Source organism: Phragmites australis, chromosome 6 (genome assembly GCF_958298935.1).
Source record: "Phragmites australis chromosome 6, lpPhrAust1.1, whole genome shotgun sequence".
Taxonomy (NCBI): Eukaryota; Viridiplantae; Streptophyta; class Magnoliopsida; order Poales; family Poaceae; genus Phragmites; species Phragmites australis.
This window is the reverse complement of record NC_084926.1, coordinates 3463996-3605887: the sequence shown is the minus strand read 5'-3', so window position 1 is coordinate 3605887 and position 141892 is coordinate 3463996. Positions and strand designations below refer to the sequence as shown.

Genomic DNA, 141892 nt, shown 5'->3' with positions numbered 1-141892 from the left:
GGAACGATTCATAATTTTGGGCTCCCTCCATATGAATGATGGAAACCAAATTCGTTTTTGGGAAGATAAGTGGCTGGGAGATACTACCTTTAAAGAGCAATACCCATCACTCTATAACATTGTTCGCAGGAAAAATACATCTGCAGCTATGGTGATGAATAGTGTCCCGCTAAATGTTTCTTTTCATAGGGCTTTAGTTGGGAATAACCTAGTGCAATAGCATAATCTTGTAGCACAGATTGTGCACGTGCAGTTAAATAGTAGCAAAGATGTTTTTAGATGGAGTCTGCATCAAAATGGTCAATTTTCGGTCCAAACGATGTATAAAGCTCTGATAAACAATGGTAATATGGGGGCAAATAGGGTGCTATGGGATCTGAAACTTCCATTAAAGATTAAGATTTTTATGTTGTACCTCAAGAAAGGTGTAATTCTAACCAAAGATAACTTAGCGAGGCGTAATTGGAATGGAAACAAGAGTTGTTGTTTTTGTAGCAACAACAAAACTATACAACATCTATTTTTTGCTTGCCATTTCGCTAGGTTTCTCTGGAGACCATTTCATATTGCTTTTGATTTGTACCCACCTAAAAGCATCAACGATATGTTTGGAAATTGGCTTATTGGGTTGGGAACAAAATTAAAAGGGCAAATGATGGTGGGGACGGCTGCTTTATGATTGGCTTTATGGCTTAGCAAAAAATGATATGGTTTTTGACAAGATACCTATTAAATCTTGCATGCAGGTACTATATAGGGGGACACATTGGCTCCATTTTTGGGCGCTTCTGCAACAGTGTGAGGAGGAAAAAGACATGATGCATCTTGCATGCTGTATTCTAGAGACTACAGTTATGCAGATTTTCGCCAGACATGGATGGAAATTTAGCAACAGGATTTGTGCTTAATAATTTCTCATCATCCAAACTTTGTTGGCTTTTATTCATTTGATTTTGTTAATCCATCACGATGTGTGATGCGGTTAGCCTAAGTGCTTGAGTTTGTAATAATTAAAGGCTTGGAGCTTCATCAAAGCAGAGGCTGGGATATTCTTTTTCATTATCTAAAAAAGAATGCCAAATATGTAACATAGGAGTAATCGTCAAGAAAGCCGCCTACTTTTCATGTCAGCTTTGGTGCCAGCAAGGGAAGAAACAACATACAACCGATGCTTCTTATCCTGTAATTCAGAATTCAGAAACATTAAAGCATGAACACAGGCAGATCAATTAAGAGAATTACTATCCATCAGCTGCAACATACCTTCAAGAGTAAATTTTTACTCAAAGCACCTCCTAAATGGCCAACATATTTGTCCTAGCATAGCGAACATTCAATTAGCAATCACAATAATCAATCGGAAACCATAGCAGAACAAAGTGTGGACTCCTTGACTCACTGACCTGTTCATCGACTGTCAACACAACAGGGTGATCGTAGCACGTGAAATCAATCTTAAGCTCCTGCAGAAGACAAGAACACCAAATTGAGCCCTACTTGGGTGGTTCCACGGTGATTCTAGAAAGCAAACCAAGTTCAATAACCTCGATTACAACATCCAGGACGCGAAATTAGTCAAAATCAAAATCTGGTAATCATGTAATATAACTGCGCGATAAAAAAAAACCCCACTTCCACTTATGCCCATTAAGGCGGAAACCCTCTCCTTCTATAACACCCAGCAACTAGGTTTTACTATAACCACACTTTCTCGCGCTAAGATATAGCTGTAATGTCGCGTCCCCTCTCCTTCTATAACACCCAGCAACTAGGCTTACTATAACCACACTTTCTCGCGCTAAGATATAGCTAACTCCGGAGAAAATCAAGCTCAACAGCAGCATCTCGATGCTACAATCAGAAGCACCAGGGCAGCCACGAGCGCCAATCCAGTCGATCTCCGAGGCCATGAAGCAACGCGGACGAGAAATCCGAGAAGGTTGGGAGAGCGAGAGAAGGGATGGAGCGGCCGCGCTAGATGTGGTACCGACCTCGAGGCGCGCGAGGAGCTGGTCCTTCGTGTAACCCATGGCTGGCGGCGGCGGCACGGGACGAGTAGGGGGAAGGCCAACTGCTGGTGCTCGGGGCGTCACGGTCTCTCGAATGCGGATGCGAGGGTGCAGGACTGCAGGTTGCGGACGAGACGGATCGGGTGCCGGACGAGTTATGCCCGGCTCATAACGGGGCCCGGATGCGAACTGTTGCTGACACGGATGTGTTTTTACCCCTAAGCAAATTTATACTCCTACAGAAGATCTTCTTTCGTATGAAAACACATATATACTCTTTCTTTCAGTCAAATTATTGAATCACAAGATAGATATATAAATAATGCTTTATGAAAATCTTTTTAGATAGAGTGCTATAGAATTTACTTCTTACCCTCACGCTGTCTTTCATATCCGATGAATACTTAGGATTGATCTAGCGGCGCATAACTTTGTACGAAAACCAGCTGCTTTACATGACAGGGATAGAAATTTTCTTTTGCTTTTGGTTTTTGAGCGGAATCAATTCTTCCTTTTCTGAGACGCTACTGATTATATATACAAACTTGATAAATACCAATTGCCTCTCCTGCGGGTTACCCCATCTTTAAAATCTAGTGGCATTAGCAATAGTTCTGCAAATCAGGGTGAAGCCTGATTTTTTTAACTTTCTTTTCCAAATCAGAATTTTTATTTTAGGGACAAATTATGCATTTCCTTCTCTACCACAGGAATAAATCCTTTGACTGCGGCAATATCTCAATAAGCACAAAGAATCAGATATCAGGTTTAAGAGAAATGGGTGGGAGGTGTACAGAGATTGTAGCGGTATATTAATCACAAAATACGATAGTCCACTAAGGCCCATAAAAAGCGTGGATCCTCTGCCGTAACAGCACACTCGCTGCATGCGAGATCAACCCTGCATATCAGCGGCTGGGAGGAACGGCAAAGATCCCGCTCCGCCCATAATGCATATATGGCCTACACTAAAATTTCAGTCACAAGGATCCCAGAAATCCTGCATCTACCAGATACCAGCATCCAATAACTGAAGTAATAAAGGGACTATGCTTTGGACACAAGTAGGGGTACATCATAATTCATTACTTGCACTTGCAGAAACAGGTTCTGCACATTACGTTAAAAAAAACTTATACACATAGTATATAGGAACCGGTTCCTCTGTAGGAGTAGTGTATAGCATGCAACTGAGAGAAGTTGGCTGCATGGAAAGCTGCCTTAAAACATGTAGCTCCATGAGAGTTCCCCCACATTGCACAATTATCTTAGCCTAGTACTAGTAGTACAATAATTAACTACATTTATGTAGGAATTAATTCAGTCAGTGTTGAGTTGATGAATGGATGATCACTTGAGACTTGACCGCCGATCGAGCTGATGTTTCATGGAGCTCATCAGTTGATGGAGGAGAAGCTCCAGAGGTCGATCCCACCTTCCTCCTCCCACTCGGCGGCCGCGTCCATCGCCATGGGGGGCGGCGCGAAGAACGTGCTGCATGGGTCCATCATGGCGTACTCCATGCACTTGGGCGACTGGAAGAAGGCCTCGATGTCCGCGAGCGCGGCGTAATCCACGTCCCTCATCATGTCGTCGTGCTCCATCTCGTTGTACTGGTCAGTGCTCGCGTTCTCCGGGGAGCTCAAGGCCGACGACGCGTCGCCGTATCCGCCCGGCGGAGTGGCGTTGGTGCTGGCCGCGGCGGCAGGGTAGGAGGAGGTGGCGCCGGCCTGCAATGGGCTGCAGGTGGCATTGGCGGCGGCGGCGGCGACGCGCTGGATGGACTTGGGCGACATGGCGGCGGCGGGGATGTGGAAGGGGAGGTGCACGGGGAAGTTGAGGTCGGCGGCGGAGCCCTTGAGGCAGAGCAGCGCGGCGTCGTAGGCGCGCGCGGCGGCCTCGGCGGTGGAGTAGGAGCCGAGCCATATCCGAGTCTTCTGGTTCGGCGCCCGGATCTCCGACACCCACGAGCCCCAGCTCCGCATCCGCACGCCCTTGTACTGCCTCCCCCTGTCTCGGCCCGGGCCCTGCCTCGCCTCCGCAGCAGCATTGCCGCCGTTCATCGCCGCCTCCTGCAACTGTTTCTTTCTTTGATGCGTGATGTCGATGGTTGGCAGTGCAAGCTCGAAGAATACAAGTAGTAGTAGTTAGCGGGGCTACCGGCTGGTGCAAAGTGCAGCGTCCGATGGCTTATTTATAGTGGACAGCCGCATTGGACTGTGCATTATCAACTCGAATAAATTTCTGTCTCACCTCATTTAGTTGTGCGTGTGATGTGCATTTTTATAACGATTTTGTTCACGTCACGCTGATTTTGCCGGTGTTTGTTTTTGTCCAATCTTAACCTTGTGCGTAACTTATGCTAATCACTTTCAACTGTGAACAGCCGATGGGTTGACCACGCACAGGAACCTACTGTACACCGCCCATTCCGTTCCACATTAGAAGATACAGGATGGGCTTATGTTGATACGAAAAATTATCTTGCTAAATACTGAGTATTTTATGTGTAAATAGAATCGAAATTTTTTGAGACGAATCGAAAATTCCAACCTCCTGATCGGAAGTCCCGGTTTTGGTCACCCGATGAGCAATACCGTGGCCGTGGCATCATGCCGTTGAGCCTTCGTCGTCACTAATGTTCAGGAGGTACACCGTTAGAGCGTAGATGGTCGATGACTTATTCTTGGTCGTAGAGATAAGAATGAAGAACAATTAGACTTGGAAAAGATAGTATTAGTTGAAAAAGATAAAAGGAGAGATAAAAGTAATTTGTGTTGATTTAATTGTACGTTGGTCATCTTTAAACGATCATGGCCCTTTATATATTATAGCAAGGGATAGTCATGTCTAGTTTTGAGTCAAAATCTATCAATATGCTCATTCAAATCAAACTATCTTTTTTAAAATCTCGAATCCAACTTGAACCGTAAGTTTCAGTTCTCGATCGGAAATTTTGGTCATACAGGAATATCCTATTCCTGTATGATGAGATTCTCAGTTTGAACTAAAAAATTAATCTGGAAGTTTCGGTCCTAAATTGGAAGTTCCGATTATGCCGGAATATTCGATTCTTCTCCGGAATAAGATTCTTAGGTTAAAAAACATATTTAATTGAAAATTTCGATCTAAAATCGAATATTCCAACCTGTTGAATTTCATAGCGTGGAACGATATGGATTCAGTCTAGTTTAACTTAATGGCATATTGACTAGTTAATTAATTAAATTAAATTGAATGATCTACGGATACTCACGTTAATCCATAACCATCCATAAAGATACAAGCCACATCCAACCTAACGCACACTCTTCAACAATCAATCGATCGACATGCCAGATTCGGCCTCCAGTTTCTCTTCCGCCGTACGAAACGAGCGCTGCGGCTGCAAATCGCAAAGCTGCAAAAGGACGGGGCACGCGCACGGACCAGCGTCCCCAGGCCAGCTAGTCATCCAACTAGCCGATCGAACAAGTCGAGCTGCGCTGCGCAAGCACAGTAGTGAGAAACCACGCGCACCCCGCACCGATTTGCCAGGTGGAGCACGTACCGCCACCGTACCCGGTAGGTAACCATGCGCAGCGGGAGGGGAGGGGAGCGGGGAGCCGCACCTTCGCGCGCAGCTTCGTCCGCGCAGCGCAGTGGGGACGCGACGCCGCGGCGGGCCGTACGTTGGATGTAGCGAGCGGGACGGGTGGCGCCGAGGCGGAGGGGAACGGGAAATGCAACTACGCGTGCGTACATTTAGGGGGTGTTTGGATGCGTGCATCCAGCGCGTGCATGCATCCGGGCGTGCAGCTTTCGGCGTATAGGATGACTGAGACAGACGTTTGGATGGGTGGATGATCAGAGCAGCTTTGTGTACGCGGGTGCAGGTATACGGTCAGATGCTGTATTCGTGCGTGCATCCGATCGGTCGTAGCTGTCATCTGGGCTCGCGGGATGCAGCTGGATCCACTCGTCAGCCACAGTGAACTCCTTCATACAGCTTTAGATTCAGCCTACTAAACACAAACTTAAATTCAACCTGCATCCGCTTATTCAACCAACTAAGCACACTTTTTTTCCAGAATACGAATTCCCTCAGCCTGCTTTCCCTCATCCAGAATATACGATGCAGCTCTACAAAACCTCGTACGAACAACCAAACACACCCTTATTTCAGACGCTTGTTTATCGGTTGATTTTTTTCATTTTAAAAATTTTAACTAGTCTTTAATGATTTTTTATATCCATCTTCTTGATATAAATCTTAGTATAAATAAATTATTCTTATAAATTATAGTTCACATATCCTATGAAAATTTCACTTATAGAAGAGACACATGCGTCACGCGGCGTCAGCGGACGGAGAAGGACGGCCAGGCTGTGGCAAATCGTAACAACCAACCAAACGGAGAGTATGGAGCTGAGGCGGGGTGGTGCAGTGGTGGTGGGTTCTGCTTTGGCTTTTGGTCAGTCGCACAGCTAGCTGGAGCTACACTAGCCTCTGACCGCCAAACCGTGTCGAGCTGATACGGATAGGTGATGGAGACGAATGCCTTGAGATCAACATGCCGTGGACGAAGGTGGCTTCTACATTTTGGAGACCAAAAGACATTCGAACGTAGCAATACACCTCGAAGAGGGGAATGAAGCTAGTCTTGCCCTCGTCCTCTATAGCATCCACATCTGGTGGTATCCGGAGTATGCATCTAGGAAGCTCAGCAACTCGTAGTCGACGGTGGAGTCCACGAGTTGGTTGATGCGAGGGAGTGGGTACAGATCTCGTGGGTAGGCTTTGTTGAGTGCTGTAAAGTCGATGCACATGCGTCACTTTCCATTATGATTCTTGACTAGGACGGGGTTTGACAGCCACTCAGAGTGGATGACCTCATGGATGATGCCGGCTTTTAGTTGTTTCTGGACTTCCTCCTTAGTAGCCTCTGCCCGTTCAAAGGATAACTTACGATGCCCTGGCGCACAGGCTTGGCCCATAGCCCTACGGTGTTGGCTATCACAAGGGTGACCTCAGCTACAACTGCAGTCTAATGCGCAGCCCGAAGGGCTGCCTGCAACTCTTCCTGTTGGGCCCGAAGGGATACCACATGCGTATGCTGGCCAGTGGTGGTGGCTTGTGGTGCCGCGACATTGTTGTTTTGCTGCTGCTGCAGGGCCTTTGAACTGGTAGGGTCCGTAGCATTAGCCGAGTTGGGACCGTGGCCGCGCTAGTGATTGTCGGGGCGCCCTCGTTCCTCTCAAACGTGGACTCATTGTCGCCCCCGGTTAGGGTGTCGGCATCGACGTAGCGCGCGTTTGGTTGCGGCTACCGTGCGGACTTTCACGCATGTGTGACCATGGAGCCAACTACTCGAGGCGTCACCTGGGTGGTCTTTTTCTTTGACGACATCCTACCTCTCCTAATGCTTCTACGTTCCCCACGGACGGCGCCAGTTGTTGGTAAAAAAAACTGTCTTCCACAAACAAGGTGCAACGAGAACCAATCTTACTAGAGCGACTCAATCTTGGAGAAGTAGTTGAGAGGATGAGGATGCCTACGATAGTTCTCAGAAATTTCCGTCTGTGACACTGTGTGCCCATGGCCAGTATTTATACTGACTTTCTGAGCGTATGGTTACAGACATATCCTTGCCAGCGGTAGAGATACGAGCTACTACTTGTACAACCGGGTTACAGGGCCACTTTAGTAATACATCGCCCAGGCCAGATGTCAAAACATCGACACACTGATGACATTACCCAACTGTGGGAGTCACTATGGCAACGAGTAGCCATTGTGCTTGGCCGGTCACCAAATGCGGCACTAGTCTTGTCCGACGTATCAGGATGGCCATCATTTGCACCAGCGTGTCAGAGCGGCTACCACTTGATTGACATTAAATGACAATCACATCGTGACATATATCACATGATCGATGGGCTCAACCCTGCTGATCTTACTGGGGACCCTTTCCCCTCCCCAAGCCTCTGGAGGTCCATGGCCTCCGGTGGTTAGCGGCTTTCAGAAGGCTCCGAAGGCTTAGGTCACCAAGACCGCTTCAGAGCCCAGGGTTCCGAAAGAGTCATAAGCTTAAGGGTCTTCGGTCTTAAGTGGGTGGAGTCAAATAGTGACGGGGTTCTTGATGGTGCCCTAACAGTATACAACTCCACGGTTAATTGAATGGCGCTCTAATCGTAAGTCGCTGGTTGAACCCTGCACTCTCACTGTACATATGTAGCTTCGAAGCCTCACTACGTCAGTACGTCCAACCTCGCTGAGAAGCTGATGAGGTACGCACGCTGTCAGGTAAATGCATTGTGCATCCTACGCAATGAAAATATGTCCCATTACCTAGCTAATACAAGTAGAAGTGGTGAATGGCTACCGCGGCAGTGTGTCTTACTTCAAGAGGATGTTTGAAAAGTTCGACCTGAATGGTTTGCAAGTACCATCGACGGCTTTGATAATCGCATATGTTTGCACTGTCAGAGAGCGCAAAAGACAGAACGTACCTTTGTTTGCCAGAAAGGCAGTGAAACAAGTCCTGGTAGGAAGCGTGGACGCTCTTTCACCTAAAAAACAAATCACACCAACCGTTTTACTTTTACTTGGCCTGCTGCTACATGAACGTACGCAAACATGTAGCTTTCGTACTCTGTTTCACTGATGCAACACAATAAACAAGAGTATTTTACCATCTTTAGGAGGTACCAAATTCTGTTACCTTTGTACCAAATTTCGGTAACTTCAAATGTATAATTTGGTGGTACCTCATGATACCTCCCAAGTACCATAAAAAGGCTCAAGAACAATAGTACATCCCAAGTACCATAAAAAGGATCAAGCAACAATGAATGAGCTCGCAGCCTCTCGTGGAGTTAGCAATACCATTTTAGTGGTAGCACACGCTAAAAAGCGAAACAATTGGTAGTGATCAGCTGGCCCTGACACTGCAGATTAATTAGTCCGCATTCCGCATGGTGCCACGTTTTCAGCCAGGCTACAGCAACCCGTACATTAGCATGAGCAAATGATCGTTGTAGTCCAAATCGAAAAGCAAGCACGCATGTTTCGTCCAACTCCGGGCCCCCGGCAGCCGACGCCGCCCAGTTCCAGGCCAGGCCGCCAGCTGCTGCCCTCACGATCCAAGCCCCACCGCGTGCCCGATCTTGACTTCGGGCGTCCTCTCCATGTCCTTCCTCCTTACACACACACATTCCGCACACGCAATGCATGCCATGCACTCCACCCTTCTCGATCCGAGTGGCGCGCACCTGCACGCCCATGCTGCCGTCGTCGCCGTTGAACTGAAGAACCCCAGCAGCCACAGAGAACGGAGGCGGCACACAGAATCTCATGCCTAGCTAGGAGGTCTCCGTGCGCTCATGTCATGTGATTGGTCCAAATTAAAGAAGCTACTACTGCTACAACAACTAAGTATAATGACTGGTGAGAAGAGACCCTCCGGGAAGATACCTTGCGGCTCGGCTGTGTACTTGTTTAAGGGTGATGTTTTGGTGCATTGATTCATTGATTGGGCTGGCTTGGGTTCTGTTGGTCCTGGGGACAGGTAGGGCATGACTGCAGGAGTTTTTTATGATCTTTGTCATGGTGTTCATTTAGGATAATGGAGTATCTAATCACAACGGACACATTAGTTGGTCAAATTAGGGTACATAGAGGCGTGATTCTTTTAGTTTCCCTTCATTTCTCGGGCTCTATTTGTGAATGCGAAGAACCGGACGAGTAGAAATGGGGTCCTCTTGTGATTCAGTGATGTTATGGCGAAAAATTAGCAAGAATTAGATAGCTAACTGGCACTCTAATGGAGGCTCTGAGTAGTTTCAAATCTAAAACTTGCTTGCTTTATTCAATCTGTCGAGCTCCCTATATAGAGCCAGTTCTAACAACTTCAATCTCATCTAACAAATCCTGCTAACTTATCTCTCTAACTGATGCCTATCGCTAATTCAAAGACTAACCAAACTAACAAATCTGAACTGAACTAATCTATCTCTAAGATGCGGGCTCAGTCGAACTGGATGACTCACGATCCTTCTTGTTCCTTCGAAAATATGACTTGCTTACAAAAGAGTCCACAACATTTCCTCCCTCCCAGCGAAACAGCTCGTCCTCAAGCTGGACATAGTGGTACTGCATGGAGAAGTCATGAAGCTACTCCCATATCGCATCAGCTAGACTCCAATTGACCCACTGGACTAGAACTTCCCAGGTGCCACGATTGAGGCGAGCGCATACGACCTTGGCTGGTTCAGGCAGACCACGACCGTGTTTGATGTGCAACAGGCGAACCACTTCAGAAGGAGGCGTGCCTGTGAACTTATATAGGAAGACAACGTGAAACACGTCGTGGATGTGGGACCGCGGTGGAAGAATCAAGCGATATGCCATAGGCCCGACGCGCTCTGCCACCTGAAATGGAATATAAAAACGGGGCACCAGCTTGCCTGCGCCCTTGTCCGTGATGGAGGCATGACTGCAGGAGTTTTATATGATCTTTGTAATGGTGTTCATTTAGGATACTGCAGTATCTAATCACAACGGACACATTAGTTAGTCAAATTAGGGTACATAGAGGCGTGATTCTTTTAGTTTCCCTTCATTTCTCGGGCTCTATTTGTGAATGCGAAGAGCCGGACGGGTAGAAATGGGGTCCTGCTTGTGATTCAGTGATGTTATGGCAGAAAATTAGCAAGAATTAGATAGCTAACTGGCACTCCAATGGAAACTCTGAGTAGTTTTAAATCTAAAACTTGCTTGCTTTATTAAATCTGCCGAGCTTCCTATATAGAGCCAGTTCTAACAACCTTAATCTCATCTAACAAATCCTACTAACTTATCTCTCTAACTGATGCCTATCTCTAATTCAAAGACTAACCAAGCTAACAAATCTGAATTGAACTAATCTATCTCTAAGGTGCGGGCTCGACCGGATGATTCACGATCGTTCTTGTTCCTTAGAAAATATGTCTTGCCTACAAAAGAGTCCACAACATTTCCTCCCTCCCAGCGAAACAGCTCGTCCTCAAGCTAGACATCGTGGTACTGCATGGAGAAGTCATGAAGCTACTCCCATGTCGCATCAGCTAGACTCTGGCCGACCCACTGGACTAGAACTTCCCAGGTGCCACGATTGAGACGAGCACGTACGACCTTGGCTGGTTCATGCAGACCACGACCGTGTTTAATGTGCAACATGCGAACCACTTTAGAAGGAGGCGTGCCCATGAACTTCTATAGGAAGACAGCGTGAAACACGTTGTGGATGTGGGAACGCAGTGGAAGAATCAAGCGATATGCCATAGGCCTGACACGCTCTACCACTTGAAATGGACCATAAAAACGGGGCAACAGCTTGCCCGCGCCTTTGTCGGTGATGGAGGTTGTGTTGCGATGCTAGAGACAAAGCCATACCTAATCGCCGATAGAGAACTCAATGCTACGATGTTGGCCATCGTACTCATCCCGTGGCAACCAGCGCAACCAGCTATGTAGATGGTCCCCAGCGAGGCATCAGAGGTAGACATTGAGAATCCGGTTGGCGACTTCAGACTGGCCATCAATCTGCGGATGAAACAACGAGCTCAAGTGCAATTTGACATTGGCAAGATGGAATAATTCAGAACAGAACGTGCTGGTGAACATCGGATCACAGTCAGTGACGATGGAGCAAGGGATCCCATGTAGTTGCACAATCTGATCAAAGAAGGCTTGAGCGACGGAGACCGCGATGTACAGGTGGCTCAATACAATGAAATGCACATACTTGGAGAATCGGTCGACAATAGTCAAGGCTACAAACTTGTCGCCGACTTTGGGAAAACCTTCCATGAGATCTAGAGCAATGTCTGCCCCTATTGTCCGTAGTACTTCCAGCGGCTGGAGCAGCCCAACCGAATGCAGGTGCTCTATCTTGTTGCACTGACAGACCGAACAACCTTGTATGTAGTAACGAACAAGCTTGGCAGCGTGGGGACAGTAGAGGATGCGCGCATACGTTGGAGTGTCTTTTGGACACCCTCATGGCCAGTGTCGTGCACAACCTCCAAGGTCTACACCGAGTGAGCCGATGCCGCCAGAACAAAGATGCGGCCCACATGCAAAACAAAGCCGTTAAAGATCTTCCAATGAGGCCTGACGATATCGGTGTGCACGGACACCTCTTTGGCACACTAGGCATCTAGTGTAGCCGCCTCATCTTGGAACTTTGAGAACAAGGTGAAGTCGAGCAGAGAGATAGCGGTGATCGTCCGACTGTCTTCATCCCCGCGAGACAGAGCATCGGCATCGACATTCTGGCGGCTCGGACGAAATTCCACTGTGAAGTCATACTCAAAGAGCTTGCTGACCCACATATGTCGGGGAATGATGGACAAGCGCTGGTCTAGCAGGTAATTCAAGCTTTAATGGTCGGTGCAGACGGCGAACGACCGCGCCCACAAGTACGGGCGCTAACGCCGGACAACCTTCAGCAAACCGATCAACTCGCGTTCATAGACGGTGAGTTTGGCGTGGTGTGATGAGATGGCACGACTGAAGAAGGTGATTGGTTTGCCACCTTGACAAAGGACAACGCCGAACCCTGGGCCCGACACATCGTAATCGACGATGAATCCCCTTTGGAAGTCTAGCAACTGCAGCACCAACCCTTCGGTCAGGGCCTTCTTGAGTTATGCGAATGTCGCGTCCACCTCCGAATCCCAGGTGAAAGACTCCTTCTTCAGGAGCCGTGCCAATGGTGCAGCCATCGCACCATACTCCCACATGAACTCGCGGTAGTACCCGGTGAGACCAAGGAAGCTACAGAGAGTGTGCACGGTGTTAGGTGTCGGCCATGCCAGGACGACCTCGATCTTGGATAGGTCCATGGCCTCACCTTGGCTAGAGATGATGCGGCCCAAGTAGGCCACAAACTCCTTACTGAAGAGGCACTTGGAACGCTTCAGTGCCAGCTTGTGCTCACGCATCAACTGGAAGATGGAGCACACATGGTGGAGATGCTCGTCCCAAGACGAATTATAAATCAAAGTGTCATCAAAGAAAGCGAGCACAAAACAATGAATAAATGAACTGAGGACATCATTCATGAGCATTTGGAAGGTCACCGGGGCGTTGGTGAGGCCGAAAAACATCACCAAGAACTTGTAGTGGCCCTGGTGCGTATGGAACACTGTCTACTCCACGTCCGACGAGTGCATCCACACCTAATGGTACCCGCTACGAAGGTCCAACTTGGTGAAAAAGTGGGTGCCCCTGAGTTCATCGACCACTGGGATGGGAAATTTGTCCTACATAGTTTTGGAATTGAGGGTGTGGTAGTCGGCGCAAAACCTCCATGAGTGTCATGTTTGCGCACCAAGAGGACATGCGAGGAGAACGACGAGGTGCTCTCTCGAATGATGCTCTGTTGCAGCATTTTCGCATATTGCTTCTCAATTTCATCCTTGAACAATTGGGGATAACAGTAGGGTCGCACCGCCACCAGCGCCGTCTCGGGCAACAAGTGTATGCGATAGTCGAACCACCATGGTGGAGGAAAGTCGCAAGGGGCCTCGAAGATATCCTGGAACTCGACCACCAATAGTGCGAGGAGGTTGCCAGAGACCGCATGAAGCCGAGGAGCTATGGATGAGCCGATGCCGGTCCATTGCACGCAGTGGTCGTCGTGCCAGAACACCATTGACAGGTGCTCGAAGTCCCAAAGGATGGCCCCCAACATATGCAGCCATTGGACGCCAAGAACTACCTTGTACTCGTCCAAGGGAATGATGAAGAAGTCGAGGATGAATGCCTCGTGGCCGATGTAGAGGCTGACTCCTGTGCACACATCAAAGCATGTAACATGATCCCCATTCGCGACATTGACAGTCATGCCCGGCTGAGGACTCAGGAACAAGAGAGGAATGAATGGGTGGAACCCAAGTCAACGAGTGCGCACAGGGAGTGGTTGTCGATGGAGACCGCGAGATGCATGTTGCGACTAGACTAAATACCAATGAGGGCGTTCAACGAGATCTGGACATTGTCATCACTATGGTCAACCTCGATCGCCATGTTCTCATCGAGCTCGAGCAAATAGATGCCCTTCATCATGCAATATTGCACATGCTCCTTAGAGAACTTATCACGGCAATTGAAGCAGAGTCCTTGGAGACGGCGCTCCGCCATCTCAACCGGGGACAAACGACTAATGTGAGTGCCCGTCACCGGTGTCGACCGGCCCAATGTAGTCGACATTGTCGTGGTGGCTGGTGGCACCAGGGCGGCGCCCTTCGGGGTGGACCCGGAAGAGTGCGAAGTGATATGTGCCGCCGAGGCCGGTCACGCGTGGGAGACTGATCACGACAATCGCGAATCGTCGTCCTCTACCTTGAGGTGGCGCTCGTAGGCACCCGCGAGTGCCATGACATCTTCCAAGGTGGACGTGTTCTGCAGCTCCACATCAGTGCGAAGGGGGTTGCGAAGGTCAACGGTGAAGATGATGATCTGCTGCGGCTCTGTGACGTCCACACATCGTGCCAGGTGAGTGAGGAAACGCTCTTGGTACTTGGCCACAGTCTTGGTTGACGAACTTTGATGAGTTCGCCAAGAGTATTGCTCCGGATCCCATCCCAAAGCGAAGATTTATGAAATTGATGAATTGCGCCCATGTTGGCATGTTGTGATTCAGTTCCAGGAGATAGTACCATTGCTAAGCCGCACCCTGCATGTAGAAGGAGGAGAGCCAGACCTTGCTGTCCTCCGGTGTCTGTTGAGCCCAGAAGAATTGCTTGTAGTGATTGAGCCACGATAGCGGATCCTCTTGTCCATCATAGGGCAGGAAGATCAACTTGTGAGCGCACTGTGCCACCACTGCCAGCGCTCGGCTTGACATTGTCGTCCACGTCCTTGTTGCCAAAAGACTCGTCGATCTCCAGTCTCTCCAGTCTCTACGACTGGAGACGGTTCACCGCCACATTGAGGGTGGCGCACTGGGTTTTGACATGATTGATATCGTCGGTGTGGGAGGTGACGACGACGATGAGCTTGTCCAGCTTATCCGAGAGCGAGTTGAGGTCATTGGCGTAGCTGTCACCCATTGTCGAACGAAAAAATAGGAAGGCAGAAGGAGGATTGGTGGTGGCAGGGGAGGAGGTGGTGTAGGATCGGAGTGCCTCTGATACCGAAGATGTTATGGCAGAAAATTAGCAAGAATTAGATAGCTAACTCGCCCTCCAATGGAGGCTCTGAGTAGTATTAAATCCAAAACTTGTTTGCTTTATTCAACCTGCCTAGCTCCCTATATAGAGCCAGTTCTAAAAACCTCAATCTCATCTAACAAATGTTGCTAAGTTATCTCTCTAACTGATGCCTATCTCTAATTCAAAGACTGAACCAAGCTAACAAATCTGAACTAAACTAATCTATCTCTAAGATGCGGTCTCGATCGAACTGAATGACTCACGGTCCTTCTTGTTCCTTCGAAAATATGCCTTGCCTACAAAAGAGTCCACAATAGTGACTGTATAAGAGCAGCGTACCCATCAGGAGATTTCCACAGTGAGTGCTGGTGCTTGCTTGTATAGTCACTTTCACATGATGATGTGTTTCATTTACAAAATAAATAAATAAATAGTATAGTCTTGTATTCATGAATCTAGTAGTAACTAAGTTTAGAAGTACAATCATATATGAGTTTTATCTTTGGTACTGAAATTCTTACGCGCAGTCATAAGAAACAATCTTACGCGCTAGAATTCTTTATCTCCAGCATTTCATGATCTACTCTAGACAGTTTGCTCTACAAGAACGTCCAAATGTGTGAAATAGCACATATTCCTCCCTTCATTCTGTGAAAAAACCGACATGCACTCACTTTCTAAGACGACTCTCATGTGCAAATGACCAAATGTTAATCTTGGTGCACATTGTGTACTAAAAAACAACCTGCCGACGAGCTGATCAGCATCCCTTTCAATACTGTACTATTTTCAAGAAAAAGATGCAGTGAACATGCTTATGATGATCTCATGGCACAGCCTGACCATGACCATTCCGTAGTTTAGTGCCGGTAATGTTCTACCCATTTGCCACGATACATATAAGAAAAATCACATATACTAACAAGAGAGAGAGAGAGAGAGAGAGAGAGAGAGAGAGAGAGAGAGAGAGAGAGAGAGAGAGAGAGAGAGAGAGAGAGAGAGAGAGAGAGAGAGAGAGAGGACAGTCTTCTGTAACTCTTGATGGACAACCTGAAATCCAGGAGGGTCAAAAAGCCAAGAATACAAGCTAGCGACCAAAACCCAGCTCCATTTTTCAAAAGAATTAGCATCACCGTGATCAGATACCATGCTCGATTGCAAGCACTACATTAAATCGGGCCACATTGCTTTCAAATCTTTCCCTTATCTCGCTCCATGCAGCAGACGTCCACTTCATATAGGTGTCCCGCGAAGACGAGTAAGAACCGGTCTCTGAGAGGTCAGCAAAATGCTCATAAATAAGCGCGCATAAGCCAACAGATTAGCTGATCGCAGAGGCCCACAGCGACGCGGTTTGACAGCTAGCTCGCAGAAGAAAATCTGTGAGATGATGCAATCGCTTTACTGACGAACAACCTGTTTCTTTTTTTGGTTTTCTTTTGGGGTTCGTCGGATGGATGGATCGTCAAAGGGGAGGGAAATGGACAGCAGGAGGAGTAGCAGTTAATCTTACAGGCGTATCTTTCAGGCCTCGAGGCACGGAGCTGGACTGCATTAGGAGCGGGGGACAAAGGGTGGGCGGGAAGAATGGGAGAAGCTTCCGGTCACGTGCAAGTGTGCAAGATTATTCGCGTTTCGCCTTTTGGGCGATCAGTTTTTCTATTGTGCAGTTGAGGGGAGGGTGTTAAACTGGTTAAAAGGCAAGGAATTCTGCCGGCTGGAGAACTTGCAGGGTATCAGTTACCTACTTGCCTAACAGTTGAGATTCCCAGAGAGAAAGTCATGCATTGGGACGCTCATAAATGTACAGTAATATGAGTCTTGATGAACAGTATTCTAAATGTACAGTAATATAAGTTTAGATGAACAGTATTGTACTATTATTTACTGTACCACAATACTGCAATAATTTTACTGTTTATAGAGGTACTGTAGCAGATAATCTGATCCATCCGTCCCCGATCTAACAGTTGAAAATGCTAATGTCATGATACTGTTCATCCTCTGATTTTGGTGAAGTTTAGGCTTCAGATCTTATGCCCAGATTTATCAGTTACTATTTTCAACTGTGTGTGTTAGTACATGATATTAGCATGTTTGAATGTTCTATTTACTTCGTTAGATGTGGCTCCTGGAAAAAGGTTAAGACCAACTCCAGCAGTAAATCGAGTGCTACAGTGCAATACAGAAGTACTGTTCATAGAGGCTGACACCCGAGAGAGAAAAAGAGGGTAGAAGGTAGGAAATGGGGTAACTGTTGGAGATGAAAAATAAGGGATACTGTAATAATGATAAGGGATATTGTAATACTATTTTTAAAGATGAAAATTTGAGATAGGTACTGAAGATAGTTTAAGTGTTGCAGGCAACTCTTCTGGTTCCAGAAAAAGAGAGCCATCTAACTGTACCGCGCAGATTTCTTCGACTTGTGTGCTCTCTGACCAACGTTCGGGGAAAAACTTTGGCCAAAGAGGAGCAGACGTTTTGCAGGAGTCAAGACTCACTTGATCATCATTTACCACACCCATCTAGATCCAGAATCTTGGACATCAGGATTTTGATTCTTTTGTACTTTTCAACCTAAGATCCACATCGACCGACAACAGTATTCAAGCCCATTTCAAGGCTAGGATTAAACAAGGCTATGCTCGAAATAACTGGGAATAAAGAATGAGTATTCTGCAGAGTTTTAAAGCATCAGGGACAGCTGTCCTGCAAAAAAAAATTTACATAAAGAGGTTTCAACGACGACCTTCTTTGGATAATAATTGGTTGCAACAATCACCTGAGTGATCTAACTTTTACAGGACACACAACCAAAGAAAACATAATTGTTTTGATGAAGACTATTGCTGCCTAGTCTCCATCCCCACCAAGATGTGGGCCACAGAACTACAACCAAAGGCCCAAATCAAACTATTAAGCATTCGTAAGTTTTCACTAGGTATTCACTAAGGAATTTGTTTCAAAGTTGATAAAATCATACAACTAGTATAAATCAAATAGTTTAGAAAAGTTTCGTTGTGTAAGATTACGACACAGTATAACTCAGAGATTCCAGGAAAAAAACAGGCCTCATAAGTAATAAGGTGATACTGGTACCTGCATATTATTTTTGGAGCAGTAGAGCCACTCTGCTGCAACTCCCCCATGGAATGTTGCTAGTGCTTAACAGCAGAAAGATTGGTGCAAGTATATATTCTGTAATCTCCAAAAGATAGTGAAAGTAAGATTGCATTCATACATTCACTTGAATACGCCATAAATTACTGGCACAAGCACCACAATGTGCTCATAATAACAAAGCAAGTCCGGAAAAGGTGATACAAATTGCAAAATTATGCTAATATTTTGCGGGTGCACTGAACATACCAAAGTTCCAACTAATAAACGTGCAAAAGGGTAGCAGAAACATTCATCTGCTATTTTTGGGCATCATTCTCCCAAATTCTTAATTGTCATGTCCTGCCAAACTGAACTAGTCATGAGTACTGATATGATAAACCGAAGAGAACCGGGAAATGGTAATTCATGTCCAATCCATACTGGCAATGGATCACTGGCTCTAGTAAAGAAGGTCTCACAAATTTCTTACTAATAACTGCAGTCGATTAAACTTCACCTTCAGTAAGTTGATGTCGTTCCCTTTCTTCATCAAAAGCATGCCCCCAGCCTACCAACCCCTAAAAACATAAATAGGATACTAGGAATACAGTAGAACATCAGTTGTGAAAAATATTCAACAGTATCTCGTAACTTTTCAAAGTTCTCAACATCAGGCGACAGTCATCATTAGCACAAATACAAGAACTTTTCACAAAAATTGGTATCAACATTTCGGTCATGGGTTCATCACAGATTACGCCATGCTGTTAAGCAGCTACTGTAACAAATGATAGATGCTTATTAGATATTCTCCTCCAGCAACTGAAAATTAAGTAGTGAAAGAACACTGACTGAAGTATTGAACTACAGTTATCAGATAAAAGCAACATAACATAATAGTAACTGACCACCAGCATCGAAGCTGAACTTACCTCAATTTGTTCAACATTAGGCATTTGACACTGAAGAAATACTCAAGGGTAGGAACGCCCATTGGTCTTGGAGCACTAGCAGGCATCTAAATGAAAATCAAATTTAACGCTGGCAACATTCCGCTTTCAGATATGACAGATTATTCCAATGAAGAACACCAAGGCTTCTACAGCACTGTAGTTCCCTCATCGAGTAGCCTGTCAATTGTGGCCTATCAGCACTGTAATATGGTTTTCTTCTCAAATGTAGTCAATAGATAGGATCTAAGGAAATGAGATAATATGAGCTCAGCAATTTGGGGACTCCACATTGTGATGGGCACTGATCTTAATTAATTTGTTTGCAATCGAAATATCCTGCAATCGTGAATTGAGGCTATCTACGGCAGTTTCCACTTAATTATTTCTTTCCAGATGCATTATATTCCTATGTCAGATTGCTTATTCAGAACACTATTTATTTTTTATGGTCGACGGGGGGATTCACCTGATATATTGATTAGGGCGAGTAATAAACGATTACTCGCCACACAAAAGAGTTTACATCAGCACGCCATTTAGGAACAACAGTAGGAAGATTTCACCGGGAAAACCGTAAGCGACGAAGCCCTTCGGGTCAGGTCGGACGAACCCCTTCCCTCGACAGTCGGCACTGCGCGCCTTCCCCAAATTCCCACCGCCGATCTCCTTCGCCGTCAGGGCTGAGAGGGTGAATGGTGAAGCTAGACAACAAGGCATACCTTAGGGTTGTTTGAGGTCGGCAGATCGCGTTCGTCGTCGAGGCGATCCGTGGGGGGAGGGTGCCATACTCGCCGTCGACGTCGACACCGCGGCCGAGAGGAGGCGGGTCGGAGTTTCGAACGAGGACCCTGGTGGTCGGATCGACCGGGTTGGGTTTCAAAACTAGGCCCACAAATGAGCGATGCAGCCCACATGGAGCGATGAAGGGTATATTTTTTAAATAAAAAAGTACAAATATATGATCTGTTTTGAAAAATTATAAATCTGAACTCTTGTCGTCCTATCAACAGATGACAGGTCTAAAAATAATAAAATTACATTCTAATACTCTTAAAATTCAAAACACTATAACAATTCATGATTTTTTTTTAAAAAAAAATCTATGGTGAAGAGGATGTTATAATCTAGCTTTTCAATTTTTTTAACTCATATAATTACTTTTACAAAATTTGTCTATTTTTTCCATTATATATGCAAATCATCAGGTCGGCAGAAACTACCGGGTCAAGTTTCAAAATGAGGCCCTCAAATGAACGAGGCCTAGCATAGCCCACATGCATCCGCATAGGCCTGTACCCGTGCGAGTAGGGGTGTAAATATGTGAATCTAAGTGTACTCGTCGATTCTCTTTAGTTTAAATAATAACACTATTTTTATTAAATTAAATATTTTTTAAAAGTAATTTAATTGATTGAATTAAAAAAGATCAGTAAATACTTTAGGTTAATTAATGTGTAACTGTCCGTGCGAGCGAGTCTATTCGGCCGATCACAACTCAGACTTCACGTTGGCTACCACCATTTGGCCCACGGCGCTCGCGGCTGGCGATTAGGGCGTATTTGGTTTACGGCCGCTACGTGCCCGATCAAAATTCGGCCCAGCCTATGTTATCTGGCTGCAGTTTGGTTCACCGCCAGATTTTGGCTAGGCTCGAAAAAAATTGGCCACGCCCATCTACAGCTAACGCGCAGCGCGGGCGAAATCGGGGCCAGTGTTTCGCTCGCCCGGGAATTGGCCGGGCTGCATTAACTGAGTTTCATTTGAAATTAGCAAGTTTAAAATCATATTTATTGCTAAACCGTGTATTCAATTTGTAATCTGATTGTACTGTTCCTTGCAATTAAATATATAAATTGAGACTCATGTTTAATATATTTAAATGCTAAAAAGTTAGTTGCATACAGATCCTACATATCATACTCATAATTTTCGAAAAATTTAGCAGGGTTATCATCCAAAAATTTTAGCCAGCTAAATTTTAGATTAATCCCAAATCAAATATCATTCTAACAACTAAAATTTAATACTACTTTAATTTAGCCTCTGACCTAACTTTAATTTAACCCGTTAGGCCCAAAAACCAATCAGCCACTTAATCTCCCCAGTCCCCACCTGACCCGCGCCGCCGTACGCCACCACCTCCGCGCGGCCGCAGGCCGACTGAGCCGATGGCGGCGGCGCTGTCCGCGCTCCCGCGCGCCGCGGCCCGCATCGCGCCGCGTGGCATTCACCGGCCTCCCTTCCGCGCCCTCTGCCCCGCAGCCGCCGCCGCGGCCGGCGAGGCCCCGCAGTCTCCGGCGCCGTGGAGGCTGGTGATGTACACCAAGCCCGGGTGCTGCCTCTGCGATGGCCTCAAGGAGAAGCTCCACGCCGCCTCCCTGCTCGCCGGCACGCCCTACTCCCTCGCGTCCCTCGAGCTCCAGGCAAAGCAAATTTGCTCGCCTACTGCTATCCGATAAACTAGTTCGTCCTGAGATGGATGGTTGCTTGACTTGGATTTTGGATGCTGATTAGGAGAGGGACATTACGACTAATCCGGTGTGGGAGCGGCTGTACCGGTACGAGATCCCGGTGCTCGCCAAGGTGCTTCCCGACGGCACCGAGGTATTATCGTCTTACTCTTTGATTCGATTTGCCCGCATTTAGCCCTTTGAGTTCAGACCTTTTCTCGTTATGTAGCAATTAGGCAACTGCGAAGCTTTTCAAGCATGCTACGAAATAATACTTTGTTTTGTGGTGAGCTCCTCCCTCAGTCTTTTTTCTTTCTATACTCATATTGCAGGAAATACTTCCCAGATTATCGCCCCGTCTAAGTGTGGAGCTCGTACAGAAGAAAATATATTCTGCGTTTGATCAGTAAGGAGATTTTTTTCAGGAAAATATACGAGTTTATTTGATGAATTAATAGCTCTGGCTGTAAGATTGCCAATTGATACATGATGGTTGGTGTAATGTTTTTTTTATTGAGATACATGATTTTCAATTTGCTTGACTTTTGTTCTGTAAGGACGTTTTTAAGGTTTGTTCATTGCTTTGAATAAAGTATTCATATAGAGAGACATCCAAATACTTACTTTGGTTCTTAAGAAAATGCACATCTTGATTGTCAACAATGTCACTATGAAATACTGATAACCAACTGAAATATTGAGCAGAATCACAAGTGCTGCTCTTTTTCTCTTATAAAGAAGTGTATAATCTTGGCAGCCAGAGGTAGAAGGGCATAAAACAAGAAATACTTAGAGAAATTCAATGCAGAAACAGGATTCAACCAGTAAATCAACATGCAGGGGGGCTCTCAGAGATTAGATTAGAGCAGTATTTTTTTTCATGCAAGTAAATCAACATGCAGGGAGGCTCTTGGAGATTAGATTAGAGCGGTATATTTTTCATGCAAACGACATGTTCTGCTTGGGGAAGTTTATCGTAACTGATAACTAGGAACATGTAATGGCAAGCCAACTTAGGGCATGTACAATGAGGTGATGTCAGCTGTCTAGAAAAGAAGCCACCTAGGATTTTATCTGGCGTGGAGGAAAGAGAAACAAGACAGAGAAAGATATCGTCTATTAATTAACATACGGTCTAAAACATCAGACAACCACTCTTATAGACAGTATTTCCTCATTGTATGAATGCCGTCTGTTATTTGTGGTCTCAACTTTCCACATGTCATTTAACGATTGGGTGTCATTAGAATACTTACAGTCAACTCACACAATAGCTTGTCTATTATATTATGTATATGTGACATAGAATCATATTATAGACAACAGCCGTCTGTATCACTGCACATGCCCTTATAGCTGTCACCCTGCTATTATACGTGGAGCTTGGGAGTTATCCAGCTTTGTGGAAAATAACTTCCCATTTTTTATGTACACTTGGCTGAGGTTTCTTACAACGTTAGCTTAGGCACAACCACTTCATGCCAACCTTGGCGTGACCAGAAAGTTGCATCAAAGGATCACTCTGTAGTACGAACTGCAAAAGACAGCCTTAATTAATATTAACGAGTCAATAGTGATCTGCATGGACGCATCTTGTAGAGTTTTCCAAACTTATTCAATTATTGAAATACCTAAAGATCATTTAATGCAGAAACAAATTCAGGACAGTGACCAATATGCTCAAGCGCCACACTTCCAACAATGATTAGATAAGAGAAGATGCACTGGTCATTAGCAAGATGCAGATCAATCTTATAACAACGATTGAATAACTTTGATGACTGTCTTGATCAAACCAAAAGCAGCTTACTTTATTTCCGTTGGGGTGCTGCCTCAATCAATGTCGGTGCCACCACTTCTTGCCCCAGATATGTACTTCCTACGGAACTGCGTTGGTAATTGCGGAGAAATCACCATGGAAGATACACGCATTAACTTGCGATGTGGAATGGTTGCATTTAGTTTTTTCACCAAAGCAGGGCATGAAACCCCCCCGTAAGGATTGGCTTTGGGGTGCTCTGATATTGGAGGCCAGGACAGGGATGGTGTTGGCACTGGAGGCAAGCTAGGAGCACACGATGGAATGAAAGCTTGTAGGAGTGGAGACAGCTTCAAATCCCTAATTCTGCCAAAAATTGAGGGATTTAGGCCAAGGTTCCTTGAATTCCATTCTGTGATGATTTGGGCTAGCTGTTTCAGCCTGTAAAGTTGTAGATAAATGCTGCGATCAATTGGGGCAATATAAACTTGGACTGTAACTGGTGCTGCGACCGTGGAGCCATTTGTATTTGTTAATTTGACAAATAATTCCTGCATGTACATAAATAAATATATTGTAACTTCATCTCAAGATCTTTTAAGGAAAAATATTCAAGGTACGAGTGATCTTAGTACATGAGAGATAGAAAGGGGTGGACCTCGTCCGGTGGCTGCTCCAATGTACATCCAAGCTCGATCTTCATCTCCTCAAGATATTCCTTTATTTGATGAATTGTCGAGTCAAACGTGATGTTGAAGATAGACTGTATTGAGTCTTGATGGAGATCAATGTGTGGAAGCAACACGGTGATCCCTCCTGGGAACCCCAGGATCTCTAAGCAAAACGGGTCTCCAAAAATAGATGGCGTCAAAGATAAATTCAGCTGCTGAAGTGTAAGCTGTATCAAAGACTTTCTCAAAGTGCTCATGGATTCTGGGCCTAAGGAGGTATTTCTTGGGTCTGGAAGAACACCAAATGTCACATAAGTGGTATTCGTATATGTGTATGGACGCATAGAAACTGAAACCTGCAGAATTGTCAGCCAATATTCAGTTACTTGGCAAATCGTTTCTTTTACTGAAGGGGATTTAAGATCATACCATACTATTGGGCACTCCTATTTGTTTATATATCTCTTTCTCGAGCGTTCCGGCTTGTGAAGCTAGCTGCGAGTGTGGCATCGACAAAATGAAGCCTGCCTGGATTTCTGCTGGAGAAATGAATATTTGGGTGTTAAAAAAGGTAAAAAGAATGGGGTAAACTGGAAAAGTGCTACTGTTATCTGTTAGTCACAATTTATGTTGCACTGGAAGATCTGGTGGTAGATAGGTTATCTGTCAGTCAGTGAGATTCAGATTCTTCTTAACTAGAGATGTTGCCTCCTTTTTTCTTTCATTTTCGACGAAGATTGTAATCATGGAGCATTTGAATTAATTGTTCAGCATGAGTGAAAGCCTCTGACCTACCGGTGAGAATGTCAGGGTCATCAGGGATGGCTCCTGATGCCCGGAGATGAAGCAGCAGGAAGAGGGCCGAGATGAAGCCGCCGACGGCCAGGAGCAGCACTGATACGCACTTCGCGTTCACCACCTTGCCGACGGCAGCGCCACACCGACGACGGCTGCTTGTTCGCGGCGCAGGTCTGGGGACGGCCTGCTCAGCGTCACCGACCTTGCCCATGGTGAGCGCATCTGGCACGAGTTTCTCTTGGCTTAGTCAGTGTAGAGACCATCAATACTGGATGCGGCTGCGTTGCGTTGGGGGGCAACTGGAAAGCTGGCGATGGTGCTCGCCGTCGCCGCAACGGTGAAGCGATCGGTGATGGGTTTGGGCGTCAGGAGTGGTGGATGGGAAAGTTGTCAACATAGGCCGGCTGTCAATGGTGGTTTGGTTTAGTTTAGACCGTAGAACAAGTTATCCTTTTAGCTCCGGTTGTTTTGACTTTGTTCTTCCAAAGTATTTCTTCTACTAGCATTAAGAGTACAACATAAAAAACTACAAGTTGTTTCCATTTCGTCAGTATCGAGAGCTAAGTATCGATAATAACAATAGGGTGACAACAAGAAACCCACATACTCACAAATTTTGCTGTGGAGATAATTTCGACCATTCTGAATCTACAACTATGCTATGAAGGAATGTCCTGGAAATTTATGCGCCGAATCTAGAAGAAGATTTGCAAAAATTTGCCCAAATAAAGATTTCAAGTGTCTAATGTCTGCGACTATAATGCACAACACATCTGAACTGAATCGTGGCTAACTTACAATACATACAATACAAGCTGCTCTCACTAGTGTGAAATATTCAAATTAAAGAAGACAAAATTGCCCTTTCCCAATGTGAACAACATTTGAACCACAGTACAACAAATGAATTAATTTATCCCTTAATTTAATTCAGCTTCTTCCTGAAGTACCCTTGAAGGTGCCACAATTGCAAAACTGATACCGTGATGCAGACGCCTAGCAACAAAATGCTGAACCAGGCAACCTTAGCATTTGTTTTCTTGCTCACAGTTCGCATCTCTGTTTCCCTGCATAGACAGATCAAAGCAATCATCAGCCATACCGCTGAGTTGCTGACTAAAATTCAGCGGTGCAAGAACTCTGGGTGCATTCTATGTCATATATTATCATCAAATATACTCTTCAATCACAGGAAAAAAGTTGGAGCTAGTGAAATTCAGTAGAGGAAGATCTTCCAATAAATGTGAACCAAACCCTCTGCTGGGCAGCAGATTGGATGTTGCATCAACAGTCCTTATCTTTCCTGGACACAGCCATCTTCCAGCTCCAATAATATGCCAAGATTTTATTTATAAAGCATAAAAGCCTCAATTGTTGGAACACATCTAGATACAGAAGATGTTTGCCACAGACAGCTGGAAAATGGTTAGGTGGAAAAGACAACCTGCCTTGCTTTGATGTATATCAAGTTCTGGTGAATGGCCTCTACTGTCACTTCAAGTTTTCGAAGCTCTAATTCTACACCCTGCAAGAAAAAAATTGAGAAAACATGCAATTAGTGTCATGAAGCAATGCATTAGATTGGAGTTCAGTGACACTTGGACTGATCTGTAGCTTGGTAATTCAGTCCCACCTCAATTTTTTACTTAGCAATAGCATCTCAGTCCTTCGTTGCAATCCCAATCTTCCAATCAAGATTTACAGATATTCCTGATCCTTTCTCTGTGCTATCTATCCAGAAGCATGCAAGGTAGTTTCCAGCTCTGCCGCTGTGAATGCAAATTGACCAACTGTAGCATTTTCATTATGATGTAACGTGTTCCCATATGGTGAAGTAACCTGCACGAAGCATAACAATTCATTAAGAAGCAATAAAGGAAGTGATTGTTGTAAATTAATAATTCATACTACATACTGTGACAAAAGAAATTGTTAGCACTTGGCAGTATTTCTTGTACTGCAGATTGATACTAACGAAGTAGAAAATGTGACTGAAATATATTTGTAGCTGAAAACTATGCCATTCATAAGTCACAGTTCACAAATAACCATAATCATTGCACACCTATCAGCATGAGAGAGAAAAATGTGTATGCAATACCCACATGCTGCATCAGGCATTTGCAATTTAGCATTAAATCTGAGGTGAGAAGTTAGTTCATTGCAGCATATCATGGGGATGATGGAACAAAGATAAATCCAAGTAAATTCGTCAATTTGCAAAATCTATAAGAAAGTTTACATATGGTTAGCATCAAATATAATGATCGATGTATAAGAGTAGAAATTGTAGAATCCTGTAAACCTAGTATTCTGTCACGAGTGACATCCTGGATGGAACCACCACTAATTAGACAGAAGGAGCCAGCATGGTTTGAGAATCATAACCGAGCATCAACGTGAGTCATACAGAAATTCCTTCTTTTCTACAGCTTCATAACATGTTGCATGAAGAATATTTTCTTACAACATCACGAAGATACTCAAATAAATGCACAAGTTTATGTCTACGCTGCATCAATGCCACACCATCTTCCCCACTCTCAATTCAGTTCAATCAGCCCGACAATCCCAACCCCCAGCAAAACCAAAATTTTATACCGTTCAGCTTCATTTCATGCACAAATCTAACATGGAATTAACTCAATCCTTCCAGACTAATCCGGAACACGGGTGGGTGGGTGGGTGGGGGTGTGTTAGGATACCTTGACGGCGATGGTGGGGTGGGAGTAGGGGTGGGACTCGTACATGAGGGAGTAATCGGCGAGCACCACCACGTTGGACTGGATCTCCTCCGACACGCACTTGGTCCCCGACTGCGGCACGTCCAGCCACACCGCCGCCGCGAGAGCCAGCGCCGCCGTCATATCCACGAGCCTAGGAATCTCCGCCTCGCGGGGTCGCGGGCAGGCTTCGGGGAGGAAGGGAGCCGTGGACTAGTTGGGGAGTGATGACGCCGCGCCGGCCGATGAGACGACGGCAGAGGGGGCCGCGGGATACGGATGCTCTGAGGTAACGCAGATCACTGTAGCATAATCCGCAGTTGAGTTTCGATCCGACGGTTAAGTAGACTTTTACTAATGTAAATAACTGTTCACTCTCTGCATTGATAAGAGCAACTCTAATCGAATCTTTATCTAATTTGTTATTCTATTTTTTTTATAAATATGTATAAAAAATAGCCTCTAACATGTTCGCTACTGAGGTCGCTATTTTTGAGGTTTTCTCATCCCCGTAGCTTCGATCGCTGTTGGTGATATGGGAACCAGAGGTCCCTGAGTCATGAGGCCAGGACAACAGAATGCCACGTGGAGCTTTCCATCAGAGACTATCTCCTCGAGGTCCGAGAAGACCCAGTTCCGGGAGGGGTGCTCGGGGCCATGAACAGTGGTCCCTGAGTACCCGAGTTCCCCGAGTACCCGAAAAGGCAGTTCCGGAAGAGGGCACTCGGGGCTATGAACAGTGGTCCCTGAGTATCCGAGTTCCCTAAGAACCCGAGAAAGCAGTTCCGGGAGAGGACGCTCGGGGCCATGAATAGTAGTCCCCGAGTACCCGAGTTCCCCGAGTACCTGAGAAGACACAGTTCCGGGAGAGGGCGCTTGGGACCATGAACAGTGGTTCCCGATTACTCGAGTCCCCCGAGGACCTGAGAAGCCCCTTGCCGGTGGACCCCACAAGGGCTCAGCGGTGAGGTGTCAACTGGTGAGAGGCCCGATGCTGCATTTAAGAGGGGGCGTGGCCTGTCACTTCCAATCACTCCCTCCACGGCTGCTGTTAGTCCCTGCCACCGCTTAGCAGGAAGGCGTAGGGACATTTAATGCGACGGGTCCCATCGCGCGTCATCCGGCACGGCTTGGAGATATCGTCGCTGGGCTCGAAGCATATCGACTGCCGCCCTGCTGTGTCAGGCCTGCTCTGATCGGGTGGGCACGCGGGGTTGCTCGGTGGCTGCCCGATGGGTCCCCTGCTGCACCCGCCAAAAGGTGGCATGATAGGCGACAGGACCGGTCGAGGACGCATTTTCAACCTCCCGTAACATCAAACTGCAGCCCCATGATGGTTGCTTTCCATTTATGGCTCATGGGGATTCGTGCACTCCTTTCTGGGCACGCCAAACCTCCCCGAAGGGCTATAAAAGAGGGGGGGGTGCACCTCGGAGAAGCATAGGTTGAACAGACTCAGAAAAGTTCGACAGTTAACAAGTCTCAGAATCAGGATACACGAAGGACGAAGCCAAGCAGAAGTTCAGAGAGATCGGCGCTCCAAGACCGAAGCTCTAGACTTAGACAGAAAACTTTGTAACACGAGAGATCCAGAGAAAGGTATTCCCAAAGCATTTATAGCATACACACAGGAGTAGGGTATTACGCTCTGTGCGGCCCGAACCTGTCTAAAAATCCCTTGAGCATTTACTCCACTAACATCCGATCATCCGCCCCGCCTACACCTCACATATACTCGCATTTTTGCCAAACGAGCGAGTCAAACAGACTAGAATTATGCATATCTAGAATTGAATATTGTTGTCTGTGCTGTGAAATTTCAGTCACCTAGGATAAAGTTTATTTTTACTTCGTTCTCTGATTCTGAATAATAAGCATGTACTTAGCTTTAAATAGACTATGATGTTATTTGATTTTGTACTTAGAATTTGTGCTTGTGTTGTTTCTTGTACGTCTGCTGAGTGTTGATGAGTGCTACTTTGGTTAATAATACATGTAGCTTGTTGAATAGATGGATAGCTATGTGCAATTATTGAGTGGCCAAAATGTTGGTAGCAGTCAGTTTTGGGATGACAACCAATTTACAAGTCCACTTGAGAAACAAGCGATTTAAGAAGTGGAAGCTGAGGAAGTTACACTGGTTATGAAATCAAGCAAGAAGAGAACACCGGTGACTGACGGAGAACGAACAACAAGACCAATGACTTGGTGTAGTAACCAGGTGAATAGAAGTTACATCGGTTATGAAATCAAGCAAGAAGAGAACACCGGTGACTCATTTCAGACGGAGAACAAACAACAATACCAATGACTTGGTGTAGTAACCAGGTGAATAGACACGCATATATGAAGGTGAAAAATATAGCCGTTAAAAATATAGTCGTTAGAAATATATTTGTTGAAAATGTAGCCATTGAAAATATATCTATTGGAAATATAGCAGTAGAAAAATAACACATTTTAAATATTAAACCATTATTTGTTAGTTATAAGATATTAATAAAATTGATGTGAGTGGATTATAAGAATATAAATTTAGAAAATCGGTTGGAACGTGCTAGAAAGGAAGAAAATCTGAATATGAAATTCTCTATTAGGAAAATAGAGAATTAGAAATAGAAAGTAAGTTGGAGTTGCTCTAACTTGACTGCAGGGGGTCTTTCCGTGGGGGACAGTTTTGGAATTATTTTACCTAGCTTCTCCTCAGGGTTCCACGTGGCGTGATGCTGTCTTTGTGCAGGGGTGTATGGCAGGTGGGGCCGCCTATGACGTGTCAGTGTTTGCTGTTTGCAATCCAAGGCAAGAGAAATCTTCATGCAAACTAGTAAATATGTACAAATATTGAATGCTACCCAGATCTTTATTTGAAGACGGTGGTTGATTTTATCGTCTTATCAGTGAAAACGTTATTTGGTGATATTTTATGGTTATACAAAGAGGTTTTATATAAATTAACTTTTTCACTCCTGAAATTGTAGAATTAATTGTAGCCTTCAAATAGAGATCGAAAGCACGAACTTATTTGCTTGTTTGCACCGAATACTTTCAGCATGAATACTCGAAAATTCCTACTGGAACCTCGTGTGTCCGTCACAAGCAGCAAAACAGTTTGAAACATTGTGGTGCCAAGGCAAGTGCATTCTACGGTTTTACTATACGGAGTATTACTCTTGTCTTGGACGAAGATGCAAAAATATCTGCACGAAGGCAAGGGGCAAATATGATCACTCGACGGCTAGCTGCACTTTCCGATGATCCAGGGGATTAATGCTGGTTGCGACTTCTGATTGACGTCCGGAATTCGCTTTTCAGTCCTGAAAGCGCACCCGCACCCAGCACGTTTTGTCGCCCAGGTATATGATCAGTGTGGGCTTACGTCGTCATTTCGGGCCCAGAAAGCCGCTCTTGAGATCGCAAAACGTAACGGTCAATCAATCAAAATATATCCAACTCTTCGTCGTAGATGTGCTCGGGCAGCACCGCACGTGCATTCAGTTAACCACTATATTTGTACGTAAAAAGTACGGTATCTTTGCTATCACTTCATAATAGTGTGATAACTGGGATTCAAAAACTAATCATAGCCACCACGACTTCAAGAATAAGGACACACATGGTAGAAAAAGAATAAATTGCCAATGGATCACTAAATTCTCCTAAATGTCTGAACCAAATAAATCTACAATGATAATGTTTTTTTTATAGCTGGAATGTATGCGAGGATATACTTATGGGATATGAAGTTTTAAACATAACAAATTACATGATTTTCTAATAGATAGTGAGTTTGGCCTACAATAGTTACAATACAAATATAAGTAGGAATCTTGCACCTGTGCCCTAGTTGTGAACGATCAAAAGAATTGACATCCTTATAGAAACGTGCACATGCGAGCGGAGATCATAGTAAACGTGAACGTGTGACACACACGTGCAATTATCAACCACCACATTTATAACAACGATGCGCTTAACATCACAAAATTATATTTTCCAAACATCTATTAGTTACGCATACTGAAATGGTTTTATGACACCAAGAATAAAAACTGAAAGGTAAATCAAGAAATGAATAGTTTAGTACATAGTCGTGTGAAAAAATAACATCAAAACATATCATTCATTACATCTAATAACACCTTATGTGCTCAACAACTTCAAGTATAGCTCCAGGGATGTTATTCTTAGATTCATTCCCGCTATACTTTAGTACGTCTATCACAAATTTCCTCCTATATTTGATGTGAGACTACAGGTACATCACATGTTAATACCAAGATCAAGAAGAAAAATAATTAGACACGATTTGGTTTTATAATTACGCCATACGATAGATAAAACTTACTAATTTGTTTATAGATGAATCATGTCTTTGTCCATCCCACAAGCGCATAAACTCAAGTGCAGAGAAACCATTAGAGGTCCTACAACAGAATAATTGTAAAATTTATAGTTTAGCTAAATACATCAATTGGTAATAGCGAGGTTTGTCGCAACTTACGAGTCACAATACCGAGGAACATGCCAAGGATTAAAAAGAGGCCACCTTGAAATATCATAATTTTTTCTAGGATTTGCTATTTCAATTGCAAGCTGGAAGTCTTGGCAATTTTTTCATGTATGTTCATATGGTTTACTTTAATTGGGTTTTTAAATCAAGCAGGAATAGGATTTGGGTCAAGAATGTTGATGGTTCTTTTATCCATATCCAGTGTGAATATCATATAGTATCTACTAACTATAACATGTGGTAATAGAATCTGCAAACGGTAAGCATTAGAAAAAGTATAAAACACGGCAGTGATAGATAGGTAATACATTCCTACCAACTTGCACTTTGAAACATGGTGGTAGTCTATCTCAGACCAACTACCAAATGTTCTAGCCAAGGCTTGAATATCAAACTCTCTATGAAACGATATCAATCGATAGAAATCAGAGATCGTCTAGGATAATAGAAAGAAATTTTAGTACACATGGGTATCTACCAACAGTAGAATCTCATCGGTGGCAATCATATGTATGCCCATGTTGAAACAGTTCTTGTCCATGTACCTATTCTCATCCAGTACTTCCTCGAGTTTCCTGAGGCTTAAGCTAATGGGGTACTGCTCAGAGCTCCGGATCCATTCTTACCTGTTAAAGCAATTTGTTGCGTTAGGTCTAACAAGACATAAGAATATTTATACAAACAGTAGATACTATTTTATGTAATTATATATAAAAGTATTATACTCTATAATCTTAGTATGATCTATAGATATGATATATTTGCATAGCTCGCCTACTAAGTCTTTTGTGTTCTTTGGAATGCTGGTAATGGAAAGATCACGCAACGACTGCTCTTTCTTGCATCGCTTGTGAGGACTTTGTAACATAACAACATAATCTGTACTTTCTTCCGGACATTCTTCTTTTTTTTAAGATTCATGAAATCCAGACATCCTTTTCTAATATTTAGTTTTGAGTCTAACAGAATGACAGCTAACTTTGGTCTAAAATTTGTCATATCATGCTGCAGGCCCGTAATAGTAAAAGTTAGTGTTATCATAAATTATATAATTAACAAACATACATTGCACTTTTTTTTTTACCAAGACTGAAATACCTGAGTTACGATGTCAGTTAGCTCGACTCCTGTCCAGTACTCCATATGGTTAAGCAAGAACAGACCGTAGGATGTGCTACAACATTATTATAACTTCATCAGAAATATATTTAATCAACGAAACATGTAAATGTAGTAATAAATGACGATGTTGGGCACATGTCTTCCTGATTGGGTTCATCGAATTGTTCTTTTACAGTCCAAATTGAAACATGTAAGTCCGGCCACTTATTAGATTGAAGATCTTTCAACTGCGATACAAAATCAATTTGTCTCTGCAGGCCTGTCAGTTGTTTTGCCGTTAAAATATAAAATATTAGCATCATAGAGGTTCAATGAAACAAGAATATTTATTCTCTAAACGCTCAAGTGATATATATACTCACAGTAGTATGCAGGTCATCACGGCCCATTACATGTCCCAACGAATCGAGCACTTGAATCTCAAGTTCCCGGGCGTTGATAACAGCAAGATACCAATGACATTCCTTGATATTAATCGGAATAAATACCTAAACCAATAATTTTCTGTAAGGATTGGGCACACATATATCATTGTAAATTCACAAATAAGGATCTAGATAGTTACCATGTTATGATCTAGATAGTTGTCAACCCTTTTTCCAATAGAGTCATTATGAGGATCTATGTTCTCGATATTAATCTCACCATCTCATTTTAAAATATACTTCGTAAAAAGTAGACAAAGCAGACACTACATAAGTGACAGGTCGTAATATAACCTGCCACTTATGATAAAAATGACGGGTCGTAGTTGTGACCCGTCACTAATGCCAGTCATTGGTTATAGGTGAAAACTTGACTCGTTATCAATGATCACTCATCACTCACAGGTCATCGTAGGTCAGTCATTGGTGAAGGGTTTTGACCCGTCACCAATGACTAACTCATCGGTGATGGATCTCATAAGCCTGTCATAAGTGACGGGTCAAGTTATGACCCGTCACTAATGACGGTATTCAGAAATACAAAAAATAATCCAAACATTGCAAAAAAATTTAATTTTAATTTAATTTTCTCTTATTTTCTCTCACTTCAGAAGCACTATAATATAAATTATTGTGTATTTTTGCTCAAGTTTGATGTAAGGGGTAACGACTATGGACACAAACGCTCGTTCCGAAAACGGTGCAGAAACTTTCGGAGGTGAGAACTCAATTTTCCAAGCCGTTTTAGGTATCAAAAAATTTGCCGAACCCAATAAAGTTAGGGAGAAACGGATGTAACTTTTTCTGTAGATGTCCGTAGAGTCAAAAAAAACGTCGAAATTGGAGTCAGTATGCAAAAGTTATGGTCATTTAACCGAAGGCACTCCGAATTAGCTGGTTTTTATGTCTATTGTAAAATTAACATTGACGACAGATCATAACTGTGACCCGTCACTTATGACCCTCGTCAAAATAGTTAAAAGTATCTTTTATCTGAGACCCTTCATGACGCACGCAAGGTTAAGGTGGTTAGGCAGCTACATGCGCGAGGGGCTATCGCGAGTTCGATTCCCATGGAACATACATTCTAAAAACAACATGGAAATAGGTAGATACACGTGGCGAGTGGTGATAGGCTTGAGTTGGATTGGCTTGGGTGAAAAATAGTTTTTTTTGACTTTTTTCAAGTCCAAAAAGTGCGAAAACCGTATATCAGTCATAAGTGACGGATCACAGTTGTGACCCGTCACCAATGATCTTAATAAGTGATGGATCAAGTTTTAACCCGTCACTAATGATCTTATTGCCATACCCGTCACTTATTACATGTCATCAGTGATGCGTTCGAGGTGACGAGTATGGGACCCATCACCCATGACGGTTATGACCTGTCACCTTTGCCTATTTTTTACATAGTGATACTTGCAATGTATGTGTTCTTGAGGAATACCTTCGCGCCATTCCTATACTGGAGATGATCTTCATGCCTTAACAAATGGATATATGCACTTATGACCTGCATTTACAATAAAAGATTACTATTAATTTATACGACCATGTTTAAATTTACCTGTATCACATAGCAGAACATACATCGCCATTCAAGAACTCATCTTGCTGCAAAAGGCATTTCAAATGGAACCTGTCTACAAAAGCATCTCCGATGTCCACCAATATCTTTCTTTCGGGTACAGATTTGATGGAGTCAACAAGTGCAAGTTCATACGGGGTGCAAACATAATCTGCAAGAATCATGCATGAAGCCTAAACTCTAAGTAGAAAAGGGACAATAAAACAAATGAAAACAAGTACCTCCTGAAACAACTGCAGTGTTGGCCTTCTTCGGTTTGGTATGTCATGCCACAACTATGGATGTGTAATTCGTTCTTCCCAACATCTGAAAAATGGGACATAATTTACTCAGCCAATAAATTACATGCGAACACATTTTGAAAATAGTATGAAATAATCTAGGACTTGAGGAGAAGCATTCCATCGACGAAGACACAATTTGCACAATTCGCAATACCATAACATTGGATAATTTTATACTTATATATGCCCAAATTATGACCACAAACTACACAAACCACATATCATTGAGCAGAGATCCCTTAACATGAGCTAACATGAAGTTCAAGTACTGAGGTAATCAGTAAGTATCACGGTGCTCCAAATGAGCAGCAACACCAAATGGCAAGTATAAAACTTAGGCAGTATACCGTGGTATATATCATGGTGATTGAAATGAGCAGCAGTGCAGAATGGCATAACTCTGATCATGGAACTAAGGCATGGTAGGGGTCTCATCTATAAGCAAGCGTAATAAACATTCACACACAATAAGGTAAGGGAAAAGCTCTAAATTGATAGCTAGCTTTCGTTCATATCTCTTATAATTTTCTTGTATATGATAGATGACAGATTATCTTCTACAGCCTATAGGTACAAGATCATCAAATCTAATCTAAAAGTTAAAAAATCAGACATGACAACTAATATAATATAAACTTATCTAAGAGTAATTAAAATCAGCTGCCGTACATTATTACCGTGACATGCGTGCTACAGTAAAGTGCGGTGTTAGACTACACCTAACCCAGCGGCCAAGTCTCTACCAATTATATTTGTGTTTTATACACTATATTTGTCAATCCTATTTTTTATCATCAAGCTTAGCTTATTCCATCCATACATAAAATATTTTTTCTATCCAATACATGAAAATTACTATAACAACATGTATAAAGACATATTAAAATAATCTATGTTAGTGCATCAAAATATAATTATATAATAGTTATCTGCTCGTGCGTTGAAACGGATACTAAAAATTTGTTAAACAAAAATGACGTAACGCACATACATCTATGCAAGGATTATTATTCTAATTCTTTATTCAATGAGTGTTGTTTTGGATTCCTTTTAGAGAAAATCATAGAACCACGGTTGAAATCAGTGCAACGGGCTGTCCTCATTTTAGATATGATTATGATGCTATGCAAAGTGCGGTATAGGTATTGTTCCTAGCAGTGGCTATATAGGTATTGTGGATTTTGTGGCTGCTGGAGTTGACACCTCGCCTCAGAAATTATTACTAATTGGAGAAAAGATAAAGATATATACCAGCGATTGCTATGATCTTTTAACGGTCTAGATTAAATCAAATAGTCAATATCAAGTACAATTCTTAAGTATATGAAATTTTGAATAAATAAATAAATAAAATTACCAGTTTGATTTCTTTACGAACTAGGAAGTATAAAACACCTATTTAAAATGTTCAAGTTGAAATTCAAAAAAACTAAAGAAAAAATACTAGTTTTATTTATTTACAAATTAGGAAGTAAAATACCTATTTAAAGAATCCATCTAAAATACAATTTCATAATAATCAAAATTCGTTCAAAATTAAAAAAAAAGAGTCCACCACAAATATGACCTAGGAAAAAAAAAGTGAAATCCGGATTTTTTTTAATAAAAAATAGCAGTTTGATTTCTTTACGAATTGAGAAGTAAAATACCTAATTGAAGAGTCCATGTAATGCAATTCATAATAACCAAAATTCATAGAAAAAAGAGTCCACACCAAATATAACCAAGAGAAAAGTGAAATTTTGAATAAAAAGTAAATAAAGCTAGCTCTTGATTATCATAATTGAAAAAATTACACTAAGCTAGATGTACGTTTGTGCATGTTCACATCACCAGTAAAAATAAAAACATATACATCCTAGGAAACACTATACTTGAGTGTTGGCACAAAAGTCCTACCTGCCTGGGCACCTCAGCAACGTCTCCAAAGAGGGGAACGATGCTAAGGGCGTCGTCGTTGCTGACGGTAGAACATCGAGCAAGTTTCACCTAGAGCCGTGGCAGTCTGGCACCACCCCATTACACATGTTGTAAGTGCCAAACCACCTAGTGGCCTCGGCCACCCCAAGCACCCACCAACCATCCAGATGCCAAATACGACAACGGCGATGGCCCAAAGGAGCAACCGAAGTGTTGACACGGGTGCCGTCTCGACCCTTAGCGGTCATGAGCCTCTTGGGAGCACGAGCATTGGATATGCATGGGTGTAGATCCGGCCCTCGGAGGCCACCGCCACCGCCCATAGCGACATTCACGCGCGGACCTAAGCCGCCACAGCCTAGATCGATGCCTACGTGTGGAACCAGACCGGTTGACACCACCTGGCATGGGGCTCCTCGACCGCGGACCGCCCACCTCCTCCATCATGGTCAAGCTATGGCCAGGGTTCGAAAATTCATCAAAAACCGCTTGATATTCGCGAAAATCGGTTATTCGGTCCGCATCGAATTCTGAATTCAACCAGTTTTCAAAGTTGAATTCAAAAAATAAAAAAAATAAAAAATACTAGAGATAATTCTAAGACATTATGTGAAAAAAAAATTCAAAAATAATGTCATTTGCATCATATTTTATATGGATGAAGTTTGAAAAAATTATGAACATGATGATTTGGTCCATCACGTTAAGAAAAATCTTAACATGCAAACATATATTTTTCTTGTGTAGGGAGTATCTTAATAGAATCTTTAAAAATTGTTTCCCTTCGTTTAGAGTTTTATTAATTTCTTCATGATTTTTATAATGTTCACATGCATAAAGTGAACATGTTAAGAAACAACACCGCAATTAACTTTTTCATGTCTACCATTATGTTTCCTACATAAATCATAGTATAAGTAAACTAATAAAAGTGGTTTCACTAATTTTGGAGGTGTGATGAGTTAGTTATGAATTAATCTAGTTGCAACATATTTACACAATCCTGCATAATACAATAACTATTTCACGAGTTCATGTATTTTTAAAAGACATAGGATCATGTAATAAGACTATCAAAATTAGGTTCATGATTTTTGGATTCGCAAAAAATTAACTATGCATTTAACTAGGTTTAGCAAATACATTTTCTCACAGAAAATATTTAAATTTTTATGATTATAAATACTTTTATCATGTAGATCATGTTATAAGGAAAACAACAAAATTTATTTCACTTGATTTGAAGGTCAAATGAATTAGTTATAGATTTTACATGTATAAGATTAAACTCATTGATGAAGATCATGATCATCATATACTCAAATTCTCATCCAAAGGTGAAAAGTACTAAATGCAAAATCCTATCAATTTATACTTTTGCCTTGTCTATGATTGTATATGCTTATTTTCATTTATCATAATACCTAGTATATATTTTTTATATGGTAGGTTGTTTGTATTTTTCTCTCTTACGAGTAACCTACATGGTTTATTAGTTGTAAGTTCCTTACAGAGCACTAGTTTTTTAATTGGTATCATTTATATGCTATGAATAAATCTATAGTATAAATTCCCTATTTTTATCAATAACAAGTACATATCTCTTATAAGTTTTCAATACTTGTATGCACACATTAAAAGGGAGTATATCCTATAGGTTGTGATTTTAAGACTAACATGTATTTCAAGTGATATCTTTTGTACTCATGGAGCAATCTACAGGTCTTCGGAGATATGTAATACTTAAAGACTTCAATTGGTATCATTGTCAATTCATTTATTCATTTCAGCTACCTCTATGTATAATATAGCTTAAACTTTCATCTTGACATATTGTCTAATTGTGCATATGTCCCTATCTTATCATATGTTACACATATAGGGGGAGTTTAAATCATATTATGCGAGTACCATGAATTGTGATCTGTGTGCTTTCATTTCAATTGATACCATATTCTTGAAATTATATCCTCACAAGTGGTATCCCTTCAATTAGTATCATTTCATTAGATCATGATTTATGAAGCTCTCTCCCATGTGTTCTAATGTTATTCCTCGAGTTCAATAGATGTTTGTAGCCCTTTTTAAAATTATTGACAAAGGGGAAGAAGTTCAACGACCAAAGCAAGAGGCATTCCTAGTAGAGAACAAGCAAGGAAGCAAGATACTAAGGTTGGCAAATGTGGATTCATCTACATTTGGTATCAAAAGAGAGATAGTGGAAATGGAGAAAAGGGGAGCCATAACAAAAGGGTAACTAAGTGTTAAGAACATGTATCCAAGCAATATGGTAAGATTTTATGCTCTTTACAATTTGTATCATTTATTATTTATCATTTGCTTTAGTTGTGTTGTCACCAATCACCAAAAAGGGAGAGATTGTAGAAATAATAACCCTATTAGACAATGATTATGATTTTGGTGATTAATGACAATATAGTCATTAAGACTATTATGTTTGTAAAAAATATATGATAGTAGGTCTTATGGATACAATACATAAGAAAATCACCGAAGTTAAAACAAAGTTTGATTGAATTGAAAAAGTGCCTCGAAGTTTTGCCTCATTGGATAGTCTAGTGCTCAGAGTGTACACACCGGATGCTTACACTGGATCATTTCCTCTAGAGAGGGTTACAACTATTGAAGATTGTAGATCAACTTACTGAATAATCCGGTGTTGAAGGTATACACACCAGATAGCTGCAACATAGCATTTTACACAGAGAAGCTGGGACAAAGAGAGGAATGAATTAGACTTGTTCCATGAATTTTTGATATGATTAAATGGGATGGATTTTTATACAATCATTCAGAGCTCTTCACAAGCTTTCTATAGATTCCAAGATCATCAAAATCGGAGTTTGAAGCAAAAGGTTATGCTTAAAATACATATTGCTGTTCTGCTGAAATTTGCTTCACCAGATGGTCCGGTGCTCACAACAAAAATAGTCCGTTGCTAACAAAAATAGTTCGGTGCTCACAAAATAAAATAGCCTGGTGTTCATAGAAAGTTTGGAGTGAAGTCTAATACTCACCAGATGTTCCGATGTGTACAAAAATTTTCACACCAAACTATTTTTTTCCAGAGAAGGTTGCAATGGCTCGGTTGCCTCAAGTATACACACCGGATAGTCCATTGATACATAGAAGTATCCAGTGTTCATAGAAATTTTGAGTAGGATTCCAACGGCTAGTTTCTGAGGTTGTACTCACCGGATGATCCGGTGTTAGTACTACTGCTATCATTAGATCATCTGATGCTTACAATAAAGTTGAGCCGTTGGGACAATAGCTAGTTGGCGGGTTTAAGGCTATAAATACCCACCCATTCGACCATTTGAAAGGCTGGAATCCAGAAAAACACTTGAACACTTAAGAAGACATCTAAGCCACCAAAGTGCTTAATGTGATCATCTAAGGCAATTAAGCACATGATTAATCAGTGATTAGTGCTTATAGGCCTAGAAATAGTGTTGATAGGTGGTTGCTGCCTAGATAGTGGATCAAGGAGTGATCCTAACTTGTACCGGATGGTACGCTAGCACCTTAGAGTCTTGGTGACTCGTCGGTATCTTGAGTCGGAGTTGCTCAAACTTGTTGACCCTCCGACTTAGTGTGGAGCAGCGGCAAGACGCTTGTACGGGGATGCGACGACCCTTGCCTTGGTGACTCAAGCTCTGAAATGAAGACATCGATAAGTGACTAGGAGAGAGACTATTGGTAAGAGCTTGCCTTTGTGGCTTGGTGGCTCATCCGGGTTGTGGGCTTATCTTTGTGACTTGATGGCTCAAGAGCCGTGACCGGAAAAGTCTTGGCGATCAAGAGCATATTCCTGGTGGAGCTCTGACGTGGACTTGGGGTGGTATTCATGATATTGATACAACGGGATAAAAATCTTTGTACCGAGGTTGCTCTCTCTACCTTATTTACATTTCTGCATTTACATACTTGCAGTTTACTTTCCTAGATAAGTTGCAAGCTCTTTTGATCGGTAGAATAGATATACTAAATAAACCTAGAGCACATTTAGAGAGATTTTGATAAAAGTTTATCTTGTATAGTTTTTAGAGTCGAATATATTCTAAGTGTCCTAATTCACCCCTCTCTTAGGACATCACCAATCCCTATAGCATGGTGTGGAACTGCTCGAGCCAAGCCTTAGTGGAACCATGCTTCCCAGTAAAGGTCAGCTGCTCCGAGTCCCCCTGCAAGACATTGTCTAACCGCTCGAGCACTAGTCTCACGAACAGTAGCAAACCAGTTGCAGTCAACCTGCAGTTCAAACAATTTAGAAAGTAGTAATATCTCAATCTTTGTTTGTATGGAACGTATGTAACTTTTAATTACCTGGGTACCTAGCATGGGTCTATGGGCCTTGCTGTCCCAAGGCGAAGAGTGGAGTGCAAGACACCGTCTCTCAAATGTGATCAATGTTTACCATCAATCACTGGATCAACCAGCATAAGCTCCGCCATACCTGCAGTAACAATTTTTTCAGAATAATAACTTGAGATATGTCCAAATACAACGATACAAGTTGAAATAAATTCCAGTCCAACACATGGTATAAAAGTCAGGTTATTCAGTAGTCCAAATAATACCTGCTCCAAATATTACAACATGGTCTAAATATTACAACACATACTCAGGTTATCTAAATATTACATAATACAACAATGTGACAATACTACAAGAGTTGAACATATAGTCTGATGAATATTACAAACTTAGGATACCATACAATTAGTAATACAATATGGAAACATGCACGTTGTGTTTCAAATACAAGTCTTGTTTGAAGGGTTTTTCTTCTTCTTCGGCTTGCATACCGGGACACACCTAACCTGCTCGCCTGACGCCAAAGTGTCCATCAGACACTGATCACACTAACCCCTTGAATGTAGACCTCTGCATACCAGGCACTCCTTGTGGCCTCGATATCCCTCAGCTAAGTCCATATCATTCCTGATATGTCAAGTCTTGCATTGCCCTTTGTGTCAACCTTGCTGTTTAGATTAGGAATCCAAGATGGACCTTGTTCAAGCGGATTCGTGAAGTCTTTTACCACTCATCACTCAAGTAACTTGCCAACCTAAGTACTTTCTATAGCTTCCTTGGGATAGTATGGGGACACGAAATACTCTGACTCTATGATACCCTTCGCGCAACAAGCTAGCACATGAGAGCAAGGCAAACGCATCAGTTATTGCTTGTTGCATGTGCACTTGCACTTGCTATCTGCTGTCCACAACCTGCATTCCATTGTAATTTCATGTCTTCCAATAACGAGTCCACCCTTCTCATGCAACATCACCTTGAACACGTTCTGACGGTTACCAACAATATGAACCCTGTGGGATTGGCCCTTCTTGTTCTTCTCTTCCATGTATGATGTTATCTTCTCCATGCACATCTTTTGTGGGTTGCCCATATCGAGCGCGGCCTTGATGTAACACTCACAGAGATACCACAGTGTTCCACGAGTGACCTCCTCCACAATTGCCACCAATGGCAGTGACCTATTCCCCTTCATTACTCAATTGTAAACCTCGGCGAGGTTAGTTGTCATAATTCCATAATGTGAGCTATCGGTATTCACAATAAGTGCCCATTTCTCCAATAGTTCATGTCTGATCCAGTCGGAGAAACACTTAACCCTCCTTCCACCCTTCCTTCTCCTAGTCACACTTTACGGCTCAAGTGGTAAAGGCTCTAGGCCCTCGGGCTCCTCCTCCCTTGGTACAACTGACTTCTTCAAAACTTTATCCATATGTCTACCAGTTAGTTTATCTAGCTCTTCCCATAGAGTATCAAACTTCATCCTTTGGTTCTATTTGCATAGCTTCTTAAAAAGATCCATCAACCTCTTGCTCCTGAATTATTTATAGAAGTTTGCTCCAAGATGCCGCATGCACTAACAACTATGCAAATCTATCCATGGCAATACCATGCCCGTACCACTCTACAATGTGTTGATAACGTTCAATAAACTTGCATAACGATTGTGGAGCACACACATGTTAGGCATGTTATCAACAATACCTCTCTTAACCCACCGCAAGAATCACAACCACCTATCCGTAGACTCACGTTCGATGAATGCAAAAGCCAAAGGCACAACATGGTTCTCACCATCTACCTCGATAGATGTGAGTATCTGCCCCCTGTATTTGCTTGTGAGGAATGTTCCGTCCACGCACAACAATGGCCGGCAATATCGGAATGCATCGATCATACAACCGAACGACCAGAACGCCTGCTGAAGAACTTGATCTCCATCCTGATTGACAAAATCATGAGTAGAAATGCAGGTGCCCGGGTTCCTACCCTGAATAACCTCTAGCAATAACGTTAGGTTGTGGTAGGAATCCTTATATGTGTCAAACCTCTTCTCTAACACCTTCTGTTTCGCTCTCCGTGCCATGTCTTACGAAATCTCGTACCCAAATCTTATGTTGCTAGCATGCATAACTCCAAACGGGGACATATTAGTCTTCTTTACATTCTTTAGGTACATCACATTTGCAATATAATCAGAGGTCGGCTCAAGTTGCAAGTATGCGGCTCAACAATAAATGCTAATAATATAGTGTCACACCACGGCAAGAATCCATGAACTCACCATGTGCAACCTTCAGCTAAACATTTCATATCGTATGTCCGAGGATTGGAAATTACCACATTGAACTCCCTCTTCTTCGAGAAACACCATCTCTTCACTGCATGCTGCAGATGGACTTTATCATGAAGCATCTGGTCTTTAATCAACACGAACAAATCATATGCCCATGACGACTCGTGTCCATCGTCCACTGTCAACTTCTCCAATGCAAAATTCGACCATTCCTCTGGAATTTCTGCACTTGAGTCCATAAATTTGCGGAACTCATTGTTATCTGCCTCTATCTGGTCCACAAGTGCCTCGTCCCACTCCCCCTAATCAGCATGCATCGTAGTCTGATTATCTTCCCCGTCATTACGTTCTTCTCTTGATGTCTATACCTCAACCGTTGCACTAGTCCACGAGGGAACCTCCAGAACCACATTCTCCTGCACCTCCTCACTGACAATATTTTCACCAACAGCATGTGATGGGCCTACTTCCTAATCTAAAGTTGTCGCTTCTGCAAGCATGGCATGGACAAAACTCTGTTGCAATCCTAACCTCACAAATTGCCTCCAATGAGGTGTATTTTTATATTCCCGTAAAACCCACTTCCACCTAGTCTCAAATAACATAGGCAACATAACCTTGAATGGCAGACGCTGCTCCGACGTAATAATTCACAACACATCATGCAACATCCCTATCACTTGACCACGACGTATTTCACCTGGGTTATTTAGAGTAACAGTAAAACCCCATTAATTACTAAGTCTACCCCACTATCGCATTGTTGAACATACCCTTCACCATAATACACACTAAAAATCACCTCCCGACATCTATGCAAAATCATATTATTGTCTATTAATTCCTTGACATTCTAAATTTTATTGCTACTAATATTGTCAAAATTATTCCTAAATCAACATTTAATTATTTCTAACATTTAATTACTCTAATATCATATTATTGTCTATTAATTCCTTGACATCCTAACATTTAATTATTCATACACCACGCATACATTCCAAGAATTATTGCTAATATTTTTTAACAATTTATTTCTAAATCACGCTACACTTCTACTAACATCACACTAACATTCCAAAAATTATTGCTAATATTTCTTTGAAAATTATTCCTAAATCATGCAATACTTTACCTATATCAGCTCCAATTCAAATATTTATTGGTACTATAATTGCTAAAATTTATCACGTTCATTCGAAACTAGCGCACAAATATATAAAATATTTCATAAATCGTGCTACATATTTAACTACAACTATACTAATTTCTAAAAAAAATTGAACTAGTCCCATTTTTATAAACTGTTCTAAACTACTTCCTATGTTTCGCAATATTTGTCCACGCCTGCCATTGCGTACAAACCAAGAAATACTGAAATTGAGTGAAAAAATACAGTGAGATGATCATGCTACCCCTAATCAATACAAGTATGAGAGCAAGTAACTTACCAGCATTATAGTAAATACATGCATGCACTCAAAGGCATAGCAGAAAAATAGACCATAAAGCATCCTTAGTTACCGCAATGGATAAACAATTTGAGATAGATACTCCCAAGGCCATAGACAAACATTACGAAATGGAGGAAGTAATTTCTAAAAAAATTTAATATACTCTTAAATTTCTTAGACTATTTCTGACTAATTTTGAAAAATTGTACAAATACAATTAAACAAAAAAAAATTACCTCCGCTTCCTTCTTCTTTCTTTCTCTTCCTCTTCCTTCTCTCCTCCTCTGACTCCTTCTTCCTTGCCTGGTCGAGCGGCAGTGTGTAGTTGCATGGGCCGCCGGTGAGGCGCACTGCGGGGGTCGCAGGGGTGACACGTAGGCGCGTGGGCAGGGCGGGGCGGCGCGGCGCCTAGGCGAGGGCGAGGGCGAGGGCGAGGGCGGTGCGGCGCGTGGTCGCGTGTGCCGCGCGTCCGATGCATTAAAAGCATCTTGTCGTCGTACTATATGATGATAGGTTTGTTGCCATACTATATGGCGATAAGAAATCTATCGTAACTGTTGCCCCATTTGTTGTCGTACCCACAATATGTCACCAAATCAGTTGGTGATTAGTATATATCACCATATGATATGGTAACAGTATGTTATTCTTGCAATTTCGAGAAATCATCTATTATTTTTATAACTTTCCAATAAAATACTATTATTAAAAAAATCTTTGGGTTCCAATGTCGATTCAGGCATCAATTCATAAAGCTGGTGATTAGTGGAGGCACGAAGCGTGCAAAGCGAATTAAAGGGGAGCGAATACGAGCTGATCGATCAGCTCTGTCGATCGCATTAAGCAAAGGCAGGGCATTAATAGGCACTAGTGAAGTAATTAATTCCAGCTCTACGTAAGCAGAGCGAAACTCACTGATTGATTATGCATGCACTCAGGACACGTAAAGGCCCTGTCCATTACACCAGGTAAGAATCCATCTCTCTGTCGAGCTCTCTCTCTCACACACACACACAAGAATTTTAGGAGAAATTGACAAGACGGAAGAAGAAAAATCGCACCACAAACATACTCGATCCATCGGCCGCCACAACCAGGACGCGTCTAGAACGGGCGGGCACGATCGACGATGAAGTTGCTTAGAGTACTAGTAGTGGCCGTTGGCCGCCGGCGTCTCGACGTCGAAGACATGCTGGCCGCCGCGACCGTTATTGCCGAGCTCGTGCTTGCCGTTGCCGTTGGGCTGCGCCGAGGAGATGGGCAGCTGCTCGGTCGCTCCGTCCTTGGAGCCGCCGGCTGAGACGTCGGCGACCTGGTTCACGTAGTCCTTGCTCTTGCCCCATATGAGCGCGTACAAGCCTACCACGATGATCGCTGCGCCGATCACACTGGAAGAACAAAACAAGCTGATGGCATTAGCACTACTGAATGTACACATATCATTACCAGATACTTTTATTTATATACATATCATTACCAACTCATCTGAATATACTATATAAACATAGGATTATATACGTGGATTGTACGACGTTTTTTGTACCTTCCAAGAGTGATCTCTTCTTTGAGTATGATGGAGCCCATGACGGCGGTTACGATCATGCACAGGGGGTTGAAGGCTGTGACGAACACCGGGCCTCGTTGCCGTGACACGATGCCTTGCACGTAGTAGGCCACACCGGAACACACTATGCCCTGTAACGTGCATACGCGTGCACAGTTCAGTGAAAAGTGTCAATGAAAGACGGTGCTTATACAGCATTATGAATGCAGGGACGCGACTCACGGCGTAGATGGCGGTGAAGAGGCGGGTGTCGAAGCCGATGACCCAGGCCTTGGTGTTGTGGCGCTCCGCGACCAGCGTGACGGCGCCGCTCATCACCGAGCCCATCATGCAGATGAGCGTCGTCAGCGACAGCTCCGCGGGGTAGCTCTGCAGCGTGTTGGACTGGAGGACGAAGAAGCCGGACCAGCAGACGCAGGCGACAATGATCACGATAGTCCCGTTGAGCCAGCCGGCGCCCTGGCCGCCGGCGCCGGCGCTGTCGTGGTGCTGGCCCCTGGACCAGGGGAACTGCACCACGGGGCCGTGGTACAAGACCATCAGCACCGCGCCGGCGACGGTGCAGAGCGTGCCGACGATCTTGGCCTGGCTGTGCACGCTCCGCAGCCGCACCTTCTCCATCCGCAGGATGAGGGCCATGACGAAGGTGACGGCAGGGAGGATGTTGATCAACGCCGACGCGAAGCCGGCAGAGGTCAGGTTGGCACCCATGTAGTACAGGTTCTGGTCAAGCACAGGTCTGCATGAACGGAACATGGATGCATGTACAGCACGTCAGATCTCGAGCTGTGTAGAAGTATGTGCGATTAGTCGTAGCTTATTTGTACGTACTCAAGCAAGGCGAGCCCCATTATCTTCAAGAAGATGGTGATGGTCATCTTTGGCCTCACGTTCCTGCATCACGTCGGATTGGAGCAAAATTAAGCACAGAGTTAGTCATGGATCATGGAGAGAGAAATGAAGATCTCAAACAGAGCATGATGCAACGGCTGACCCTTGCATGCAACCAACGATCTCAAATACAAAACATGAAAACAATTGCATGCATGTCACTGTAGTCATGTACAGTCACTGTAGTCGATCTCGATTTTTACTCACACATGGGGCATGGTGGTTTGACAACCCCTCCACCAATGTCCAATCAGGGGCTCGTGCCGTGTGTATAATTGGCTACTGTGGTCATCTTTAAGCAGCTCATGACACACGTACCACAATTTTAAATCATGAAAACTTGCTGTGAAAATTTTGGATTCTGCAGTATGTATTATGATTTAACACATGATGACAAGGAAAGCTGCGAAAAGAACATACTTTTTGTTCAGGATGCAGGTGCGAAATAGAATACACATGCTACTTTTCCGGATTAGGATCTGCAAGTGCTGGTCGTGGAGCATGCACCATCTGATAGGGACTAAAATGCCATGTCGGTTTTTGTCGATTATGAAGACGAAATGGATGAACCTAACAAAGTATCCTCATGCATGGATCTAGTGCACGACTCACAAGTTGGGATACTTTACCATCTTGTTTTCTATCAGTTTGTCGCCCCGAATTCTAGGGCAAGAGATGCAATGCTAGATCGATCACTTCAAAATCATAGCCTTAGCTAAGTTCCTAACTGAACAGAAATACATCGATCCTGTCAAGCGCATGTCGAAGTTTTTCCTCCTACTGCACTTGCATGCATGGTTCAACTGTCGATGATGTATCTCTCGCATGCATGCAGCATACGTCGTGTCCGTGAAGCACGACACCACGAACTGGTATATGGTAGAGACGGAGCACAACGTAGTACGTACATGGAGGAAGAAAACGAACAGATTTTGAGACAGAGAGGCCGGAGAGGGAGGGGGCGCGAGCAGCAAATTGTATATACCTCTCAAACCAGAGCGCAAAGGGCGCCATGACGACGGTGGCGACGATGTTACGGTAGACGACGAGCACGAAGTGGCTCATCCCGCGCTTGAGGGAGGCCACGGCGACCACGTACATCCCGGCGAACCCTACCTGCAGCAGGGTCATGGCCAGGTACGGCTTCGCATCGCTCAGAACTTTTCCCACACCCATTCTGCTGAATAATATCTCTCCGTAATCCTCAGCTAAATTCCAAGCGTTTCTTCCTCACCCGCACTTCGACCTGGCTAGGAAGCTCAAGCTCTTCACAGCACAAGCTACGGCAGTGAGGAGGCAATGAGCTCACCGAACCATTTATATAGCCGCTCGCCACACTGTGCATCAGTGAACAGCAAGTGTAGCTATCGAAGTTTGATCAGCCGAGATGCCAAGTGCAGCCACCGATGGATCCGAGTCACAGGCACCCGGCTGTCTGTCTGTGTTGCACGCAGTGCTGGCTTAGCTAAATTAATGTTCCTTGTTTAATATTCCACTTCACCCCCCCCCCCCCCTCTCTCTCCTCTCTCATCTTTTCCCGGTGCTCTTCCCGTAAAATGCAGGGCGCACGTACAGCCTATTGTAGATATCTTTTTCAGCTGCCTGAAGAGGAGAATACTTGCGGCTGGGAATGATCAGCCGTCAGGTCATAGCTTGTGGGAGTTAGCTGGACCTGCCTAACTAGGTTTTACCGACAAGTACCAGACAAGCATCTATGTGCATGCATGCATGATGCATCGCGACTAACGAGAGTGTCACGGCACCTTCCGGGAGCACCATGTATCTGACCAAGAGCAAGTCTGTGCCGTCCCGGATGAGGAACAGGTACGACAGAACCAACTGAAGAGGGCAGGCGAAGCAAGCGCATGCCCAAGCGATCGGACCATTAATTTTTAGTGGGTGATATGGTGTTCTTAAAACTACAACCATATGTCCAATCGTTTGTGTCGGCACATGCAAGTCATAAACTAGCCTTCAAATACCTCAGTCCCTACTGTGTTGTTTAGAAGATTCGATCGGTGCCTTGTAAGTTGGATCTACCTTCATCGTGCTCCATTCATCCGGTCTTTTATGTGTCTCAATTGAAGACCGCAATGGGCGCTAAGCATTAGGTATCACCGTGTCACACCCGATTTTAACGGATAAAACCAAGTATGATTTATGTGTGCTTAAAAGTTTAACACACATAAAAACATCATAGATGAAGTAACAAAAGAATATTTTAACCTACAACCGTTTAACTCTTACACAAAGATTTTACCTAAATAACTCTACTAACCGAACTATAGCTACTAAACGACAACAGCGGAACAGAAACATTGGCGACCACACAACTTCACAGGCACCGATCGAAAGATACGCTCCTAGAACACCAGTTCGTCGTCTTGAAAATTTTCAAAGTCTTCTACTGAGCAGTATATGTACTGCGGGAGATAGCAACAGTGAGCACATGGAGTACTCAACAAGTGTGGGGAAAATAATGATATGTGGGCTTATAACAAGAGTAGGCTGACACAAGGTATATTTGCATAAATGCGAGTAAAGAAAACAGTAATGTAATAAGGTTATTAAATGAATATGCCTATATGACTCAAACCATTATTATCCGAGAACAACCACCTTGCAAACCATAGCCAACTAACCATCACTAAACCAAACCCATAACCAACTAATCATGTGAGGATCCAAGTCTTCTATAACCGCGGGTATGACTGTTATAACAGTTTTACACTCTGCAGAGGTTATCCAACTTTTAGCCACGAGTCGAGATATCCGTGTCAGGAGAATCACTACAAAGCATGACCCATCAATTAGGTTCTGGTACTCCAACGAATATCAACCAGGTGTCTAATTAATATACTAAGTCTTACCCATATCGGTCTCGTATTTGGTATGGTATTTCTTGGGTTGTCGCTCCACGAACCAGTCCTTATATGTGACACTTGGGAAAAGACTATCTAACAAGAAAATAACCAACAAAACCTAACACCTTTTCTTGGAACGTATCCACAAGCCCATCACACAAACCACAATTATCAAACCAACTCCTTGCCCAAGTCCTAGGGTTCCATGTTAGTAAAACAAGTTCATCATCACTATTGCATATGTCCACTAAACATGTATATGACACTTCATAATATTTCAAAAGCATGGCTAAGCAATTCTACTCAAGAGACTCATATCAACTACCACTTAGGTTTCAAGAAATGTAAAGGAAGAACTAGGTAAACCCTAACATAGATGACTACCGATCAAGTTGACAAACATTGTATGCAATTTTGTAAAATAAAATATTTAAAACATAGGTTAAAGATGATCAAGGACACTTTTCTTCTCCTTGTTGTTGCTCAATGCTGTCGAAATCTTAGTCTTGAAATCCCTCAAACAGATCTGAAGCGTTATCAACAAATCGCGAATTCATGGGTGGATCAGCTCTGGAAGAGGCTCGACGATGGTGAAGGCAGTAGAGACGCATGGAAGCTCGACGGGAAGATGGCTCCAGCAGCCGGGAAGCGAAGATGAGGACTCCTGCACGATCACCGAGGGGCAAGGGGAGTTATATAGGCCTGAGGAGGGCTCGGGGAGGATCTGGACTCCAGGACGGTGGCGGATTCCATCCAAGGCACGGTGGCGCCGGTGAGACTGAGTCGGAGACGGAGAGGGCGTAAAGCAAAGGCAAAACAGCACAAGTCTCATTCGGCAGGTGGCTGAGCGGGCTGGCGTAGAGGTGAGCTAGGCTAGGGAGTGGGCCGACTCGGGCGCGGCCCAGGCGGGAAGGGAAAGGGAGGAGAGGAGGGAAGGCTGGAACGACCGATGGGTTAGGCTGGAGAGAGAGGGGCGGGTCGACCAGTTGGGCTGGGTTAGAAAGGATTAGGTTTAGAATTGGGTCCGGTTAGGATTTAGGGGTTTTATGAATTTTAGAAATGAAGCAAATACAATTCAAATAAATACCAAATAAAGTCTAAAAAATTCTAGAAATTTCCAACAAGTTTTGAAAAAATTAGAAGCCAATAAAAGTATTTTGATCTTATGAAAACATGTTGGTATTTTGGAAATAAAATTTTGCTCAAAAGAATTCAAATGAAATCCAAATGAGCTCAAATAAAATACAGAGAAATCCAGAGAAAACTCAACAACTCAAAATAAAACCCTGGATGCCTATTATTCAGCATGAATGCATTCAAGCAATTAATATCCTTAATCAAATTTGAGTTTCAATTTCGAAAATAGGATTTTTCCTATCCAAATTATTGAACCTATAATCAAATCTTGGAAAATTTTAGAAATTTGTGAAATCTGAAAATCAAGATGTGACATACCGGTTTTGCCATCACCTAACCAATGTTTTCAGGTTCGTGAACTGGTGTTGCAGAGAAGAATGGTGGCTCGCGGTTCGACCAGTATTTCCTAGGTACTCGGGGCCTTCTTCGCCATTTGAGCTGGCCACTTGGGAGGACGCATAAGCACTTTGTCAACGCTTTCCCCATGCATCTGCTTGGGGGAAAGCAAGTCCTTAAGGAGGAGGGGTTGTCACAACACCTTCTCAGGAGCACCATGTATCTGACGAAGAGCAAGTATGCGTTGTGCCGGATGAGGAACATACGCGACACGAACCAACCGAAGAGCGTAGACGAAGCAAACGCAAGCCCAAGCCCAATGCTCGATGGACTGGTGCAGAATGGATCACCAGCTAGGCCCACAAGGCATCTGGTGCGACTACAAATAGCATGAGGGATGAGAGCATGATACAGGTTGTACATTGTTGTAACTCTGAACTTTTTGAACTCTTTCATGTTCTTTTGTCTAAGTGCGAACTCGCCAACTTCATCCATCTCTTCTTCCTCTAATTCCTCCGGTGATCCTCACAACTGGTATCAGAGACATGATCCTGCGCATATCCTGGATACCCACCACCACTTCACTCGATTCCGCAAGCGTTTGGGCGCTATGGATCCCCTGAAAGCGCATCAAGGCCCTCGTTGTGGGTTTTGATGATTGACGACAAGCGATTAAGGGACTAATGCGTTCAATTGAGCATGTGAACAAATGAAAGTCCCAATAATGTAAAGGCAATGATATTGGCGATCCTAAAAAATGAAGAAAGAAGATGACGCATGAATATTCTGTGTGATGCACTCTTCTATTTATAACTGAGTTTAGGAGTCCAACAGAAGAGTGCAGGCGAAGCAAGCGCGGGCCCAAGCGATCGGACCGCTAATATTTAGTGGGTGATATGGTGTTCTTAAAGCTACAACCATATGTCCAATCATCAGTGTTGATACAAGTTATAAGCCAGCCTTCAAATACTTCAACCCCTACTATGTTGTTCAGAAGATTGGCTCAGTAGCTTATAGTTGGATCTGCTTTCATTGAGCTCCATTCATCCGGTCTTTTATGTGTCTCAATTGAAGGTCACAGAGGGCGCTAAGCATCAGGTATCGCCGGTTTTTCCATCACCTAACCAATGTTTTCAGGTTCTTGAACTAGTGTTGCAGAGAAGAATGATGGCTCGTGGTTCATCCAGTATTGCTTTGGTGCATGGGGAAAGCATTGATGAAGCGCTTCTGCATCCTCCCATGTGGTCAGCTCCAATGGCGAAGAATACCACTTGGGGGCAAGCAGGTACTCAAGGAGGAGGGATTGTCACGACACCTTCCCAGGAGCACCATGCATCTGACAAAGAGCAAGTATGCACCATTTCGGATGAGGAACAGACACGACACGAACCAATCGAAGAGTGTGGGTGAAGCAAGCATGGGCCCAAGCCCAATGCTCGATGGACTAGTGCAGAATGGATCACCAGCTAGACCCACAAGTGTCGAGGGTTAATCCCTAATAATAATTTCAGGGTGTACCGGTCGAAGGGCACGTGAACAACGCTTAAGGTGTGCGTTCGTTGGTGTGTGTGTTAAACTCAAGAATACCGGGGTTATCCAAGTTTAGGCCTCTCGAAGGATAATAGCCCTACGTCCTGTGTTTTTTGTTATGAATGCCTGTGAATTAGTTACCAATCCTCCTTTACAAATAGGGTCATCTCCTCTTTATATATCAGAGAGAGGGAGAACTTACAAGTGGACCCCGATTATCAAACTCATACTTACCTAGATATTCTACTCTTGGGTCATATCCTGGAGAACCGGGTGAGCCTAACTTGCCATGAGAGCTTTGAGTGCATGTCCCAACCGTGGAACGGCTCCACACCTGCCTCCCCTAGCCGTGCGGCATGTCCCATCATTGTGTGCCGTAAGATCATCTGCCAAGCCATCATGTCCTTACGCTCCACGAGTCTACCTGCAAAACCATCCACTTGCCTAATCATTTTGCAAACCCTATCTCATCAGCCGTGCGATGCTACGCCGGCCCACAAGGCCTCATACGTAGCATTTAATGCTACAATACGGGATAGTGTCTAACCACGCCGGTTGTGACTTTGTTCACTGGATGGGGTGCCTGGGGAAGGAAAATATTTGAGTAGATAATAATAAATACGATTAAATGTGTTAGGTAAGGACTGGCCCCGCAACCAATAAGAGTTGGTCATGCGAGCTTGGACCTAGTTGCACAATAGACCAGAGTTCAGAAAATATTCCCTATTGGTCGGCATATCCCTCGTAGTGTCAGTTAGCTAGGACGCCCCTTACTCAATACTCAGACAACAAGGCATCTGGCGTGACTACAAATAGCGTGAGGGATGAGAGCATGAGGCAGGTTGTACATTGCTATAACTTTTAACTCTTCCTCGCTCTTCTGTCTGAGTGCGAGCGAACTCACCAGCTCCATCCATCTCTTCTTCCTCTGATTCCTCCGGTGATCCTCACAGAGAGTACTATCGATCGATCATGCTAATCAGCTGATGATATGTGGCATCGATGATGTTATTCCCTTCGTCAGATTAATTTGAAAACTAAATGTTCTGCCCAAAAAAAGGCCATGAACCAACTAATATCGCCTCTTTCTAGTGATAAAAAACGTGTGTCTTGTCCATACATGGCATGAGAACAGTTATAACACTGGCTTTCTGATAAAGTGGGTCTCTTGACATTTTTGTGCAGTTTCTATTTTCTCCAAATCACCTAGAGACAGGATTAGAGACAACCTCTCCAATACACGGCACATCACATTTTTTGTGTTCCGTTGGCTCTACCAATTAGGCTTGCCCTCTAACCACTCTCCCCATTCCCCATGTCCCTCCACCTCGCCGACTCCAAAAGGAGTCAAAAACACATTGTCTCTCACTCTTTGACAATGCCGTTGTCATTCTTTCCATGAACTTCATCATCGTCCCAATCCTCCCCCAATCCAAACATTATGGTGCACTCCATCGCCTCGTCGTTTCCGCAGATCTAGTGTACGTACCGGTGTCTGGATCCAACTAGATTTAGCGAGATTGGTTTACCATACATTGCTTCTACGTACCATGAGGTAGTGGTGATTAGCGTTCATTGTAATGCTCAATGCAATCATCGTCCCACTATTCACTCTGGTCAGTGGTCATTGTCCTAGTCGCCATCAACTTTGTAATAGGTCCTAGAAAACACACATCCTTAATAGGTATTGAGTTGTAGCTCGGGTGAATGGTGCAAGGTGGCTTCACTCAGCCCATCTAGGTTTGATCCCTAGGATCATCTAGATACGTCACCTACCCAGGGTTAAAAATTCATCGGTAACCAACTAAAATGGCAATAACTGGGCATCTCGGTTCAGCTCAGTTTTAGAAACCGAACAGTAACCGAATTTGAATTAAAAAAATTCAAAAAAATCTAAAAAAATCATAAAAAGACTAGAAATAATTCTAAGACCTTCTGTGAAAACAAATTTAAAAAATAATATCGTTTGCATCATATTCTATAGGGAGGAAGTTTGAAAAAAAGAAAAAAGTTGAAGCGTGCGGCTCAGTTATTAATTCATATTAAGTAAAAGCTTAACATGCAAACACATATTTTTCTTGTGTATGACGTATCTTGAGAGGATCTTTAAAATTGATTTCACTTTATTTAGAGTTTTATTAATTTCTCTATGATTTTTACAAAGTTCACAAGCATAAAGTGAATATGTTAAGAAACAGCACTGTAATTAACTTTTTTGTGCCTACTATTATTATTTTTACGTAAATCATAGTATAGATAAACTAATAAAAGTGATTTCACTAATTTTTGAGATATGATGGGTCAGTTATGAATTAATCTAGTCGCAACACATTTACACAATCCTGCATATTACAATAACTAATTCATTAGTTCATGTATTTTTAAAAGATATAGGATCTTGTAAGAAGACTAACAAAATTAGTTTCATGATTTTTGAATTAGCAAAGAGTAAACTATGCATTTAACTTGGTTTAACAAATACATTTTCTCATAGAAAATTTGAACTTTTTTATGAGTATAAATACTTTTATCATGTAGATCATGTTACAAGGAAACCAACAAAATTTGTTTCATTTGATTTGAAGCTCAGAGGAATTAGTTAGTGATTTTACAAGATTGAGATAATTTTTGGGTTTTTTGTTGAACTTCACTGAAAATCGAGAAAACCACTCAATAAATTGAGAAAACCGAGCGGTTACTGACAAAATTGAGCGGTTACCGACAACACAGAAAATTCAAAAAAACCGCTCGATAAATCGAGAAAATTGCTCGATAACCAGTCCAATTCGATCGGTTACCGAGAGGTCAATTTCACGAATTTTTTCTTAAATTTTAAATTTTATCAAATAAATTTTGTCCAAATTTTATTCAAAGTTCGAATGGTTATCACGGTTATCGTGAATTTTCGATTACCGCTCGACCTCGGTAACCGACCGACAAACGGTAAATTAAACCCTGCACCTACCACCCGGGGTTCATTATGGGGTGTGTTTATCACATGGATTTGATCCTGGATAGGTGCTTAGATACAAGTTGTGTGTCCTTGATATACCCTCTCAAAAAATACTTTACTCCATATACCCTCTCAAAAAATACTTTACTCCAATGTTAAGTACACCATCTAGGCTCGTGTGATGGAGTCATCCCTTGCGTACGTAAGGGGCATCCTAAGTTGTCTCTAGCACTCTCTGCCCGCCACCACAATCGTGTTATGAGCGTGGCACGGGGTAGATTGTTGGACATGCCTAAAGCTTTCTCAATTTGGATGTAAGAGTTAGTCTGTGTCAATGTTAAACAAACGAATTCATCATTGCCGCCTGTCTTGAATGTTAAACACTGCCAATTTCAAAACTTTATTATTGCCGGTTTTGAAACCGATAGTCTTTACTCGGCACTGGTGATCGGTACTTATCACTGTTGATTCTAGAACCGATAGTGATAGGTGTTCTAGCGAGAAAAAAAAACCGGCTCAGCTACCGCTACCGTTGGCACGCTTCGCCGTTGTTGTCGTGTCACAGCTCGGCCTTGCACAAGAAACCATGCGGCGGCACAAAGGCCGCCGCCACAGCACACAGCAGAAGGGTCGTCCACTCCCAAAGCCGCCGCTCCCCTCGCTGTCCACTTCCACAATCATCGCTCCTCTCCTCGTCTGCTCCCGAGGCCGTCACTGCTGCCGCCCTTGGATCCACTCCCCTTACTGTCCACTCTCAAGGCTACCACTCCCCTCGTCGTCCGCTTCCAGGGCCGCCGCTCCCCTCGCCGTCTGCTCCTAGGGGTGCCACTACTGCCGCTTCCCTCGTCGCTGTTGTCGCTGCTCTCCTCGCCGTCCGCTCCTAGGGCCGCCGCTCCCCTCGCACATGGGAAGCGGTCTTGCTCGGCCTCGATGACGATGAAGGGGAGGTGCAGCACACGGAGCACCTAGACAACATGCTGGAGGAGTGGTCAGAGGAGGAGCAGTAGCTTGGAGGCTGGAGTGAGGGAGGGAAAGAGAGGAAGAGGTAAAGTGGAGAGGGAGGGAGGGAGGAGACGAAGAGATAAGGAGTGGAGCGTTCAGAGCCAAACGGATATGAGGTGAGCCAAAACACCATTGAAGAGAAATTTCAGATCCGGTCCGTATCAGTGGCGGTTTGTGACACGAACCGGTACTACTAGTCGATTTCAATGTTGGTTCTTAACGGTTCAATTATTTTTCGGTTATGGGATGTTAAGAACCAGCAGTGACATATTTTTAGTGACGGTTCTTGCATAACCAGTACCAATGAGCTGTTATTTACGGTCTATTCTGTAGTTGTGAAATTTAATTATCTCGTCAAATATTATTACGTTCAGCCGCACAGCACCCTGTTTCAACAAGTGCATCCTAGGTACGGGTCATGGGAAAAAGTTCATTTTATCGTGGCGACGCAACTCCCACGCTCGGAGCTATGCATGGGTGCTGCCTTTTTCAGAAGTGAGCACGGGAGGCGCCGGAGCGCATCCACCTAATGGAAGCAATCACGCCGGCCTTGCTTGCTCGCTCGCCAGCCAGCTATAGCTAGTGCATGCTGATGCGCCCGTGCCGGCATGGTGCGCTCCTGTTAGGATACGCAACGATCGATTCATCGCCTCGTCCTCGTCGTCCCCCCCCCCCCCCCCCACAGAATTAAGTTACTTGCCTAATTACCCGGTCTCCGGTTTGGTAAATACTACTCCCAATGCGGCATGCGTTAGTGGTATGCACGAGCTAGGTAGGAGTGTGCATCTCTGGGTCGAGTAGATGACGACGATTACTGGTGGCCTGGCCACCACGATCGATGTGTGTACATCTGCACGCGCCTACGAAAGGCAAGGCCAAAAAGGTGTAAAGGAGCGTCTGGTGATCTGCGTCAGATTGGGCACATTTTGAGCGGGTTATTGGCTGTATTCCGCGTCGCCGCGCGGCTTCGGTTCTGAGTTTCTGGCGCTCAGTTCGATCGCAGGTTAGGGCAACTTGCATGGCTGGACAGCACAAGTCAAGAGGAATTTAGGCACCAGGCCATTATAGAAGTCGCGCCATTAACATATATGCAGTGGTGTGCACACTGGACAGTGTCCTTTCTTCCGGGTAGGAGCGGCCACCACTTGGCTAGGTCACTTACCTGGAAGATTGACATAGCTGATACTGCTAAAATCTTATTTCTATGTCAGTTTTTTTAAAATCTTGGTACTATTTACATCGTAAAAATTCTTATTAGTACTAGTAATACGCTAGGTTAATCTCCCAAGATGACCATCTGATCTGATAATATAAGCTGCAATCCGTTCTGTGGTCTGACTTGAAACCTTCAGGTACTTCACCGGAGTCTGACTCTCTGCCACGTTGGACAGTGTTCGATTCAATCATGAGTTTGTCTTTGGCAGCGCGATCGTGTTCCTTTTGGCTCCTACCGGCGCCGCGGCGCCTTGAAAAGGAGAGAAAAAAATGCACGCGGCACTGGCAGGCAATCCAGTCGTGGTGCATCGTTCATTCCACATCGCCTGCTCCTCTGATTTGGCCATGAATCACACGCACTGGCACTGCTTTTTCTCAGGTCAATATCTGGGAGAACGAATAGGAAAATACGTGCGCCGGCCAGTTGGTGCAAATGCCATGGTGCGGCTGCGCATGCATGCAGCTTGACTCGAATCGACGGGCTAGTCGATGGGAGCCGAGTTCGATTAGGTATGTTTGGCAGAGTTTTTAAAGTATTTTTTGGTTGAAATTAAAAGAGTTATGCTAAACAGTAGCATTTAGTTTTTTAAGTGAAATATGCGAAAGTGATTTTCTGAAATAACTTAGAAGCTGAAAGCTGAAAAGTAGCTTCTCCTAATTCACTTCTCGTACAGAATCATTTCATCCATATAGTATATTTTAATAATTACTAGATAATTATTTTCAATCACAAAATCACTTTCACAGAAAATCACTCTTCACAGAAAATTTAAATCAGAAAAAAATCGCCCAAACAGGTCTTAGATATTTCGATTGCTAAGTTGCTCCAGTGTGCGTTGTTCCCTGTAGAACGGCACAACTGTCTCGCCGAGCTATATGACTTGTATACTGCCTTTTTCTATGTATGTATGGACAGCACTGAAGCAACCACAACAGAAACCCATTTGATATCAGTTGTGCTCAGAATGATTTCAGCAGGTTCTTATTAAACTTCAGATCGACTAATGGAGGATAATGCTAACCTTGTCACATGAGGCTAACGGAGAGCCAACGAATATCCCAGCTGAAAGCCGATGCTTACATGCAGCAGCTGATGTCATTAGCATAAATGATTTGTGACTTTTGAGATGCTCTATGAGCCTAAACTATTGTTTGCATGCTTGCTTAATTGCTTATTGATTTGGAGTTCTCGGCCACTTCGATACTGGGATTCTGGAACATCTGCTTTTTTGTTGGCTTTGCTTTTCTAAAATAGTACTCTTTTCGATGATCTTATCCGTTGGCATACATTCGGCATTCTCATTATCCAAACAGAATCTCTGTTTAGTTCAATAATATGGTGCGAATGAACGATGAAAGAGCCCAACTCCATTCCTCCCCACTACTTACAGAATAAGTCTTATATATCAACCTATCATCGTCGGTTTCTTACGACTCGACAATGATGGAGTATCATTACTGGTTCATATTAAGTATCGACACAAAAGTTCATTTGAAAAGAATTGACAGTGAAACTTGACTATCACTGTCGTGCTACGAACCAGCAATGATAGTTCATCAAGTATCACTATCAGTTCGTATTATAAATCAACAGTAATAATAGGTATCATTACCGGCTCATATTATGAACCGGTAATGATAATAAGTACATATCATGTAGAGTAATAAAGTTATCATGATCGATTGCCACAAACAGACTGATTGATCACGTGGTCGATGAACAGACCGCCATGATCGATGAATGGACCACCGTGGTTAAGGATCCGGCCAGAGGGCCAACTACTCGAGAAGACTAGGAACAATATCCTTTCTCAAGCAGTGATAACAGATAATAGTTTGTCTTAAGAAATTAATAACTTTTTTATACAAGTCGTATGTGATAAACTTTATATAAAAATTATAATATTGGTGAGATCTACAACTTTATAGTTAAACATTTTTAAATTTAAGGTCATTTAAATGTTCAAATAATCATAATAAAGTTTTAAGAAACCAGGATTAAAAAAATATTATCACTGGTATTTCTATGCTGAAATAGTAATAACGTATCATGCGAGCTGAAAGATCCTAAGTTTGAGTATCACGAGACACACAAACATGTATTTCGCACGTGAGGGGGTGCTGCACTGGAAAAAAATGTTTTTTTCAATAAAAAATATCGATTCAAAAATCGATTATCACTGTCAGCCAAGCACCAATAACGAAGGAGGTTATTACTACAATATTTTGCTCCAATCTCATCCACCCGTGTTGGCTTGGATCGTCGCAGTAACGACTGCTTAGCAGATGATCTAGGTCATTCGCGGAGAAAACGAACTGCCAAAGGATTTTCAGAGTCAAAGATCAAGGGAATACATTGTTCGTAACCATAAAAGTCTGAGGAGAAATTCATTAATTTGAACTAGTAATATGGTTCATGCTAATTGTATGACTAGTCTCGCAGTAATATTTTTATCATAATAATATTTTATTAAAAAGTAATCACTTTAGTTTTTTATGTGGTTAGTGCCATTTAGTTAAAAATATATAAAATAAGAAGAAGAAATAAAAATTATGTTAGTAGAAAAAATTATTTATGCTCTAAATTTGTATCGAATCGTATGTACATATTGGTTTGATTCATATATATTTTAATCAATTGTTAAGATCGTGTATCAGGTGTATGCAAACTAATCAAAACGAAAATAGATTTGACTTGTCTACGTGCTGTGACGACCTTGAGTTGCACTATGCTTCTTAATCTATTTTCTTAGTAAGATTTTTTTTAAAAATTATTTTTTTTTATTATAAATTTTAGCTATTGATTAATTATATTTTACATTGACACTTTATTTAGTATTTGATTTTTATAACAATTTGATTTTTATAAACCTATATTTGATATGGATCTTACCTTTTCTATTCTAACCTCAATTTTAATTATTATTTATTTATTTTATTAGGACTTTTTATTTAGATATTTTGTTTTTCAAACCATATAGAAATCGAACCACTAATTTTTAATAATTTTTAAGTCCGAAATTACGTATTTATTAATCATATTTGATATGGACTATTTGGCTTCTGAATTTAGCTATTTATTAATCGTATTTGATATGAACTATTTAGTTTAATTTAGACCGTTAGATATTTATAATAATAAGTGGTTTGAATTTTTTATTTTTTATTAATATGTTAATTTGGTGACTCGAGAACGAAATGGTTGCTCAGTTTTTCCCTCAAATAATAAAATAATAGATGCGACACAAATGTTTCGTGGAAACGAGATCCAGCAGCTACACTGCTAATGAGTAAATCCTTCCCATGGATCATGACCAGCAGAATTTCTTCAGGCTAATAAGTAGGTAACTGGTCATTCTCACTCCTGATCGAGCGGCTTGTCAAACTAAACTCTGATACTGCTAGTTCACCCACCGCTGAAAGTCCCCACGCCTATAAAGTTCAAAGCCGAGAATGGGGGAATAATATTTCGATGAACAATAAATCTATACAGTATTTAAAGTTAGAGATACTGTTTTTCACTAGTATCAGACATATTTTATTGTTGCTCTCTGACTTTAGATTGTGAAGTCAGAGGATCTAAATTTGAGAATGGGATGGTGGCAGATTCGCAGGTAACCAAATTAAGTATATATCTCCCAAAATACCAACCATGATACGTGAAGCACTGAAGCCTCATTTGGTTGCTGTTTTTTCCATCTTCCTGGAGTCGTTCGGCCTCGTGATTGAGCCATTGAATGGACTGGCATCCCTCCTCGCCATCGCCATGGATGACCGCAAAGACCTACACGCTGCTCATGCGGCAGCTACTACTCTACTAGCCTAGGGCTTGGAAGTTTCAACGGAGAAATTTCAGACAATCTTATGAAAGTGGTCACCAAATCCTGAGATCCGATAGTGGAGTGTCCGGCCAGATATTGGCGGACACACGAAGAGCATGATGTGTCATGGCCAGCTAGGGGGTCCAATGGTCCATTGGATTGGCCCGGGTGACGCTGAAACCAAGCAGACGTGCCCCCATCAAGTTGGCATAATAATACTCCATTTTTTGCAGCTGCTTGGCGGCCTTTGCCACTGTCGATTGGTCAAAAGGAAGGTAGGTAGATGCAAAACTGTATTCCATCTGATTGTAAATATAGGTCGTTTTAGCTCTCTCAATTATTCTCTAAATATAAGTTATTATCGAACTTCTATGTATTTTTTCTCTTTTATTTTCATCTTACTCTTGTTTAATAAATGATATCACTCTCACAAATAAATGAATTATCTTTTCTAATACAGAATAAATAAAAAGCAACAAGATTATTTGATTTACTTTCTTAATCATTGTACACAAGTCTAAAACGACCTACATTTGCAATCAGGGGAGTATAAGATTTGCGCCTATGAGTTATCTCGGTCGTCTCTTACTCTTACATAATACTTATGTATCATTTAATTTTTCTCACATACTTTATGATCTTTTTATTTATTTTTATAATATAAATTTAAACACAAATAAATGATATGATAAGCATACGTGAAAAATTCCCTTCCCACCTGGGTACAACTGATCTCCCGTTTCCAGAACGTTTGGAAGGCTCGAATTCACCGACCTTGAATGCATCGCGACAGTGTGGCGCAGAAATCAAACGGTGTGAGAGGCGGCGAATGCCCTCCTCCCGGGCCGCTGCCTCCGACGTCCTCCGGTGGCCGTGTCGGTGCCTCCGGCGGTGCGGTTGAGCCGTGACTTCCAAACCGGTGCCGACTGCAGAATCTATACAGATACAGAAAAAAATAGTACATATAAATAATCAAATAAATTTCTCTATAAAAACATACGTACAAGCAGAACTAAAATACTTGATACGGATAATCAAACACGTGAGGAGCACTTGATGCAAAATTTCACGTTGGTCTACCATTAGCTTGGATCTGGGCCGTGTATGTCTGATCGAAAGGTGACGATAGCTCAATCTGGGCCGTACGGGACAGTTCATGGTCCAGAGTTAGTTGTAACGGCAACCCGACTTCTATATGGGCCGGGCCTTCCTTTTTCTTAGGTGAACTTTTTTTATTTTTACATTTCTAACATTAATATTTAAATAAATAGACTTCTGATAAGATTTATACAAATAGATTCCTACCGCTTTTAAAAGAACTGCACAACTCTGTAAGAGAGCAGTTAGTATACCACGGTGGTCGAATACCTCTTATCGCTCTCTTAAAAGGTGGTTAGAACTTACCGTCCTCTCAGAAGGTCGATAGGTCCGAACCCCTAAGCGCAGAGCACGTACCACCTCTACCCGCCTACTCAGAGGGCGGGTAGACCCCTCGAGCGTCCTCCCTTCATCTCTTTCACTCTTTAAGAGAGCGGTTAGTACCCTTGCCACCCTCTCAATTGCGGTTAGCCCCCCTCCTTCCTGCCGCGCGTCTCTTCTCCAACCAACACACTATAAAAAGGCTGAAAAGCAACCAAAATATTCATTTAAATCCAGAAAAAAAGAGGGGGGGGGGACGAGATAATAGGGAGGCAACATGGCGAAGCTCTACTATTTTTTATCTGCAGATTTTGGATCTCGTTTTCTGTAATTTTTCTAGACTTATGTTTTTATTAATAATTAAAATACTACTAGATTCAAGGTTTAGCGATATAACAGTAGTTACATTATATAAGACTTAGTGTTCAGCAAGGTAATTAGAAAATAAGGCTTTTTTTATCTTATGTGGTATATTATAAAGATCTATTTCAATATAGTAGGATAGTCATCAGATATATAGTTGTATTTAGAGTACGGTAGTTTCGATTATCTAGATTTTATAAAATAGTGATGTAGGTAATAATTATAGATAATTACAAACTTTATTAAGTAGACGAGGGTTTAATTAGTTTAAATTGGTTAGTTTACTTAGTAGCAATATTGATTGTAGCAAACTAAACATATTATTAGGTGATCATCGGTTCTGGTAATTTTGTCAAAATTTTGATAATTAGAAGTATAGTTTTCTGTATTAACGTTGGACATATTTTCGGAAGTTTCCAGGGATGTCTGATAAGCTATATTTTCAAATATATTATGGTGAAGGTCATATTGGTTATGGACCTAGCGGTGTAGATTTTTCTGAATTTCAGCATGTCGTTAAGAGACTTAGTAGAGCCAATGAGAGAACCATAGTGGATGTGTGTAAGTGGCTAATGAAAGTGCATCTAGGCCCCCTAAGTGGGTTTTAGCTTATTGATGATAAAACGATTAAGGAACTAACATGCTTATCTAAGTTATGAACAGGTTTAAGCATTAGTTGTAAAGATAAGTGACGTTTGACGCCCGTCGAAACAAATGGAGAATCAACGAAGAGTACTCAATAGGATTTAAATTCTTTTATTTTTGAAATTGAGTCTAGGATAGCCGCTCTATTAAGAGGGTTGCATTTGATTGTTTGGTTAGTGTCTCAATGCTCAAGATATCCCTTAGAACCAACTAGTTGAGAGACATAATCACCTACGGACATCGAGTTTATTCTGCAAAAATTCACTGAGTCCGGATACTCCGGTGTTCACCGGATACTCCGGTACTCAGTATTTAGCCCGGAGTCTCCGAGGTAGACTCCGGTAGAGAGTCTCGGTTACGGTTTATTTTTTATTGGAAAAAGACCGGAGTCTCCGGTATTCACCGGATACTCCGGTAATTTATGGGTTAACAGACCGGAATCTCCCTCGGAGACTCCACCAGAGAGTCTCGGTTAGATGTTTATTTTAATTAAAAGGGGACCGGAGTCTCCGGTGTTCACCGGACACTCCGGTAAGTGATTTAGTGTTAACCGGAGTCTCCGAGGGAGACTCCGGCAGAGACTCTCAGTTAGCTTTTAATCTTTTTGATAAAAAAAAGGAGACCGGAGTCTCCGGTGTGCACCGGATACTCCAGTACCTGGAGAGGCTGGAGGGTCCGGCTAGTCTTCGGACTTAATATTTTTCGAAGCGCTGTCAGGACCGGAGACTCCGGTGTTCACCGGAGACTACGGTAATTTAACAGAACTGTAACGGCTAGTTCTGACACGTTCTGTGACCGTTCTGACGCTGTTTTTGGATTTAGGGCCAGATACTCCGGTGTTCACCGGATACTCCGGTCAGTTCTGACAAAACAGTAACGGCTAGTTTTTGAGAGAGGGCTATAAATGCTCCCACACCCCATGGCATTTAGAGCTTGCTGTTGCTGGTGAACTTTAGACCTCTTGAGCACTTTAAGAGTATTCAAAGACCCTCCAACCACCTCTAGTGCAAAGTTTGCAAATTTTTAGAGAGTTTGTGTTTGAAGAGAGTTCAAGCCACTTGAGCATTGAGTTCTTCATCGAGCATTCACTGCGATCATTTCTCTTGAAGCTTTGTGCTTCTAGACGGCAAGGCGTTGCCCGTAGAGCACCCAAACTTGTGGAGTGCCACGGGAAGTTTGTAAACATCTTCGAATTGAGTAAGAATTTCTAACTTGATCTTGGTGGTCGCTAGAAGAGGATAGGGTTGGAAAAGACCCGGCTCTTTGTGAGCTCCTCAACGGAGACGTAGGCACTTTTTTGTGAGGTGACCGAACTCCGGGATAATCTCTCGTGTTCGTATTTGTGCAATTTGCTTTGTTGTGTGAAATTTGTGATTTGTCATACAAATTGCTCTAGTGATCATCTTGCTAGTGTTAAGTGTTATTCTAGCTCTGTGATATCCAGTAGACCTAGCTTCAACCTTAGATTCTAGCTATTAGCTTTAATTCGTAGTTGTTCTAAAATTCCTGTATAGACCGGAGACTCCGGACTAGACCGGATACTCCAAACCATACCGGAGTATCCGACCTTCACCGGAGTATCCGGCAGATTTAATCCGCTGTTTTAGTTTTAATTTTTAGAAAAGCCTATTCACCCCCCCCCCCCCTCTAGACACTTTCAGCTAATGCGCCATTTTCAACTGGATCCGCAGTAATACGAGCTTAAGCTGAGAGTTATGCTAAGCTGTGCTACTCAGGGGTACTTCGGGGAGCTCGTTCCGATTAATGTGACATCTACTTGGAGGTAATACGTAGATATAACATGTGAACGCAGTCTCCCTCTTGTGCTGCTAGATGAGGCGTCCGGAAGGATCCAGTAGAGAAAAATGTTGGGAAAGCAGTAGCATGAATAAGTCAGACAGTGGTGAATGAAGCACGCCCTACAACTGTAGGGGACAAGCAAGACGTTGGGGATGTGAAGAAGATACAACCGAGGGGTGTAGCCGATGAGGAGACCGCATCTCTAGCATAATTGAAAAGATGGAGAGGGAGGATTAGGAGCTTGAGGAAGCCATTGCCGATGAGGATTCGTCCGATGAGGAGGAAAATACTCATGTTCCTACAAAGTGGAGGAATAAGAATTTTCAAAGCTATGGTTAGTGAGGGTCATCGGACACTATGGGAATATCATGAAAACTAGGTGTCTTAGGGTGCTATATATCATACTAAGGAGGTTGTTATTGATTCAGTGAAATTATGGTCGCTGTCTTTTCGGAGGCAGTTCAAGGTTGTGAAGTTAAGCAAAAGGGAATACAATGTCAAGTGTTTGGTGTCTTATTTGTCTGTGGTGAGTGCACGTATTTAGGGAGAAGTGGGTTGATCATTGGGAGTGCTCAATAGTTAGAGAGTATAACTATCACATTGGGGAAATAGAGTTATCCCACTGAAATTTGTCATCTGCTTTTGTTGCTAATATTATGTGCCATGTTCAATAATTTGTGCTATTGAGTTCAGTACATAATAAACTACGCCAATACATGGAGAGCGAAACAGAAGGCTATTGAGATGAGGTTTATGACATATAAAGATTCATATGACAACTTACGATGTCAACTAGCCATAATATATGTGAGAAACCCTAGAAGTTACTTTGACATCAAGCATTACCCCTCGAGTGAGAAGCCTAGAGAGCGAGTATTGCAGCGTGCTTTCTTTGCATTTATGGCAACCATCAAGGTATTTAGGCACTGTCGACCCATCATTTGCTTGGACGGGATGTTCCTCACTGAGAGGTATAAAGGACAGATACTATCTACAATTAGGGTAGAAGGGAACAACTAAGTCATGCCCCTGGGGTTTGCCTTCATGGAGAGCGAGAATGGGGATAGCTGGTATTGGTTCCTTCAGCGGGTCAAGTATGCTATTATTCTGAACCAGCCTGATGTATGTTTGATTCATGATAGAAATGAGGGCTATTACAGGCTTTATTGGATATGCAATATGGCGTGTTTGATGGTGTGTAAGAGCAAAGTGGTTCGACTTGAAGAGCAGGTGGTGCATGAGGTATATGGGTGCAGAATTTTACAGAAAATTCATAAACAAGGACTTGATGAATCTTTTCGAGAAATTGTGCAACCAAAATTAGTAGAGAAAGTTAACGCACTATGGGCAAGACTAGACAACCTAACCACGAAGCAGACAGCTAAGATAGCAGACACCGGAGATAAGCCGGTTGCTTTTGGACCCATCCCAACAGATACTCCCTAGATAGTAAGAAGGTCGGGGTCAGTTGTTAGGAACTTTTCGCAGTGGATACAAAATGATCCAAGTGAGAAATGGGTATTGATATACGACACTTGAGGGACAAGATAGGTATGGGATAATGACAATAAATCTTGTTGAGATCTACAACTGGGTTATATAAGGTATGAGATCCCTCTCACTTATTGGAATTGTTGAAGGCATTTTGCATGAAATTTGCAGATATTTCATTGATCGCTACGCAGTTGCTTCAAAAGCAATGATAGATAAACGTATGATGTATGGATCGATGCTATGTGAGTACATGAAGAAAGCTACAAAGAAGGCATATATGCACCGTGCAAATCAGAAGGGAACTACCGAACTAAGGAGCATAGTTTCAGTGTTTTGTGCCGGAATAAGGGTTGTAGGGGTGACAGACGTGAGCGACATGTGCAAGAGTGCATGCTTAGGAATGGAACATGCATCTGTATGTGTCATAAGCCACAATTGGTACACATGCCATGTACACACGTTATAGTTGCATCTGGGGAGTCTAATATACTGCTCCGATAATATGTTTCACGCTACTTTATGAAGGATCAAATGCTAAAGACATGGAATCATGAGCTTCATAGCTACGATATTGTTGATACGTTTACAAGTGATCTAGGTCCCACACGAATATACGTGGTAGACAAAGAGAAGATGAAGTACACACCGGGACGTCAACAAACTCAACGGATTCGGAATGATATGGACGAATCCAAGTCAGATCCAAAGGTGAAGCGATACAGCAAGTGCGATAAAAATGGTCACTCATACAAGAACTGTCCAAAAAATGCACCTGCTGTGTAAAGGTCATGACAGCAGTAAAGTGTGAATGTGTTTAGCGTATCTCGACATTATATTTGTAAGGTTTTCGTCTTACCTATGTACGTTGTATTCAGTGGCAGACCTAGGAATTTTTTGTAGGGTAGGCATCCAAATTTTTAAGACCACAAATTCGGTAAAAGAGTATAAAATTTAACAAAAGACAATACAAATTTGGTAACTCAGTATAATATCGTAAATTCAACAATAAATCTCAAATTTGTAAAACCGCAATATAAATAGTCCAAACATGACATAAGGTCATATGAATTATCTCGAATAATAAATAAGTATCAGTATTTTCACCCAATGAGTATTATTTTTTTTCATGAAAGTGCAAAACTGGTCACATCATTTGAAATTAAGGATTATGCACCCCAAAGATTTGAAATATGTCCTTGCATTATCTATTCCTTTGTTTGAAGGATTTGAACTTCAGTCAGTTGGCTGCTAAAGTTTACCATCTGTTATCATTTGACAATCTTCAGTCACAAGATGACATGTATTACACGGGCATTCATCAGGGTTTTCGTCAGTTATTTAAGCAGGCTTGTGGCATTTTTATGTATAAGATTTTTTTCAGGCAATAAAGGGCCCAAGATGCAAGAGCTAATTAATCAATTGAATGAGCAGTTCAGTAGTTGATCCAGTATGTTAATTAACATGTAATCGAGATATTTTTTTTACCCTAAATGTACTCAAAGAAGGTCAGAATTACCTGTTGTAACATTCATAGATGGCCTTTATCTCTATATCAGAATTTGCAATGTGTGCAGTACTAAATATTATTAATCAATATGCAATCAAGATGGTTTTTTTTACCCCAAATGTACTCCAAAAAGAGAAGAATTATCGGTTGTAACATTTATTTGCCTATGATTCCTAGCAAAATTTACAATTTATGCAGTACTACATACTAATAATATATAGTAACTGTGTGGAACGGCGTACCTTGGTTTTCCTCTTCAATTCCGCCCATCTAATTGCTCTATTGCAGAGCTGCTCCACCCTCTTGTGCAATGCATATGATTTCCCTGCATCAGACACAAGCATAAATATTTCCAACTCAGCTTCATGCCTTCATGTACATGTATGTGCTAGAATTGAGAAAGCTATCAACTGCTACACTGCAAACAAATCAGACCAAGAGAAATAGAGCAGCGGCTTGCTTGTCCTCGGGTCCCGACCGGCAAACACGATTGGCTCCATCCCGCCGTTGAGGTCCGGGAGCGCGGCCTGCAGCGCCACCTGGATTGGGTGAAGCCCCAAGGTGTTGTTCAGCCACTCCTCCATTGTCTGGAACACGAGCGGGAGCGCGAAGATGCACGACACATCAAGCTTCTACAACGTGGCCATCGTCTTTTTGCCAGAGATTTGCGAACCTGATGTGAAAGATGCAGGCTTTGGAGCCAAGAACTCGAGGAGATTTACGAACATGTGCTCTTCCTCGGTCCACAGGATGCCCTTGCGCCGCTCCTGCTCGGCGCCTTGAACACCCTGTGCAGCGCCTTGTGCAGCCTGGCATGCCCGCCCTTGAACGGTGCCTCGAGCAACAGCACCACGCACTCCAGTGCGGCAGCGCCACCACCTGCGCTTCATGGGGCGGCGGCCAGTGCGAGCACGTGAGGAGGCGAGGAGGCGAGCGCGGCCAGTGCGACGAGTGGGCTTTTTTGGATTTTTTTTTACAACCGGGCTAATTACTAATTGGACTTTTGCTGAACTAGGGTAGTCCTAGGTCTACCAGGACTACCCTGTGGGTCCGTCCCTAGGTGTATTTGGATCTTACATTTATATTTGATTGTGTACCTATATATTGTGTACCTATTCGATTGCAGCCACCTTTTTTGACCGATGTGACCGCACGCTGCCGACTACTCATAGTCAGATGACTGCCCACTGCAGGAAGATATCCAATGCATGCACTGTCTCTAAATTACATACCTACACTTAGTACATGCACAATCGATTCCTGCTTATAAAAGGTGAGACCAGGGCAATGAGAATGTCATGACATCGTAGTTTCCCGAAACACCACTACCATCTGATATCTAATACCAAACCATGATTGCCTCCTCAAGAGGACATTTTTCGTAGACATCTAAATTCTCAATGATAGCTTTACAGACTATGAGAGAGACCTAGGCAAAAGGTAACTATGTGTTCAAGGAGGAGAATATGAACAAAGTGCTATCAAAATGACAGACCATGACCCACTGTCCTTGTTTCACCACGGAGGAATGATGGCAAACGGTAAGCTATGTGACCTTTATGGACTTAAAGACGCACTTGTTAGAGTATCGTAAGAGATATATGAGGGTGTACGAACTAGCCGGCATAACAAAGTGTTTTAGCAAGAGAGCACACACGATATTTATGCACTCTCAGCAGTACGAAGAGCACACATTAAGGTACGTTCATAGTTATTACATGTCCCAGTTAATTGTTATGTTGCACTTCTAAGACATATTTATATTTCTGTATGCTCTTTTTTATACTAAATATTCCCTCGTGATGAAGAGTTACTAAACAAACCCATCGAGAACTTCTTAGGATTATATCTACTCTTTGGTGACGGCTACCTACACAGACATAACTAGAGACGCGGAGGTGGTCATTCGAGACCTTCACACCGTTATGAAATAGACGGTGATTCAAGCCATTGTGAAAGAAGTGGTCGTTCTACAATAACCACAAGAAGACGTTCTTCTACCACTTCCACCACAAACAGAGGGGTTGGTTCCGACGATGATGACTTTGTGCTACTCCTCAGAGAACTTCACGTCATTGCAAATTCTTTGACGACAGGGCAGATGATTAGGATCTTAACTTTGATTATTTTTCGTCTACACCAGCACCACATAGACTAAAGTTCCCAGAATACAATTATCATTGGATGAAACGGGAGAAAAGACACAGACAACTTTAAGGATCATTTCGTCTGCAATATTTATACTACTAAATATTCTACTTGTTAAATTTAAGATGGTTATATTATTTTAATCTATTACCTAGGTTGTATATCTATCTTAGTTGTAGCCTATATGCTATTAGTAATATTCAAATTTTATGTACACATCGCATGTACATATTCTATCTAACATTCAGTGTGGTTTTTTTATTTTACTTACATGTATTTATTCTATCTTCACTTTAATATTTTTTAGGATTTTTATTATTTTTATCATAAATTCTTTTGATATTTTTATTATTTTTATAATAAAGTTGGGCTAACCGTCTCTCAGAGAGCGGTGAGGAACGGGCATACGAAGTAGGCTAACCGCCATTGGTATGGGCGCTAACCGCCCTTTGAGAGGACAGTAAGAGGAGTGTGGAGTCTAACCACCCTCTCAGAAGGCAGTGAGGGGTGGACACACGAAGTAGGCTAACCGTCATTGGTATGGACGCTAACTGTTCTCTGAGAGAATGGTAAGAGAAGTGTCAGATCTAACTGTTATCTGAGATATATTTATTTAAATATTAATGTTAAAAAATTTAAAAAAATCGAACCCGATGGAACTTACGAATCGCCCGATCCCTTCTGTCCAAAACAGGAGGTGGGGCCCACTTGGTCACCTGAGAAATCCTTCGCCTCGTCATCCGCAGCCCCCACACTACCCAGTGGCCGCCGCCGCCTTCTCTTCCACCACCACCACCAACCCCCCCGGCGACCTTCACAGCCCGCGCAGATGGCGACGGCGGCCACAGCGTCCGCGACGGCGGCGATGCGCTTCACTAGCCTGGCGGGCGCGGGCCTGGGCCTCCGCGGCCGCCTCCCCACTGCCGTGCGGTTCCAGCGCCGGGCGCTCACCACCACCGCGCTCCTCAGGGCCGCCGAGCTCCGTCCCAGGGAGCAGGGCCAGCCCGAGACGCTCGACTACCGCGTGTTCCTCGTCGACGGCGGGGGCCGGAAGGTGTCGCCGTGGCACGACGTGCCGCTGCGCGCTGGTGACGGGGTGTTCCACTTCGTCGTGGAGATACCCAAGGAGAGCAGCGCAAAGATGGAGGTCGCCACCGACGAGGCTTTCACGCCCATCAAGCAGGACACCAAGAAGGGCAACCTCCGATACTACCCGTAAGGACTGTGAACCGAGGAAATTTGGTTTGGAACTGTGTAGTTCATGTTTCCTCCTTTTCTCTCTCGCATCGTTCGTGTCAAAATTTCAGCATAAAACATGTAGATCGGGGACAACATAGCAATCGAGTCCATCGGAAAGAATGGAATCCTTCACTTTAGTTGGAAAGTTAGCATTCCAAGGATTAAGAATGTTGTTTCGCAAGAATGAGCAATTTTTCCTGTTTATAGGATGGCAATTTGAGGGAAATGAGTATATTATAGAGAAAAAGAGGACGATGTGCCCATAAAATGCAACTGGTGAAACTGCGCTAACTTTGTGAAGAAAAACTTTTGCAGTGTCATCCGTAAGGAGAGAATGGTAGTTGTTTCCATGCAGAAAAGTGTGCTTTGTGATTCTTTATGGCAGACTGTTGTCTCCATATCTTAGTGTTCTTCATGGAACTCCTTTACAACTGGACGCTGTGGTAACTGCATATAGTCATATTCCTTTTGCCACAAAACCAACTGTGCTACTATTGGAGGCTGCATTGATTCAAAACTTAAAAAAATTAGTCTGCATCGAAGTTTTTTTTTGTTTTTTTCTTGATTAAAACAGTATTAGGCTGTTCTATTGTGCTTGAACTTGACTCGTTTCCTTTATTTTGGGATAGTACACATATTTATTGAGATGGTCCTTCTTTGAACTTTATAGTTGATAGCAAGCTTCAACTGTGAAACTTGCATGCTTGTCAACATTGCACAGCTCTCATTGACATTATCTGTTACGTCAGGTACAATATTAATTGGAACTATGGGTTATTTCCTCAAACATGGGAAGACCCAACTTCTGCAAAATCCGATGTTGAAGGAGCATTTGGAGATAATGATCCTGGTAGTGAACGTTTCCATTTGTTATTTTTGACGAGCATGGTTTTTATGTTGGCTCTAATCTCTTTCTTTCATATGGCCTTCTTTTCCAGTTGATGTTGTTGAGATCGGTGAAAGACGTGCTAATATCGGGGATGTTCTTAAGGTGAAACCGTTGGCAGCTTTAGCCATGATTGATGAGGGGGAGCTTGACTGGAAAATAGTGGCCATTTCTTTGGATGACCCCAAAGCATCTCTTGTGAATGATGTGGATGATGTTGAGAAGCATTTTCCGGTATGGCTCCTGTCCTTGTCTTTCTCATTTAGCGTTTGTACTTCTTGTCCTTTGGTATCCATTGCCAATCTCCATCATGGGAACTGGGACATTTTCATGTTATGTCTTTGCTGTTACTACCTTTTTATTGGGACCTCTAGATAAATAGTTTGAATGCAAATCCTTGATCATGTATAGCAAATTTAATTTACATTCAGGGCACTGTAAAAGAGATAATGATACCCGTATAATGATCAATCTGTGTATGCTCTTTAAGCTTTTCCCTGGGTGATGGTTTGATTTCTGTTGAAAAACATAGCTTTTGCATTCAGATCAATTGCACAGTATGTACTACAAAAATTGCAGGTGCAGTTAATTACCACCTTTTCTCACATTTGTTCTGAACATTTTAACAACAACTATTCAGGGGACGCTGACGGCCATCAGAGACTGGTTCAGAGACTACAAGATACCAGATGGAAAGCCTGCCAACAGATTTGGTCTTGGCAACAAGCCCACGAGCAAGGTAAGCCTGAATTCAACTTCTTCAGTTTGCCTGAAGCAGATAGGATATTTTCACAATCTCATGGTATCCTTCTTTGCCTCAACTAGGAATATGCCCTGAAGGTCATTCAGGAAACCAACGAATCATGGGAGAAATTGGTGAAAAGGAATATCCCTGCTGGAGAGCTCTCGTTAGCCTAATCTTTGGTCCATGGCAAACCACCACATTCTTTGAATCGCACTCTTAAGCATGTCGTTTTGTACGCATGCTTCTTCATTTGCAGACCTTTTTGCGACCTGTGTGTGATAAAAGGAATAATCTTGTGGAGTGAATAATGATTTTGGAGCGAGTTCTTGAGCAATTATCTTGCGTGTAACAGCAAGTTTTCCAAAATGGAGAATTCGATTAGAAAGTTATGCAGTGTTGGATTCTTACACTTGAAAATATAGATCTGAGTAACATCACATGTACAAAGTTAGCAAATCCCTGGCTTTTATGATCTAAGAAACCTTGGAGCTCAAGAATTTCACATGAATTTTGCAGCAAACGATTTGATTTCCGCAAGAATCTAGAGGAACTCCTGTGTCCAAAACATGACCTAAACCTAGAAAAGATGTAGCAAAAGTAACAACTTTGAACCTAATGTAGGGATCGATTCAATCAGAAATAACTTCCACTTGATATGATGCAACGAGCAATCTTGTGGGCTGTACAGCTACAACAGATCCTTGTCACCTAGCAGCTGAGTAAAGATAGGTTCGATCAACCTGTAAGAAGCATTGCAATGCAGTGATTGCACCAGTGTAACTGATGCAGATGCATAAGCCTCCTCAACTTGTAACTGCAGAATGTGCGTGGGTTAGTAGCAGCTCTGTCCATGAACAATAGTAGTGATTGAACAAAACCGTAGTGATACTTTTTGCGGTCACTGAGAAGTCTTTCCATATATTTGGTTATTACATGCCGAAATTAGCAAAAATATATTTAAATACGAACAGCATCAAAGTAAAAGTATATAACAACATAGGCGGAAAATGTACCATGTTCCATAATGAAAGAGATACAGAGCGACCGTAGTAGTTACACTATCAATATATACTTATGTTCTGTACCTCTACAGATAAAACATTCCTGGAAAACATGGATAACTTAATCAGCAGTGAACTGCTCACAAATTCAACCGACGCAGCATCCTGAAATACGGAGTATCCAACAGCATACAACGGACATATTTTCTAGCCTTATCAGTGGCAAAACAAAAGTACAGCTTACAGATGTGGAGTTAAGGACCCAAAAACTTAACCCTACACTCTGGATGCATCAGATATCGGAAATAGCAGATATCATAAATGTTCAAATTGCTGTGCCGAACTGCAAAAAAAGGGATGAAATAAGGGGGTGTACTGTATCTGTATAGATGGCAAATTGTACAAGCACTCAGAATTCAGAAACAGTCCTAAACGGCCACTCACTAGGCTCGTACAAGCTCATAACCAGCCAAGGAACTAGAGCTGGTCTGGTAGAATGGTAGTCAGTAGCTCACATATCGCAAGGAAACTCACTAAGATGTTGAAACTTTGCTGCACTGATGATAGAGGTTGAAGAAACACAGTTATGACAGTGTATCTATACTCGAGAGAATTTAAGTGAGAGTAGGGACGAGATGGATTCAGCTGTTCCCAGGAACATCAAAAACAACAATGCGCGTGAACAGATGGAAAATTATATTCCGATGTTTAATATCGTTTCGATGTTCCGTAGCTTAAACGACTTCCAGCAAATTTGTCAGTCTGGTTTCAGAGAACGATTACATTTAAGAGTCAAATATGTGTGGCATTGTGCATAGTTCCACAATCCATCTGAAATAAGGGTTGCCTTTCTCGTAAAAAAAACTTTCATAATATTGTTGTTCCCTCTTTAACTTATCCAGTCCTAGATCTAAACCAGAAACTGGCAGTGCATAAAAACTAATGTGTCACCATGCATTCGGGATCGGCATGGCCACTTCCTGGATTCACTCAAGGATGACATAAGGAATAGCTAAATAGTCTGAGGATTCGAGCCATGCAATTATACAGGCTTAACGAAAAACAAGCTGAAATCAAGCTGATTTAGTTTGCTAAAGCTCAGCTCTTTTACAATCCAGCTGAATACAACATAACTAATTAACTAGACAAATTAGAATTGGAAGGGTATTCTCACTGAAATTTCCAGTATGTGATGCATTGATGTGAAGGAACAGCTGCACGCTATTTTGTGAACAGAAGTAAGACAATGCAACTATGCTATCTTTTTTGAGAAAATATTCCAACAAGCACCGATAATGCTCAGTTTCTAGCACCAACAGTCTCCGAACAACTTCTACTTTAATTGACCCAAAAATAAAGTATAGAATGAGCAACAAGTTTACACTAATCACCCAACAAGGAGTCAAACTAGGGAAGGAAATTTCCTACAAATCACATGCAACATTACATTCATACCCGAGCTAAGGGCCGAGGCCCTTGATGGTGTCATGGAGCAGGGACAAATTTCCTTAGCCAGATCATGCCGCCGCATCTGCATTTGCATCTCTTCATCAACCTGCTGCCTCCACTTGGTTCCGATCAATCTGCCCGCTTTTTTCCCTAATAGTGACAGGCCCTTCTCAAGGGGCAACCCCGCCATTGCTCGCTCATTCGTTATCCAGTACTCACCAAGCACCTCAGTGACCACTGGCATCACGGTTGCTGTATCCGGGGTCACGACGTTGAGGATGTTAGTCGCTGAATTCTTACTCTTGGTAGTAGCTGAATTCTTACTCTCATCGAGAGAGGATGACACTAGGAGTTGGGACAATTTTTCTGATTTATTTCTCACACAAATGTCATGCCAACCTGAGGGGTTGGGGATACATATTTATAGGCTGCTAGCCAGCCGAGCATATGCTAAGATGCTGTCCTAGATGCTGTCCTAGCTGTCCTAGATGCTAAGATGCTGTCCTAGATGTTGTACTAGCTGTCCTAGATGCTAAGATGCTGTCCTAGATGCTAAGATGCTGTCCTAGATGCTAAGATGCTGTCCTAGCTGTCCTATATGCTAAGATGCTGTCCTAGATGCTAAGATACTGTCCTAGATGCTGTCCTAGCTGTCCTAGATGCTAAGATGCTGTCTTAGATGCTAAGATGCTGTCCTAGATGCTGTAGCCCTAGAAATGACCACAAAGAACAGCCAAGGACCATCTGAAGCAGCCCCACAAAGACCATATGCAGCACAGAGACGCAGCACAGAGACTTATCCCATCATTCTCCCCCTAAGTCTTGTGCGTCGTCTTATGGGAAAGTTGAACCATCCCGGTCCTGGAGCAGAGCTCAAGGAACTTGATCCTCCCAAGAGGCTTGGTAAGCAGGTCCGCGAGCTGGTTCTTGGTGTTGATGTAGCTCGCCTTGATGCTCCCTTCCTCCAAACAGCCTCGGATGAAGTGGTACCTGACCCGGATGTGCTTACTCCGTTCATGGAAAACGGGGTTCTTTGCCAGGGCCAGAGCGGACTTGCTGTCCATCCTGAGCTCCACCGCTCTAGTGTCTCTGCCGAGGAGATCACCAAGCAGTCGAGCGAGCCAGAGCCCCTGAGTTGAAGCGGTGGAGGCCGCTATGTACTCGGACTCGCAGCTGGACAGGGCCACCACCTGCTGCTTGACCGTCTGCCAGCTAACGAGGCACTTGCCGAGGAGGAAGAGGATCCCGCTCGTGCTCTTGCTGGTGTCGATGTCGCCGGCGTGGTCCCTGTCGCTGTACCCGACGAAGTGTGCCGCCCCAGGGCACCTAGGGTAGTAGAGGCCGTGGTCGAGAGTCCCCGCAACGTAGCGGATGATTCTCTTCACAGCCTGCTGGTGCTCCGTCGTCGGTCGCTGCATGAACCGACTGACGTAGCCGACGGAGAATGCCAAGTCCGGCCGTGTGTGGGCGAGGTAGCGAAGGCTCCCCACAAGACGCCGGTACTGCGTAGCGTCCACCTCCTCCGTCGTGCTGTCGCGGCTCAGCTTCAGCCTCTCCTCCATCGGAGTGAGAGCTGGGTTGCAGTCGGTGAGCCCAGCTAGCTCAACGACGCGCTTGGCGTAGGCGGTCTGTCGAAGCGTGATGCCGGAGTCATCCTGGTGCACCTCGATTCCCAGGTAGAAGGAGAGAGCCCCCAGGTCACTCATCTGGAAAGTGGCCTTCATCTCTTCCTTGAATGCCGCCACCTCCGCATCCTTGGTGCCGGTGATCACCAAGTCGTCGACGTAGACACCCACCAGCAGAGCATTTCCTCCACTGCCCCGTCGGTAGATGGCCGCCTCGTGCGGGCTTTGCTCGAAGCCCATCCCCTTTAGCGTGGAATCCAACTTGCCATTCCACGCCCTCGGTGCCTGCCGCAAGCCATAGAGGGCCTTGCGCAGGCGGAGCACCTTGCCCTCCTTGCCGGGGATCGCAAATCCCGGCGGCTGGTGCACGTAGACCTCCTCCTTCAAGTCGCCGTTAAGGAACGCCGACTTGACGTCCATGTGATGAACACGCCAGCCCTCCTGGGCAGCTAGCGCAAGGAGGAGTCGCACGGACTCCATCCGTGCCACGGGAGCGAAGGCGTCGTCGAAGTCGACCCCCTCCTGTTGCACGAAGCCTCATGCCACCAAGCGAGCCTTGTGCTTGACGATGGCGCCGGCTTCATCCCTCTTCAGCTTGTACACCCACTTAAGGGTGATCGCGCAGTGACCACGAGGAAGGTCAGCAAGCTCCCAGGTGCGGTTCTTCTCAACCGCATCCATCTCCAACTGCATCGCGGCGCGCCATGCCGCGTGTCTCTCGGCCTCTGCAAACGACCGAGGCTCGCCGTTGTCACACGCAAGGTGCAACTGCGCCTCCAGGTCGTGAGGCACCAGTCCCGGCACCGGCTGGTCGCCGAGAAGGTTCTCTATCGTACGGTACCGCAACGGCTCGCCGTCGTGGTACGCGTCGATGCGCTCCTCGTCGTGAGAGAGCGGAGTAGCGAGCTCAACCGGGCTGTGCTCGACACGAGCTGGTGTTGGAGTAGACGTGCCCGGAGAGGTGCCTGTCGGTGCTGGTGCCAGCTGTGGTGGAGCCAGCGAAGAACTCATCGCAGCCGAGGTCCTGGCTGGAGAGTGTGGTGCTGTCGGAGTAGCAGGCGCCGGGGTCGGTGAAGGCTCGGGGACTGGGGTAGACGTGCTTGTCGAAGAAGAGCTGCCTACTCCCCCAGCTTCCTCGAAGTGGACGTACTCGACAGTGAAGTCGTCGTACGTTGGAGCAGAGCCGTCGTCCACCGCCTTGTCCCACGCCCATCCTCGCCCTTCGTTGAACACAACATCGCGCGCCGTGCGCACACGCTGTGTCTTCGGGTCGAGGATGCGGTAGGCCTTCGAGCCCTCCGCGTAGCCGATGAACACTCCCGGAGTGCTCCTGTCGTCGAGCTTGCTGATGTGGCCAAGCTCCTTGGCGAACGCGAGGCAGCCGAAGACTCGCAAGTGGGAGACCGCCGGCTTGCGCCCATGCCAAGCCTCGTACGGCGTCCTCCCGTCGAGCGCCTTGGTAGGCGAGCGGTTGAGGATGTAGACGGCCGACACCACCGCCTCTCCCCAGAAGACAGTCGGCATCCCTCTCTGTTTGAGAAGGGCCCGAGCCATCCCCACAACCGTCTGGTTGCGTCGCTCGACGACGCCGTTCTGCTGCGGGCTGTACGGCGCGGAGTAGTGGCGCTGAATGCCCTTATCAGCGCAGTACGACGCGAATTCAGCCGCCGTGAATTCGCCGCCGTTGTCGGTGCGCAGCATGCGCAGCTTGCGGCCGCACTCCGCCTCTGCAACAGCCTGCGCACGCCTGATGGCGTCCGCAGCCTCTCCCTTACTGCCGAGGACCATCACCCACATGTAGCGGGAGAGGTCGTCGACGAGCAGCAGGAAGTAGCGTCGTCCTCCCGGTGTGGCCAGTATCACCGGACCACACAAGTCCCCGTGCACAAGCTCGAGCCTCTCCTTGGCTCGAAAGCTCGCCCGCTGGGGAAAGGGGAGTCGCCTCTGCTTCGTCAATACGCAGACGTCGCAGAGCTGCTCCACATGGTCGAGGCACGGCAGGCCTCGCACCATCTCCGTGGCACTGAGCCGCTTCAGGGCCTCGAAGTGAAGGTGCCCGAAGCGCTCGTGCCACTGCCACGCCTCGTCATCCCGACGAGTAGCGAGACAGAGGGGTTGTGCCACCTGCACGTTAAGGACGTAGAGTCGATTTGCGCTTCTGGTTACCTTGGCAAGAAGGCGACGACGGCGATCCCAAATCCTCATGACTCCATCCTTAACCACCACGCGCGAACCGTTCTCATCCAGCTGTCCCAAGCTGATGATAGAGTTCCTCAACGCGGGGATGTAGTAGACTCCGGTGAGCAGCCTGTGCTCACCAGACACGGCGGTGAAGATGACGGAGCCGACGCCCTTGATCTCCACGCCGGAGGCATCTCCAAACTTGACGGAGCCTCGGACGCTAGAGTCAAGCTCGGTGAAGAACTCCCGTCGACCGGTCATGTGATGGGTGGCGCCGATGTCGAGGCACCACCCATCAGTCTTGTCGTTGCCGGAGCCATCGCCGAGGAGGGCGTGTGCTTTTGGCTCGTCAAGGTGGAGGAGAGCCGCTGCGGCCGGTGCCGCTGGAGGTAGCTTGATGCTTGCATGTGCCATGAACAGAGCCGGCTCCTCCTCCTCCGCCTGTGCGACATGGGCCTGGCCGCGTCGTGGCTGTCGACAGTCCTTGGCCCAATGGCCAAGCTGGCCGCAGTTGCGGCAGGTGTCGTCTCGTGCTGGCTTGTACTTGCCAGCGGCGCCGCCCTGGGCGCCTCCGCGGGCATCACCCTCGGCACGTCCTCGCGCCCCGGCCTGGGCGTCTCTACGCGCCTTACGCGGCTTGCCACGCTTGCGGCCGCCTGTCGCGGAAGAAGGCTCCCCCTTCTTCCAGTCACCTTGGCAGGCAGCCCACTGCTCCCGAGTGAGAAGGAGCTTCCCGCCAGTGGTGATGGGCCCCGAGAGAGACTGTGGCTCATCGCTGTCGACGACCTTGAGTCGACCTATCGCCTCCTCGATCGACATCGTGGAGAGATCCAGCAGGGACTCGATCGAGCGAGCCATCTGCTTGTACTTCTCGGGGACGCAACGGAAGAGCTTTTCGACAGCTCTCTCCTCGCCGTAGGTGTCATCGCCGAACTGCATCATCTTCTGCAACAGAGTGTTGAGACGGAGAGCAAAGTCATCAACGTCCTCACCTGGCTTGAAGGCCAGGTTCTCCCACTCCTTGCGAAGTGCCTGCAGTGTGGACTTGCGGGCGCGGTCGCTGCCGATGCGTGCCGCAGCGATGGCGTCCCAAGCCTCCTTGGCAGTCCGCTTATTGGTAAGCGAGAACTACATCTCGGACGGGACTGCAGCGATGAGGGCATCCAGCGCCCGTCGATCCTGTTCGTAGTCGACGTCGCCGTACCGGACTGCCTCCCACATGTGCCGCACCTGGAGCTTTACCCTTATCACCGTAGCCCACTCGACATAGTTGGTCTTAGTGAGGGTAGGCCACCCACCGCCGGGGCCGACGTCCCTGACAACAGCCTGGAGCCCGTGGTAACCACGGTACCGATCCGGGGAGAGAGAGCCACGCTGCCTGTGAAGGCCGCGCTCTCCATCGGCCCGTCCGCCACCGTTGCCGTGCTCGCCCCCTCCAGGAGCGCCACCGCCGTGCTCGCCTCCTCCAGGAGCGTCACCGTCGTGCGCGCCTCCTCCAGGAGCGCCACCGCCGTGCGCGCCTCCTCCAGGAGCGCCGCCGGCGCGTCCGCGTCTGTCTGGGCTGCCGCCGCGCTCGTGGGCGTGCGCGGCTGCCCACTGCGCCGCCCGCGCTCGCGCTGCCTCCCTCCCCAGCAACTCGAGGTCCGCGTCGGCGCTGTCGTCAGCAGAAACGGAGCTGCTGATGCTGCCGCGCAGAGTCTCGACCTCTGCTGCCGCCGCACGCGCTGCATCCGCCGCCGCCGCTGCTTCCGCCTCCGCTCTGACTGCTGCCAGCTCCGCCGCTGCCAGCCTCGACGCCCTTGCCGCCGCCGCAGCGGTCTCTGCCGCCGCTCGCTCGCGGTCCTCTGCCGCGGCAAGTTCGGCCTCCTGCCGACGCCGCGTGCTCGAGGCGACCGAGCGCTGAGACTGCCCTGCGGACATGACGCGCTACCCGGGGGCTGCTGCGTGGGGAGAGGGCTGCTTCAGACGAGCTGCTGCTCGTCTGCGCAGAGGGAGAGAAGTGAGCAGGAGCGGTCGGAGCTGCTGCTGCTCCCAGCTGGGGCTGTTGCGCGGCTGGGAAAGGAGGTGAGCAGGAGATGCTCAGGCTACAGGATACTGCGGCTCTGGTACCACTTGTTAGTCGCTGAATTCTTCCTCTTGGTAGTAGCTGAATTCTTACTCTCATCGAGAGAGGATGACACTAGGAGTTAGGGCAATTTTTCTGGTTTATTTCTCACACAAATGCCATGCCAACCTAAGGGGTTGGGGATACATATTTATAGCCTGCTAGCCAGCCGAGCATATGCTAAGATGCTGTCCTAGCTGTCCTAGATGCTAAGATGATGTCCTAGATGCTAAGATGCTGTTCTAGATGCTGTCCTAGCTGTCCTAGATGCTAAGATGCTGTCCTAGATGCTAAGATGCTGTCCTAGATGCTGTCCTAGCTGTCCTAGATGCTGTCCTAGCTGTTCTAGATGCTAAGATGCTGTCCTAGATGCTGTAGTCCTAGAAAGAACCACAAAGACTAGTCAAGGACCATCTGAAGCAGCCCCACAAAGACCATATGCAGCACAGAGACGCAGCACAGAGACTTATCCCATCAGAAGACGCCCCACACTTTGGCACTCAGATCATGCACGCGGCGGTCGTGCGTGATGGCGGATTCCCCCGGCGCCTCGTGCGGTACATGCTCCTGAAGCGCCCCAGCTTGTAGGACACCTTGGCCTTGTTGATGTGGGGGGAAATAGAGCCCCTGATGGAGCGGAACAGCACCCCCGCGTCCCGATCGCGCGGTGCTCGGCCAGTGCGCTCGCGGAAGGCGGCAGCAACCTCCAGGTCTTAGGATATTTAGGGGCGGCGCCACAGCCTTCGTCGCCCGCGTGTTCGAGCCTCTGTACGGCGCCGTGGCCTACGTTGACAGGGACGCCCGCGGGTTCGAGACTCTGATCGGCGTCGTACCCTCCGTCGACACGGACGCTGCCGTCGGACCAGCGCGCGGCCTCCGCGGCGACCACGGCTAGCGCGAGCGCGGCAGTCTCCGCGGAAGTGCGGAGCCAGCGTTTGAGCTCACTCCTGCGTGAGGGGGAGCCGCAGGGACTAGGATTGGGGCCCTGGTGGTCGTCGCCTATGCGGGGTTGGGGGCTGAACGAGCGCTTCTTCGAACTGGAAGGGGATGGGGGCGCGGGCGCCGCGTCGGCGTCCATGGCGGATGCGAACGGGCGCTTGGATGGCATCACCGAGTCGCGGCGTGGCGCGGGTGCGGGCTTGAGCGTGCGCTCTATGACAAGACGTCGCTTTTCGGCGTCCATCTCACCCGCAACTACGACACGGCGTCGCTCGTCAGCATCCTGCTCACCGGCCTCTTGGCCGTCCGGGTCGTCGTCCTCGGGAGAAAGCACGACGTCGGTGTGCGGGGAAATGGAGTCCCTGATGGAGTCGAACAGCGGCCCCGCGTCCTGGCCGCGCTGGACTCGGTCGGTGCGCTCGTGAAAGGCCGCGAGCTCGTCAGCGTCGCTCCAGAGCCTCTGGACGGCGCCGTGGCCTCCGTCGACGCGGAAGCTAGCGTCGGACCCGCGCGCGGCCTCCGCCGCGGCGAGTGCGAGCGCGGCGGCCTCCCTGCGCTTGAGCTCGCTCCTGCTGGAGGGGGGGGGAGGGCCCGCGGTGGTAGGGTCGGGGCCCGGGTGGGCGTCGGCAGCCGCGTCGCCCTTGCGGGGATGGGGGCCGGACGAGGGCTTCTTCCATCTGCTTCCCGGCGCGGGAGCCGAGTCGGCGTCCATGGTGGATGCGGACGGCCGCTCGGATTGTATCGGGCGGGGCGGGGCGCGGCGCTGGTGCGGGCTTGGGCGTTGCCCGTCGCGTAGGAGTTCGGGCCTTGTTTGGATAGAAGGATTTACAAAGGAAAATCGCAGGAATCAAGAAACAGAGGAAAGGAAGTTAACTGAGCGTTTGAAACGCAGGAAGTATTGATTATTTTTCTTTGTACTGTAGCTGAATGCTCATTTCACAGGAAATTAAAATTCACTCTGATCTCTTGGTTTTCTTTGCTTTGTGTATGCCCGAGACAGTGTGTAAAGAAAAGAGGAAAGAAAGTAGCACACTAGTTTTAGATTCATATAGTTTTTCGCTTTTCACTCTATCTTATTTCTAGTTTTTTCATATTCCTTCTATTTTACATTTCTTCGTTTCAAACGGAGCCTTAGAGGTTGGGTCTGGCCGAGGGGGACTCGTATAAGAGGATAAACAGTATCACGATATTGGATTTTTTTTAACTGTTAGATCTGGAATGGATGCACCAGATTAACTGATACAGTAGCTCTCCAAACAGTAGAATTGCTACAGTATTTAGCTACAGTAGAATATGTCAAGATACTATTCATCCAGCCTCATTTTACTGTACACTCCGGTGACTTTGAGAAGCAATGGTAGAGAATGCGCGTCCGGCTGAGGGGCGGGGGAAGTCCACGGAGCTGCTCCAGCTGCCGCGGATGTGCCACTTTGCGCTGAGTAGTGTTACTGTTACTGTTGTCTAGTGGTGTTCAGAGGTGTTCGTAAAAAAAAACCACCACCCATGAAATTCACAAAATTTACTGAAATTTTGATCAATTTTCGTCTTCTACTACGTTAATCTTACATATTAGTGAAAAAAAGTTAATAATAGATACTTTGTCCCACTCTAAAATTCACAAAATTTCACCAAAATGTTAATCCAGTATGTGATTGTGCATGCAAGTTATGTGCTTTTTTAACCGCGCAGCTATGCGCCATTTACAACTCTGCCATGAAATTGTCCGAAAATCTCATCTGTTCTAATTTTCGAATTGGGATATTTTCGTAGTACCCCTCGATGTTTTCTACGACGTTCTGAAATTCGTACCGTGAAACGTTTATCTAAAAGAAAAAAAATGTTTTTTATCATCAAAGAATAAGCGTTTTGATATACTAGTTACGTATCCGTTCGTTGCAACGAAAGCTATAAAAACTTTACTGAGAAAATCTCTAAAAAAACTAAAAAATGCAAAAAAAAAAAAAAAAAACACAAGGTGATCTGAGCGGCGAGACTCACCAGGTGAACACGGGACATAGGTGGGTCGTGGGACTCTTTTGCTATTTTTTAAGTAGTAATAATAGATAGTAGAAGTAGACAGTAGATTGAACCATCGTGTTACCTGCTGTGACGATGAACAGGCAAGGAACAGGCAAGCAATTGACTTGCAGGAGGCTTACAAAATTCAAAACCAGCTAACTTTGGCTGCTCCCAGGTCCCAGGAACATCAAAACCCACAATACACATGAACCGGTGCAAGACTATATTTCGATGTTACGTACCCTGAACAACTTCCAGACGGCACTATACAACACTATTGCACAGATTGAGCCAAGTTCCAGCAAATTTTTCTGAGTCTATTTGAGAATTAGATATGTGCAGAATAGTGCATACTTCCAGGATCCATGTGAAATAGGAGTTGCCTTTCTTATGAAAATTCCCTTTCACAACACTATCCCCTCTTGGAATTATCCAGTCCTAGATCTAAATCAGAAACTAGTATGAGTAGTGCCTAAAAGCTAAGGTATCGCCATCCATTCAAGATCAGACGTGGTCAATTTCATGATTCGCTAGAAGGATGACACAAAAGAATAGCATAGCTAAATTCAGTGAGGATCCGAGCCATGCAATTATATAGGCTTGATGAACTAAACAAACTGAAATCGTGCTTATTCGGATTGCTGATGCTCGGCTCTTTTGCGGTCCAGCTGAGTAAACCATCACTAATTTACTAAATAAACTAGAATGAACAGGGTATTCTCATTGAAATTTCCAGTACGGCAGTATGTGACACGCTGATGTGAAGGAGCAGTTGATGTACTATTATATGACAGATGTCAGACAATGCAACTGTATTATCATTTTGAGAAAATGTTACAACGACCAGCAAGAATGCTCAGTTTCCAGCTTTCTCTGAACATCTTCTATTGTGATTGAACCATCACAAAATCTAGAATGAACAACAAGTTTACACTAATCACCCAACAAGCAGTTAAACTAGGGAAGGAAATTTCCAACAAATCACATGTAACATGGCATTCATACCCGAGCTAAGGGCCGAGGCCCTTGATGGTGTCATTGAGCAAGGCACAGACTTCCTTAGCCAGATCGTGCCGCCGTATCTGCGTTCGCATCTCTTCATCAAGCTGCTGCCTCCACTTGGTTTCGATCAATCTGCCCTCTTTTTTCCCTAGCCGTGACAGGCCCTTCTCCAGGGGTACCCCCGCCATTGCTCGCTCATTCTTTTTCCAGTACTCACCAAGCACCTCGGTGACCACCGGCATCATGGCTGCTGCATCTGGGACGGCGCGTCGATCGTCGGCGTCTGTCCCACCGGCCTCTTGGCCGTCCGAGTCGTCCTCGGATGGGGGCATCACGCCCCACACGTTGGCGCACAGGTCGCGCAGGCGGCGGTCGCGCGGGCCGTCGGAGTGCTGGAACTTGCTCTTGAGGCGCTTCAGCTTGTAGTACACCATGGACTGGTCGATGTGCGGGGAAATGGAGCCCCTCATGGAGTCGAACAGCGCGCCCATGTCCGGGAGGACCGGGTGTCGACCGGTGCGCTCGCGGAAGGCGGCGGCGGAGGCGAGGAGCGTTAACTCATCGGCGTCGCTCCAGTGCTTTTGAACGGCGCCGTGGCCTCCACCCACGCAGGCTCCCGCGGGTCCGGGCATTTTGACGGCGGCGTGGCTTCGGTCGACGCGCACCCGTCCGGGCTTCTGGACGTCGGTGTGGCCTCCGTCGACGCGGGTGGCCGCGGCTCCGAGCATCTGGATGGCGCCGTGACCTCCGTCAACGCGGACACCCGCGGGTCCGCGCCTCTGGACGGCGTCGTGACCCGCATCCGCGCGGACGCTGGCGGCGGACGCGCGCGCGGCCACCGCGGCGAGCGCGAGCGCCGCGGACTCCGCGGACGTGCGGAGCCTGCGCTTGAGCTCGCTCCTGCGGGCGGGGGAGCCGCGGGGGCTAGGGTTTGGGCTCGAGTGGCCATCGCCCATGCGGAACGGCCGCTTCTTCGATCTGGTAGGGGAGGGGGGCGCAGGGGCCGCGTCGGAGTACATGGCGGATGCGGGAGGCCACTCGAACGAAATCGGCACGGCGGGGCGGGGCGCGGCGGGCTCGGGTGCGGGCAAGGGCGTGCACTGCGTGGTGTGACAGCGCGTGATCTGCCGCCGCGCCGTCTAGTTGTGTTTCGTGATGTGTTTTGCTTGCTTGTTCGGCTTCTCCGCGAACTATGCGCCATTTTTTAGACAAACAAGCGTTTCCAACTCTTACACGAAATTTTCTGAAAAATCAAATTGCTTCGAATGTCTATTTAAGGGTCTGTTTTTTTATTATAAAATTAGAATTTTGATTTTAAAATCAGAATTAAAATAAACTGACCGATCTACAGTCCAGATTCGATAATTTGAAGGTAGATTATGGTCTTTTTGGCACAACTTATCTGCTGCTTCTTAGAAACTATAAAATGTATCAAACAGACCGAGGTTATGTTGGTTTTAAAAAAAACTGATAATTTGGTTTCTGATGAAATAAACTAAAAGATAATAAACTGACTAAGAGTGTCTTTTCTGAAAAATTGTATGATAAAAGTCTAAAAATTAAGTCTATAAACTAACAATTTTTCTCAAAAGTTATAAGTAGCTTTTCATAAAAACAGTCTTTCAACAAAAGTCGATAAGTTTCAGCTATGCCAAACATGACCTATGCTATAATCCATAATCCAGAAAAATATTACTTCTGAATTATAGATTGTGACACATATTTACTCAGCATTACCATTACAAACCTAACATTTCGCTTTTTCTCTCCCTTCACTCTCTCCCTACTCTCTCTCCCTCTTGATGTCGATTCGAGTTCCTGCTGCCCGAGCTCCCATCGACCTGAGTTGCAGTTAGGCTCACCAAGGTAGGGAGATGATGGATTCGGCCAGAGTCGGAGGAGTGTTAGTGGCGGGATGGGGCGGCACCGGTGGGGAGCAGAGGTAAGCGGTGACAGGCTCGGTGGTGGTAGAATTGGGCATGGCCAATGTAACTGAGACAACAATCTAGCGAGTGAAATCGGTAGAGGAGTTGAAGAGGAGCATTATGAGATCACCGGTATTGAAAGAGATGGTCGAAGTAGTGACAATGGTGGTGACGATGGTGTTGCGTGAAGAGTGAGTCTATAAGAAGGAGAGAGAAAAGATTATAATAATTTTGTACTATTTGTTTTGGATTGTATAATCTAGACACTAACAGTCTAGATTTTAGATTGTGAGAATTAATCTGAATTGAATCACAATAAAACCAAACATATCGTAACTCACTTTGGCGTTGTAAAACCATTGCCTTCGGATTTTCTTAATTTTGGCCATTGATTTGTTTAAACCATCGAGATTGATCATATGAAAATTTTATTACTATATTTGCCTTATAAATGTTAATAATGATTTAAAACTAGTTTTTAAGCCTACCTAGGTGTTAATTGGCATGAGACCACATCAGCTTCAACATGATCGGCGACCTCACGCGCCTTAGGGCAACTAAGTGGTGCTCAACAATGTTGGGTGGCTGTTTCATAGCGCAGTAGGAGAGGGAGGCGTGGTGCCATGGTGGTGCAGAGGAAGAGGAATATGCAACAAAAAAGGGGTGACAACGGCCCAAAGGGAAAGGAGGAGAGGCACGCACGACTAGAAGGGAAGGTGACGATGTGAGAAGAGAGTTTGTCGAATGAGGGAATCGTGGTAGCATGCCTGGATCATGGGTAACAAAGAGAGGAATTGGGTTAGCGTAAAGTTTTCTCCTTAAGGTTATCTCCAGCATATATTCTAAAACTTTATCCCATGTAATATTATCACAATATCTCCTATCATCTCTTGTTTTTTTATCTTCAGCAGCTACCATATTACCTACATTCTATTATTTTACTCCTTACATCGGACCCACAGAATGCACTGTGAACAGTGATACAGGAGCTCTATTCCATCAGAAAATTTACCGTTCACTCGCTGCTACAAGCCGCATCACTGTAGCTCCAGAAACAGGCTCTGCTATAGGGGCGATATGGCCAGCAGAGGCGGCATCCGCATTGGCTCAATGATGTGGCTGGCGTTTGCCACCTTTGCTGAAGCTGGCCTAAGGGTTGGGTGGGCTGTTATTGAGCCAGGCGGCACTCCCTTTGCTAAGCTATGCAGTTAGCTTCTCTCTTTCTCATTCACCTCGCCCCTTTCCTTTCCTCCCACTTTCCCTTTTCTTCTTGCTACTAGTTCGACTGCTTAGGGAAGATGGATACGCCCTCGTGGTTCCCTATTATCCGACTAGAACCTATCTATTTATTTGAAAGAGTGTTCTATTGGAATAGGATATGAATTCCTAATTGGCCTTGCAAGAGATGCATTTAGACTCACATTCAAGATTAATTCATATTAGACTCGAGTCGTTTTTGTCATATATATACAGAGAGAGTAGATGGTTCATTATAACTTCTCTACGTTTATACACAACTCCTCGTATAGTGAAGAGCAATGGATTGATGCCCATATTTTTTTTTCTCAAAAAAAAATTTCACGTAAAAATCGTGTCTTGTATTTGATCCGTCATGCAATATTCATAAATAATTCACAAGTATATTTTTGTTAGAAAATGATAGTTTTTTTTAAAAAAAATGGTTGTTGTTTTATTAGCACCATAATAAGTTATGTCACATATTCAAACTCAACGGTATGTGTAAAACAATTCTATTACTAGTCTCGACCTGACTCAAAGCCCACAACAAGTATACCTGAAACAAAGCAAGGTTGTTTCAAAAATTGAACATAGAATTATATTCACCATTACTTCCATACTTCTTATCTCTTTAGGCAGATTTTCTTAAAGATATGAGCAGGTACAATTTGATCCACGGTGTTCATAGCTAGTTGCAATATACTCCCTCCATATTTTTTTATCTAATGTTTCAGACAAGTTTGACAAAATTAAGGAAAGTGCGAATTGACTCTTTTGCCCTCCATTTCCATGAAGATTTCGCCGCACGTGGCTCGCTGATCCATCCCACTGTGCCCCGCCGCTGCACGACTCGCGCCTCCATCCACGAACCCCCTCGACTTCCATCCACATCCTCATGTGCCGCACGCCATCGTGCATGGATTCCTGCGATGGCCATGCAGCGGGCCGACGACAGCGACAACGACAACGCAACGGGGAAATCGTGGATCAAGGCGGGGCAGGGGCGACGCTCTAGTGCGGCGATGGACGCGACATAGCTCCCCGGGCACACGCCGTTGGAGGTCTGGGAGCACAAGCATGGCACGGTCAACGACAACAAGGAGGGCACCCTCGGCCGCTACGCTAGCACTGGCCGGACCCAAAGCAAGGAGCGGCAGTTGGGATTTCCATGGAGCAAGGAAGAGCATATGTAGTCATCCTCAATCCGTTTTTCTCCCTCTGTCTACCAAGTTGTGTTGAACAAGTTTCACATCGGCTTTGATCTTATGTTGAACAATTGTGGATGAGGTTCTTGATATGAAAATCATTGCATGTGAATTTGTGGTTGTTACGCATGTAAGGCACTCCTTCTCTTTGCTTCAATGTATACAGAATACTGCAAAGAATTCTTGAATGAATCTAACTCAAGTCTGGCATTTTGTAACACTGGGTTGGCACTACTTGATTTTGCAATCTCCTGGCCACCAGAATTTCCGAGGAAGGTAGTGGCGCTATTATGAATTCTTGAGTCTAATGCACCTATAATTTTAGGCATGACAGAGTTACTAGGGAGGTCATTTTGGTTTGTATCCTCACTTAGAGTCCAACAATTAGTGTCTCCCATATGTGAAATTTGTGTTTCTTCTCTATTGTCATCAACTAAATTAAGGATTTTCATATATTCTTTCTTTGCACATAGTTTCCACTTAATTCCTCCATGATTTGAAACATCCTTTCTGGAGTAATTCGGTTTCCACTGAATTCACATGTGGTAATTATATATGGTGGTTGTTTGTGTGTGGTTATAGGAGTAGCTCTATCATTTGCATCCATCACCTATAGACTGTAGCACATTCTATTCGCTGAAATCTGAAATATCCTTAGTTTTTTTTTTCATAACCTCTAGTGTCAGCATACCTGCATATCCTCGCAGATTATTTTGCTTAATTCATTTGTCAGATTCTAGTACATGTCAAGATTCTAGTACATGTCAAGAACTCAAGATTCCAATTACTGTGAACTTTTAATAGTTCATTTAAATTTTCTGATACATGTAGCAATATATTTTCATATCATAATTCAATTGACCTCTGCAGGGTTGCACATGGAGGGCTGAATGTTCAAGAAGTAGGAGGGCAACAAAGCAAGAAGAGGAAGCCCCCTTGTGCGAGCATGCCAATTTTAAGATCCTTATTGAGCAGGCTGTTGCTGTCGTCGAGTATACTGTAATATTTTGCCAAGTGCATGTTAAAAACATGGGCAACAAGTGTTCAAGTCATTTTATTGTCTTTTTTATCTTCTCCTCGGCCTAGTCACTAGCAAAATGGAAGAAACACGAGAATTCAAGAGTACAAAATTTTTCCATTTTTTTTCCATCTCATTCTAAACAAGATTGTATATGGATCACAAAGACTATACATAGTTTAGCATTTCAGTAACAATGTTCATACTCCAACATGTATTGAACATTCTTATCTATGTAGATATTTACTCTTCAATTTGTTCACTACACGTCCAAAATTCCTGTGCTTCAAGGACATAAGCGAGAGGTGCTGCGCAATGTGGTTTATCTTCCGTCTGCAGGCATATATGTCTTCGCAGTAGAGCCACACCAAGGTTTATCATAGACATGCAAGCAATGTGTTCACAACAATGTCACCCACATGTTACTTTAAGAATCTCTCCCCTCAGACTATGAAGAACCGTCCAAATTGTATTATAACTAATATGTCTTCGCAGTAGAGCCACACCAAGGTTTATCATAGACATGCAAGCAATGTGTTCACAACAATATCACCCACATGTTACTTGAAGAATCTCTCCCCTCAGACTATGAATAACCGTCCAAATTGTATTCTAATTAAATTATCAGGAATGATCTAATAATCACATTCATAATGATTAACTAGAATCAAATTTCGGTAGTCCCGACACATGTTTTGTGTCTAAGATCGTAACACATGTCTTTTCAACATATAACACCACAACAAGCTTAAGAAAGAACGAGTAATTAAATTATATTATAAGTTCTTAAACACTTAACCATTTACATAATTTACAACACAATAAAGCTAGGAGTGTAAGGAATAAATCAACTCCTAACCAAAACTAGAAACTATGCAGCGAATGATAGCACATATTAGCACCAAAAACTAGGTGAAGCCATATGCTATTATGCTCCACCTAAAAATATGCCACACGAGTAGTTTGCACTACTCATTCTCGCCATCTACATTAGCGGGCGTTAAGTAGCCAAACACGAGCTCCTCCTCACCGACAGTACCTGAAAGAGTAGTGCGAGTATGAAGATACTCGCAAGACTTAATCCATAATTGGTACATATAATAACCCGACTCCAAGTATTATGTATTGCTAAGTATTTCGAATAATTCTAAAATTTGACATCGACAAGGTTAAAAAGGCTACAAGGATATGGATAATCAATAACTCAAAGTATAGGTAATGCAATTCAATATAGGTTTTACCCATCTAAACTCGAAATCAACTCACTAACCATAGAAATGTACATAACACAACTTATCAATTTAGACTACATTCAATTAAACAAAGGTGTAATATGCTTAGACGCTTGCTTTGCTGCTCTGACGGTTGCCTGATACTGCCCGCACAGTACTCACAAAACTCTGGTAGCTCGGCGCCGCCTTCACTCGCTTGGATCATCGTTGCATTGCTTTCTAAACGAATTAAGAATGCATTGCATAACCAAATGAATTGTAGAAAAATATGTAAATGATGCATGCTTGGATAATAATAGAGTGTCGTGTTTTAAAAATATTTGTAAAAGATCGCTAGATGAGTAGGGTTCTAAAGTTTGAAACCCCGTATGAGATAACCTAAGTGCACAAAGCCTTGAATAGCTCGCGGTCAGACTAACGTGCCTATGACGGTCAGATCGCGAGCGTGTAGAGAGTTTAGGGCCCTAGCGGTCAGACTGAAGGTAAAGTGACGGTCAGACCGCCGACCAACGGTCAGACCGGCCATAACGGCGGTATGACTCCTAAATTCATATATTTTGAACCGATCTACCGACGGTAAGACCGGCTCTAGTGGCAGTCAGACCGCCAGACCCTGTTGGCAGCACATTCGCGGGATCGCCAGCGAGGACTCTAGCGAAACCTTCGACGATGAAGGGCATCAAAATACTCCATAGGACTAAGAAAATATATTCTATGATTGTTCGGATGACATGCACAGTCCAAACACGTAAAGCCCCAAAAATGAGATCTAGACCTAGTATTCACTAGGATTTTACGCAAAAATCAAAACGACGATCGCCTAGGGCTAGGAAACGATGGGAAAATGATAAGGGGGTGTTTATCTCGATATAGCGGAACTTTATATTGGATCGAAATCCTCAAAGAAAACTTTGATCCATTGATTTGACTCTTGGAGGGTGAATGAACTCGCGGAGGAAGAAACAGCGAGAAAACCCTTCCAACGGGGAGGAAAGGGGGAAGAAAATCAGGGAAGTCCTCCGAAAAGCTCGTGGGAGTCATCACCTTTGATCTTTGACCGTTGACATGATAATTTGGAGCTCTCTCTCTCTCTAGGATTTGTTGGAGTGAGAGAGTGAATGAGAGGGAGAGAGAGAGAGGCAAATGAGAGAGAGAAGGAGTGAGAGAGGCGATCCCTTACTTAAGGGAGCCTCTGTGCACTGACAGTCAGACCGCAGTAAGGGTTGGTCAGACCGTGGAAAGCCCATGTAGCAAGTCTACGTGGCTGTCCACGTGGTGGTCACACCGTGGTTGAGCCCAGTCAGATCGCGAGAAGGGTTTTTGCTGAATTTTATTGTAATTTCCTTTTTTTCTTTCTTCTTTCTTCAAGGTATTTAGGATCTTCCTATCTCTTACTATATCATTTTTACTCCCAAAATATCGAAAATAATAACCAATTGCATAAAACATACCGTCATGATGATTATGCATGTTTAGCCCCGTAATTAGTGTTTTGGGATGTGACACGGACCCTGAATATCGATGAATCAAGAATGGACCAGAAACCTTCCGACGATTGAGAGCCTGACCATAGCTGATTTCTTCTTTTGTTGGTGTGGGCTGACGCCGACAATTGGCATCGGCTGAATCTGGTTGCTCAAAATCAGACAACGACACAAAGCTGGTGGTGGCCACGGAACTGGACGCGATCACGCAGGCTAAACACCGACGAGCTGTTGGGGTTCATGGTCATAATCTTCCACGAGCGACCCACCGACTGGACGCCACTGCGTCGTCCCCACCCTCGGCACTGGGGTCGCTAGTCGACGCGTTGCTCCACAAGAGGGACCAATGCACGCAGCTGGCTGCCGCTCTCATCGCGTACCTCCAGGTGCTCCTCCCGCAGCTCCTCAAGCTCCTTCACAGCTCCACATTCTAGGCCAAGCCCACACTCATCTCCCTCATCAGCGCTACCTCCACCACAGAAATATCGATTCAAGAGTATACAAAGCACTTGATCTCCACAAATTGATTCCTGAAAAAATCGCAGATTTGGAGTCAACACTGGATCTCCCCAAATCGCAAGGTCCAGGAGTGGTTCTTGGCACAAAATCGACGAAGATGACATGGAAGAGGGTGCAATAGGAGAGGTTCTGCTCGGGGAGAGCTGTCGCCATCGAGGGAGAGCACCACCACCTAGGAAGAGCTATCGCCGTTAGGGGAGAGCGCCGCTGTTGGGGAGAGCGCTGGGTTTTGAGCAGGAGCACTGCAAAAGCGCTGGGTTCCTCCGCTTTCAGAAAAAAAAAATGACTGGACTCCACAATTTAAATATCACATCTTAACAAGATTTGTCATTTACTTATATCACATCGACTTTAATGTATGCCAACCACTAAATGATTTTTATTTACCCTTCCAAAGAGCGCTAAGTCATGATACCTTTATTTTGAAAACACACAGTATGAAGATATTTTCTAGTTCGAAATGCAAAGATAAACTTTCGCATCAAGTACTAGCAAAATCCGCAAAACCTTCTTTTATTTCGCATTGGTTTATTAGCCTGGGCCAGCCCAACCCGATAAGATTGAACCCAGAAACAAAGCCCGGCCTAGACACGGTAAAATGGCACGGAGCACTTCAGTGTGAACTGGACGGTGTAGTAAAAAGTTGCCTTTATGGCAGTCAGCCAGGCTGCGTGCCACCTCGGTCCTCAGTCCTCACTTTACAAACAGAATCCGTGTCCTGACGCCGAGCTCTCTCCGCCCTCCCATTGGATCCGAAACCCACGCGAAAAACTCGGGACGGGAAAAAATCGCGAGGAAAGGGAACGCGCGGAAGGGAAACGCAGTCCCGGGCTCGAGACGAAACCCTAACCCTAGCTCAGCCCCGCGCCTCGCCGGAGGCCTCCCCCGACGACGCTGCCTCCGCCGGGGGCTCCGGCGGCGATGCACCACTTCCCGGACGAGGCGTTATGAGCGGGGACATGGCTCGCGCCGAGGTCTCGCCCGAGGGGGCGGCCCCTGGTTTCGGGGTCGACCTGTACGCGCAGGCCACGAAGGCGCTGGCCCTGCGCACGCCGTTCGAGGGCGAGGAGGGGGCGCCGAGGATCCCCACGCTGCCCGCGCGGCTCGTGAGCTGGTCGGGGCCGGGGGACGCGCGGAAGAAGCATAAAAAGCTTCAGCCTCCTCCTCCTGAGGATGTTGCTGCCGAGCATCCGCCGCAGGAAACTGTAGCGCGCCCTGCAAAGGCAGGCGTGTGGGAGCAGTTTGAGCCGTATTTCCGTCCAGTGACATTGGCTGATGTCGAAATGTTGAGGCCAAAGTTCCCATTCGGCTACGGCAAGCTTGACTCATGTCTGCTAGTACCATTTCTGGGCAGTGGCAAAGAATCAATGCACAACGTTGAGACATTTGACGTGGCTGTCGCTGAAACAAGCTCGTATTTGGGTGTGGGTGGTGAAGAAGTGGTCAGTACCAGAGAGCGCAGTGAGCAAAGTGGGCGTCTGATTAGTCAGAAAGAGAGGAGTGAGCAAAGCATGGAGCAGGACATACATGACGTGGTTGTGCAACAGATGGTCAGTGGCAGAGTGCTCAACAGGCAAAGCAGAGAACAGGGCATACATGAAGTGGCTGTACAACTAGGGGAGCGACCATTTGAAGCAGAGCAAGCCGGGAGCAGCAGTGGCATTTTTTCAGCACTACGTGGAGAGGAGGAAGGAACTTCACTGAATTGGCTGCTAGGAGCAAAGGGCCGGTTTGTTCTCACTTCAGAACGACCCAACAAGAAGAGGAAGCTCTTGGGTGCGAATGCTGGGTTAGAGCAGCTTGTTCAGCTTCCGCACTTGGGAGCTGAGGCTTCTTCAAGCTGTGACGTTTGCTGTCTAGGAGAGAGTGCCATGGAGTCCAATAGGATACTTAACTGCAGCAACTGCAATGTATCAGTGCACCAGAAGTGTTACGGTTTACATGTTGTGCCAGATGGGAAATGGTTGTGTGCTTGGTGTACGTATTTGGAGTCGACAGGGCGGTTGTCAAATAAAGATGCTGGCAGCACCCCATCAATGCCTTGTGTTCTATGCCCAAAGGAGAAAGGGGCTCTGAAGCCTGTAAAAGTGGAGCCTACTCGAAATGCAGGTGTTGGCCACCTAAAATTCGTGCACTTGTTTTGTAGTCTGTGGACACCTGAGGTTTTTGTGGAGGACATGAAATCAATGGAACCTGTAACTAATCTCGGAAATGTCCAAGATAATCGTATGAAGTTGGTATGCAGTATTTGCAAGGTTAAGCATGGTGCATGCATTCGGTGTACCCATGGTATGTGTTTTTGCTCCATGTCTCCATAATGACAAACTGAGCATGACTGACAAATATAATTATTATGTTCATAAGAGATGCATTTTATGTTCTATAATAATTTGTGAAAATATTATGCAATTATTTAGGGAAATGTAGAACTTCTGTAGATGCACTACTCTACTTCAATTATGGAATTAGACTATGACTTTGCTCAACAACTGTCTTTCTTGAATTTTGTGACTTCAAGTTTAACTTACTAGCAATGAAATACTTAACAACTTTGGCTCACTATCTTTTTCGATCGAAAGTCACGCAAAACATCCTGATGTGCAGAAAGGGGCAGGTTTTCGAAATTGGGTGTAGTGTGCTGTTTCTGTTGAAGCATGGTTATTCCAACATCAGTACCAGGCTGGAGTAAGAATGCTTGATAACATATACGATAAGCTTCCATAAGGAACATCCCTCTTCTGGATGGACGACCCCAAAACTGTTATTTTATACTTCGCAAGAGGCATTGGTGTGATATACCTTTTTTAATCAAGCAAGTTTTATGACCCTTATTCCTTACGAGTTTTGGCACACTTGCATACACATCAATTTACAATATGTGACTTAAAAGTTTAAAGACCTGATACTGTGTAACCGGTTAAACAGTTTAAATTTCAATCAAGTATCAAATTGAGATTTTAAATTACGGTAGAATTTGCTGAAGTCAGAATAATGTATGTTACAGTTCTCTCACAAAATGTATGCAGCTCAGTATTATGGTTTGAGACAATACTAGTGAACTCTGTTCTTTTATATGCAAGCTGTATTTTTTTTCTGTTTCCGATTCACCTAAACTTTTCTTGTGTTTGAACACCCGATCATGGGCATTTTAAACTTTTCTTGGCCCAGTGAACAAGCTATTTATATACGATATTTTCTCATGGCCCACCGCAATATGAATATTGTTGGGTTTTGAGTTCTTTCACATTCTTCCCTCAACTTATGTTCTTCTGAGTTACGATCTTTTTTTTATTTTTTATCTAGTGTCTACTGTAAAGGAATACTAGTACTCAATTACTGCCCATACATTTTACCTTTTTTTATGTGTATGCTGCTAAGGTTCGTGTGGTTTTCAGGGACATGCCGGACGCCTTTTCATCCTATATGTGCAAGAGATTCAAAGCATCAAATGGAGATCTGGGGGAAACCTGGACATCCTAATGTTAGACCTTTTTTTTGTTTTCTTTTGGTTGCCATTAGCCTTTCTGAGGTTACTGTTGATCACTCCCCCCCCCTCTTGTAGGTTGAGTTGAAAGCATTTTGCTCAAAGCATTTCGCAGTTGGATACATCAACTCTGTAGAGAAAAGTAACAATGCTTCTGAACAGAGCCCGACAGAAGTGAGGTCAAATAATACAAATCGTGTCTCTGGGAAAATTCCAAAACTAAGATTCACACGCAAAAACAAGGACAGATTCATGAGCTGTGAAACCAGTAGCTCTAGCTCTGGTAACCTGATCAGAGTAGAGACTATCCAGCAAGGTGTTTTTCCTCACATGGTTACAAATGCAAACACTCAACCAATCCGAAGCATGGAAACAGATACTGATCCCTCTGTTGGTGGGGATTTTATGAGAAGTTCTGGTGATATTGCGGTATTGCTTAGAAAGGTAACTGTTCCTCATATAAAGTCCAGTTAGAGTGCATTAATTTACTTCTCAACCATTGTGAAGCAAAAGCATTGATCTCTGCACTGTCTTTGCAGCTAATTGACAGTGGAAAGGTTAGCGTTGGTGATATAGCGTCCGAAGTGGGTATATCTTCGGAATCCTTGGAAGCTGCTCTCGTGGTACTTCATGAAGAATATCTTATATATACTTACTATGCCAAATTTATTTACGAACTGTTTTGCTGATTCTCTGATTGCTAGGGTGAAACTACCACTTTTTCCCATGGTTTGAAGTTGAAGATTATAAAGTGGCTTGAAAATTCTGCGTATATACATGGTGTTCAAGAAAGGACTCTTAAAAGGAGCTCATTGGTGGTGCAAGATGACAAACCAGATTGGTCTGATGCCACATATACTGTTGATGTGAAGAGTCCGTTGGTTCCAGAAAGTGACAAAGGTGCACTTGTTGACGTGTTGGATTCTATTGTAATCAAGCCCTCACCAACAAGATCTAAAAGCAACAATAAGGTTCTGAAAGATAAAAACACAGCATGTGCAACTGGTGTAGCTATTTTGCAAAATGGAGACAAGAGTGCGGTTAACAAAGGGGCTAATCTTGAGTGTTCCCCTGCTGAAAATTTTGAAAAAGAATCTACTAAGGAGTTTTCTTCGATCGGCAGCAAGGATATTTCAAATGAAGAACATGGGAAATTGGTAAGAAATATTACTTTTGACTTTTTGAGTATTATGTAAAGTTTGTTTGTTTCTTCACTTTCTTGCCTTTTAATTGGTGTTGAGCATGAAGTTTTGATTTTTGGATGATAGTTTCCTTATTTTTCCTTATATATGGAAATCAGATAGATATTATTGGCAGGGGTTTTTTATAGGGGAATATATATTTCGTTTGCTGCTCCATTGTACTTTTTTCTTTTAATTCTACAAAGGTCAGGTTGCTTAAATGGTAGTACTTTTTGCTATATGGTATTAATTTGACACACGGCTATGTTATGGAAGACTTGCCATGATTCTGCAATGTAACCTTCAGCCTCTTATGATTGGAAAGCCCCCCCCCCCCCTCACTCTCTCAACGTGTTTTTTTCTTTCCTATTACAAATAGCTCAACTGACCATATAGCAGACTGATGGCTTTTAGTGTTATCGCCATTAGCATTTTTTGTCTCCCAATTTTCTAAAGTAGTGGCCCTCCAATATACCTTGTCTGAGGGGTTGTTCTGTGCTGTCATTGTTATATGGTCCTAGGGAAGTAATCTTTCATCATGGATGCAATTTGATTCACATCCTTGTGACAGATACTGAACAACACCTCTGGAATTAAAGAATTTGGTACTTCCACGGAGATACCAAATGAAAATCAAGGTAAAATCTTTTGTGAACCATTACTTCTGACCTTTTATCGCATAGTTTTTTTTAATGATTTTTTATCGTATCGTGATGACACTAAAAGCAGGACCTGCTTTGCTATGTTGCATAAGTCGCTGGAAGTTCCTTTTATTTTAAATAAAAATTAATCAGGAAGCAAATTATGTAGATGAATTGCCAGATACCAGACAACCAGTTTAGGAAAAAGGACTACTTAGGCCTGCCCATTCAAAGTGCACTGAAATCTCAAATGTGCCCTGGGAAAAAAATTCCAGCATTTTCTCAGTTGTGCTGCATGCCCGCATCATGCCCTTTGTACTATCTTGGCTGCATTTTCTCATAACGCAATGTCTGCTATAGCTTTGTGGATTTTATTAGCTCAAGTTGGACTTCCTGTTGCTTTTTAAGGGCTAGAATGTCTCATCCCCCTTCCCTCTGTGTGTGTGTGCACATCGGATGTGCGTGTTGATTTTGAACTACTTAAGACATTATTAATTGTGTGTGGTTGAAAGGTTACAAGGTAATCTAAGTGTTCTTATTTTTGGCAGTGCTGTTGGTTATACATTTATATCTTGAACGAAGTGTGGGTTAAGTGCTATTATTGAAATCTTCCTAGTTTGAATGGACTGTGGTATAATCATCCTGTATTAGACAAGACTGATTCTTCCTAGTTGCTACTGCGATGCATGTGCTCTGTGGCAACTCACTACCCTTTTTCCGTTTAAAGAGAAATCATTGTACCAATTCGGATGCTGACAGTTGCCATTTCCTCAATATCATTCCGAACTGTTATGCACAAGAAATACTGATATACTGTTGCTAACAATATTTCATAATGTAAAATATAGATGCAATTTTCTCCTTGTGCACTGTAATGTGCTTTGCTTGGTAGGCTAACTCACCTCTGGGCTTAAAGCACTGTAACGTTTCTTTCATCTGAAGCTGTTCAAGTTGGATGTAAATTAGACTGATGCTCCACAATTTGATTTCTTTTGGGGGAATAAAAATACATGAAATTGAAGGCATTGCATTTTCTCATGGTGCTTTACCTTTACTTGGTTGACCAACCACTTAAGGGCCCTGAGAACTGTTGAATTTGAAATCTTATAGCTGAAGCCAAAGCAAATAGAGGCCTGTTCATGTTGCTTTGGCAGCCTTCTTCACTTACCCATGGCTCTGTTGTGAATATTGAGGTGTCTCTGATGAGAACTGTTGAATTTGAAATCTTATAGCTGAAGCCAAAGCAAATACAGGCATGTTCATGCTGCTTTGGCAGCCTTCTTCACTTACCCATGGCTCTGTTGTGAATATTGAGGTGTCTCTGATTTTTAGGAGTAAGGATCATGGCCTGATTTCCCTCCTAGAGTAATTATGATTTCATTTTTTTTGTGGGCTCAGATGATCTAATACACAACAGCAATTGGCGAAATTGAAGCACTACTGCTCAAAGATATAGAAATCTCCGCATTATGGGTAATCAATAGAAAAAAATTCTACACCTCTTTTATGGACTTGGATGCACTGATCTAATTTTTGATCTTGTAAAAAGGAAGTCACATGTGCATTATATTCAATATTGGTTCTTGCTTGCTATTGTTCACTTGTTTTTTGCGAGTTATTTGCACACTTTTAGTTTTGTGCCCCCCCCCCCCCCCCAAAAAAAAAATTTACAATATAATGATGGGCAGGTATATTACTCGGAAGGAAAAGCAATGATTTGACTGAGGCTGAACTTGGCTCAGAATTGGAGGAAGGTGTATCTTCACTGGATAATTGTTTTTCTCAGGGTGATAATGCTAGAGATGGGGAAAATTCAGTTGAAGATGACATCGGAACTCCTTGTGATCATGATTCAAATTGCTTTCATGGACAACCTTTCTTTATGTAAGTTGGTAACCTATAAGTATAACTGATTGAATATTGGTTCTACTGTTGTTTTTATCGATCTGCTTCATTTTGGTACCAAAGCCCTTTTTTTATGCATGAACCAAGAAGGCACTCTTGGAAGTAGTTGTTCACCCCCTCTTTCGCTGTATGCAGCTTTGATGGTTCACATTCTTATATTCATCCATTCATTAAGGAAAAGATGACCCATCATTGGGACATTACTTTCAAGCAGAATAACGAGGCACCATATCATCATGGTAACTTATTAGTATTTTCTTCCAGTTAATTATTTATTAGCAATGTACAAAGTTTGCACGTTAATGTTGCAAATAATATTTTTGCATCAAGGTTTAACTGATCTTACTTTCTTTGTCTGATGTTAGTAGAAGAACCATCGTATCCTTCCCATGAGAAAGTACCTGTTGATTCCTCAGTAAAACTTGAGGATACAATAGAAACAACTGCAGCAGATCAAGTATTGAAAGCAAAATCCTTGAAAATTACTGAGCATTCACCTGATGATGAAGTAGAGGGGGAGATGGTATACTTACAAGCTCGGCTGCTTGACAATGCCGTTGTTCTGAAGCACAGATACGGTAAGAATATTTCTCGCTGCGTTTGTTCCGTGCACCCCTTACACTTTTATATACGAGTGTAAAGAATGATCTAACCTTGTTAACTTCTCAATTGCTCATTTTGTTCCAATTCCTCTCTTCAATACTTTCGAAACTGTCCCATGAACGAAGTTGTCATTCTTCAGTTTCCTGAGATTGTTTTCTACTTCATTCTTGCAGAAGATTTGATAGCAAAGGTTGTCCAGAATCTTTCTCGCGAGCTGGATGCTTTCAGTAAAAGAAAATGGGACCTTATTCTTGTGAATCAGTTTCTTCGTGATGTTAGAGAAGCTAAGAAACGTGGGCGCAAAGAAAAGAGACATAAGGAAGCCCAAGCTGTACTAGCTGCAGCTGCTATTGCATCCTCCTCACGGAATTCAACTGTGAGAAAATATGCAAAGGATGATGTGGCACCTGAGGTTTGTTGCTGCGTTCAATTGGTCAATTGAGAAATCAGTACATGTTGTAGATGCTATGGATCTCACCTTTTTTGTGCTTGCAGAGTTCTCCAAAACTTCTTGCTGGATCTTCAAGAGTTGGCCAGCGGACTTCTTCGTTGCCACGGACTAAGGATTCATCAAAGTCATCCAACAGCAAAGTATCACAAGATAATAACTTCGGCAGTTTCGATATGCCGATTTTCTCAAAAGAAAATGTACTCTACTGTGATGTTTGCATGCGAAGTGAGACTGTGTTGAACCGAATATTTGTCTGCTCCAGATGCAAGGTGCTTTGGATTTTGCTTGAGTTTTCGAGTCTTATACTGTATTGTGCTATTAACTTTGACTTGTTCAGCAGGCTGCTGTCCACATAGATTGCTACAGAAATCTGGAGAATTCTATTGGTCCCTGGAACTGTGAACTTTGTGAGGATGTTTCATCAGAAGCTGCAGTCACTAGTAACCAATCAGATTGTAATGGCAGGAAGTTATCCTTCGCGCGGTGTGGTATGTGCCATGGCACATCTGGTGCTTTTAGAAAGACTGCAGATGGGCAGTGGGTTCATGCTTTCTGTGCTGAGGTAATTAGACGATAATCACGTATTGTTTAAACATGTCTTCCTTGTTAAGTCCTATATTTTTTCAAATATTTTCACAGTGGCTGTTGGGCACCAAGTACGTGAGGGGACAAGATAGTCCTATAGAAGGAATGGTATGCATCTCTGTCCTTCATTGCAGTTTCTCCTAGTTTTTATTTTTCAGAATAAGTAGAAGCTTCACAACCGTTTTGGTTGTTCATTTAATGAAAAGTTCTATTTCTTTCTCAGTGTCATTAGCATGTCATATTGTACATTTTTTTTTCTGCTACATCTTTCTATCAGGAAAGCCTTGCAGAGGGAAAAGTTACTTGTTGTGTCTGCCTCCGCAATGTTGGCATGTGTTTAAGGGTACAACACCATCTTTGCTTGCTTATCTAATCTAGACTAGAAAACCAAGCATTTAGAATCTTGCTAAGTTTGTCTCTTCCGACCATGCAGTGTAATAGTGGGGACTGCGACATAACTTTTCATCCTACTTGTGCCAGAAGCTCTGGTTTCTACATGAACACAAAAGGGCTTGGTACTATGTTACAGCACAAAGCATATTGCGGCAAACATAGCATAGAGCAGAAAGAGGTAAGGGGCAGTATCAGAGCTACCTTTGAGTAATGGATCTCTTGATTTGTATGATGCTCAATTTGCTCCTCTCATGGGCCAAAAGGTGGCATGCATGTTCTTCATGCCAGTCTTGTGTTGGCACGATTAATTTTCTGTATCTTAGTGTCTTTTTGGAAAATTTTACGTAGGCTGATGCGCAACAATATGGACCTGACGAGCTCAAGATCATGAAACGGATGAGGGTGAGTATTTCTGATTTACATATGTTATTTTGATTTCCTTGTGTATTTGGTAACATAGAATGTTTTGCTCAGTTATTGTAGAATGTTTAAAGTGCTCTGAATGTTTTAGGACGAATATCTTGCAGACGTCCTGCTTTATTTCTATCACTAATACGATTATGGCCATTCTATTTTCCCAACTATTTTATACTTTTCAATATTCGCTCCAAACAATGGCTTTGTTATGCCATGTTTGAAATATCTATTGTCAGGTGATACGAAACCTCATTAATCACTGCAAATTATATGTAGATGAGTGTAAAACCTATCAATTACTTTAGCTACTTGGTAAAAACTGTCTGGTTTGCTTGTCTCTAACAAGCTACGCACAGTTTGGGCATATTACCACTGCACTTGGGTCAGATCTCATCAGTTGTTACTCATATAAGCATTTTTGTAGATATTTCCAGAGGTTGCTAGACTTGCAACGGTTTGTTGAATTATTACTTGGGCAAGATGGATCATCCTAAAAGTTTGTGTCCATTGGCTGAATAGTAGTAGTTGTGCAGAGTGGTCATATGGGTATATGAAGAGTGTCGTGCTTTTGCCATCATGACTCATTAGCGTTTCTTTGTTATTGATAACTTGGTTATTTAAGAAGTAAATTAGTAGACATACAAAGTAAATTGATATACATGTATTCCATTATCATATGAAGACCAGAACCTGGTGTAGGATCCCTTCTGTTGTTGTTATGCTGAATTTAGCTAAAGGACACATGCCTAATTTAATTCATTCTTGAAGGGTGTGTTAGAGGTTGATTCGGTGTGCTTCTTGAACTTTCTAACATCGGATCAGTGTTATTTTGTATTACATGATCCTATTTAGCTGAATTTAGTTGTTAATTTTTTTCCTGAATTCTGGTTTGTTCTTATTGACCATGCTTGGAACTGTTGGTTAGTGGAACTACTTATTCTTTTTTTACTATCTTTTTGATCTAATCATCGAGTGCTGTGACATATTAAATGTAGTGTTACCTGGACACCCGTGCCCTTTTTTTTTTGTGGCCGAATCGGACACTCCGAATCCAAGTTGGAATCCGAGTTTTATTTCGCGTATCCAAATTTTCTTTGCCGAATTGGACACCGAATCCTAGTCAAATTCCGACACCCATATCCAGATGCACCTTTTGGAGTCATTGTGGTGCATCATGTAAAACAGTTCATTCATGTTTACTGTCCACATGGTTCCTGGTTTCCTGCATATTGATACACTTTGCTCACATGTGAGGCATCTATGTTATCAGGGGTGTAAATAACTGCGTGTCTTTGGTTGAAGTTTTTTTTTTAATTTCAGATGCCGCCCCTTTTTTTTCTTTTAGTGAAATTTGTTCCAGTGATTCTTATATGTAAATATATCATCTTTTTGCAGGTTGAATTGGAAAAACTGCGCCTTTTGTGTGAGAGGATAATTAAGAGAGAGAAGGTGAAGGTATGTTCAGCTATAAATTCCACTGGAACTTGGTGCCTTGAAAGTTGAACTACATCAGGGAACTACTTTTTACCTAAACACCTTTTCTTAACAGTCATATATGACATTCATGCTTGAATTCGAAAGACTCCATTGGGACATAGTGTATTCATCCCGCTGCTTTGTCTAATTCAACAGTTAGCAACCTTCTGAATGTGTGGTGCTTTTGTATGTTTACTTCATGTCCAGGGAATGGGACTTTGCCTTGGACAAAGGGGAGTACTGGTATCCTATCTAGGAGGGCTTTCATTTCCTTCTTTTGCGCCCCCTTGGTGTCTGGGTGTGTGTGTGTGTGGGGGGGGGGGGGGGGGGGGTTCCAGGTACCCATAAAGATTTGAACATTCACATTTACCCTATTTATGTTCATGTGGGTGTTATTTTACAGATGCTGCTACTTGCACAGTCCATTTCTGATTCACTGTTTGCTGTTCAAAATAGCATAACTGGTCGTTGTGTCAGTTTTGAACTAGTACATTACTTCATTTTATAACTATGTACAGTAGACCCATAGGGCCAGTTTTGATTTATGATAAGGAATTAACTAAAACTAGTGATAACTGACAAACTGAACTTACTGGTTAAACTGGAATTTGTCAAATTACATGTTTTTTAAACAGATTGAACTTGGTGCTTTAGTTTTTACTTCTTACTATCACCTAATATCGTGTTGTGTATTATGTCAGAGAGAGACGGTTCTGTGTGACCATGACATACTTGCCAAAACGAAGGACACTGTTGGTTTCTCTTACCTTGCTCCCAGAGCAAGTTCAGAATCTGCCACTACTTCAGTTAACAAAACGTACAGTGGAACCGTGCAAAAATCTGATGATGTCACAGTGGACAGTACTATTTCTGGGAAAAAGACCATAAGGTTTTCTTTGAATAACACACATGCTGAGGGAAACACAGCTGATAGCTTGAGGACATTGATATCATTTAAACGTAAGTTGAGTGAGAGGGGATCACTTGCCTGTAAGCAACCTCCACAGAGACCAGCTATTGCCTCACAGAAACTAGAAGATGGAGAAAAGAAGACAAAAGATATGAAGGTGCGTACTCTTTACTTATCTTTTCAGGTTTTAATATGTTTCTCACGCCAGGCTAATTGTGGAGCGCACAACCATGCAACAGAGGGAAGCTTTTCAAAAGGAGCTTGTTATGACATCTGATCAAGCTTCTACACAGAACCAACGCCTTCCAAAGGGGTATGTCTATGTTCCTCGGGATTCTCTATCTAAAGAGAAGCCACAGGATCGAAATACACAGGCTCATAATCTGCAAGAACCTGGTGGATAGGAGCAGTTGAGATCAAGCTGGTTTATTCTCTCATGGAAGGCAACGAAACAGTTTGCAAGCTTGGTTTTCACAACTGAAAACCACAAGCAGCACGGGCCTGGCCAGTGTTATTGCCACAAGGGTTACAGGCAAGCAGTGATCTTTTGGACCCAAGTTGTACAATGGCGCATGGAGTTATTATAAATGAATGTATGGTGTGGCACCGTAACAAGAAGGCTTGGCCCCATCGAGGTCACTCGGATGAACTGCAATGTGGTTGGATTCATTTACCTGGGCTATACCAAAAAGAGCATATCAACTGTATATATGGATTGTCGTTTAGGGTGCAGATTTTGTAAAATTTCTCTGTACATTCGTTCCATTGCAAATGGTAGCTTAGTTATGCCAAAGAAAAAAGAATTACCAATTCTTTTTGGTTGTACAAGTGGTCGATTAGCATGGGCCAGGACAAACTTCAGCAGCGGTGTTAACCAGCAAGATTGGACAGAAGCGTTTGCTTGAGACATGTTGACCAGCAAGATTGGACAGAAGCGTTCGCTTGAGCCATGTTTTTAGTGATAGAGACGGTGCCCAAAATTAAGGTCCAGCTACTACTGTTCGGCAGCTACTTGCTGGTGATATGTGGTGTCATACAGGCTGAGGAACATCTTTTAGCTGACTGGTGGCTTGCTGAGAGCTCTTTTTTTTGGGGTTGGGGGGGGTGGGGGGACATAGTTGTCTATTTAGATGTCAAGATAACAGCAATGGGCAAGTAGACCTGTAAGTTCTTAAGTGGAATTAGGTGCTGTAGTTGATTTTTCAACTTATATGTTTGTAACTTATCTGAGACTGGCCTTTTCTGCGTGCCGTCCAGATTGTAACCTTGGTTAAGCATTGCTTGTGCACAATGTCGATTGGGTACTGCAGAAGTCACATTTGGTCAGATGGTAGGGGTTCATACATTAATTTGTTTTGCCTCAACTGTAAAGCTCGTGCTTAGTACATATTTTCATCTGTTCGTTACCAGGAGGATTTTGAAGGTATCATGTTTCATTCCTGTAAATTCTGCTGTGGCGATTGCTGTTAATAGTTGCCTGTGGAAGTCTGTCTAGAATATTGGTATTAGTTCTTCGTGCATGCTACGGAGCTGAAGAGATAGCAATCTACAAGAGTGCGATGCCTGTGCCACTCAGTGTACCGCATGTAGGCCTTTGACTGTTGTGTTTGGTTCCCCTGTTTGCATCAGTTTTTATTGCTTGTCAGGCCCAGCAATTATTAGATGGGCATTGTACTTCGCATGCGATTCAGTTCGTCAGAGATTCGCATTTAGTGGTCTTGTTGGTTGTATCAATTTGATTGGGCGAACCATTGTATGTTGTTGTCCTGAACCTCTGTACGCTAATGTGGCTTTGGTTACTGTACTTTCCAGGCCCTCTTTCCGGTATGCATCAAGCACCCAGGCGGCTAATACGTTGGACAAAATCACGAAACTATCTTTGATCCCTGTTTCATGGCTAACTGTCGTGCCATCGCAAAGATTGTAGGAAGGAACACTAACACGGTCCGTACGAATGAAACACGTTATCAGCACAAGTGCACGTCAGCATCCGTAGCGAAGAACAATGAAGAGAGCGGAAAACAAATGCATCCCCATTTTTTTACTGTACAAAAATCGATCCAGCTACGTATCCCGCAGAAACAGAAAATAATCTGCCGAACCTTCAGACAACACACCAGGTCGTCCAACGCGGCCGAAAGCAACCTCTACAGCGCGTCGAGAGAATTGCAGAAGGTACACCGGCTATGTACGATGCAGCCAAAGCACCCTCTTTCACGCGCAAAAGCGCTCACAGATCATATCATCTGATGTTCATATCACTGCCCGACCTGCCGCGGCCGCCCTGCCACTGTCGCGCTGTTCCTCGTCAAACTATCTCGAGGCTTTTTCTAGAAGACGCGGCCATGACCTTTTTTCCGGAGATTTGGCCGGGGATTTGGAGCACTGCCGCCCAGCTGATGAGAGCCTCAAGGGTGGTCAAAAGGCTTAAAGCACAAGCGAAGGCCAGTTCGTCCTTGTTCTCTCTGGCTTTGTTGACATCTCATCCACTAGTAACTGGGACCAATGAGCAGTGCTGGCCAATAGCCAGGAGGAGTTGCTTTTGGAAGGAATATTTGCTCGTCCTCCTCCCGCTGCTGCTGCTGCGATGGATGGTGGCTTTCGATCCACCGTGCCGGGTCCTCGTCTTGTTCGTCCTCGCGTGTGGCTCCGTCGCCTTCAGCGCAAAAGCGAGACCGATAGCCACGCAGATTCGGTGGCGCGCGTGGCGCTGGCGCCTACACGACCTACCTCCATCATCTCGGGCCCCCTGTGCCATGCGACCGCACATTTATTTCCAGGTCCGCTGCTGTTCGAACAGGCGTTCGTCCTGGTGATTCGGACGCAATAATGATGCTAATCGTACAGGTCCTGACGTTCAGTTTCACGTACTTGGGCTCTTGGCTGTGGTCGAAAGATGATGACACGGCGAGACCAGTCTGGTCGCAGGTAGTGTTCATCGCCGGACACGCGCGGTCGCTTGCAAGCGTGGCGTTCATTCATCCGACATGGATGGGACGGGAGACGTGCACCGCAGGGAAGGAGATGCCGGCCGGTAGGTTGCTTTCTTTCGCTTGCAAGCTAGCTAGCTAACTGATCGTCGTGCGTGGAGGAGATGCTCCACGCAGTAGCTTGAGATTTTATTGACTAGCCGATGGAATCGACCTGAATCTCCGCCGCTTTGTACCGGAGAAATCAACTTCAGCTTCGCATGGAGTTAATAACTGGCCGCTTTACTCGTACGGCACTTGATTGCGCGCTTAATCATCGGTAATCATTTGAGGGCCGCGAATTTAATCACGCAAGATCTCTGCTCAGGATTTTTCTACTCGGAGATAATCGTGCGGTTTCTTGTACGTGAAGTACTGAAAGGAGGTAGAGTAGTAAAAGGATGGAATCTCATGTCCTCCTTATTGGCTGCTCCAAAAGCTCAAGCTAGCACTTCGAAATTTACCACATGAAGTTGATTGCAGGTCTTTCCCACTTACATGGCAATTTCCCACTTACTTTAGTAATTCCGTGGTGATCGCCCGAGCCAAGGAAGTACTAAAGGGGGTGTACCATTCGGTTCACAACAAACTCGAATTTGCCTTTTATAGTCCTTTTTTTGAAGAAGATATCTTAATATATATATGTGCACTAATTAGTGGTCTAGACTCTAAAGTAATTGGAATATCACCCATAACAACGACCGCACTATAAACTAAGAGACAACTTGTATAACCATAAAACTGACATGCAGATACGCATCAACTCGCCAAAGCAAAGGCTGCAGCTTGAGAACTTCTTATTAGCTCAACAACAGTTGTGACTATTAAATTTTAGTGGTTAGTTTTTATAATATTTTTTTATCTTTCCAGTACGTCAAAAATTAGAAAAACTTATCTCAATCCGTTTCTTAGCTTTTAATTTATTTCAACTATAATTGTTTTCTCAGTCAACAAAAAATTATAAAAAATTAGGACTAAAAGTTAGCCGCTTGAATAGCTTTTTTTTAAAGAAAAGCTGCTTTTAAGCATGTCTAAACAGGGTAAGGATCAGTAAGAAGGCACGGGAACAGTCTCGTCGTCACAGTAACACTGCACCTTGCTTGCTTTACCCTACCATCAGCCTGCGCAAGTGATCCAACAGCAAATAATCGCGTGCTGGCTTGAGAGCAGCTATGCCCCGGGCTGGCCATGCCGCGCGTGCCGGCCGTATCGCGGGACACATCCACCCGAGCGGCACGGCCGAATTGGCACGAAATCCCCCAGTCGGGACTGAGGACGACGACCGACTTACGCGCGCGCGCACCTAGGAGCGTCAGCGTTTCTACCAGCCGAGTGGGAGAGAGAAACGCGTGAAAAGCGCAGGTGGGCGCGCAGCCGTGTGCCCAAAAAGCGAAGCGGACGCTCGCTGTCGCGGGCTCGACCAGGGCCATCGTGCCGTGCCATCGGGCGCGTCTGCCTTATCTCCTACTCCTGGTACGAGCACGGATGGACATGGACGTACTGGACCCCGGCCCCTGCGCGCGGGTTCGGCGTGGAATCATTCAACGCGGCCACTCGGGCGGGGGATTATGCCGCCGGAGGTGCGGGTGCGGCTGCCTCTCCGGGGAAAAAGATCGTGGTGCATGTGGTCTGCGTGGGTCCGGTGCAGTGACGGACTCAGGATTCGTTGAATGTGTATTCAAACTTTTTCATAAAGTTTTCAAATTGATCATTTTTTCGTCATTGTTCAAGGTTCTGCAATCTACATTATAAAAATACATGTCTCATCTCTGTCCTAGTAGATATCAATGAAAATTGAGGATCGGAGGAGGAATTGCCTAACTGAGGATCAAATTATCTCACCTGTTTAGGTACCTTCAGTACCTAGAGCTCATGTCTTCAAAGACATTATCACCGCACAGTGCTATCGTAACTTGGAAGTAGGGCTATCATAGCTGTATACCCCGAAGCAAAAAAATGCAAAATGTGTATAAGCTAATATAGGGTCGAAACTTGGCATACATGAATGGCAGGTGACAGCTGGCCAGCTGCAGATGCAGAAGTGATGGTGATAATGCATTTTGTTAGCTGGTATGAAGTCTTTACTTGTTAGCATAACATGCTTACTGCTATTAGCATCCTGTTGATTGAATCATTTATTGGGTTAGCCGAAGTGCCAAGTGCGCCTGGTTGCTGGTCAGGCCGTCGGGGTCGGCTACTTGGCTGGTGCCGCTAGTCCTACCTTCGCCCGTGGAGGCGCTCAGGCGCAGACAAGCATGCCGCCACGGCCACACTGGTGTCCAGCTCATGCTCGGCGCTCACGGCTCATAGACAAGCATGCCACTGTCAGCTGGTCCTGCCGCTGCCCGCAGGCGTCAACGGTGCGCGTCCCTGCGGTAGTTGCGGGCTGCGCCGTGCCGCCGATGCTGGCCTTCGGGCTGCGCCTTCGCCTGCTCAGGTGGCCGCCTGCCGCACAATCGCAATGCCGCCAGGTCCTGCAGTTGCTCGCCTGCCTCGCAGATGTTTCACCTTGCCGCATGCCGGCCAACCCTAGCCACAGCCCGCAGGGCACAGGGCACTCTGCCAGAGGTCAGAGGAGAGACTGTCAGGTCTCACGGGATCGGACCATAGTAAGAAGTTCGGGTGTTCGAGCATGGCATGTGGGCTGGACTCGGGCGGCTCGAAACTGAATTTGTCCCATCTCATTTTATACACTAGCACATCAACCCGTGCGACTGCAGTTAGAAATTTAGTTTACGGTTGAATTACAGATATTTGTATTAATAATAGTTATATGTTAAGATACATTAACTATTTATATTTAAATATTAGAATGTAAAATATAAATATTTTTTTTTCATAATATTGGAATCATGTTTATTATTTGTGAATAGATCTAATTTATAATTTTTATTTTATGTGTTATGCAAATTGATTTTTATTTGTTTCTTGATTTTTTGAAATTATTATTATTTTTAATGTCGTCACCGTATCTCATATTATTATTTTTGAAATACATTATAAATTCTTTGATATTATTTTTGTGTGATAATTCGTAATATGTTTGTGTTTTGTTGTTTTAATTTTATAATGTTTGATTATAATTGATTTGGAAAAGTGTGTTGATTGCTAACGTAATCTTATTGGACAAATAATATCTACAACAAAAAAGGAAGGAAAGGCAAGGCAAGAAGTAGTCTTAGAGCTGGACTCTATGATTTATTTTTTAATCTTCTATGCTGTTTCGTCTTGTTGTTGATCTATGGTTATAGTTAGTCAATCAATTAATTCAACGGTCAGATATTTTGCTTTTTTATGAGAATTTTTAGGATTTTCTTAGGATTAACGTGGAGTCACCAAAAGGAGCCTCTAATTAGTAAATATAAGATATGTATATACCTTTCCTATCATATACTTGGTTTTTTTACAAAAATAATAGGTATTCAACTGAATTACAGTAGGTCCGTCCATGGTCGTGTGACTGTTCGGTTTTTTAAGGGGTTTTTGCCTTTTCTAGGGGGTTAGTCGGGGGCTAGGTCGAAGATAGGAAAAGTGGCGTGAATCAAAAAAGTTTTAAAGAGAAATGTGATGGAATCGTGTAGATTGGATTTGAGATGGGCACTGTGTTTTGGTGGTTTCATCTATATCCTGAGGAATTAGGAGGGGGGTCAGCGTCAGCCTGATATGCTTAGTGCATAAGATTATTTTTTTTTCTCGTTCAGAATTCATTATTATTTTTCGTAATATCATCAGTGATTTATGTAAAATTCAGTTACGAGTTACGAGCACATATGCAACTTCTTTATGCCGAATGCGAGGTCTTGCGCAAATCTGTGGGCGACCAAGCTCATCATGGTGGTTTGCAGCAGGAAGAGATAATAAAATATTTTATAATTCTATAAGTTCACTTTCATAGAAAGTTTGTACAAAGGTTATGTCCTATTTTTCTAAGAGGTCAATTCAAATCTACACCCGACTAGAAAGCAGGAGATAGAAAACTACTAGAGCACTACCATCTTGTGATCAAGATCAGAACATCACTAAGCTCACGTTTAAGTGCTAGTTCCTAGATTATCACGATATAAATAAATATGAACGAGCAAAGCTCCAATCCAAATTGTCAGTCTACTCATGATAACATGATGTCCATGAGAAAGACAGCCATTAGACATATGTTATTCTCAATGAAAACCTAGCCAGTTACGTATTTTGTCCAAAGTGTAGAAGCGTGCGAGAGATATTCTATGGTCTCCATCTCATTTGATGAATTTCAGCAACAGATGTTGGGCAGAAATTGGTCTTTCTTGGCTTTAGGAGCTGAATTTCTTCCACATAATCCAGGAAGCCAGAAGCATTTCCATCACAAGTTCTTCATGAAATTTTTCACTATTCCTGCCTGGAAGATCTTGAAACAACGAAACGCCAGGATCTTTAATAGGTCTTCGGCCAACTTCTATAGATGGAAGGAGTGTTTCAAGGAAACGGTCTTTGCACAAACACATAGAATGAATCCTACTCTCAAATTACTGGTTTTAGACTGGTTGCAGAATTTTGTCTAGTGACCCTTTTTCTTTCTTTTTGTACATAAGCTCTCTTTCTTTTCCTTTTAATAAAAAGCTTTACAGTAAGGGCTTCCCTCACTGTTTTCAGTTAAAAAAAAGAGAGCGTAAATAACCAAAAAGTAGAAACGGATACATTGTGGCCCTGATCGATCAACTTGACCCGTCCCTGTTGTTTGGAGTTTGGATGATGCGAATTTTTTGTGATAACTCCTCTAGGACTGAATACTTGCAATATATATGAACCACAGCAATATTAGCAGAGACGAACATATCAGAAGAAGAGAGACAAAAGTTGTAGTCCCATGCTTCGATCATTATTGGTTTATATCCACAAAATATCTGTGGTTCAGCATCGATCGCATTAAAAATATGAAAATCGGCACATAAGAAACAGCCAGAAGCGGACACCAAACCTGGTCCTCCACCCCAGAAAGGAACCAAATCCAGAGGTTGGATTAGTCCAAATTAACCGCAGCAACAAAAGATAGATTTGTTCGTATCCGATCGATCTCTAGTCCACCATCTCATCTGCTGACCCCCACTCACTCAATCTCCCGCCATCGTGGGGCACCACATAGCACAGCAATCAACTGAAGCGGCGAGTGAGCCTGTCGTAGCGGAATCAAAATAAAAATAATTAATATCTCAAACTAGTCTACTAAGGATCTAGATATCCTACTTATTAGATTAGAAGATACTCTCTTCGTTCAAAAATAATAAACTTATTTTTTTAGACTCAATCTTCAAATTTTGATTTTAAGTAAGATTTTTTTACAAAATATATCATTTATAAATATAAAATATATACAACGTGAAATCATTTTAAATTATAGACTAGTTGTATAATTTTTATACACTAGATATTCTTATAGTTTAATTAAATATTAGTTAAAGTATACAAAATTTGACTATCTTATAATCTAGAACATACAGTATTCTATGCATACGATATTACACCCTGTGACACAAGTGGATCCGTTGGACCCAGCGGAACATCACTCCCTCACTTGACCACAAGCTTAAGCCACTCCGCCCGTGGGCCACGGAGGGAGACGAGACGACCGAAGGACAGGACCCGGTCGTGCACCCCGCCGCCCCCGGCCCCTCTCCTCCTTCGGTCCTTCCTCCATAGCCACATACTCGTCCGTCCATCGGTCCAATGCAGGTCGTATCAATATCACACTTCCGTAGCTGAGCCCGCCATTTCTGCTCAGCCCTCACGCCACCACAACTGACGCGCGCGCACGTCAAATCCGACGCGATCGCCCGCGACTCTGGCGTGAGTGAGACCGATGACCCACCTGTCGGTCCGATGCGGATCAAAACAAAACATGATGCGATGCTGTCACACGCGGAGCTAGCTGAGCAAGGGCCAGGCTTCCGTAACAAAGGACGTCCGTACACTCGCACTCCCGCTAGCTCCAAAGCCATCTCCCCCACGCGCGAGCCGGCGGAGTGCTATAAAAACCACGACGAGTGCCACGGAACACCTCGCACCGCATCGCTTGGCCTCGAGTGGCAGTCGCTTTAAGCTTGCATCGCCGGTTACGTAGCGCAAGAAGCCGAGACCCAGGAAGCTAGCTAGGCGCGCGCGCGTGCAGCGACGGCGAGGAGGCAGAGCTGGTTGACAGCATGCAGGGGGAGGAGAAGAAGGGGAAGGTGAAGAAGGGGTGGCTGGCGGTGCGGGTCGGGGCGGAGGGCGGCGACGACGGCGGGTCCCGGCGGTTCGTCATCCCCATCGCGTACCTGTACCACCCGCTGTTCCGGCGGCTGCTCGAGGCCGCGCGCGACGCCTACGGCTACGACTACTCGGCGGGGCCGCTGCGGCTGCCGTGCTCCGTCGACGAGTTCCTCCGGCTGCGTGCGCTCGTCGAGCGGGAGACGCAAGCCACCGCGGGCTGGTCGACCTCGGGGTCGTCGTCGCACCGCGTGCACGCCGGCGGTGGGCACAACCACCACTCTCTCTCCCCGTGCACCCGCACCAAGGTCAGCTCGTGATCAGGGGCTGATCGAGTCGAGCTCGGCTTTCGTGAGTGCACCGCGACCCTGAGGAGTCCATCGATCGAGCCGGAGGCGTAGAGAGAGAGAGAGAGGAGATACAGTAGGTGATTAGTCTGGGGGTGCTTATGGTTTTGGTTTTGGCTCCGGCCTTTCCCTTTTGCTTTTGATTTTGCACATGCGTGTACTATACTAGAATTAACAGATCGATCGATCGGTGTATAATTAACAGTCCACACAGCTCTTCTTCAGCTAGATATGTTTGTTAATTTTTCTTTCAAAATCCAGCTAACTAGTTGTGCAAAGGAAGATTACTTTGGGTGGAAGTGGAAATGGATTTGAGGAGTGCAAAAATGTTGGACAATTCATCAGGCAAGAGGGCAGGACATCATGAGAGGAATCAGGCGTTGATCTCAAATTGGAGCGGCATCATGTCTTTCAGTGAATTCAGATATCTTTTCCCTTTACCCCTTGTGTCCATGCGCGTCGATGGCGTTGCACGGCTGAATCATACTACTAATCATGACTTTGGATTTGGATCCTGATCTGTGGGATGAACACTAACTACTTAGTGTGTCCTTGTGGAACTTTCGGTTTGGTGTTTCTTTCCTCTGGTCGATTCATGTCGTGTCGTCTCGTACAGGGCGGGTTCAGGGTTTGAGTCTGGGACGAGGTGAGGAGGAGACAACACGCATCTTGCCGGGGCCTCTTCGGGTGTAGGGGACCTTTCTGCCTGTACGAAAATTGGCACTCGAATCCCTACCACTTCGTGTTGAACATGGAGTTTATAGGCGATCGATCCTCGATAAATAGGCCAGGCGTAGCAGGTAATTGGTAGGCACACGCACCACGCACGCGACGACATTAGACGAATACAGTTCAGTTCTAAGGCGACCGATCGATCATCAGTTCTTCTTTTTTTCCTACGAGGATTCTGATTTTAACTCTGTGGACACTTGTAACCTTCGAAAGATCGAGAAAACCATCAGATTTGTGCAGCTAATTGTATTTATTTTGTTTCAAGATTGATGAACTTCTGAAAATTTGGTGTACTGAAGCGCACCTTGATCCATGGAGTGATAATCTAGCTTATGAAAGTTCTCCACCTTGAGCAATATCCGGACGTCACTATGCAAGTTGATTTTAAATGCAGTCAAAAGATGAAATGAAGTGAAGTCTCTAGCTCTCTGCAACTATTCGTATAACTGATCACATTGCCAATTAGTACATGCCCGTACCAATCCAGCCGCACTGACAAACCACAAAGTTTCATCCGTACGCGTAGTTGAACCCCTTTTCTGATTAAACAACCGATCGGATGAGGTTCACAAGAACAAGAATCACCCAAAGTGCAGAGCTCACTCTCTGGTTCCAATCTTTTAACCTCCAGCAGGAGTAAAAGAACCCCGGCACGGCTCTCCCGTTCGTTCCGGGTCGCTTGCTTTGCCATGCTCTTTAAGCTTTGATGAGCTTTTGCTTTAGCCAAAGACGGAGAGAGATAAGGGCCGCGTTTGGTGTGCTACTTGGTGGTTCTGATCCAGGAGATGGAGATCGATAATGATCTTTCACTTCCAGGGCACCATGTAATGCAGGGTAAAGCCATCGACCGAGGTGACAGCACGAGCTGCTTGTTTAGTTGCCCAAGTGGAAGTCGGAATTTGGGGGCCAGGCCGGCGTAGCCAGATGCCATTGGGCGGCCAGTCTTAATCAGGGAAGCGAAGTTGTGTTTTCAATGAAATCTTTGCAAATATTTAATGCGTCAGTGAAAAGGAAATGAACTGAAGTGCGTGACGATGTTAAATATTGAACGGAGCTTGGTATTGCTCTTAAGCAATGGGTATGACTGTAGGATTTAATTGTCAGAAATAAGGGTGATGCTATTTATCATACATCTATTTTTTAAAATAAATTCAACGATAAATTTGAGCCGTCTGAGTATGATCGAACAGTCAAAATGCAATCTTCAACCTCCCGATCGCTCCCTCGGCGGCCCGCTCCCTTGCCTCCCGCCCACCTCCACACATCTCTTAAGCAATGGGCATTGTATTGGATGATATGTCTGTTGGGGGATCGCAATCAAGGACCCCCAGCGTCTTTAGCTCTGTTGTACTAAATCTGAATGTTCTTAGGCTCAGAACCCCTCCATATGCCCCATACTCTGGAGCCAACGTGAGATCAAGCCTTCGTGGCCTCTGACTCCCAGAGGCCACTGACCTCGGAGGCCGTGGACCTCCGGAGCCTTAGGGGGGGGGGGGGGGTAGAAAGATCAGCAGCAAGAGGGCCCATCGGCCATGTGGTCTCTGCCATGATGCGACCGCTCGAGGGCTGGCCTGACACGTCGGACTACACTGGCGCTGTAGTCGACGACTGAATAAGCATCATGACCACTTACCGCCATGATTACTGCCATGGTTATATGATGTCATTAGAGAGGTTGATATTATGGCTTCGGGTCTTGGCAATATTTTATCAAGCTGGCCCTATGTTACGGCTGTATAGTGGTAGCTTGTATCTCTACCCCTCGTAGGGGTTTGCTTATACCTTTACTCTCCTGAAGACAATATAAATACTGACCGCGAGCATACGGTGCCAGCGGCAGCCAATTTTGTGATCACTATAGCCAATCCTTTCCTCTCCACTATTTCTCCTATTTCTCTAAGCTTCATCCACTCAAGTGAGTTTAGCTCTCTTTGCATCTTATACGTGTATGACATCTTCTTTCACCAACAGCTAGTATCGTCCGTGGGGATCTAGAACGGTGTATCACTCGGAGAGGCAGGATGCCACCCAAGAAGAAGACCAACAAAGCGGTGAGCCAAACGGCTGGCTCCACAGCAACGCATGTGTGAAAGTCAGAACGATAACCGCGACCAAACACGCGTTATGCCAGAACCAGCGCCCCAACCAGTGGAGGCAATGAATCCACACTCGGACGGAATGAGGGCCTCATGGCCACCAAAGATGGCCAAATGGGCCGTGCTTATTGGGCCGGCCCGAGGCACGGAACTGTAGGCACGGCCCAGGCACGGCCCGGCCCGAGCCGAGATGGGCCGGGCCGGCACGGCACGAGGCCACGGGCCGTGCCTGGGCCGAGCGCGCGGCACGGCGGGCCGGCACGGCACGGCCCGGCCCACGGGCGGCACGGGCACGGCACGGCCCGGCACGGCCCGGCTCAGGCACGGTTGGCCCAGGAGGCACGGCCGGGCCGGGCCGGCACGGCACGCGGCGGCCCATCACGGCACGGCCGGCCCATCACGGCACGGCCGGCCCGGCACGGCACGGCACGGCCCACCGCGGGGGGCACGGCCCGGCCGGCACGTGGGGCACGATGGGCCGGCGGGGGCACGCGGGTTATCGATATTTTTGAATTTTATAGCCGTTTTGTGACCGTTTGAGCTCCAAAAAATTCGAAAAAAATTGCAAAAATCACCATTTTTCACCTATAAATAGAGGAGCACCTTGCCCTTCCATTCCACACCAGCAACACCATTTTCTCTCTTGTTTCCTCCTCTCATTCTTGTCTCAAAGTTCGTGAGAATTAGCGATAATTTGGCAAAATTAGTTTGAATTATTGCAAAAAAATCCGAGCAATTCCAAAATCGTCATCCTGCTGATTTGCTATCTTGAAGTTGAAGAAATCTTGGTGATTTTTTTGCATCGTTGTTGAGTCTTATTTTATTATTAGTTTTATTATTTGATTATTTCTAACTCTGAATATTTGCAATTTTTGTAGTGTCATTCGACATTGATCATGGATGCCGGTGATCATGATACATCCATAGATCATGATTTTTTTCTCCAAGGACTCACAGGGGACTACGGCCCCTTTGATACTAGTGCTGCAGGTGATGATGGACCCGACGGTGAACCTCCGGTTGGTTCACATCCAGATCCAGGTGATGCAGCAGGAGTGCCATCGTCAGGCTCTACAAGTGCGCACACATTAGCAAGCAGCGGGTCTAAAAGATCAAGAGCCGGTACTTCCGATGTTTGGCAAGACTTTGAAAGGATCTACAAAGAGAAAGATGGGGTAAGTGTCAGATATGCTAAGTGTTATATTTGTAAAAATGAATTATCTGCAAAGCCCTCGGGTGGAACGGGGCACTTGAAGAGGCACGCCATAAGTTGCAAGCGAAAGAGTGGAGCAGCCATGAAGCAGACGGTGTTGCAGTACAACCCCGACGGCTCTGTTCATCATTGGGAGTACGACTCTGCCAATGCTCGAAAAGAGCTATGTCGCTTCATTGCAAGAGCGGATCTACCACTCAATATCGGTGAGTCTGCTGCATTTGAAGATTACATTAAGCAAGCTCATAATCCTAGGTTCACGCATGTTTCTAGACAGACAACTAGTAGGGATATGGTAAAATACTACAATACGTGTCGTAGCAAACTTAAAGAAATGTTGCAAACATGTACATTTTCAGTTGCTTTGACCTCGGACATATGGGCAGGTAGGGCTAGAGAGGATTATCTTAGTGTGGTTGCTCATTTTGTTAATAATGATTGGGAATTAGAAAAGAGAATAATAGGTTTTCGCTTGATTGACAACGCGCATACCGGTGAAAATATTGCTGAAAAAATATCTCAAGTAGTTGCAGACTTTGGCCTCACGAATAAAATATTTTCTATCACTTTAGATAATGCCGGTGCAAATTCTAGAGCAATGGATATTCTTACTCCGTTGTTTAGTACTTATGCTGAATCTTTCTTGTTACATCAACGTTGTGCTTGTCATATTATCAATCTTATAGTAAAATCCGGTTTGAAGAGGTTATCGCGATACTTAGAAGATTTTCGTACTGCAATATCTTTTGTGAACTCCTCTAACCAACGAATTGCAGCATATAAACAGTATTGTGTTGCAATGGGTGTGCGTCCACGTAAGTTTGCTCTGGACATGCCGGTGAGATGGAACTCTACTTTCTTGATGCTTAAAAATTTGATACCATATAAGAGCACATTTGGTGTGTTTATTCATACACATTACCATCAGCATGGGGGTCAAACTTTACTCACGGAAGCGCATTGTTATGTTGCTGAAAGGATACTGGAGTTTCTTGAATTTTTTTATGATTCAACTGTGAGTTTATCAGGAGTTTATTATCCAACATCTTGTTTAGTAGTGCATAATATTGTTGAAATTGCTACTCATTTAAACAACTATGAAAATGACAATCTTTTAAGAGATTGTGTAGTTCCTATGAAATCTAAATTCTTAAAGTATTGGAAAGAAATTCCTTTGTTATACGCTTTTGCCTTTATTTTAGATCCTAGAGCTAAAATTGCAGCTTTCTGTAGAGTTCTCACAATTCTAGGTGATGCTCTTGGCCATGATTATTCTAATTATTATACTAATGTTCGTTCTAAGTTATTCGAAGTTTATAGTAAATATGAAACAAAGTATGGCGGAGTTCGCCTGCAACGACCTCCACTAGCACCCACAACAAGTAAGAAGACGACAACGTGGGGAAAAATATTTGGTGCAGGTTCTTCATCAAGAAGTTCAGACTCTTCGTCACGATCGTCTACGGGCACCGGAATTCCAACATCCGGAGGGGAGCTAACTACCTTCATCGACAGTGACGTTATCAGCCACGAACAAGAAAACTTCAACATACTGCAATGGTGGCATGAGCACAAGACGAATTATCCAGTTCTTTCACTGTTAGCGCGAGATTTGTTAACGGTTCCTGTATCTACAGTTTCTTCTGAGGCTGCCTTCAGTCTTACAGGAAGGATAATCGAAGAGAGAAGAACAAATCTGTCAAGTGAGATGGTTGAAATACTCAACATAGTAAAGGATTGGGAACAAGCTGAAGCACGAATGCAACACACTGCAGAAAATACTGAGCTTGAAGAATCATTCCAAAATTTGTATCTAGATGCTGATGAGAACGTGTAATTTTAAATTTTCTGAGCTAGGTTGTACTCTTTTTTCCTTTGCTAGAAAGGTTTTTAATGAGGCAACCTATCAATAAAGCTCATTTTTAGAATTAATCATGTGCCCCTATTATTTCTAAGTTTTTTTATTCATGTTTTTTGTTTATTTTTTTTAAAATACCCCCCGCGGCCCCACCCCCACCTACCTCTCCTCTCATCCCTATAAATACCATCTACTCCATCTCAAACTCCACCCTGCCCACCCATCTCTCTTTTCCTATTTGCTAGCCAAGTAGCCAGTATTCACTTCACATCAAGAAACTAATTCCATATTTCAATTCATGGATCAAGGCGCCGAGAACTCAGGTGTATGGTCTCAAGTGTGGCAACATTTTGAAAAGGTCTTCAAAGAAATTAACGGGGAACAGGTAAGATTTGCTAAGTGTAATATATGCAGTATAGAAATAGGTGCCAGATCTTCACATGGAACGGGACACTTGAGGAAGCATATGAAAAATTGCAAGCAAAATTCTGGGGTTTCTAATGAAACCATGTAATTTTCGGAGCATAATCATTGGTTGTACTCTTTTTTCCTTCTAGTAGAAAGGTTTTTAACGAGGCAACCAATCAATAAAGATGTTATGTATTTATTTTCCATATTTTTTATTGTTTTTTTGATTTTTTAGCTATTATTTTTGATTTTTTCCTATTTTTTTGAGTGCTGACGGGCCCAACGTGCCTCCACCGTGCCGGCCGGGCCCGTCGTGCCTTCCCGTGCCGGCCGGGCCCGTCGTGCCTTCCCGTGCCGACCTGGCCCGTCGTGCCTCCACCGTGCCGATCGGGCCCGTCGTGCCAAACGGGCCTATCGTGCCTCCACCGTGCCGAACGGGCCCATCGTGCCGAACGGGCCCATCGTGCCGGCCGGGCCCATCGTGCCGACCGTGCCGTGGGCCGACCCGGCACGGCACGGTGACAGTTGGGCCGTGCCGTGGGCCGACGGCTCGGCACGCGGGCCGGCACGGCACGGCCCGTAACAGTAAATGGGCCAATCGGGCCGTGCCGATTTCGGGCCGTGCCGAGATGGGCCCGTGCCGGGCCGGCCCGATTGGCCCATTTGGCCATCTTTAATGGCCACCACCGACATGGCCATGATTCTGACTGCAACTGACGTGGGGGGCCCGCTTGTTCGGAGGCCTTTCAGAAGCAGTACGGAGAGAACATCATGGCACTCCAAGGGGTTGCGACTGGCCGTAGCTACACATGCCGGCACGGCCAGCTAGTAGGCACACATGGCAGTCCTTTAGGCCCAACTGGAGGAGTTGCAGGTGTCCCTTCAGGCTATGCAGCAGGCTGCGATCACAACTAAGGCCGCCCCTAGGACGACTGATGTCGTGGTGGCCCAGGTTCCTAGGGCCAGTGAGGGAATCATTTGTGCCTCTCGTTGTCCCCAAGCGCCGCCTTTGGTCAACCCGTAGGCACTCGTGCCTCGGGCCCATTGGCGTGAGGATCTGCTTCTAGACTCTGACTCTCCTCTACATGCGAGTCTACGGGCCGTGCCCTTCCTAGATGGGTTCTAGACCCCCAACCTTCTTAAGTCTAAAGGCAATTTGGACCTAGAGGAGTTTGTTCGCTCATATGCCCTCACCATGGAGGCCAACAGACACAGCCATGCCACCAGGGCCAAGTGCTTCCCCCTCGCTTTGGAGGGGTATCCCTCCAATGGTTTTGGGCGCTGGAACCAGGGGCCATTTATGCCTGGACTCAGTTCCAAAATGCTTTTTGTAATAACTTCTAGGGCACATTCGTTGAGCCGATAACCTTTGGGAGCAAGTTGGCAGTCAAGCAACAACCAGGCGAAACACTCCGGGAGTACTTCTGCAGGTTTGCCTAAACTAAGGCCCAAATAAATGGCATCTCAGAGTCGTTGGTCATTGAAGCGCCCACTCAAGGTCTGGCCTCTGGGCCCCTCTTCAACCGACTGCACCGGTGCCTGGTGCGCACAGTGGACACCCTCATATGCAAGTTCAAGGAATACGCTTGTGCGGAGGAGGAGCAGCTCCATCGGGATTCCATGGATGCTGTTGTGGCCCCCTCCGTCGATCCCGTGGGGCTAACCTCGCAAGCAGGGTCCTCTCGACCCCACTGTCTACCTCAGTAAAAAGGGGTTCCAACGAGGCCGAGGACTCCGAGGGGCGCAAGTCCCGATAGCTCCAGTGACACGACATCCACAACATCGACCATACGCGAAGGGCTCCGAACTCATCCCAGCCTAGGGAGCATGGCTGGGGATAGTCCAATGCTTTCCCCGAGCGCAAGCGTGCCCCCGACCAGCAACTCAAAGAAGGGTATTAGTGCACTCTGCACAGGGCTGGATGTGCCCACAATACTAAGGATTGCCGGACCCTCATAGCCTTCTGAGAGGAGTACATCAAGGTAAGCCAACAGCGGGCCGCTAGGTGGATCATCTGGCCTTACCGAACCCTCCTCAGCTAGTTTTGCCCCATCCGCCTCCGTCACCCATGGTGCAGCACATCAAAGGGGGAGACCGTGCTAGGCAAGTGGTCCTGACCATAATAGGAGGGGGAGCCTCTAGTGCCTCCTCGAAGCGACAGCAACGAGACTACATGCGTGGGGTTAACCATATCGGGGAAACCGGTGTTCATAACTGAGTCTAGGGATAGACCGAAGCCCCAGTGACCTTCGTCTTCGACGACGTTGTGGGGGTTAACTTCCCCCACACCGATGCCCTAGTCATCACAGTGACACCACCGACATCAAAGTCCGGAGGGTGCTGATCGACGAAGGAAGCTTTGTTGATCTTCTCTTTGTGCATGCCTTCAACCAACTCTGTATCCCGTGGGGTCAGCTCTCTCTAGCCCAAAGGCCCCTTCAGGGGTTCCCCTCGACGCCCTAGGCTAGATAGAGCTTCCTGTCACCTTCGATGAGGGTTCTGTCACACGGACCGAAGTGATCACCTTCGACAATGTGGATGTACCCTACGTGTACAATGTCATCATAAGCCGGGGCACACTAAACAAATTTGGAGTGGTCCCCCATCACAACTACCTTTGCATGAACATGCCAGGTCGCCAGGGGTTGATCTCTGTCCATTGCGATTAGAATTTGGCTAGGCGCATCGAATACAGGCACCTAGTCCCACTCAATAGCTACCAAGTCCGCAATGTGGTCGAAGGGCCTCTCAAAGACCCCCTTCGGCGTGCCTCGGGCACCAGGGCACTCTGAGGCCACAATCGAAGGGGGTGCCAGGCAGGTCACAACAGGTATGGTCCACCCTAACCGGACCTTTCAGATCGGGGTGGACGTCACTCCAGAGCAGGATCCCAGCTCTTGGTCATCCTGCAGGCTAACATCGACATTTTCACATGGTCTTCGCAAAACCTCCCCCGGGGTCGATCGCCACATCATCAAGCACGCCCTTTGGATTGACCTGTAGGCTAAGTTTGTACTTCAATGGCTTCACAAGCTGTCCTCCGAGTGACCAGAGGGCGTTAAGGAGGAAGTCTAGAATCTACTCAAAGTCAGGTCATTCGTGAAGTTATCCACTCAGTGGCGATCAAACCCTGTCTTGGTCAAGAAACCTAATGGGAAGTGGCATATGTGCATCAACTTCATAGCGCTTAACAAAGCTTGCCCTCAAGATCTGTTCCCGCTCCCTCGCATTGACTACCTTATGGATTCCATCGCCACATGCAACTTATTGAGCTTCCTAGACGCCTACTACGGATACCACCAAATGTGGATGGCCGCGGAATATGAAGGCAAAACTAGCTTCATTACCCCCTTCGTGGTGTACTGCTACATTCGGATGCATTTTGGCCTCTGAAATTCCAAAGCAACCTTCTCCCGCTTGGTGCGTAAGATCCTGGAACAACAGTTAGGCCACAACATGGAAGCCTACGTAGACAACACTATCGTAAAAAGCAAGCTCGAAGCCAACCATATTGCTGATCTTCAAGATACCTTCAATAGCCTCCGGGCCACAGGTGTGCGGCACAATCCAGAGAAGTGTGCATTCGGCGCCAAAGCTGTCAAGGTGCTGGGGTACCTCATCTCCAAGAGAGGCATTGAGGCCAACCCTAGCAAGATCCGTACCATCATGAAAATGGCACCCCCTCATGCGAAAGGGGGTCCGGTGGCTACCCGACCGCCTCACAGCCCTCATCCATATTTTTGCCAAGTCCGTCGAGCACAACCTTCCAATCTTCAAAGCACTAAGGGGCTCCAAGAGTTTCAAATAGATTACGGAGTGCTTAGACGCCTTCAAGGCCCTCAAGACCCACCTATTTGACCTCAAGACACTCACAATACCCCTCCTTGGCGAAGACCTCCTCTTGTACTTGTCCGCCTTCATCTCCGCTGGAAGTGTCATACTCGTGCGGGAGGAGGAGAATGAAGGCCGTTCTATTGAGAGGGCGGTCTACTATATTTTGGAGGCCCTATCTGGGGCCAAAACATGCTACACCGAGCTCGAAAAGATGGTGCATGCCCTCTTGGTGGTATCAACAAGCTCCAGCATTACTTTCTCGCTCACGACATCACAATATCAATCTTGTTCCCACTAGGTGACATATTCCGTAATTGGGAGGCGATGAGATGCATAGGTAAGTGGGGGTGGAACTAGCACCCTTTGCAATGAAGTTGTGGCCCGCTCGGCAATCAAGTCACAAGTCCTAGCCAACTTCATCATCGAATGGACTCCCCGCCCCCAAGGCCCCCAGCAGCACTTTCCCCAAGATGTATGGACTATATACATGGATGGAGCATATGGGTCCACCGACGAGGGGGCAGGGGTAGTCTTCATCTTCTCGACAGGACAACAAGCTGCATTCATCACCTGTTTGGAGTTCAAGACAACCAACAATATCGTTGAATACGAAGCCGTACTATTGGGGCTCCGAAAGGCCTGAGCCTTAGGAGCTGCTCGACTCATCGTGAAGACAGACTCTTAGGTCATCGTTATGCATGTTGACAAGAGCTTACAGGCTTGGCATTCAGACATGGTAAAATACCTCAAAGCCATCCGCAAAGCTAAAGGGTCCTTCTGTGGTATCTCAATGTGAAGCATACCATGAACGAACAACCAAGAGATTGTTGCCTTGACCAAAGCTACCGTTAGGAGTGGAGTCATTCCACCAGGGGCCTTCTTCAAATTCCTCCACAAAGTCCACCTTAGGTACCTCAAACGGGGTTGCCGCCACCGTCCTCCCCATTAGACTGGAGGGCTCCCCTCCTCTCTTTCCTAAAGAGAACGGAGGAGCCTAACGACCCCATCGGGCTTTGTCCCATTGAGCAGCGCACCAGGGGCTACCTCCTAGTAGACAGAGCCCTTTGCAAGGCTAGAGTTTGCGCACCTTCCTCTGTTGTGTCACCAAGGAGAAGGGGATCGACCTCCTTCAAGAAATTCACGAAGGACTCTATAGCAACCTCCTCATACCCTTGCAGGCAAAGAAATTCACGAAGGACTCTATAGCAACTTGCCTACAATTATGTCTGATGCAGAGAAACTTATCCGCACCTATCAAGAATGCCAGTGTATGGTGCGCCGAAGCCTCCGATTGCTAACTCCTCTCAGTCAATCGCTCCCACCTGGCCTCTAGCACATTAGGGAATGAACTTGGCCGTATCGTTCCTTACACTAAGGGAAACCTTCAGTACGCGGTGGTGACCTTAGAGTACTTCTCCAAAAGGATTGAGGTCGAACCCTCACGGTGATCACATCCAAGAACGTCCAGAAATTCTTCTAAAAAATGCCATATGCCGCTTCGACGTCCAGCGTCAGCTCACTTTCTACAACAGAGCGTAGTTTGACTCTAGCCCATTCCGAGAACAGGACCTTGGCATCGAACTATGCTTTACCGTGGTTTTTCGCCCGCAGCCCAACAGGGCCATCGAGTGCACTAATGGAAACATCCTCTCAGGCCTCAACCGACGTCTCATTGACCTCGCCAAATGCCTATGAGTTAAAGAACTTTTAAAGGTGTTATGGTCTCTCCGCACCACGGTCACGTGCCCCACTGGGTTTACCCCCTTTTGCCTCCTATTCGGCAACGAGGCTATGACCATAACCAAAATCAATGGACGCTCCCTCCGGGTGCAGCTCTCGATGACCCCCAGAGGAAGACAACTCTCCCTCGACCACATCGAAGGAACGGGGCTTCATGCTATATAGAATCTCGACCGCTACATCACCAAAAACAAGTCTTCCTAAATGAGGCTCCATGCTGTCAAAAGTGGTTGCCTCAGGTATCTTCGGAGAAATCGGTGAATCCTTCGGGGAAGCCAAAACCTTCGAAGCGAGGCCCGAGGTCAAACCCATTTTGACAGCACCTGTAAAACAAAAAAAACAAATGTCATGATCCTCAAGCACCGACACAATGAGGTACCAAATAATGCCTCACCCATGCCGCCGATCAAAATGGTAACCGGGCCCATGACGTCCTCGTTGTCGAAGGGGTCAACAATTCCACATGCTGCATAGTCATCAAGGGAGGCCCTACGCTCCTGCACCTTGGTCGTGGTCTGTCGGGTCCTAGACAACCGGAGACTTCCCTAAGCCACCCACTCTGATCCGGGACATGTCCTCAATCGCGCCGCTCATACCTCTGGAGCCCTCGGCATGTCTCCGACGCTTTTTCCAATCAGATTCTACCCTGGAGGACTCAGCCATCGAGCAAGCACACAAGGCAGCGGGGCCAGCCAGGGGTCGAGTCCAGAGTGGAATCGCAAGAATCGCAGAGGCTGTGGCACCCGAGGCCTCACACCCTCATTTTCTAGGGACTCAGATCTCCGCCGAGTCTAGCCATGTAAGAGCCGTAATTCCAAGGTGGGAGCAGATGCAGTTGTGCCGTTCCCAACTCCCAACTAACTCCAGACGGTGGTTCTACTCCGCAACGGAGGGTTAGCCAAGGAATTGGTCCACGATCTCGGACGCGTGGTCCAGCGCAAGGCACCTATCTGAAAGTAAAAGTCTTCTCACGTCTGCGGATTCAATGCTAGACAAAGGGGAGGATTCATCAGAAGCGACGGTGGGCCTGAAGTACGCGTTCGGATTGCACTCCTCACCTTGCTCAAAGGTGTGGTCCCAATCCGCACAAAGGGGATGAATCCACATTATCATGAACTCCTCTACAAGATCACACATGCTCATCCTCCATGCCACCTTCTGGAGGAGCGCTACCCTCGAAACAAGTTGGACCCAAGGAAGGTCCACCACCAGGGTTCAGACATAATGAGTGTTCCGATTGGTGGAGCGAAGGGGGATCTAAAACCACATCATAATAGAACCACCCATTTGGCCACCCGGTATAACACCGATCATTGATGGCCTTCGTCGAAAATGCATCATGATACTCCTGCCGAAGCTGGAAGTTCACATTGCCAAAGTTGAGGGCCTTCATCTCTCTATCCTCCATACGGGTCTTCAGCTGGTAGCTTGCTTCATAGATGGCAACAAAGAGCTCTGCTCATCCCTCACAACCCTCCGCCCTCATCTCCCATTCGAAGATGGCTAGGTGGGTGATAGAGTTTGCTTAGAGTTGAGGGAGCTCCACATAGAAATAGCAGAGCACCCCTTTGAGGCCCGCATCAAAGAAGGTCTCTAAGACCACGGTTTTGTGGCCTTGCGATACCGAGATCACCCCCCCTGCGTAAGGCGCGAGTGACGGATCTGGAGGAGATATTTCCCTCCTCGACCATCCGGTCGAGCTCGACCTCAATTACAATTGACGCCGCTAGCACACTGGTTTGCAAGGGGTGCTTCTTACTAGCCCGGCGAAGCACCACGCCTGACAGTGGCCTGGGCAGTGACGGATGAACCACGTGAGCAACGATAGCTCCGCCCGCCTCTAGCTCGCTCACACCGGCGATGGCAGTGGAAGTCGATCCCGCCTGGTGGGCGCGATGATTGAGATCGCCAGGGTGACGGCGGGATTCCCGGATGTCGCGTGACCCCTCGCCGAGGTGCCGGCTCTATCGTGCCCGCCTGAGCGAGTCATGAGGTCCTTAGGATACGGCGAGGAGCACTCGTCGACGAGGAAGGCTGGGAGTGTTAGGGCCGGTGAGCGTGGGCGCAAGAGTAAGGATGAAAAAGAGCAAGAATGCCAAATATAATCACCGCTCGACCAAAACCCCTACTTATAAGATAGGGGAGGAGTCTTTGCCTTCTCGGGGTGTGTACGTACGCCTCATCCCTTCACCCATGGTCATGGGGAAACGGAACCACTCTCCACGACCCTCCAGTGCCAAGATGCCACATGTTCCACTATTGTCTCGCAAGATATGATTGCACCACTAACCGCAGGTAGCATTTAATACCCTCTCGCAAGTGATGTCAGGCATTTGGCTCGATCGTTGGACCGGCACTTAAAACAACTAAAAAACAATCAGCGGACCATGGGCCACCCAACAACGGAGCTAAGGATCACCGGAGGCCCTGCTCCGAAGACCATGAGGTTGTTGTTGGGGGGTCGCCATCAAGGACCTTGGATGCTCTTGACTCCACTGTACTAAATCTGAAGGTCATCAGGCTTAGAAGCCCTCCAAAGGCCCTAGTTTCTGGAGCCGCCACGAAGATCCAAGCCTTCGGGGCACCAGACTCCCGGAGGCCACTGACCCCTGAAGGCTGCGGACCCCCGAAGCCTTGGGGAAGGGGCAAAAAATTAGCTACAGATGGCCCACCAGCCACGTGGTTTATGCCACGATGTGACCCGTCACATCGAGGGCTGGCCTGACACGTCGGACTAGATTGATGTCGTAGTCAGCGACAGACCAAGCACTGTGATCACTTGTCATCATGATTACTGCCACGATTATGTGATATCATCAGATAGGCTGGTTTTTTGGCCTCGGACCTAGACAATGTTTTACCAAGCAGGCCCTATGTCCCGGTTGTATAGTGATAGTTTGTATCTCTACCCCACATAAGGGCTTGCTTATACCTTTACACTCTGGTAGGCAATATAAATACTGATCATGGGCATATGGTGCCGACAGGAGTTAATTTTGTGATCACTATAAGCAATCTCCACTATTTCTCTATGCTTAAGTCACTCAAGTGAGTTAAGTTCTCACCGCATCTTGTTCGTAAAAGACAACTTTTTTCACCAACAATATCATACATCATGTGGCCTGCCTTTTGTTTTAGTCTAATTATTAGCTTTGTGCTATTATGATGTAATAATAAACCAGGTTACGTGCATCTCGGGATGAAGGCTGGATCAAGTTTCCGTTTTCTTAAAAAATGCTTGAACTGCCGATTTATTTTTTATTTTTTATTTTTTTTGCGAGGAGACTGTTAATAGAATTTGGGAAAGATTATACGGATCGTCATAGTATCTAGCTACTACTAGGTTAGATTTGGCCGGCGTGTCGTTGCATAGTGATCCTTTGACATCTGAGGTCACACCAACGAGTTTTCTACACTTTCATGTGACAAAACTTTGGCTGAAAGACATGACGGAAAACTGACTGTACATGCATTTGTCAGTCCATCGATCGATCGATGAAGCAAAGTAGCAGTGCAGTACGAAACTGTTGTCCCTTCGTCAAAATATTAGTGACACCATAGCCTTGTAGTGACACCCTAAAGCTACTTCACCTTCTCCAGAGATTGCTACAATCACCAAATTTGGATTATGACCACGTGAAGGCGGCATCTTAATGTCATAAAAGCACTGACTAAAGCGTGCTTATCATCACTCTTTACACGGAGCAATTCGTGATAACTAGCACTAGCGTTATTCTGCAGAAAGCTAGCCCGGCGCCGTCGGAAATTCTTTGCGTATCTCGGATTTTTATTCCGATTTGAAGCGCCAATGGATCGTTCTCGGAGCGTTTTCATCACAGTGATGCTTGGGAGCGGCGCATCTTGGGCAGTGAGTCAACAGCCACTTGTCGCAACCCGGCCCAGATGCTTGCAAAAGGCGAAATATTTGGAGAGAGCTGTACGAAAAGAGCGAAGGCATCTCACCTCTGGCTGATATGGTCCTACTCGTATGGTAGGATGTGCAATGTATCTTGTGCATTGGCGTAATCTGGTCAAAGACGTCTTGGGAAATATGCAGATTAGCAGACAACAATGTGATGCACCAGCCGTGTAGTTACATACTCACATGCATGATGAAAATGTGCTCAGCTGAAAGCCAGAAAGCTCCATTCTTCGACCTGGTGTTGCCTTTTTCTCGTTTTCTTCTTCTCTTTGAATTCCTGAATCTGATCATATATAAGCGATGAGATTGGATTCGATGTAGAATTAATGGCGCGTGCAGCTGAGCCCGCACTGAGGAATTCCTTTCCTGAAGCCCGCAAAGAAGGCATTCAAGAAAAGTAGCATATCCATGTGATCAAGAGGATAAAAATGCAGTTCTTGGATGTTCTGTAGAGAAGAGCAACAGTTACCACTTTCCATGTCGCAGCTACAAAAGCTGCAACGATATGTTCAGAGATGCTGCTTAGGCACAAAAGCCGGGGAATTTTGCGAAATAAAGTCAGAATTCAGAGGTAATGATACCCCTAGCAAGACTGGTGCTTCAAAAGCATTGCCTTCATCATACCGATCGCTTGCCTGCCTAAATGAGGCTTCCAGTTTACTCAGGATACAACTAAGCATTCTTCACATGGTGATTCACATCTGCGTGTAGAAGACTAGGCAAAAAACGAGAAAGGGTAGAATTTGACGTGGTTTGCCCATCAAAGGAGCTTCCGAAACGCTTCCAGCGGGGCCATTTGCTGGAGAAACTTTTGGGAGTGTGAAGCCTCCTTCCACCGATGAGCCTGGTGAAGGAATGACACCACCAGCTTCTGCAGGTGCTGGTGCCGATAACGGAGGAAGATACGTTGAATCATGGTTCACTGTGGTAGGTGGATCCGTGAGCACAGGAAATTGATGTGGCCCTGCATGGACGAAACAATGAAATATATCAGAGTAAAGCTTATGATGACCAAATGAAATAAATGAGATAGCACAAAACCATGCACAGAACATAAGAAACAAAGGGGAACCATGAGCTGAACGCATATCAGATAATTTGCCCATTTCACTGTATTTCAATTTCAGAAACCATGCCAGGTGCATTATTGAACAATCCGATCTTTTTTAAGTAGTGGAAGTCTAAATATAATCATTCAGAGAGTATGATGCCGGTTACTTAAACATCCACAAACGATTTTCAAAATATCAGGGGGAGCAAAACAGAAGTTGTCCTAATCGAAAACCTATGACCCTAACAGTTCATGCAAATTCTAGAACAAATGAACGGAATGCATCACTGCTTTGGCAGCCAATTCTGCAGAGACAGCAACAATAATTACCTGGGCATCTGGGTTGAAAACCTGTGTTTAGCCTGCAAAGAAAAAGTAATATGTAACAATCTTGCTTCTATTAAGTGGGATAAAATGGAAAACATAGGGCAACATGTTGCTTACGAAGTGGTAATAGTTCCGTTAACAAAACCTCCGTAGCTGCAAGAGGAAACATTGCATCCTGCGCTGATTGGATGGGTGCTGACATTGCCAAGCATAACATTGCTGTTAGGACACTGCATGCTTGTACATGATCCCGATAATGAAGCTGGTGTGCAATATAAACTGTGACAGAACAGAAAACAGGGATAATAATCCAAAAATTAATTCCAGCAGTAATGCTAAGAACAACGGAAAATAATGAACATATACTAGCTAAAACTTACTTGAGACTGCCTGGTCCACAGCTACACTGCACACAGTTTCCAGCAGTAAGAGCATAGGTCCCATTTGCTACAATCAATCCATGGTCCGAAGCAGACTTTGGAAATGTAGATGCACATGCTAGACACAGAAATAAACAACCATCATCAGAGAATTTGTTGGAAAGGCTAATGTTCAGAAAAGAACAAAAACAGCTTGGATATTGAACCAGTTTGACAAAACAACGTGCCAATAAAAATCTACATTTACTGAATAATTGATCATTCACCACAATGTGATCTCACTGGGTAGTGGGTGCACATTTCCAAAACTCAAAGACCGAATAACAAGGAAAAACTGAACATGGCAATATTCAGAATAAAGTCCTACTTATGCTAGCTCGTTGATTGATCAATTCCAACATTAAAGGAACTAAAATTGCTGACAGTAGGATACTGTGCCTTCATTTTGGAAATGTAGTATGATAAGCCAAATCATATGTCAGAAATAACTATAATCTTCTACAACCTAGCTGCTGAAAGCTGGGTTTTGTCAACAGTTACAGTAGGATGCTGCCAAATTTATTCAATTCTTAAGAAGTATCTCCTTGCCATTCTCTTGACAAGGGAATCACAGATCATATGATTCTGGTTTTGCTGATTCTTACTGAAAACTTAAATGTTTCCAGTAGTAATTTTGTTACTTGTAATGTTCATGGACAATGCTTAGTTCTGGCTTGAAGCTATCCAATGCAACCAAAAACTGTCAAGCTTGTTTGCAATATTTTTTGGCTCCAGGAACCGAGCTTAGCTTAGTTGGTTGAGAGTGTAGATGTATGCATCACCCAAGTTCGAGTCCTTGTCGAGGCAAATTTGGGTACCTATTTTCTTCTTAATATAAAGTCATCTAGCTCCTCCTAGGTTGGTCTAGTTTTTTTAAAAAAAATCAAAGCTATCCAATGCAACGAACAACAGTTTCATCTATCCAGTTGTTAGCTCCAAGCTTGCATCCACCTGAAACTACCTAATACCAACTCTGTTGTGTCCGACAATGGCATCAAAAGAACTCCCAGATCAGACGCACATTGTCGTAAGAGGACATTCAGATAACTTCATACTACATTCCAGTCCAACACCAAGTACATACTGCTGGGATTAGTATGTAACAGGCAATGGGAGGGCGTTTAGACCACCGTAGATCGGTCGAATATAAATAGTAAGACGATCTAATTGCCTATTTCACCACTCATGAGTACTTCTGTAATTAGTAGTATGTACCTGGCAATGGGATCGCGAGAATGTCGCCCGGCGCGGCGACGGGGCTCCCCATGGCATTCACATTCATGATATCCGTGACGGTGGTCTCGTAGCTGGCGGCGATGGCTGGCACGGTGTCCCCGACCTGGACAGCGTAGGAGAGATAAAGGGCGGGAAGGTTGTTGTCGGAGGAGTTGAAGCAGACGCAGGGCAGCGGTATGACCAGCTTCTGTCCGGCGTCGAGCGGCGCGTCGGCATCGGTGGAGGAGAGGCCGTTCTCGTTGCGGATCTGGTCGGCGGAGGCGAGCCCCGCGAAGACGACGTCGGCGACGGTGGCGAGTGTGTCGGCCGGGCGCGCGGCGTAGCGGACGGAGACCGATTTGCGGACGCCGTCGGCGCAAGCGCAGCGGGTGGGCACGCGCACGAAGAGCCCCATGGGCAGGATGCGGTGCGCCGCCCCGGGGGCCGCGAAGTCGAGCGCGTTGGCGGCCAGCAGCACCGCCGGGTCGTCGCCGAAGAGCGCGGCCACCTCGGACACCTTCATGTCCGCGTAGAGCGTGTATCCTAGCAGCGCCGGGCACGAGTCCGACCCCGAGCACGGCTCGATCGTCGTCTTGGCCCCCACGCCGCGCGGCGACATTGACACCACCAACATCACAGCCGCCGCCGCCACGAAGCCACGCAGCTCCGCCATTCGGGCGCCTTCGGGGAGTGCAAGCTTGAACTGTGCAGGGTGTGACTACTCACTCTACGGGCGAGAGCAGAGAAGCGTGGTACCTAAGGTGGTCTTGGGCGAGGAGAAATGGGTCCCGCGTGTCATCGAGACATTGCAAAAGTTGCGTCGGTGTCCGGGCGAGTAATGGCGGGAGGAGGGTGTTGTTTGCTTTTGGCAACACTGGAAAATCTGTGCCAAGCTAGGGGAAAAGAGAAAGGTTGCAGAGGCCGCAGGTCTTTCCCGCATCGACACATTGGCGTCCAGGCTTTCTCAATGACATGTGGGACCGTAGTTTTTTGGGCTCGCGTGTCAGTGAAGTCTTGTCGGCATGGTGTCCGATGACATAGAGGGATTCGTTTTGTTTCTGAAAAGAGGACGGAACCACGCAACGGTCGGCGACGTGAGAGGAGAGGTGGTGGCCCGGCGGCCCGTATGGGCCTAAGGTGGTCGGCGGTGGCAGCGGCTCAGCTGAGCCTGGCGCCTGGGCGAGCTGCGTGGGGCGTGGGCGTGTGGCAGACTGGCAGGCCGGAGGAGCGGAGGACGTCTGCCTTGACTGCTGTGCCGACTGACCACCATCACGGATTCGCGTTGTGATCCCTGCGGATCTCACGTCCTTCTCCCTTGTGGTCTACGATTTGGGCCGTTAAAAATGGCTCGATTGTGGAGTTTTTTTATTTTTACATTTTTTTAGTTAAAATTTAAATAAATAGATTACAGGAGAAAATATTTACAGAAATAGACGCCCGCAGCCCTCTGAGAGGGCGGTTAGGGCCATTTTTTATTGTAAAATTAATTTTTTTTCTATTTTATCCTTAAAAATGTATTATTTTTATAATTAAAGAAATTAAAAAGGAAGGGGTCTAAGGAAATTAAGAAATTAAATTTGGAGTAGGTTATGTAATAACGGGAGAAAAAAATCAATAATTAGTAGTTGCAGCATTTTACGTGGGTATGGGGTGGGAACGAGGACAAACATAGTATTGAACACATGGTGAAAACATATCAATACACTGTAACCGCGACGATACGATGAGGAAATAAAGGTGGCATATACGGTTCGCACTAAGACTTAATTATTAGTGCGCCGATCCTAATCATAACATGTCGTAGAGAAGGAACGTATGTCGGGTTACATTAGGTACTCTCTACTGCGTGCATCTAGGATACTTTCCTTTTCGGGGGGCATCGGGACCTGCCGCCTTAGCACGGCGGGCTCTCTCCCGCTTCCTTTCCCTCTCAGCTTCTCAAGCCTGAGCCACGGTACGATCGTGGGTCGCCTTCCTCATACGCTATTCTTCCTCCCGCTTGAGGCGAAGCTCCTCTTGCTGTTGTTCGTACTCGCGACGTGCGTAGGCTTCCCTTCTCCACCTCATGTTCATATCGACCCACAGCTTCTGTGAGTCATTTTGCTCATTGTCGAGCCACTAAATAAAATCACAGAGCGGTGGAGGGGACTGAACAAATGGAACAAGATGAGCGGTTAGTAAAAGAGGGTGCGTAATCGGAAGAGATGAGGCGGATATCTGTTACCGTACCGGTCGATAACCTGTTGTTGCATGGCGAGGCTTGTCATACTCGTAGTTGGCACATATGAAGAAGCGCAGTCCATAGGTGTATGAGATGTCCTGCGACTCGCGGAGCTTACAAATGTCACCACAGAAGCACATTGGTGGTTCGAGACCTTCAGGTATGGTAGTCCCCCAATGTTTATTTGGTGGGCTCGATGGAGCTGAGGAAGACATTGCCCTTGAGAGATATGAGAAACGAGCGATGCTTCACCGTAAGGAGGTTCGGTTATATATAGTTGGGGGAGCCAGGAGCATTGGATTCGGTCTTGAAGAAAGGAGTGAGGGCATGGGCGTACCTGCTGGGAGGAGCATCGGATTCCATCTTGAAGAATGGGAAAGTTTTGTCGTTGCCCATGGTCAGAGATTCCACGTTTATTGGTAGCCGTGTTGTCATTTACTGATTGGAAAAAGCTGGGTAGTGTTGTCACATCTTGTTTAAAGCCTGCTGCAGGAGGCATGTGTTGTCAAGTCAAGGTTAAAGTTTAGTGCTGTCGTCACTTCTTTATTGAACATGTCGCAACATCCGACGCACTTAGGTGATGCCCTTGCCGGACGCGTTCCATGGCAGCAGCTGCATCCCTATTTACGTCATAAATGATATCTGTCTGCGGAAACGAACAAAAGTGAACAATTGAAGTATACGGTTATGTTCATTCAATATGGAGTACGGATTTGAAAAAGTTACTTACTGCTAAAGCAGTGTCCTCGTCCCAATGCACCAGGTATGTCTCCGTTGTCGATGCGACGTGGGGCCGGACATCCTTAGGGGTGTACGTGACACGTGTGCGAGTACGTGGCACAAACCACCATAGGTACTCCCTGAAGTTCCCCTCGGTGTGGGGACGCGCCTCATCAACGACGTCCTGTAGCGCTTGGGCCCATGTTGCCACGTAAGGGACCAAGCGGTCTCCACAGAGGTTGCCAGCTGGCTGGCCTTTCCGCGTGTACCTGCATTCATACCACGGCAAATGTAAGTGAAACTGAACTGAAGGTTGCTCAAACTATAACTTTGCAAGTGTACGTGTGGACTTGCAAGGGGACGGTACGGATGGGGACGACCGGGAATGCCTGGTGACGGCCAAACTGCTGCATGACGCGGTGCGGTGAGTACTCTTCGACGTAGATGTCGAAGACAAGGGGCGCCTTGGTGAGCCAGTACTCCTCGTCGCGGGTGCACAAGGGTGACAAACCCAACCCTGCCCGTGTATGCACGGACCGAACGCTGTATGGCTCCCATACCATATTGTTCGGACGTCGCCTGTCGAACTGGGTACGAAAATGCTCGTACGCGCTGCTGAAAGGACAATGATGTCGCCTAGAGGGGGGGTGAATAGACGTTTTTACAAAAATTCAACCCTTTCTACCGTTGGCCTAAACTTGCAGCGAAATATAAACTAACGAGTTTTTCACAAGAGAAAAACCTAAATATGCTAGGCTCAACTAGTGCACAATCACCTTAAATAAGTGTGGAAATTACAATCCTAAGGTGACTAAAATTATTCAATTCTAGCAAGAGATATGCAATAAAACTTAAATTGAAAAAGGCTGAAAATACTGTTCATATGCCTGGAATTACTGTTCATCCGGAGTATCCGGTGTAGTCCGGATACTCCGGTGTGTACAGGTCCGGAAACTCCGGTAAAGGCCGGATTCTCCGGGTTCTGTACAGAACTGAGCTCGAAACTGAATATAATTGATGAGTAGAGAGTTCTAGCTCAAACCAGGTGATGTCGTGGGTTCCCGGAGATGATTCCAAGTAGATTCACGAAGAACCTACACTCAAATACACACAAACAAGTATATCGAGCAATATGCACAAAGATTTGAGCAAGAACTTAAAAGTAAGGAAACAAGAGAGGAGACGCAAAAATTTGTTTCCCGAAGTTCGGATTCACCACCGTGAATCCTACGTCTTCGTTGAGGAAGCTCCAACGAGCCGGGTCTCTTTCAACCGCTTTCCTCTCCAAGCTCGGTCACACTTGAGCTCGGTTTTCACTAACTTGATCTCTTTCCTTCCGGAGGCGAGATCGACCTTCACAAACTTTCCGCGGCTCACCACAAGCACGGGAGCTCACCGGCGACACCTAGCCGGCTAGGAGGCTTCACCTCCAAGAGTAACAAACGCTTCGAGAACTTCTTGTCAAGAACTCAAGTGCTCAAGAATGGATTTAGCTCACTTGCACTCAATCTTCCAATCTCTCAACCCAACTCACTTTTCTTCTCAAATCACACACTAAAATGGAGTGGGAGAGGTTCTTTTGGCTCTAGAAATGTTCTTTTCGTGCCCTTGCAGCGGCCCCAAAGGATGGGGTGAGTGGGGTATAAATAGCCCACTCCAAACAACTAGCCGTTACTGTTTTTGACAGAACTGGCCGGAGTATCCGGTGAACACCGGAGTATCCGACCCTAAATCCAAATACGATGTCAGAACGGTCACAGAATGTGTCAGAACTAGCCGTTACGCTCTTTTCTGGACTTTTACCGGAGAATCCGGCCTACACCGGAGTCTCCGGTCGGCACTTAACCCAGAAAACATCCCCGGAGACTTCCTGGAGTCTCTGGCCACTCCAGGTACCGGAGTATCCGGACTTCACCGGAGTCTCCGGCCTTTCCAGGTACCGGAGAATCCGACCTACACCGGAGTCTCCGGACACAGCACAGCAGACCTCCGAAAAACGGCGATAACTTTTGATTCCGGAGTCCGATTTCGACGATTTTGGACTCTATGGAAAGCTTATTCAGAGGGCTACACGTACCAACTGAATTCATGACCTAAAACACATAGGATCAAATTAGGAACACTCCAAAACCCATTTTGGACACTTCCCCACTTTCCGCTCCGGACTCTTAACAACAAACTCTCACTTTGGGTTTGGTTGGGAACTCTTGAGCACTGAGACGCGATAATTAGCTCACGTTGCATCCCTCTTAATTGTGCGGCATACCTATACTCAAATTCAAAGATAAAACTCGTTTGAACCACTTTAAGCATTTGAAAACTTTCAAGTACCGCTTCTTTTTCTTTCAAACCTTGAGGGTTGCCAACTTCCATATATATTCTTCACTCCATCTCTTCTTGATTCTTCATATGATTGATGTGAATCATCCATAGCTTCACATAGCCTCGCACGGTCCATCGG

The 141892-nt window shown here is 45.0% G+C and overlaps 10 protein-coding genes and 2 pseudogenes across 22 annotated transcripts; 4 read left to right on the top strand and 8 right to left on the bottom strand.

Moving 5' to 3' along the window:
• LOC133921140 (uncharacterized) overlaps positions 1-2147 on the bottom strand; it is an 11612-nt pseudogene extending 9465 nt beyond the window's left edge.
• Positions 2148-3031: 884 nt separating this feature from the next.
• On the bottom strand, positions 3032-4161 carry LOC133920352 (ethylene-responsive transcription factor ERF014-like). The gene has a single exon (XM_062364968.1). The coding sequence runs from the start codon at positions 4070-4072 to the stop codon at positions 3407-3409; it is 666 nt and encodes a 221-aa protein (XP_062220952.1). The 5' UTR covers positions 4073-4161; the 3' UTR covers positions 3032-3406.
• Positions 4162-21341: 17180 nt separating this feature from the next.
• LOC133921138 (uncharacterized) lies at positions 21342-24049 on the top strand. 3 transcript variants are annotated; one of them, XM_062365901.1, is made up of 4 exons: positions 21342-21672; positions 21764-21853; positions 22032-22105; positions 23351-24049. In XM_062365901.1, exons 1-4 carry the CDS (start codon positions 21418-21420, stop codon positions 23406-23408), a joined length of 477 nt encoding a protein of 158 aa, XP_062221885.1. In that variant the 5' UTR covers positions 21342-21417; the 3' UTR covers positions 23409-24049. The 3 variants fall into 3 exon arrangements, with proteins under 3 accessions (XP_062221885.1, XP_062221887.1, XP_062221888.1); XM_062365903.1 differs by having other exon boundaries at positions 23337-24049; XM_062365904.1 differs by lacking the exon at positions 23351-24049 and having other exon boundaries at positions 22032-22318.
• LOC133921135 (uncharacterized) lies at positions 22949-25303 on the bottom strand. Of its 3 annotated transcripts, none has more exons than XR_009910212.1 (5): positions 24925-25303; positions 24559-24668; positions 24117-24485; positions 23331-24009; positions 22949-23233 (listed from the first exon to the last, which is right to left on the bottom strand). XR_009910212.1 is itself a non-coding variant. In XM_062365899.1 (5 exons), exons 1-4 carry the CDS (start codon positions 25136-25138, stop codon positions 23533-23535), a joined length of 1170 nt encoding a protein of 389 aa, XP_062221883.1. In that variant the 5' UTR covers positions 25139-25302; the 3' UTR covers positions 22949-23233; positions 23510-23532. The 3 variants fall into 3 exon arrangements, 2 of the variants coding, with proteins under 2 accessions (XP_062221883.1, XP_062221884.1); XM_062365899.1 differs by having other exon boundaries at positions 23510-24009; positions 24925-25302; XM_062365900.1 differs by having other exon boundaries at positions 23510-24009; positions 24559-24665; positions 24925-25301.
• A 286-nt stretch (positions 25304-25589) lies between these two features.
• On the bottom strand, positions 25590-27956 carry LOC133921137 (transmembrane emp24 domain-containing protein p24delta3-like; annotated as a pseudogene).
• Positions 27957-46464: 18508 nt separating this feature from the next.
• LOC133920351 (WAT1-related protein At1g21890-like) lies at positions 46465-49377 on the bottom strand. Its single transcript, XM_062364967.1, has 5 exons — positions 49034-49377; positions 47989-48051; positions 47380-47896; positions 47137-47288; positions 46465-46981 (listed from the first exon to the last, which is right to left on the bottom strand). The coding sequence occupies exons 1-5, from the start codon at positions 49222-49224 to the stop codon at positions 46741-46743; spliced, it is 1164 nt and encodes a 387-aa protein (XP_062220951.1). The 5' UTR covers positions 49225-49377; the 3' UTR covers positions 46465-46740.
• A 23601-nt stretch (positions 49378-72978) lies between these two features.
• LOC133921134 (soluble inorganic pyrophosphatase 6, chloroplastic-like) lies at positions 72979-75486 on the top strand. Its single transcript, XM_062365898.1, has 5 exons — positions 72979-73497; positions 74271-74371; positions 74460-74641; positions 75048-75146; positions 75233-75486. Exons 1-5 carry the CDS (start codon positions 73112-73114, stop codon positions 75323-75325), a joined length of 861 nt encoding a protein of 286 aa, XP_062221882.1. The 5' UTR covers positions 72979-73111; the 3' UTR covers positions 75326-75486.
• Positions 75487-75632: 146 nt separating this feature from the next.
• Positions 75633-88645, bottom strand: LOC133921133 (uncharacterized). 4 transcript variants are annotated; one of them, XR_009910211.1, is made up of 2 exons: positions 77609-78219; positions 75633-75966 (listed from the first exon to the last, which is right to left on the bottom strand). XR_009910211.1 is itself a non-coding variant. In XM_062365896.1 (2 exons), the coding sequence occupies exon 1, from the start codon at positions 88489-88491 to the stop codon at positions 87481-87483; it is 1011 nt and encodes a 336-aa protein (XP_062221880.1). In that variant the 5' UTR covers positions 88492-88645; the 3' UTR covers positions 75633-75966; positions 87476-87480. The 4 variants fall into 4 exon arrangements, 3 of the variants coding, with proteins under 3 accessions (XP_062221880.1, XP_062221881.1, XP_062221879.1); XM_062365896.1 differs by lacking the exon at positions 77609-78219 and adding an exon at positions 87476-88645; XM_062365897.1 differs by lacking the exons at positions 75633-75966; positions 77609-78219 and adding exons at positions 86447-86914; positions 87476-88645.
• Positions 83996-85230, bottom strand: LOC133921132 (uncharacterized). Its single transcript, XM_062365894.1, has one exon. The coding sequence runs from the start codon at positions 85161-85163 to the stop codon at positions 84018-84020; it is 1146 nt and encodes a 381-aa protein (XP_062221878.1). The 5' UTR covers positions 85164-85230; the 3' UTR covers positions 83996-84017.
• An 8146-nt stretch (positions 88646-96791) lies between the features above and the next one.
• Positions 96792-109549, top strand: LOC133921131 (uncharacterized). Of its 6 annotated transcripts, none has more exons than XM_062365889.1 (19): positions 96792-98383; positions 99490-99575; positions 99657-100022; positions 100118-100201; positions 100283-100735; positions 101331-101397; positions 103089-103284; positions 103441-103544; positions 103674-103883; positions 104082-104320; positions 104404-104628; positions 104697-104921; positions 104999-105052; positions 105222-105287; positions 105378-105515; positions 105686-105739; positions 107150-107209; positions 107932-108297; positions 108380-109549. In XM_062365889.1, the coding sequence occupies exons 1-19, from the start codon at positions 97042-97044 to the stop codon at positions 108542-108544; spliced, it is 4500 nt and encodes a 1499-aa protein (XP_062221873.1). In that variant the 5' UTR covers positions 96792-97041; the 3' UTR covers positions 108545-109549. The 6 variants fall into 6 exon arrangements, with proteins under 6 accessions (XP_062221873.1, XP_062221871.1, XP_062221876.1 ...); XM_062365887.1 differs by having other exon boundaries at positions 103671-103883; XM_062365890.1 differs by having other exon boundaries at positions 96793-98383; positions 104700-104921.
• A 7508-nt stretch (positions 109550-117057) lies between these two features.
• On the top strand, positions 117058-118051 carry LOC133921129 (auxin-induced protein 15A-like). The gene has a single exon (XM_062365886.1). The coding sequence runs from the start codon at positions 117283-117285 to the stop codon at positions 117646-117648; it is 366 nt and encodes a 121-aa protein (XP_062221870.1). The 5' UTR covers positions 117058-117282; the 3' UTR covers positions 117649-118051.
• A 15868-nt stretch (positions 118052-133919) lies between these two features.
• LOC133920350 (lysM domain-containing GPI-anchored protein LYP6-like) lies at positions 133920-137370 on the bottom strand. Its single transcript, XM_062364965.1, has 5 exons — positions 136491-137370; positions 135237-135354; positions 134974-135135; positions 134860-134891; positions 133920-134442 (listed from the first exon to the last, which is right to left on the bottom strand). Exons 1-5 carry the CDS (start codon positions 137161-137163, stop codon positions 134174-134176), a joined length of 1254 nt encoding a protein of 417 aa, XP_062220949.1. The 5' UTR covers positions 137164-137370; the 3' UTR covers positions 133920-134173.
• Positions 137371-141892: the final 4522 nt, after the last annotated feature.

What these genes read in the sequence shown, in the direction of transcription:
- LOC133921134 (XM_062365898.1), top strand. Translation starts at nt 73,112, where the DNA reads ATGGCGACGGCGGCCACAGCGTCCGCGACGGCGGCGATGCGCTTCACT. An exon ending in ATTTGGAGATAATGATCCTG is followed by an intron (nt 74,372 to 74,459) that starts GTAGTGAACGTT and finishes CTTCTTTTCCAG; the next exon opens with TTGATGTTGTTGAGATCGGT. An exon ending in GCAACAAGCCCACGAGCAAG is followed by an intron (nt 75,147 to 75,232) that starts GTAAGCCTGAAT and finishes TGCCTCAACTAG; the next exon opens with GAATATGCCCTGAAGGTCAT.
- LOC133921138 (XM_062365901.1), top strand. Translation starts at nt 21,418, where the DNA reads ATGGCGGCGGCGCTGTCCGCGCTCCCGCGCGCCGCGGCCCGCATCGCG. An exon ending in TCGCGTCCCTCGAGCTCCAG is followed by an intron (nt 21,673 to 21,763) that starts GCAAAGCAAATT and finishes GATGCTGATTAG; the next exon opens with GAGAGGGACATTACGACTAA. An exon ending in ATATATTCTGCGTTTGATCA is followed by an intron (nt 22,106 to 23,350) that starts GTAAGGAGATTT and finishes CATTTAATGCAG; the next exon opens with AAACAAATTCAGGACAGTGA.
- LOC133921132 (XM_062365894.1), bottom strand. Translation starts at nt 85,163, where the DNA reads ATGGACGCCGACTCGGCTCCCGCGCCGGGAAGCAGATGGAAGAAGCCC.
- LOC133920351 (XM_062364967.1), bottom strand. Translation starts at nt 49,224, where the DNA reads ATGGGTGTGGGAAAAGTTCTGAGCGATGCGAAGCCGTACCTGGCCATG. An exon ending in ATGGGGCTCGCCTTGCTTGA is followed by an intron (nt 47,897 to 47,988) that starts GTACGTACAAAT and finishes CCGTTCATGCAG; the next exon opens with ACCTGTGCTTGACCAGAACC. An exon ending in GAAGAGATCACTCTTGGAAG is followed by an intron (nt 46,982 to 47,136) that starts GTACAAAAAACG and finishes TTGTTCTTCCAG; the next exon opens with TGTGATCGGCGCAGCGATCA.
- LOC133920350 (XM_062364965.1), bottom strand. Translation starts at nt 137,163, where the DNA reads ATGGCGGAGCTGCGTGGCTTCGTGGCGGCGGCGGCTGTGATGTTGGTG. An exon ending in TCTCGCGATCCCATTGCCAG is followed by an intron (nt 135,355 to 136,490) that starts GTACATACTACT and finishes TTCTGTGTCTAG; the next exon opens with CATGTGCATCTACATTTCCA. An exon ending in AACGGAACTATTACCACTTC is followed by an intron (nt 134,892 to 134,973) that starts GTAAGCAACATG and finishes TTTTCTTTGCAG; the next exon opens with GCTAAACACAGGTTTTCAAC.
- LOC133921135 (XM_062365899.1), bottom strand. Translation starts at nt 25,138, where the DNA reads ATGGGCAAGGTCGGTGACGCTGAGCAGGCCGTCCCCAGACCTGCGCCG. An exon ending in TGACCCTGACATTCTCACCG is followed by an intron (nt 24,669 to 24,924) that starts GTAGGTCAGAGG and finishes TCATTTCTCCAG; the next exon opens with CAGAAATCCAGGCAGGCTTC. An exon ending in TAGGAGTGCCCAATAGTATG is followed by an intron (nt 24,486 to 24,558) that starts GTATGATCTTAA and finishes ACAATTCTGCAG; the next exon opens with GTTTCAGTTTCTATGCGTCC.
- LOC133921133 (XM_062365896.1), bottom strand. Translation starts at nt 88,491, where the DNA reads ATGTACTCCGACGCGGCCCCTGCGCCCCCCTCCCCTACCAGATCGAAG.
- LOC133921129 (XM_062365886.1), top strand. Translation starts at nt 117,283, where the DNA reads ATGCAGGGGGAGGAGAAGAAGGGGAAGGTGAAGAAGGGGTGGCTGGCG.
- LOC133920352 (XM_062364968.1), bottom strand. Translation starts at nt 4,072, where the DNA reads ATGAACGGCGGCAATGCTGCTGCGGAGGCGAGGCAGGGCCCGGGCCGA.
- LOC133921131 (XM_062365887.1), top strand. Translation starts at nt 97,042, where the DNA reads ATGAGCGGGGACATGGCTCGCGCCGAGGTCTCGCCCGAGGGGGCGGCC. An exon ending in AGGATGATGTGGCACCTGAG is followed by an intron (nt 104,321 to 104,403) that starts GTTTGTTGCTGC and finishes TTGTGCTTGCAG; the next exon opens with AGTTCTCCAAAACTTCTTGC. An exon ending in AGATCATGAAACGGATGAGG is followed by an intron (nt 105,740 to 107,149) that starts GTGAGTATTTCT and finishes ATCTTTTTGCAG; the next exon opens with GTTGAATTGGAAAAACTGCG.